General features: G+C 42.8%; 4 protein-coding genes across 9 annotated transcripts; 2 read left to right on the plus strand and 2 right to left on the minus strand.

Moving 5' to 3' along the window:
• The first annotated feature begins 2,911 nt into the window (after nucleotides 1-2,911).
• IKBKB (inhibitor of nuclear factor kappa B kinase subunit beta) lies at nucleotides 2,912-26,540 on the plus strand. Of its 3 annotated transcripts, XM_034762055.1 has the most exons (22): nucleotides 3,786-3,930; nucleotides 4,243-4,362; nucleotides 4,996-5,090; nucleotides 7,228-7,345; nucleotides 8,162-8,231; nucleotides 12,366-12,454; nucleotides 13,712-13,801; nucleotides 14,215-14,339; nucleotides 14,981-15,088; nucleotides 15,413-15,542; nucleotides 18,395-18,589; nucleotides 18,839-18,947; nucleotides 19,343-19,466; nucleotides 19,854-20,005; nucleotides 20,125-20,186; nucleotides 21,310-21,419; nucleotides 21,685-21,734; nucleotides 22,339-22,438; nucleotides 22,666-22,813; nucleotides 23,481-23,608; nucleotides 25,338-25,428; nucleotides 25,833-26,540. In XM_034762055.1, exons 2-22 carry the CDS (start codon nucleotides 4,261-4,263, stop codon nucleotides 25,899-25,901), a joined length of 2,265 nt encoding a protein of 754 aa, XP_034617946.1. In that variant the 5' UTR covers nucleotides 3,786-3,930; nucleotides 4,243-4,260; the 3' UTR covers nucleotides 25,902-26,540. The 3 variants fall into 3 exon arrangements, with proteins under 3 accessions (XP_034617945.1, XP_034617943.1, XP_034617946.1); XM_034762054.1 differs by lacking the exons at nucleotides 3,786-3,930; nucleotides 25,833-26,540 and adding an exon at nucleotides 2,912-2,930 and having other exon boundaries at nucleotides 25,338-25,521; XM_034762052.1 differs by having other exon boundaries at nucleotides 3,774-3,930; nucleotides 25,338-26,540.
• Nucleotides 26,541-26,584: 44 nt separating this feature from the next.
• VDAC3 (voltage dependent anion channel 3) lies at nucleotides 26,585-69,114 on the minus strand. Of its 2 annotated transcripts, XM_034762056.1 has the most exons (11): nucleotides 69,000-69,114; nucleotides 59,007-59,119; nucleotides 55,171-55,242; nucleotides 53,017-53,066; nucleotides 51,564-51,566; nucleotides 46,245-46,397; nucleotides 40,368-40,420; nucleotides 32,398-32,625; nucleotides 31,156-31,306; nucleotides 28,367-28,424; nucleotides 26,585-27,253 (listed from the first exon to the last, which is right to left on the minus strand). In XM_034762056.1, exons 2-11 carry the CDS (start codon nucleotides 59,038-59,040, stop codon nucleotides 27,162-27,164), a joined length of 894 nt encoding a protein of 297 aa, XP_034617947.1. In that variant the 5' UTR covers nucleotides 59,041-59,119; nucleotides 69,000-69,114; the 3' UTR covers nucleotides 26,585-27,161. The 2 variants fall into 2 exon arrangements, with proteins under 2 accessions (XP_034617947.1, XP_034617948.1); XM_034762057.1 differs by lacking the exon at nucleotides 51,564-51,566.
• Nucleotides 69,115-75,076: 5,962 nt separating this feature from the next.
• Nucleotides 75,077-83,549, plus strand: DKK4 (dickkopf WNT signaling pathway inhibitor 4). Its single transcript, XM_034762060.1, has 4 exons — nucleotides 75,077-75,198; nucleotides 76,041-76,191; nucleotides 79,180-79,326; nucleotides 82,101-83,549. The coding sequence occupies exons 1-4, from the start codon at nucleotides 75,088-75,090 to the stop codon at nucleotides 82,346-82,348; spliced, it is 657 nt and encodes a 218-aa protein (XP_034617951.1). The 5' UTR covers nucleotides 75,077-75,087; the 3' UTR covers nucleotides 82,349-83,549.
• Nucleotides 82,239-109,981, minus strand: POLB (DNA polymerase beta). 3 transcript variants are annotated; one of them, XR_004644629.1, is made up of 16 exons: nucleotides 109,824-109,981; nucleotides 108,511-108,568; nucleotides 106,613-106,714; nucleotides 105,858-105,924; nucleotides 105,348-105,422; nucleotides 104,446-104,504; nucleotides 103,653-103,702; nucleotides 100,847-100,898; nucleotides 100,025-100,079; nucleotides 99,220-99,292; nucleotides 95,366-95,436; nucleotides 93,425-93,511; nucleotides 86,995-87,059; nucleotides 86,307-86,446; nucleotides 84,307-84,511; nucleotides 82,239-82,344 (listed from the first exon to the last, which is right to left on the minus strand). XR_004644629.1 is itself a non-coding variant. In XM_034762058.1 (15 exons), the coding sequence occupies exons 1-15, from the start codon at nucleotides 109,882-109,884 to the stop codon at nucleotides 84,417-84,419; spliced, it is 1,110 nt and encodes a 369-aa protein (XP_034617949.1). In that variant the 5' UTR covers nucleotides 109,885-109,981; the 3' UTR covers nucleotides 83,807-84,416. The 3 variants fall into 3 exon arrangements, 2 of the variants coding, with proteins under 2 accessions (XP_034617949.1, XP_034617950.1); XM_034762058.1 differs by lacking the exon at nucleotides 82,239-82,344 and having other exon boundaries at nucleotides 83,807-84,511; XM_034762059.1 differs by lacking the exons at nucleotides 82,239-82,344; nucleotides 106,613-106,714 and having other exon boundaries at nucleotides 83,807-84,511.
• Nucleotides 109,982-144,179: the final 34,198 nt, after the last annotated feature.

Below are 144,179 nucleotides of genomic sequence, written 5' to 3' on the forward strand. Positions count from 1 at the left end.
CTACCCCCTTTTTTTCTTTCCAATAAATGGATTCTTTGGCTTTGAAAACATTCTTTATTATTGCATAAAGTAAAAGACTCCTTAGCCCAGGAAATAAACAGGCACTGCAAGTCTGCTTGTCTGCTAAGCAGACACTGATTCCTAAAGATTGGAACTACTGCACTTCACTCCCATGCAGGGCACCAGATATCACTGCTGGTTTTCAGCCTCAAATTGCTCCCTCAAGGCATCCCTAATCCTTGCAGCCCCGCGCTGGGCCCCTGTAATAGCCCTGCTCTCTGGCTGTGCAAATTCAGCCTCCAGGTGTTGAACCTCGGAGGTCCATGCCTGAGTGCAGCTTTCACCCCTCCCTTCACAAACATTATGGAGGGCACAGCACACGGATATAACCGCGGGGATGCTGCTTTCGGCCAAGTCCAGCTTCCTGTACAGAGATCGCAGCGGGCCTTTAAACGGCCAAAGGCACACTCCACGGTCATTCGGCACCGGCTCAGCCTGTAGTTGAACCGTTCCTTGCTGCTGTCAAGGCTCCCTGTGTAGGGTTTCATGAGCCATGGCATTAACGGGTAAGCGGGATCTCCAAGGATCACAATGGGCATTTCAACTTCCCCTACCGTGATCTTCCGCTCTGGGAATAAAGTCCCAGCCTGCATCTTCCTGAACAGCCAAGTTTTCGGAAAGATGCGTGCGTCATGCACCTTTCCAGGCCAGCCTGTGTTAATGTCAATGAAACGCCCACAGTGATCCACAAGCACCTGGAGAACCATAGAGAAATACCCCTTCCAATTAACGTACTTGGATCCTAGGTGGAGTGGTGCCAGAATAGGAATATGCGTCCCATCTATTGCCCCTCCACAGTTAGGGAACCCCATTTGTGCAAAGCCATCCACTATTTCCTGCATGTTACATAGAGTCACGGTTCTTCTGAGTAGGATGCGATTAATGGCCTTACAAGCTTGCATCAACACGATTTCAACGGTCGACTTTCCCACTCCAAACTGGTTTGCGACCGACCGGTAGCTGTCTGGAGTTGCCAGCTTCCAGATTGCAATAGCCACCCGCTTCTCCACTGTCAGGGCAGCTCTCAATCTTGTGTCCTTGCGCCACAGGGTGGGGGCAAGCTCCTCACACAGTCCCATGAAAGTGGCTTTTCTCATCCGAAAGTTCTGCAGCCACTGCTCGTCATCCCAGACTTCCATGACGATGTGATCCCACCACTCGGTGCTTGTTTCTCGAACCCAAAAGCAGCGTTCCACGGTGCTAAGCATGTCCGTGAATGCCACAAGCAATTTCGTGTCGTACGCGTTACGCGTCTCGATATCATCGTCAGAATCCTCACCCTCACTCTCACTGTCACTTTGGATCTTAAGGAATAGTTCGATAGCCAAACGTGACGTGCTGGCAAGACTTGTCAGCATACGCCTCAGCAGTTTGGACTCCATTTCCCGCAGACAGATTGCGCTGCACAGAAACCGTCGAAAGATGAGAGCCAAAGGTGGACGGAAACAAAGGGATTTCTGGGATGCGAAGCGATGCATCATGGGGCATTGGGACAGGACCCAGAATCCCCTGCACCCACAGCCCCTTCCCACAACCCACGGTGCCAGAATGGGAAAAGGTGCTCTGTGGGATAGCTGTCCATAATGCACTGCTCCCAACAGCGCTGCAATTGCCGCAAATGTGGCCACGATAGTGCGCTGGGCAGCTGTCAGTGTGGACAGACTGCAGCGCTCTCCCTACTCAGCTGCACGAAGTCAGGTTTAACTCACAGCGCTGTACATCTGCAAGTGTAGCCAAGGCCTGAGAAGTAAGCATTAATTCTACACTCTCTGTGGGCAGCCCATTTGCTCCACATCTCCCTTCCCTTCTCTATCAAACTCACTGACCTCATCTCCTCTGAACAAAAGCACTTTCTCACTGGAGCACATCAGCCATATATGTATAATTGCCCCCATCAGCAACCTCTCTAATCTACCTGCCTCTGTAGGGTTCTTGATTAAATCTTCTCTCCTGGAATGTGCTTGGTCTGGTTTATGGCCCATTCATAGCACTGTGACTCTGCCCTCTTCTGGGTAATTAATGACCTGCTCCTAACCTCAGATCATGGGACCTTGGCACGGTTGAGCCTAACCCATTTGGTGAACTTGGTACTCCCACTAGTTGGCCTATTCCAGATCATGTAGGGCTACTGCTGTGCTCCAATTTTAAAATCCCATTAGTATGTGGATGCTGCCGAGGCAATGATAATAGCTGGAGCCATTGTGTCAAATAATCAAAATGTTAAATATCTGGAGCTATCGGTGCTAGACCCTTCTAATCCATTAACTAACAATAGTAATCTATTAATCTGAGGGAGCACTTCACATTTCCAAAGCACTTTTCAAATATTAACTAGTTAACCCTCCCAACAACCCTGTGAGATAGGTGAGTATTATCTATGAATATTGTACCTACCATTACTATAACTCAAGCCTTTCCTGATTGCCCGGTGGATTCAGAGTACTGAAGGGATTGATGATGTTTCATAACCAGCCATCCCCTTTCACATGCCTGAGGCATATGTGTATGTATGAAAGTCAGTCAGAGACCCCTGTCCTGTTTACGTGTGTGGCTACATGTAGAATTCACCTATCTTAGGTGGCAGATGAGAAATGACAGTTTTCAAGAGTCAGATCTTAGCAATTGTCTAGGAGGGTACTAGTGAGAAAAACAAAGCTCTTGATCCCTGAGGTCTGCTGTAATCCCTAATTTCAGAGAATTTTAAAAACGATAGGTGCTTCAGAGCTGAACTTCCTTCCTCCTTGCTGCAGGGTGTGAACAAGATAAACAAATGATTGGCTCTGCAGCGAAGAGAAACTGTGACTCAGGTGCCTGTCTTTCCTATTCTCCGAGCTCACCAGGCTTTTGAAAAGCATCTCTGCCAATCTCGGGTGAGTTGTCACAATGTTCTGAGTTGTGGAGCACAGTGGGTGGGAGGGAGAGATGGATAAGGTGAGGGGGGAGAAAAGAGCCAGGGAAGGGAAAGATTGTGATGAGAAGCAGGGAGAGTGTGGGAAAGGCAGTGACAAGGAGTGTGTTGGCCATTGGGTAAGACATTCTTTACTGTCCCATTAGCTCTCATTTGAGAGAAACCAGTGGTACCAAAATGATTCTATTTACTTAAATAGCTTGTCCCAGCTTTCCTGGGGGAGGGGCGAACTCATGCCTGCAGAAAAATTGCTAGAGCCCAGAGAGCTTGAATGAAGTACAAGGTAGAGTGTGCAAGGAGTGGCGCACTGCACTTGATTTGGGGTTCCCTCCTACCTCACTCACCTTGTTATCTTTGTACGCGGCAGCTCCCATTACAGTAGAAACAGAAAATGTTATTCAATCAAGCAAAGCCAAAAATAACTCCTTGGAACTGAAGTCTGCAAACCCTGCCATTTTGCCCATGAAGGCCCCGCTGGGGCAAGCATTTACGTAGATCAGTAGTCCTATTGACTTGGGGTTTTAATCCCGTTGCCAGTGCTATAGCTAGTAGCCTCCCAGTCGCTGGAAAGCTTTTTCTCCGTTCTCCCCCTCAGGATTTGCAGCTTTGTTGGTGACACCCCCGCCTTTAACGCCAGAGCAATGGCCGTACAGCAGCCTGCAGTTCGGAACCGCGTCCGCGCCTAGGAGCGGAGCTGCAGCCAGCGCGGTCCCCACGGGGCGCTGCGCCCGGGCTGGGATCCCTGCTCCGACCTGCCCTGGCGCAGCGCTGCCGTGCGTCCCGGCGGCCGGCAGGGGGCGCCGCCTGGCGGCACCACGTGTGGTGTGAGGTCGGAGCCGGAAGCGCTGGCGGAAGCGCGCTGCTGCGGCCTTGGTGCCAGGCTGCTGCTGAGTCCCGCGGGCGGGGTCGGCCGCCGGAGCCTGGGCCCGAGACCCGGCAGCGCCAGGCTCGTCCCGCGGCAGGTGAGGGGCGCCGCGGAGCCCGGCTCACCCCCCCTCCGGGCAGGCGGGGCGGCGCCGGGGGCGGCCTTGCCGGGCCCGGCCGCTCTTCCCCTCGGAGCGGAGACCCGGACTCCTGGGCCGCTCCTTTATCCCGTGGGCCAAGGCCGAACTGCCCCGCGCCTGGGTCTGTGACCCCCGGTAGCCTCCCCTCCCCCCGGGCAGATGGGCCCTGGTGTGATGTCTTCAGCCCTCTTCGTGTGTTGCCAAAGTAACTAACTCACTTACAGGAAAGTTAATAACCGGGTCTCTGTCCCTCCCCTTCTCGTCCTTTAGCCACAGGCATTCACCGCAATGAGCCGGCCTCCCCTGCAAATCCAGACGTGTGGTCCCTGGGAGATGAAGGAAAGGCTTGGGACAGGGGGATTTGGAAATGTCCTCAGGTGGCACAACAAGGTAGGGGTTCCCTTTTCTCTGGGATGGGGGAGAGGCTACTGGTCCCTTATGCTCCAATCGCATTCACCATCCACTCGTACACCTAGGGAGTGAGAGCGCTCAGTTTCCAGCTCTCTCTGATCTCTTCCTCTGCTTGCAGCCTAGACTGTTCCATTGTGTCTTGTAAGCAAATGGCTGCTGGCTGCTTCCTCTGATGTTGAACCCCCACAGCCAGCTAAGGCTTATGGAAAACAACCAATCTGAGAACCAGTTCCTTGAGTTGTGAGCATGATAGCTTTGCTGGACTCTTGTTTCTGCTAACTGGCCTCTGGACACATTTTGTATGTAGAGGGGTGAACTTCCATGGTTCAGAATTTAGCTTCACTGTGGAGACTTGCAAGCATGAGCCTGAAATTCAGGGTACTATTTTGGTTTTGAGGAGTTGGGGAAGGGGGCATGAGCTGGTGTCTTCTGTTCTGGTGCATATTTGGTGCCCTAAATGACCATGTCCCTGGGAGGGGCCTTGAAGAAGAGCTGGGAGGATTCCCAAGAATAGCCTTACATTTTTTTGGGCTGCTACATCTTCTGTTGATCCTCACAATACATCTCTGGTGGAAACATGTTTTTGTCCTAACTCTCTCTGTGTCTGTGCAGGAAACAGGGGAACAGATTGCTATTAAACAATGTCGTCAGGAGCTAAGTCTCCGAAATCGGGAGAGATGGTGTCTGGAAATACAGATAATGAAAAGGTGAGCATTGTGTGATCCCGTACTCCTTGATATCTTGGTCAGCAGCTGAGGGCCTAGATCTGTGTGTAGAAGAGTCTGAATCCATGAGCGCGGGAAGGGAAGGGATGGCCACTGTCAAGCACTTTGAAGGCGAAGTCTATTTCTTGACATGTCTTCTCCATTGACTCGTCCCCAGAGGGGATCTGTTTTGGTAAGAATCAGTGCCGCTGCCTTTTATTTACTTCCTTCTGTGTTTGTGCATCAGCATCATCAGTGATGTGAAATAAGCTTTAGTAATTTGCTGCGGCTTCTGCAGAGACAGTGGGGAAACAAGAGTTTTTGGAGCACTGTTGTGATAATTGGACCTAAACATTTACCCTAATTGTGAGTTCAACTGTAAAAAGTGAATGAAAGCTTATAAAAGGTCACAATAACTTATAATAATGTTAATGGAAAAGGGTGTGAAAAGGAGACAGGTTGAATTAGTCCTCACAAAAAGGCCTAGTGATATAATTGAAGAACTCTGTTAAGAGCATGCCTGGTAAACAAGACTGTGTGACATCAAAAATCTGTGAACGGGAGTTAGTGTGTTGGCAATTAGATCTAATTGGTGGACAAAGTAATGAGAGGGTGGGCTATCCCACCTATCACTCCTTTTGGGGTCCTTTAAAGAAAGACTTCAGGGAAAAAGTCAGTGGGGGAACTGCACCATCTCAGCTACTACCCCCTCCATTTCCTGGGATCCTCGTCCTTTGTTATCTTGACTCTGAGAGAGGTGCTCACCAGACTAGGGCAGAGAGAGGGACCCAGGGGACGTTGCCATCTCTACTGGCTTTTGCTGAAACCCAAACACCACCTGGGCTGTGAGCCTTTCTCTCCTCTGCCTCCTCCCCACGTGTCCTTTTCCATCCCCATCTTATTTCTTCTCTTTTCTATCCCCCTCCTTTCTCTTTCCCCAAAAGGACAATTATTTTCATGGTTAATACAACTGAAGAGACTCTTAAACAAGGGTATCTTTCCTTCTAGAAACTCTTCTCAGCGAAAGGGAGCAAGGGATTTTACTATGAAAGCCTTATTAAAGCATTTGAAGTATAAAGTATTCACTGTTTTCCCTTTTCTGTGTCTTCAATAAAAGGTTAAAGTGGTGTTTAATATTGTTTGTTTGCCATGGTACTAAGCAGCCTGAGGTCTCTGTACAACAAACCTTATTTAAGACTGAAACTCTTGTTAACATCTCTGGGCTCATATATTCCATCTAAATACAATAGGGCTCACAAAACCAGGCCCATGTTTTCAAAGGGGACTTTACTCAGACTCCATTTGAGCATCTGTAATGTAGCATGTGCGCCTATAATGCTTGTGAAGTACATGCAGAAGGGTGTGTCATACAGGGAGATGCCTACAACACTCTTCAGCTTCCAGCTGAGCCCAGTTCAGCAGTAATGGGAATGCGGTGTGCTGAATGCAGGTCACGTTTCTTGGGGGAGAAAGCCTCAGAAAAGGAGGATGAGTGACAAAGTCCTGTAACTTGCATCCAGATCTGCCCCTGGTGCTGAGGTCCATGGAGGCTGGGGCTGTGTTTGGCCCCAGGAGCCTGGCAGTGCATGTTAGGGAGCTGCTTCCTCTTGCACCTTCCTATTTGTTGTTGTTCCTGTGCTGTCTTCTGTGAGTGTCCTGCACATGCACTGAAAGCCCCATCAGTGCAAGTTACATGACTTTGCTAGGTACCCAGTTTCCTGGCTAACTTACTCCACCATTTATATCCCTGCTGAATCAGCCCGCTTTGTGCAGGCTGCAATGGGCTGAATGTAGCCCTGACTTCTCATGGGGCTAGGAGCAGGCTGCATGTCAAAGTTTGGATGCTTATAGAGAGAATGAGGAAACGGACAACTGGGAGACGAGTTAGGACTAAAGGCCTGTCCTGGGGGGAGAGAGTGGATTGAGCAGGGTGAAGGAAGCTTTTGAAGTGCACTAGTTCTGTGTGCGAAGGGTTAAAGTCCCATTGTGACCTTCCTTAATACCTACCTGTGTGAGAGATTGTAAAGCTCTCGTTTGGATGACCACTTTTCAGGATGCTGGCCCTTTCCGTTATTGCTGGGAGGAGGCTGAGATGAATTGGTTCCAGTGATCTCATGCTTCCCTCATTTCCTTTCCTCAGACTGAATCATCCCAATGTGGTGGCTGCCCGCGAAGTCCCTGAAGGGATGCAGAACCTTGCCCCCACTGACTTGCCTCTGTTGGCCATGGAATACTGCCAGGGTGGAGACCTTCGCAAGGTGAGGCATTGGACTGATGATCCTGGGAGGGCAGGGGCTACTGGGGGAAGTGTAGGTTTTTTTCTGAAGAGGCTCAACTGTGGGTGATTCAGTGGGATTTCCCCAGCTGCTTCCACATACTGTTGCCACCTAATCCTCCTGATCTGGGGCTGTGCCTGCTTGTGCCTCCTCTGAGCAAGGGGCAGGGTTGATCCCGGATGCATTTTTACATCCTCTTTCTGGATTTTTATTAGAAACTTTCCATTTCTGTTGGGGGCAGTGAGCAAATGTGTGTCTGTGGGATGCACACGTAGAGAGCAAGGGATGTGTAAGAGATGGAGAACAGGATGTGAGTATGGCCCAGAACATCCCAGACCAGGTCAGTGGGTGGACCTCTGCTCAGAAATGATAAGCTCCCAGCTGTCAGCAGGAAAAAGAACTTGTTCTTTTTGGTCTTGATGTTGTTTTTCTAACTTTTGCTTGAAGCCCAAATGCAGATAGTGCCCAAAGCACATGGCTGCAATTAGGGAGACTGGTGCTTGGCTGGCTGAGCCAACTGCTGCGGGACACGGGGGAGGAGCTGTGAAGGGGTTTCTTCCTCCTGGAAGAGCTGCTGGAGAAGATGATGGCAATTTTCCTATCTGTGGAGAGGGAAATGGTGTTTGAAGTTGTAGTTTTACTATTTAAGGACTTGATCCTGCAGACACTTACACATGTGAGTAATGCTATTGAGTTCTGCATAGCTACTCACATCCATAAGCATTTGCAGGATTGGGGCCAAACCCAGGAATGGGGCACAGAGGAGATTAGTTTACACTCTGTTTTGATCCTCTGCAGTACTTGAACCAGTTTGAGAACTGCTGTGGCTTACGGGAGGGAGCCATTCTCATCCTGCTCTCTGATATCGGTAAGTGAACATAACAATGGCCAAACTGGGTCCATCTAGCCTAGTATTCTGTTTTCCAACAGTGGCTGGTGCCAGATGCTTCAGAGGGAGCGAACAGAACAGGGCGGTTATCCATCCCCTGTCATCCAGACCTGGTGGCTAGCAATCAGAGGTTTAGGGACACCCAGAGCAGGGGGTAGCATCCCTGACCATCTTGGCTAATAGCCATTGATGGAGCTATCCTCCATGAATGTATCTAACTCTCTTTTGAACCTATAGTTTTGGCCTTCACAACATCCCCTAGCAATGAATTCTACAGATTGGCTGCATTGTGTGAAGAAGTACTTCCCTATGTGTGTTTTAAACCTGCTGAATATTAATTTCATTGGGTGATCCCTGGTTCATGTGTTATGTGAACAGGTAAATAACGCTTCCTTAGTCACTTACTCCATACCATTTGTGGTTTTTATACACCTCTATCAGATCCCCTATTAGTCAACTAGTCAACTTTTTGCCAAGCTGAACCGTCCCAGTCTTCTTAATCTCTCCTCACATGGAAGCTGTTTCATACCCTTAATCAATCTTCTTGCTATTCTCTGTACTTTTTCCAATTCTAATATATCTTTTTTGAAATGGGGCGACCAGAACTATATGAAGTTTTCAAGGTATGGGCATAAGAGGGATTTTATATAATGGTATTATATTTACTGTTTTATTATCATCTAGCCCTTTCCTAATTCTGTTAGCTATTTTGATTGCTGTTGCACATTGAGCAGATGTTATCAGAGAACTATCCATGATGACTTCAAGATCTCTTTCTTGAGTGGTAACAGCTAATTTAGACCCCATTATTTTGTATGTATAGCTGGGATTATGTCTTCCACTGTACATTACTTTGCATTGATCACCGAATTTCATCTGCTATTTTATTGTTGAGCCATCTAGTTTTGTGAGATTCCTTTGTAACTCTTCGCAGTCAGCTTTGGACTTAACTATCTTGAGTAATTTTGTATTGTCTGCAAACTTTGCCACCTCACAGTTTTTACCCCTTTTTCCAGATCAGTTGAGTATGTTGAACAGCACCGGTCTCAGTACAGATCCTTAGTGGTCAGCACTATCTACCTCTCTCCACTGTGAAAACTGACCATTTATTCCTACTCTTTGGTTTCTGTCTTATAACCAGTTCCTGATTCTTTCTTATCCCATGACTGCTTACTTTGCTTAGAGCCTTGAAGGACCATATCAAAGGCTTTCTGAAAGTCTAAGTACGCTATATTCACTGAATCACCCTTGTCCACATGTTTATTGACACCCTCAAAGAATTGTAATAGATTGGTGAGAAATGATTTCCATTTACAAAAGCCATGTTGACTCTTCTCAACAAATCTTGTTCATCTATGTGTCTGATAATTCTGTTCTTTACTAGTTTCAACCAGTTTGCGTGGTACTGAAGTTAGGCATATCAGCCTGTAATTGCCGGGATCACCTCTGGAGCCTTTTTTAAAAGTTGTCATTTCATTAACTATCTGCCAGTCATCTGATATGGAGGCTGATTAAAGCAATAGGTTACATACCAGTTAGTAGTTCTGCAATTTCATATTTGAGTTCCTTCAGAACTGTTGGGTAAATACCATCTGGTCCTGGTCATTTATTACTGCTTAACTTATCAGTTTGTTCCAAAACCTTCTCTATTGACACCTCAGTCTGGGACAGTTCCTGAGATATGTTGCTTAAAAAGAATGGCTCAGGAGTGGGAATCTCCCTGGTGGGAATCTCCGTTACATCCTCTGCAGTGAAGACTGAATGCATTTAGCTTCTCCGCAATGGCCTTGTCTTCCTTGAGTGCTCCTTTAGTACCTTGATCATCTAGTGGCCCACTGACTGTTTGGCAAGCTTCCTGCTTCTGATGTACTTGCAAAAGAATTTGCTGTTAGTGTCTTTTGCTAGTTGCTCTTCAAATTCTTTCGTTTTGGGTCTGCCTACTGCTGCTTTGTGGCAGCAGGGCCTGCCCCGCTGTCCCAGTCTGGGAAGGGAGCCATTTTAGTTCCATGTGAGGTAGGTTTGTGACACTGGATGCCTCCCCTTTAGATAGGTATCTAATAGTATTCTCCTTCCTGCCTTGCTCTGCAAGCCTCCCCAGAAGGGAAGTGGCCTCTGACTCGTCTCTGACATTGGGATGTGGAAAGTAGCGTGTTTCCTTTCCCAGCGAGAAACGTGCTCAAGGGATTTCCTGGGAGGTGCTAGGCAGGATGAGCGAGTTCCAGCTTGTGTTCCTCATAGGGATTCCCAGCTGCAGCCCATTCTCAGGGCTGGGGTGGGCTCCTCATTAACTTACATTATCACCATAGCATCTGAGACTGATGGGAATGCACAACGGCATTATAGCGCTTGTTGTGGACTGTTTGCTTTGAACAGGCCCCCTTTCCTCGAATGTATATCACCCGAAGTGACCTATGGTAATGAGGTGATGCCCCCAGCACAGCCAGCCTCCAGTCCCCAAGCATGAGTATTTAGAGATTGTGGACAGGTGCACCTCAAAGAGTCTGCTGTTGTGGTGAAGCATGGGAAGGAACCCTCTCCAGGGCAGCCAGGCCCCCATCCATGTGGCCTGTTTGTGGCTCTTATGTAGGTCTTGGCAGATGCAGTGTATTTCGGAGGAAGGAGTTTAAGAAGTGCCTGTTGGGCTGGTGTGGGCCTGGGGAATGAGCAAGAGGAGAAGCAAACTGCTCTTCTTGGAGGCACAAAAGCTGAACAGAATCTCCTCCTCCTGCCCCTCACTCTGAGCACCTCTGGCCCAGTGACAGCTTCTGTTTGCCTCCCCTGTGCTCATTCTTGGCCCAGGAGAGGCTGAGGACTGGTAACAGAGGCAGGGGGTGTCATGCTGAGAGGACAGGTAATGGAGGGAGCAACCCCAGGTCTAATGATCCAAGGTCCTGACCCTGGTTAGCTAGAAATGTTCCCTTCTTCTCAGTAGTACCTCCTAATGGCCCATCTGAAACCCTGGGATCTGGCCATGCTGGGGATTAGGCAGCATCCTAAGGGTTAAAGTCACCCCTGGAGTAGGGTGATTGTTGATGTCTCCCTGAAGTAAGGCTAGACAGACTGATGGTTGTAGGGGAGTCTGGGGGCACTGGGTTCTTTTCTGCGCTCTGTGACGTGTTGCCTCATGAGGGATGTAGAGGGAGTGGGAAGTGAGTCCCTTTGAGTTAGTGCTGGAAAGTGCAGCTGCAGGCTATGGAAATGCTGCTAGCCTCTTCCTTACAAACAGCCTGAGTGAGCCGTGTCCCCACCTAACGGCTGCAGGGTTTTGCTCAGGGATTGGCTTGGCTGAACATGAAAAATGCAGACTTTGGTCCCAATTCTCCATTCAGCCTGAGTTTCTCTTGACACACAAAGTGGGGAAGTGGCTCTGATCTACCTCTTTGTGTCTCCCCATATCCTGGGATGATCGTGTTGGCTCAGCATAGCTGGAGTGTATCAGCCTTCCAGCCATGACTCTGTCTCCGGGCATGCTCTCTGCCTTAGGTGTGAGCCTGGACACTGCAGAGATGGCTATACCAGCTGGATGTGGTCGAAGTATTCCCTGGTGGGGAGGGCTGCAGCCAGCCAAAGGACTGAGGGCAACGCAGACCTGGCCTGGCACAGTGGCTACTGGGTCATCACTGATGTTAGGACAGATGAGGCTCGGAAATGCTGAGCATAGCACTTCCTCTCTCTAAGGTGGGCTTGGGCCCTTACAGCCCCTCTCCCACCTGGAGCCTTATTTCCTCCCTGCTGCAGCTCCCCTAGGTACTTGTCTCCTGGGGGGATGCCAGGGGGAACTACATTGGGATAGGTCAATGAGGGTTTCCCATGGATGTGATGGAACTTTCATGTATGCAAAGAGAGCAGCTGCCAACAACAAGCTCTGCTTCCATATCCTAGAGCAGCTGTACCCAGCCCCTGTCCTTGCTACTTCAGGGTACAGCATATTGCAAGTGGCTTCCAGGCCAAACCTTCTCATTGTACTGCATCCCCTACCCTGTCCTCCCTCACTGTAATCTCCTCTCTCCTCTTAGCCGTGTTTGCTTTTTAGAACCTTCAGGCTTAGGCCCTCTGGAGTAATGCTGGGAGGTGTTAGTTGTGCTGAGTAACAGCTGCCTCTCTCTGTCTCAGCCTCTGCTCTCAGGTACCTTCATGAGAACAGGATCATCCACAGAGACCTGAAACCTGAGAACATTGTCCTACAGCAAGGAGAACAAAGGGTGAGCAGGAGCCGGGTGACTTTGGCCATATATACAGCGAGTGGAGTGTAAGGGCGGGAGCATGAAAGTGTGTGTGTGAGTGAGAGAGAGAGTGAATGACTAGGAGCTGAAGATGAAAACATGATCCCTCTCTGAGATCTCGCAAGCTAAAATGATTAGCCCAATGAGGGTGTCTGAACATGATCTGAGAGGTGGTGGTGGTTTCATCTTGTAATTCTTGGTATTTATACAAACTGCTAATTTGATGATTTATCTGAACATCCAAGTACTATGAGTTGTATCCTTCTCTTTCTCCCCACCCCACCCCCACCCTTTACAGACTGGGAAGCGAGGCAGAGAGGAAGTGACTTTGCCAAAGCGGTAATAGGTGTCAGATTTGTTTGGAAATTGGCTGGGGGTGTGTGGTTCCTGGCTTACAGACTGAGCTCAGACCACCAGATATCTCTGCCTATCTGATGCTTCGCTGATATGCAGAAGCAATTCCCACGAGGCTTTAGTTTAAACACTCTGTGCCTAGTCCTCGCTGTGTGATGAAATGGTGGCTGGGCTTTGTACTGTACTGCTGCAGACTGCCAGTCTAAGCATGACTATTTGGACTGCCCTTTCCCAGTCAGGGCACCATGGGGTGGCACATGACATCTCATGTGGTGGTTCCAAGGAACCATTAAGCCATCTCTATGCTTCCCTGATCCTAGGGCCAGGTTGGACCACGGCATACACCAGAGTAACTAGGGAAAGTTATGGCCATGCCCACTTTTCCCAGGTCACACCCTCTACATAAGGGTAGCAGGGGTGCAGCACAGGAGTTCTTATAATGGCTCTACCCATGTGAGGCTTCCCCCCACTTGATGGCTATGGCAGCGTTGTGCCAGAAGAGGCAAAGATCTGGCCATCTTTCTTGCTTCTCCTCAAGGGAGCAGTGAACATCTCCTCAGGAAATAAAAATAAACTCCTATTCAAAGACCAGAGTGATCCAGCTCTCCTAGGAAAGTCCCTCCATTCAGACTGGGCTCTATTGTAAGTCAGCAATAACATCTCATGTTCCTTGCATTTCAAGCTCATAATGACCCTGGGGAGCTGCTTTATCTGCGGCTTTGTTCTCATGATCATGCAAGAGCACAACACTGCCTTGATGCTTCCTGCCCTTCTCCCAGCGCTTCTGAGTACTGAAATCATCTGTTCTCTCTGTAGAAGTGCATGCCCTCATTGCAGAATGTGTTTTCAGTCCTCTTACTGCCTGCCATCTGTCTCTCTCAGTTAATACACAAGATCATTGACCTGGGGTATGCTAAGGAGCTGGATCAGGGCAGTCTATGCACTTCCTTCGTTGGGACGCTGCAGTACCTGGTAAGGAGTGGATTTAGCTTGTAGTGTTGCTGTGACCAGCAAGGTCTGTGGGGAAGAGCAGCAGGAGGGAGCAGGCACTGTAATCTGGCTGTGGGGTGGGAGAGGAGTCCCGACCATGCAGGTATGGATGTGTTTGGGATACACATGCTGAAGCAAAAGAACAGGCTGTATTGTTCTCTTTGCCAACATTTGGGTTTTCACATTACATTGCTAACTTTCTGCTGCATAGAGGGTGTGAGTTTCATTAACCTCTAGGACTGGTCAAAGAGGCCAATAAGGTTCCTGAGTGTTAAAACACTTAGCATGAGCTTTCCAAAGTGATGTGCAAACAGTAATGAACATCTAAGGAGGCAGGTGCAGTTGAGGTCTGAGAGAAAAGTGGCTTAATCTTTAACCTGTGTTGGCTGACCCAGGCTCCAGAGCTGCTGGAACAGCAGAAGTACACAGTGACGGTGGATTACTGGAGCTTTGGCACACTGGCATTTGAATGCATAACAGGTTTCAGACCATTTTTGCCCAACTGGCAGCCTGTGCAATGGTGAGTAAGATGGGCCCAGAGAAGGAGGAGGAACTCTCTTTGGCATCCAAACTACTGTCCTGTTTTCATGGTGTTTGATGGAAGGAAGGGGTTATCAATTTTAGGGTTAATCATTATTTGTTTCATGGCCTACTAGGGATTTGAATTTAGGCATTGTAAGAGCTTTCCTGGCTTCAAACACTTGACTGTCATGCAGCTTGGGTGGTTCCTGGGGTTGGCAGAATTAGTATCTCACCCTTCACATTGGGGTGGGAGAGCTGATCCTTTCACTTGAGTGTTGAGTTGGCTGCTAGGCTCAGTCTTCCCTGGTAAATCTCTTTTGGACAGACCTACATTATCTATGGGGCCAGTGAGATTGACAATCTTTGGGCAAACAGAATTAACCTGGAGCAGCATCAGCATATCTGCTGTCAGGTTTAAATACAAGTTGGGATGTTTTGTACGGGAGTTGCAAATGTCTGAATAAGATATTTGGGACTGATTTTGTTAGCTGTGTGTCTGTGTTTTCAGCAGCCTCTGTGTGTTGTGAAATTGGCTAGAGGCTAATGTGTGTCCTGGAAAGGGTGAGGTGCAGTTGTCGTCATGCAGAGGGATCGCAGAACTTTCTTTACTTTGTCACTGTACCTGCTTGAACTCTTTAGGCACACAAAAGTGCGACAGAAGAGCGAGTTGGATATTGTTGTCTATGAAGACTTGGCTGGAGAAGTGAAATTTTCTAGCAGTTTACCATATCCCAATAATCTAAACAGGTGAGACCCAAATGCACCCCATGGGGATAAGCTGGATATGTCCTCCTGGGAATAAGAAGGGATCTGTTTTGTTTCTATGACCTGCTGATCTGTTGAAAAGTTCAGTACCCAATGCACATGGTCTCATCTGGCTGAAGTTTCTGTAGATGAAAACAGGAGGCTCCTGTTAGCTTGCTGTAGAAGATTCCATGCTCCTTTCTCTGTTCTCTAGTTAAGAGATTTGGGGGGAGGTCTGAGCTTTGGATCTCTTTTTGTAGATGCAAACTGGTATGGCCAACTGAAACACGTCTTTGTTCTCTGGTTCTTCTTGTTTCTGCCTCATAGCATTTTGGCTGGGCGGCTGGAGAAATGGCTGCAGCTCATGTTAATGTGGCACCCGCGGCAGAGAGGGACAGACCCTGTTTATGGACCCAATGGCTGTTTCAAGGCATTGGATGATATACTGAACCTAAAGGTGAGTCTTGGGACTGGATTTTCATGGACAGACCAGTGTCCAGAGAGCGTGGCTTATGCTAGCCTATGAGAGAAGCCTGAGTCATGGGCTAAGGAAGGATGTGTGGAAACCCCATTATGATGGGAGAGGCTGCCTTGTAAGAAGGAAAAGCCCTGCTGAGGGCTGGTCTGAGCAAGTATATCCACAAGAGTGATTTTTTGTTACAGCCTGGTACTAAATAACAGTAATCATACTGAACTCTTACATCAGTAGATCTCAAAGCACTTTCAAAGGAGGTCAGTATTGTTCTCCCCAAATGCAGAGCTGATCCGCAGGGAGTAGAGTTGCAGAGCTGTCAAGTAGACAAAGTTGTGGCACAAAAGTGGACGGGCCCCATGTTGGGAAGCTCCTTCAGTACTGAATTGGTCTATGTTGTGGTGAGAGTGTGTGGATGGTTTATTTAGGCTCTCTGGGGCTGCAGAATGACAGAGTTTGGTCCCTCTGCTAACTTCCGAAAAGTAGGACTGGAAGAGACTTGAAGAAGTCAAGTCTAACCCTTGGTGCTGAGGTAGGACCAAGTAAACCTAGACCATTCCAGACAGGTGTTTGTCCAACCTGTTCCTAAAAACTTCCAATGATGGGGATTCCACCACATCTCTTGGAAGCCTGTTCCAAAGCTTAACTACCCTGAGAGTTGGAACGTATTTTCCTAATATCCAACTTCAGTCTCCCCTTCCTGCAGATTATAATATTATTACTTGTTCTACCTTCAGTGGATATGGAGAATAATTGATCAACATCCTCTTTAGAACAGCCTTTAACATATTTGAAGATTATCAAGTTTCCCCTGTCTTCTTTTCTCACGATTAAACATACCCAGTTTTTTAACCTCTCCACATAGATCAGGTTTTCTAAACCATTTTTCATTTTTGTTATTCTCCTGGATTTTCTCCAGTTTGTCCACATTTTTTTCTAAAGTGTGGTACCCAGAATTGGACACAGCACTCCAGCTGAGGCCTCATTGTTGCCAAGTAGACCAGGACAGTTACCGTGACATTCCTGTTAATACAGTCCAGAATGACATTAGCCTTTTTTGTAACTGCATCACATTGTTGATTCATATGTAATTTGTGATCTACTATAATTCCCAGCTTGTCTTCAGTAGTATTACTACCTAACCAGTTGTTTCCCATTCTGTAGTTGTGCATTTCATTATTTTTCTTTTGAACTTACCTCTATTTAATTTCATCTTGTTGATTTCAGACTAATTCTCTGATTTGTCAAGGTCATTTTGAATTCGAATTCTGTCCTTGAAAATGCTTGTAACCCCTTCCATCTTGGTGTCATCCACAAATTTTGTAAGCCTAATCTCCACTCCAGTATCCAAGTAAAATATTGAACAACAGTACTGGACCCAGGATTGACCTCTGCAGTGTGAACCCACTAGATATGACCTCCCAGTTTGACAGCAAACTATTGATAACTACTTTTGAATACAATCTTTCAACAAGTTGTGTACCAACCTTACAGTGACTTCATCTATACTACATTTCCCTGGTTTGCTTATGAGACCCTCATGTGGAACTATGTCAAAAATGTTACTAAAATCAAGATCTATCATGTCTGCTGCTGCTCTCCCCCCCTATTCCCCCCAAGCTAGTAATTCTGTCAAAGAAGGAAATCAGCTTGGTTTGTCATGATTTGTTCTTGACAATCCATGCTGGATATTCCTTATAACCCTATTATCATCTGCATGCTTAGAAGTTGATCATTTAATAATTCGTTCCAGTATCTTTCCAAGTATCAAAATTAGACTGATAGGTCTGTAATTCCCCAGGTCCTCTTTGTTCCCCTTTTTAAAGACAGGTAGTATGTTTCCCTTGTCCAATCTCAAAGATAATGCTAATGGTTCCAAGATTGCTTCAGTTAATTCCTTAAGTACCGCAGGATGAATTTCATCAGGCCCTGCCCACTTGAGTACATCTAATTTATCTAAATTTTCTTTAACCTGTCTTTCCCTATTTTTGGTGTCTGTCCCTGCTCCCTTGATGTTAATAAGTGTGTTTGAGTATGTGGTCACTATTTAACCACAAGACTGAAGTAAAACAGGCATTAAATTCCTCAGCCTTCTTGTCATCAGTTAGTAGCTAGGTATATAACTCTGATTTTGTTCTTACATGCTTGTTATTCTTTTGTACTCCTCATTAGCAATTTGTCCATGCGTCCACTTTTTTATTGTAATCCTCCTGATGGAGCCATATTGACCTCTTAATATTTGTCCTATCTTTCTTTCATATCAGAATAATTTGAAGTTATGCATTTAATAGTGTCTCCTTGAGAAACTGCCAGTTCTCGTGAACTTGTTTAACCCTTAGATTTTCTTACTTACCAGTTCTGAGCTTGTTAAAGTCTGTTTATTTTGAAGCCACAAGGGGACCTAGATTTACTGGAGGCTGAAAGATAGTCACTTGGTAACAATCAAGGAAAAGTACTCTGGAAAACTATTCAGGGAGAATTAGCAATGGTTGATGTGGAAGGGCGAAGTCCAAGACACATTGGCTTCTTCCTGGCCAGCTGAGGAGAAGTATTCACAGGGCTTTTCCTGTCTGTTATTCCACTGAGTGTCTGTGTCTCTCTCGCTCTGGCGGAGGGAAGAGGACTTGCTGATCCTGTTTTCTGTATCACGTGGCCTCCCTTCTGTCTGATGCAGGTCAAAGATCTTGGCACGATGTTGCCAAGCAGCCCTAAAGTGGTCATCTGGTCCTGGTGTTCCTAGTTTCCTTCTCCATCCCCTGATCTGAGTCCTGGCATCTCTGCTCAGCCATGACCTCCATGCCCTGGCTTCTTCCCATGTCCCACTTCTTTTCTTGCAGCTGGTTCGCGTCCTAAACATGGTTACGGGCACTCTGCACATGTACCCTGTGACAGAAGAGGAAACCTTGCAGACTGTGAAGGCCAGGATTCAGTCAGATACTGGTATTCCAGAGCAGGAGCAGGAGCTCTTGCAGGAGGCAGGGCTTGCACTATACCCTCAAAAATTGGCTATTCAGTGTATGGCTGACAGCAAGGTGAGCGTGGGGCTGAAACCTGAACCCTGCTAGCCAAGCCTGCACCTGCTGGCACTTGCACTCTGAGCACCTACCCCAGCCTCACACTCCCTCCACCCCACTCTTGTTTTCACTGAAGCAGAGCAGCCCTCCTTCCTGCTGCTCACACTATCCTGGGCCATGATGAGCCAGCTGGCTCTGGGTTATTTCAGTGGAGGCTGCTGTGGGATACTGTATCTGAGAGTACTGAGATAGGTCTCATCTCTGCAGGTGAATGACGCCACGGACACAGACCTCCTTTTCCTTTTTGACAACCGTAAAGTTGCCTATGAGAGGCAGATCTTCCTGCGGCCTCATCCAGAAAGTGTTGACTGCATCCGTAAGGACTTCCCCTGGGCATGGGTTATTTCCATGGGGAATCGGCACAGAGAGCTTGCTGTATATGCGAGCTGTAGGGGGCGGACATTTGCTCTTGAGAGTGGAGTGGGCAGCGAAGCAGATTGTCATAGCATTCAATCTCTGGGGTGGGATTTAATTGAGGGTAGAGAAGAATCATGACCTGTTGAGTTAGACTCTCAAACTGTGGCCAGTTGCAGTGAAATAGCCTTTCTAGTGCCCCATACGGGATGTGATGGGTACAGAGACTTGGCTGTGCAGGTTCAAGAAGAGGTAGCACCCTATCTCAGACTTGGACTGGGTGCTAACTTCTACACTGCAGCACTGCTCCTGTAAGTCCCTTTTTTTTAACAACATATGCTCTCTCTGTGTTTCCAGTTCAGGATCCAAAGAAGAATCTGTCCTTCTTCCAGCTACGGAAGGTGTGGGGTCAGGTCTGGCACACGATTCGGACTCTGAAGGAGGATTGTAACCTGCTTCAGCAGGGGCAGCGAGCAGCCATGTACAGTGGGGTCCATTTGGGAATATTTGGCTCCACTTGGGCCTCCTGGCTAGAGGGGGATAACAGGAAAAGAAACCTGCCCTACAGTGGTGCACTATCTGGGAGGGGGAAGTTCTTGATAAAGGTGGAGTTATTTGCAATTAATGGAGAGCTAAGAGCTGTGGCCTCTAACCTTGTTGTCTTTGTGCAATCTCAGCTCCACTTAGCCCTGTTCATTTGTCTTGGTGACACAGGAAAATGTGGGCTGATCATGGCTCAACTGGAGAATCCTGGGATCTGTAAGCTTGAATGAGAGTGACTCTGAAAGCTGTGTGTGGGATCAGTTGAGACACTATGTGCAACTCCTATGGGGTTGGACCGACATGACCCTTCTCACTTTCTCCACAGGATGAATCTGCTGCGTTACAATAGCAATCTCTCCAAGATGAAGAATTCCATGGCCTCCCTGTCCCAACAGCTGAAGGCAAAGCTGGATTTCTTTAAAACCAGCATCCAGATTGACCTGGAGAAGTACAGTGAGCAGACAGAGTTTGGAATCAGTGAGTACAGCCCCTGTGACATGCAGGGGAGTCCTCCGTCCGCTCCTCCAATCCCAGCGTGGTAGCTTCCTTTCCTCCAATGCAGCAGAGTAATGGACTTTTCTTCCTTCTTTTTTCAGCCTCTGAGAAGCTGTTGTTTGCCTGGAGGGATATGGAGCAGGCTGTGGAGCTTTGCGGGCGGGTATGTTTCTAGATTTAGGTTTAATTGCCTGCCTGAAAGAGGCGGCTTTCTGCTGCTACCCTGCATTTCCATCCTCCGCTCCAGGGCTGAACTGGCCTGATAAACCAAGCCCTTCCCTTGTTTTAGGTTGCATCAGTTTTTCCTTGTCCACGGGCCTGTGCAGCCCTTTCTGTGTTGAGAAGGGTCAGGACAGAAAGATATGGAGGAGATGATTCCTAATGCCTAAACTGAGAGATACTTGTAACAGGGCCAATTATAGACAAAAGCAATTGTACTGTTGCCAGGGTAATGAGAAGAGATGTGGCTCACGCGGAAGTTAAAACTGAAAAGGAAAATGGTTGGCTGGCAGTGCTCAGAAAGGCTGTAGGAATGGAAGTGTTAATACCAAATTCTAAAAGGGGATTCTTTACCATCTGCTCAGTGTGTTCACTTACCTGTCCCAAATACTGGGACTGAGTGACAGGCTAACTTGAGATGGCATCTGAAATACAGAATGTTAGACCCTGGTAGCTGTGCTGTGTCTCTGAGCAGAAGCCTACTGAAAAGTGATTTCCTTGGTGACTATCCTTCTACCTGCCCATATACCGTCTTTCCTCAGAATACAGGGGGACAGAAGGTTTCTGCCTAAGGAGGAGTCAGTGATCCTGTTTCCTGACATTAGTATGTCACAGGTTGAGGTAGACTCTGGATGTGAGGACTAGGATGCTGATATCTGAGGAGTAAGATTAAGGGTGTTGGTGGGTGAGGTGAGAATTACAATAGTCCTTCGGAACAGCTGAGAGGAAATTTTGTTCCCCTTTTTGTCGCTAGCTGCAGGTTCACCTTAGAATGTGAACAAACAGTGTCTCTTCACCACAAGCTGAGCTAAGGTATCCAAAGCAGCAAGGTCATTAGAAGGGGCCAGTCTGAGAGGACTAAATCAAATCAATCTACTGGTATCAAAGGGAAATATCCCATCAGTCTTTGCACAAGGCCCTTCTTCCCTGTCTAAGACTGCAGGATTGTGGATGAAAAGGGAAAGCAATTCCTGTTCCATTTAAGGCCAGTTAGAACCAGAGTTCCCTCACCCTGTGGCGGGCCTATGTCTGGGAGCAATGTTATTAACTGAAGCTCCTCCTCTCAGGAGGAGGATGTGGATCAGCTGGTGAAGAGGATGATGGCCCTGCAGGCAGACATTGTGGACCTGCAGAGAAGCCCACTAGGGCGGAAGCAAGGGGGCACCCTGGAGGATTTGTAAGTTGGAACCCTCTCTAGCCTGTGGTGCTAGCATTTCTAGCACAGTGGCTCCTTTCTGAATGCAAGCAATCAGAGGCACCTATTCATCAGCCCAGACCACAGACTGGGTTGGCAGGGCCTAACAAAAAGCCAGCACTGGACTGCTGACATAGCCCAGCTGTCTGGCAGCTGCATAGTCAGGTATGCGAAGGGTTTTTGAGAGTCCTTGAAGGGGCCAATTACAATTTGGGTTCCAGAGAAACACTTGTCTTTTATTTTGTAGGGAAGAACAAGCCAGAGAACTTTACCGGCGACTGAGGGAGAAGCCAAGAGGTAAAGAACCTGTAGCCACTGTTGTCTTGTTGCTGTGTGTGACCATTAACTGGAAAGAGCATTAAACAGTATTGAGAATTCTCCATTCCAGGCCTGTGGCCTACACTCCAATAACAAATGATCTCTCTCCTCTTTTCCAGTTCCAAAAGAGCACTGCTACCCCTACCCCAATTGTGGCTGCCTGGGAAAGAGATGAATGTCTATCAGGGATGGTCTAGACAGTATTTGGTCCTGCCATGAGGGCAGGGGACTGGACTTGATGATCTTTTGAGGTCCCTTCCAGTCCCCGAATCTATGAATATTCAAAGCACGGAGACCAGCTTTGATCTCTTGACCAATTGGTCCTAGCAGCTGGCTGCCTCTTCAGGATGAAGCCATTTTGGGCACTTCTCCCCAAACTACTGCTGAAGGCATGTGCTGTAGGCAGGACTTGCGCCCAGCCCTTCCTCCCTATGGCCACAGACCCATCCCCCAGTATAATCTCTGGGCTACAGCCCCCTACCAAGTGGCTTCTTTCCAAAGAGCTAGAGCCTAGGACACAGTGCTACAGAAACAATGATAGTCTCTCTAATGAACTCACTCTGATCCTTTTTCATCTCTCTAGACCAGAGGACCAGTGGTGACAGTCAGGAAATAGTGCGACTGCTCCTGCAGGCAATCCAGACATTTGAAAAGACAGTCCGTCTAATTTATGCTCAGCTCAGGTGAGTCCCAGAACATCCATTTTATAAAAGAGAGACAAGGAACATCTGGGCAGCCTTCTCTATTGCTCTTAGTACAATGAGGAGATATATTAGTCTCAGTAAGATATATTCAGACAACTTCACACATTAAGAATCATGTTCTTCTCCAATTATTAGGAGTTAAACAATTGGAGCTTCTAACTGACACAGTGCAGCTGCTCATCTGACCTGATTATTGTTCTTTACAGTAAGACAGTAATTTGCAAGCAGAATGCACTGGAATTGTTCCCCAGAGTGGAGGAAGTGATGAACCTGATGAATGAAGATGAGAACACAGTTGTCAGGCTTCAGGAAAAACGACAGAAAGAATTATGGAACCTGCTGAAAATAGCTTGCGTGAGTGAAACAGAAGTTAATGGGGCCTCTTCTCCTCCCCCCACCCCTTTTGATGGTAGAGACCTGAATATAGCTGCAGTTGTTCATCCAAGAGCCTGCACTGGTTTTAGAACCCCTTCTTTGAAATGCTGTGGCCTGCAGCTATTTCATCACCAGTGTTGGAAATTTCACATGGGAAACCCTCCCCCCCCTCAACACAATTATGCTCTGCTTTGTTCTTTTCCAGGGCATTTATACATTAAGGGGTGGGTGTGGTCCTTTAATTGCTATAAAGAATGTACTATAAAAGATAAATTTTGTTGAATTCTGAGGGAAGAAAATAAAACTGCAGTCAATATTCTGCAACTCTAGTGGGGTGACCAGCTACTGAGGGTTGTATGAAGTCTGTACAGGGCTAAAGGCAGCACCCAGAAAAATGCTGCATAGACAGAGACCTGAGATCACATTTCTTCTGACTGAAAAACACGAGGTAAAATCTCGATATCCTTACCTCCCTCTGTTGAATTTTGGTTTAAAAATCTGGGCCTAGCTTAGTATTAAAGAAAACCCCAAATCCTTACTTGCCATTAAGAGAAATGGCAGCACTTGGTCCTGGAAATAAGTTTATGTAGAAATAAAATGCAGGCAGCAATCTGAATCTGCCTTCCTGTCTGCCTTCTCCCTTCAGAGTAAGGTGCGTGGTCCTGTCAGTGGCAGCCCAGAAAGTATGAATGCATCACGGCTTAGTAACCCAGGTCAGCTGCTGTCGCAGGTCCCAGCTGTAACTTACAATTTACCAGAATCTATCAAGAAAAGGTAAAGTGAAGAATGATGGAGTTACATCCATGCATATGTTAAATGGACACATTGTTTAGCGATGGTTACAGCTAACACCTAAGATTACTGTTAGCAGACAAGGATTTTTAAGATTACTTTGGGCATGTCTACAGTAGAGTTGAAAGGTGTGTAAGTTCCAGCTCGAGGAGATATACACAGTGTTACTCCTGGGGGAATTCTGTGCCAAAAAATTAAATTTGCAAAATTCTGCATATTTTGTCAAAATACCAAAAATAATTGAAACTGGTGTGATTACATTGTGTTAATTTATTTCAAAAAACCTGTCAGCAAGTATGTCTGTAACAATACAGTCAAAGATTCAGAAATGTTTTTTGACAAATAGATTCCTTATTAGCCATATTAATACAGAACTCTAATTCATTTAAACTACCATATAGAATCATATTTCCTCCACCCCCCAAAAGTAGTGCAAAGGCTGGGGGGGGAAATCGGGTAATGGAGGAGCTGAGGGAGAGGGAAATAATTGCTGGGAAGGAGCCTGGGTGTAAACTTGGAGGGTTGTTAGGTATGGGTGGAGGGGAAATGGACTGTTAGGAAGTTTCCCCCTGCTGACCCTTAGCCTCTCCCAGTGTCAGGCACATGTGGCCCCAGGTCCCCTCCTGTCACCATGAGGCCCTGCCCCAGTTTGTCCACCTCCATTAGACCTTATGACCCCTGTCTGACAGCCTCCCATGGTGTTGCCTGACCTGGCCTGCTGCAAAGGCAGCTCTGCAGGCTCAGTGCTACTGCCTTGGTTTATCACCACAGTGCCCTCTGGTGGGCAAAAGGCAAATCAGCAGCAACTTTTTCCTGTGCAAAAAGTTAATTATGTGCACATGCAGTAGCACAGGATTCCCCCAGGAGTACTGCCTGGTAGCTTCCCAGAATAGGATCCTATCTGAAACACTAGGTACATATCCTTCGGCTTGTGCTGAGGGTGACCAGATGCCCTTATTTTGGGGTCTCTTTCTTATATGGGCTCCTATTACCCACCCGTGTCCCAATTTTTCACACTTGCTGTCTGGTCATCCTACTTATGCTGCTGGATCTATGCTCTTAGAGAGAACACAACTGGAATTTTACACCTTCCAGCTCCAGTGTAAATGTGCACTTTTTGTGTCTAGTCAATTCCCCTGTGGGTTCTGTCTCAGTAACAGGAAGAAGGAGATGTGGTATTAAAACTTCACTGTGAAACCACATGGCAGGGCTGGACTTGAAGCAATGTCACTTTAGAGCACAATGGCACTGGGAATTTGCATATTTGCCCTAAAAACTGGGACAAGCAATTGTAATTGTGGCTGGTATACAGGAGTAAAAGAGAACCAATTCCTCCTTGGTTAATTAAAAATGTAATAGTCTGTCAGAGCTAGGCTTATTTTGCCCATCATGTAAAATTCTAGTCTTTGATTGCTGGACTCTTATACAATTTCCATGAGTGAACAGGGATACAAGCTTGATGCCATCTTGAATGCATTTTCTAGCTCACTTTATCAGTAAATCTTAAGGTACCATGGACTGCAATAACACTTTTAGTTGATGTAAGTGGCAGCAACAACAGATTGGTAAAATAACATTTGCTACCAGTTTAGGCTTGCTAGCCTGAGTACATACCCCTGCTGTACAAGTACCTGCAGGTGAGGCTGTACCTCTAACAGGTGAGACTTCCAGTTTCAATAGATGTAATCATTTGTGCAACTTTTCTTTTCAGTGAGGGACTACTGATGGAATCTCAGAATCTCTGCAGCCAGTTAGAAAGTGTGATGCATGACACAATGAAGGATCAGGACCAGAGCTTTATGGTAACTTCTATCACTTTAAACCATAAGCATACTTTTGGGAGGAGTGCTGGCCAAGTAATATTGTGGAAGCCAAAGGGCTGCAAGAAGTTTTGAATAGATTTCTAACACTCTGCATACACTAATAATTAAAATGGCAGAAAGAGACCTCATTCCCTATACAAAATGGGGTTACTGAAATAAATATTACAAGAAACTTCTAGTGTTTAAGTAAACCCAGAAAAAATGTACATCCCTTCTCCTGTAAGTTTTTCCCCTTAGGCAATACTTAATTTTTTTTTTTTGGTATAAAGTTTCAATGCCAAAGATGTGCTTATAGTATTTTCCTCTAAGAAAATCCAGTAGCTTTGCTTTGGGTTGGGAAGATGGTATCTAAACTCTAATTAGTGATTCTGCTTCATTTTTAGTCTCTGGATTGGAGCTGGTTGCAGCTTGAAGGGGAAGACAGAAATAACCCAGAACAAACCCAGATGTAAAAATCACTTCAGGCACAGCTCAAGCCAGATAACATTTTTTACATGAGGAGTTTAAGCCTGACAGGTTACTGCACATGAAAATGAAATCCCTTGCCTTCTATTTATACTGCCATCTAGTGGTTACACTGACATGTATTCCTATTTTTAAGGAAAGCTGGCAGCCTAATGTTAAGACACAAATTTTGATCACTCATTGCTGTTTCTCCCCTCACAAACATACAGCATCTGGGTAAGAAATTGATGAGAAATGCCTTACCCTATACAACAGCAACTGAAGATACTTTGTCATCTTCCACCACTCCCATCCAGCTGCTGAATCCACCTGCTGTGCTACCTTTCCCTTTCTGGAAATCAAACTCCTTGCTGAATAGTAGACAGTGTGTGTCTACAAGTAATCTTGGCTGAATGCCTTTTCCTGACATTTATGAAAAAGTACTGAATTTACAGATTTGGCTAACCATGCTAGGTTGCACTTTTTCTCAAGTGTAATGTCTGTACTTACCTAATACTTGTTTCTGGTATGGGAACGAACTATCTGAAATATGTAAACTTTTAGTTTGCTCTATTTGAATGTTAAATAAAATTTTAAAGGAGAAATATTTTTCACTATACAAGTATGTAATAAAGTTTGAGTTAGTCCAATATCCCTCAACTAATGAACAATAAAAACCACACATCACTGATTCATTCTTCCTGAGTCTTTACTGCTCCATGGGATTCAGTTTTGTCCCTGAAAACCAGCACCAAGCATGTTTAAAAAAACAGGTTACCTATTTTAGTTGCATTTTTTAACAGATGCTGCCAAATCTAAAGCAATCTTGAACACGCAGAAGGGATCTGTTCCAAATGTGACTGATTTATTTCACTTTGATGCGAAACCAAAGCTTTCACTACTGCACAGAGACCAATTTCATAAGAGGTCATCAGGTGTGGACATGCAGGATGTGATATGCTAGCTGGGATTTTTTCCTTTGTAAGGAAATACTATGCTGTCTTTAAGGAACAAATTTAAAACAACACTGAGGAACTGAAATGTGGCACAACCTTTACAACTTCCATGCATGCCTTCAAGTATCTCCTTTTATGAGTTTACACCCTATAGCTGTGGGGGTGGGGGAAGAGTTACAATTCTTGGGAAGAATAAAAAAAGTTCACACTTTTGAAATTTCACAGAAGAATTTTAAGGCCAAAACATGTTGGGTTATTTTTTTCCCCCCCTTCATCTCCAGGAACAGAGCTGCTGTTCCACTTAAAACTGCATTAAGCCTCCAGCTCAAAGCCCAGCCCAACCTTGTGACCACCAGCACTGAAGTTCTTGCCATCAACCAAACCTGAGAGTGTCAGCTTCACACCTGCAAAAAACAAAACAAACTTTGATGCTAACACTCAAATAAAATGCAGTCAGTCACTCATGCTATACCACAAATAAGGAATTTAGGCATATAGTAACAGCTAATAATACAGCTGTGCTAGAGTACCTCAATTGTTATCTGCAGTTTGACTTGGGCAGAGACTTAAATGAAATGAGGAGTCTCGTTTTAGGCACGACCTGTATACACAAGTATCTCAAACACCCACAAAGCAAAGTGACTCATGTAGGTCTGAAAACATGAAAGAAGAATTCCATTAATTCCTTTTCTGCAGAAAAGGACCTAGGGGTCACAGTGGACAAGAAGCTGGATATGAGTCAACAGTGTGCTCTTGTTGCCAAGAAGGCAAACGGCATTTTGGGCTGTATAAGTAGGGGCATTGCCAGCAGATCGAGGAACGTGATCGTTCCCCTTTATTCGACATTGGTGAGGCCTCATCTGGAATACTGTGTCCAGTTTTGGGCCCCACACTACAAGAAGGATGTGGAAAAATTGGAAAGAGTCCAGTGGAGGGCAACAAAAATGATTAGGGGTCTGGAGCACATGACTTATGAGGAGAGGCTGAGGGAACTGGGATTGTTTAGTCTCCAGAAGAGAAGAATGAGGGGGGGATTTGATAGCAGCCTTCAACTACCTAAAGGGGGGTTCCAAAGAGTATGGAGCTCAGCTGTTCTCAGTGGTGGCAGATGACAGAACAAGGAGCAATGGTCTCAAGTTGCAGTGGGGGAGGTCCAGGTTGGATATTAGGAAACACTACTTCACAAGGAGGGTTGTGAAGCACTGGAATGCGTTACCTACGGAGGTGGTGGAGTCTCCTTCCTTGGAGGTTTTTAAGGCCCAGTTTGACAAAGCCCTGGCTAGGATGATTTAGTTGGGGACTGGTCCTGCTTTGAGCAGGGGGTTGGACTAGATGACCTCCTGAGGTCCCTTCCAACCCTGATATTCTATGATTAAGTCTGCTAATCCTTGATTACTTAATGGCTGCCACCTCCATAGCTACCCATTCTGTTGAATAGCTCAAGTTAAAAGATTCTTCTTTTCTATTAAACCCAGTAGGAAGTGATTCCCTTTAGTATTTTGTCAGGGCTTACGTACCAGGTCGAAGGGTCTGAGTGTACCCAATTCCAATCAGACTGGCATTATTCACTTTAGCCTAAAGGTAGAGACAGAATAAAAGCGCACGTCAAAACACCACCATCACTCCTACTTTTATAGGCACGCAGGCACAATAACTTTTCCACTGGAATCAGCAGCAGTCGCAGAGAAATCTACAAGCATCAGAAAGTAGACATATTAACCAGCAATGGAAAAGAGCTCTCAAAAATATATGCCCCTGCAAATGCAGAGTAGTTTGCTCTATAAAGAGTTCTGTTTAAAATTAGATCAATGGGGTTTGTGCCAGTTTCTTTGAGTGATTATTCTGTTTCATAGGCTAGCAGCAAACAAAAAACACAATTTCCCCCTCAATTTTAGCCCATTGCTCCTACCTATGATCCCTCAAGCTCTTCCACACAGTTCCCCTCCAGTCTTGCCAACTGTGTATTGTTCTAGGCACTTCTATTTGCAACCATCTTCTTGTTACTCAAGAGACTTGAACGTGAGTAACAACTACTTATTAAGTAGGCAGAAGAAACTGAAGAGTGTGGAAGGACTTAGTAACATCTATCTAAAAGTTTTTAAGGGACTGTGCTCAGCCTCTGACTAGTTCATGGGTGTAAACAGGAATGAGGGGAATAGAGATGTTATGTCTGCTTTATTTACCTCCACTTAGGAATCTTGAGGAAATAGTACATAAACTAACGAAATTCCCAGATGATGGAGTTACTTACCCAATACCATGTTGTCGTTGTCATATTAGAGATTAAAAACAAGATTTGTTGCTCACAGTGGGCACAAAGTGATATGATTTTAACCTCACCCATCTCCCACCTGTTGAATGGATAATTGCTTCCTGATTTACTGGTCCTCTTTATGACAACATGGGCATACGTAATCTTAAAAATCATCAAAGGGGGTGACTTTCAGAGCTGCGAGCCCTCCGCTGTAAGTGACATGACCCTTGAAGTTCAACCCAGGAGTTAAATAAAGGTGTTGAACTAACCCAGGAAGATCAGACATATGGGCAGTAACTAATGCAGTTACTTTACTTTCTGCAAGAGATAATCTCAAAGAGGGAGAAACCCAGGAAGCAGTAATTCTTCAAAATTATTAGGCGCTATAGTGACCAGAAAACAGATGTTTGCAAGTGAATATGGCAGTATTTGTATTATAGTAAGATTTTTGACTGCATGCGTTAACCCATTCTGGAGAGAAGGGTTAATACTCCTTTGTACCATTTGTAATTCACCTCCCATCAACTCAATACACCACAGTTTATCATTACCTCTCTATTTGGTTAGGGTCTTCAGCAAATTTCAACCTGTTTCAAATTAGCTAGTTAAATTATTCCCCCCCACCGCCAAGAAAGTCACCTTCTCACATGCTTTCCTGAAATCTAGATATACTGCACCTGCTGTGTTCCCTTAACTTATTCATTATAGTGCCTCACACAGGGCTAAAGTAAAGTAATGGCAGATTATGAAATCACACTGCATCACTCATAGCTAAGGGCTTGTCTATATGGAGAATTAGCGTAGGGAAAGCTGGGGTGCAAGTCTACAGCCCTGTAGCAGGCAGTGTGGACTCTGCTACACGCACTAGACGTTCCCTAGTGTACTTTGACCAACTGCAGGAGGCTTAACATAGCTCAGCATAGCTCAGCTTACTGGCCGTCAGTCAAAGCACACTACAGGTATACTGTAGGGAATGTCTATACTGCAGTTAAATACCTGTGGCTGGCCTGGGTCAGCGGGCTTAGGCTGCAGTGCTGTAAAATTGTGGTTTAGATGTTTGGGTTAAGGCTAAAGCCTGGGTTCTGGGACCCTCCCTCCTCACAGGGTCCTAGAGCTTGGGCTCCAGCCCAAGCCTGAATGTCTACAGTGCAGTTTTACAGCCCAGTAGCCCAAGCCTGAGTCAGCTGACACATACCAGCCACATGTGTTTAACTGCAGTGTAGACATAACCTAAAAGTTCTGACCAACTGCAGTTAAGCTATGTTAAGCCTACTGCAATTGGTCAAAGCACACTATGGAACTTCTAGTGGGCGGTAGCACAGTCCACACAGCCAGTTAGTGCATGATCCTCAACCGGTGTATGAGTATCTCTGGAGGTACGCACAGGTCTTCCAGTGGGTACATCAACTTATCTAGATATTTGCTTAATTTTACAACAGGCTACATAAAAAGCACTAAAAGTCAGTACACAAACTATAATTTCATACAGACAATGACTTGTTTATACTGCTCTATCCAGTTTACACAGAAATACAAGTACAATATTTATATTCCAATTGATTTATTTTATAATTATATGGTAAAAATTAGAAAGCAAGCAATTTTTCAGTAATAGTGTGCTGTGATACTGTTGTATTTTTATGTCTGATTTTGTAAGCAAGTTGTTAAGTGAAGTGAAACTTGGGGGTACGCAAGACAAATCAGACTCCTGAAAGGGGTACTGTAGTCTGGAAAGGTTGAGAGTCACTGCACTAGAGTGCTGTATATTTAAACTCCAGCTTGTCATACACCAATGGTCAGTATAGATAAGCCAGAGAGAGAGAGAGAGAGAGAGTGAGTGTGTGTGTGTGTGTCACAGAATGAGGCTTAAGTATATTCCATAATTCACCAACAGTCTACAACATACATTCTCCATACACCAATAACTGAAAAGGGACAGCATAACAACACAAGGTGCCATAGGTTTAAACAATAACCACCCTGTGCCATCAGTTTACAGCATTTAAGCAAACTTCAGTTGTGCTTTAAATGCTAATCTGGTGAAATACTTACCGCAATGGAAGTATTTTCATCCAGCTGATACTTAGTGGCAATGCCAAAACGGGTATTGTTACTGCCAGCAGTCCAAGCAAGATTTACCGATGTCTCAACTTTATCGTTAACCTTCTGATAAATTGACCCACCAAATTCAGTGCCATCATTCCTGTTTGTAACAGATAAAAAGTGTGTGAAGATCTCTCTGGTTTGCTGGTGTTTAACCCTCTGATTATGAAGTCTCATCTTTCCCTCTCACCGTCTTTCCAACGAAGTAAGTTCCTACCACCAGTTCCCAAATAAACCTGAGGATAACCCTAACCCTGTGGGCATATTCAATCCCATGCTTCTCTCAGCCAGATCCATGTCTATTCATTCCCTGGCCGGACACTTCACCTGCGCTCTGTAGATTCTTCACCAAGAGCTGGGTTTAGCTTGGGGAATGAGGGAGCTTTCCAGGAGCTAAGACGTTGCACTAAAAGGTTTGAAATTTTGACAGAAGAGAGTTCAGCTTTTCCTTCCCAGGCTAGAAGTAGGGAGGGAAGCAATTCCATGCAGAGCATAAACCAATGGGTTCAGAGGGAGCTACATGCAACACTCGTTGGCTAAAATAAGTCAATATAACTCAGCTTTGGTAAGGAGACTGAAAATGGGGAAATGCAGACAATTCCCCTCTCAAAAACACTGCCTCTCAAGTACATGTGGCTAGGCAAGTATCACGACACCCAACACTGGGGGTACTTAAGTCTCCTCCCAGACAGTAATGTTAAATGTCTACTTCCACATAGAAGGCTGCCATGGTCTAGGACCATCTAAGAGAGAAAAAGTTAGTAATGCTGCATTAATCTCAATCCTCCCAGATGACATTTTAGTATGTTAGTATGTGGAAGTAGGCAATTTACCCGAGATTCAAATTCCTTCAGTAAGAGTGACACAAACCAGCAGTCAAAATTATGTTTACTAACTTAAATACCACAGTTATCCTAAACATATCCTCATTAAAAAACTACCTTAATTCCAAAATGTCTTTTCCAATACCAAATTTAGGGGAACAGAATTACCCTGATGATAAAGATAGCAAATTGGGAAGTGACCCTCCTGTAACTGTCTCTTGGGGATGAAAATAAGGTATGTAAAAAGCCTTTCAAATCTCAGTCTGAAATCAGTGTCCTCCTTTTCTCCACCCAGTACACATCTGATGCAGTTAGCCACACAGTTTGCCTGGCATAATCTAGCCTGGCTCCTGTGGTATATACTCACACATTAGTGTGTAGTTGGAAGTCTCCTGCCTTGTATCCTAATGCAAAGTTATTCTGTGATAGTTTAGACTTGGCTGTATCAAAAGCCATCTGATAACCAGCAAGCCAGCCTTCATAGCCCAACACAGCCCAGCCATGGATGGTTGGTCCAGAAAGGTCAACGTCAATGTTGCAGCCTAGGTTTACGTACTCCCGTTTGTAAGAGGTCTTCAATTTCCCACTCTTCTTTCTGTGGAGAGAAACATTTTGTTTTACCCATCCTAACATGGGCCAGCTATATAGTATTTCTGATGTCTGCACAGAGCACTTAATACTTCATATGCCTTCGAATTTGTGAAGGGTGGGGGCTGAGATAGATATATTTACAAGCAGTTTTGTCCGTGTATATTGTCATTATTAATTTATAGGATAGATGCACAGACCTAAGTACCTACAGGTGTATTTTAAACATCTGAATGAATTAAATATATATAAAAATATATAAGAGAGAGAGAGAATATATCCATTTTAGTCCTAATGCCATTTTCCTCAGTTTGTTGGCACTGTTACTGGTTACCAGTTCTAAGGATTATTAGTGGGGCCCTACCAAATTCACAGCCATGAAAAACATGCCACGGATTGTGAAAACTGGTCTTCTGTACTTTTGTATATTTTTAGTATAGGGTAAAAATACACAATGTTTCTCAAACTGGAGGTCTCAACTCAAAACGGGGTTGCGAGCCTGTTGTAGGGCCGGGGGGGGAGGGAGTGTCACGGTAGTCACGCCCTAACGTCTGCGTTGCCTTCAGAACTGGGCAGCTGGAGAGTGGTGGCTGCTGGCTGGGCACCCAGCTCTGAAGGCAGCACTGCTGCCAGCAGCAGCACAGAAACAAGGGTGGCATAGTATAGTATTGCCACCTTTCTGTGTTTTTGCTGGCAGTGGTGCTGCCTTTGGAGCTGGACAGCCATCAAGCAGCAGCTGCTGGCCAGGTGCCCTGCTCTGAATGGTCCACTGCTTCTGGCAAAGAACGGCAGCTGCAGCGCAGAAATAAGGTGACATGGTATGGTATTGCTACCCTTCTGTGCTGCTGCTGTCAGTGGTGCTACCTTCACAGCAGGGTGGCCGGAGAGCAGTGGCAGCTGGCCGGGCACCCATCTGTGAAGACAGCGCCACTGCCAGCAGCACCACAGAAGGGTGGCAATACCATACCATGCCAACCTTATTTCTGCTGCCTTCAAAGCGGGGCACCAAGCCAGCAGCTGCTAGCGTCCAGCCACCCAGCTCTGAAGGCAACACAGAAGTAAGAGGGACAATACCACAACCCCCCTTACAATAGCCTTGCAACCCCCCTTGGGCCAGGACCCCCAAGTTTGAGAAACACTGATTTAAGGGATTTACATATTTATATTTTTTCATTTTAAAAACACATTCATGGTTTGTTACAACACTGTGAAAATTTAAGATTTAAATATCTGAAACTGTGAAATTCAAGATTTAAAAAATGCTAAGACTGACATTTACAAAAATGGACCATGAATTTGGTAGGGCCCTAATTATTAGCACTTTTGCACCTAAAGCAGAAAACATGATGCTACAATCTTAGGCCTGGTCTACACTACAGAGTTAGGTTGATGTAAGGCAGCTTACGTCGACCTAATAATTAAAAATAAAAAATGTCAGCGTCTACATCAAGGGTTGGCAACCTTTCAGAAGTGGTGTGCCGAGTCTCATCTACTATAGACTTATAGAAAAACTAAACTATTGTTGTATGTAAAGTAAATAAGGTTTTTAAATGTTTAAGAAACTTCATTTAAAATTAAATTAAAATGCAGAGCCGCCCGGACTGGTGTCCAGGACCCGGGCAGTGCGAGTACCACTGAAAATCAGCATGCGTGCCATAGGTTGCCTACCCCTGGTCTACACTAAGGTCCCTCCCAACATAACTCACCTATTACATTGACTTAACTCCACCTGCATGAGAGGTGTAGTGCTTAAGTCAACATAGTTAGGTTGACGCAATGGCAGTGTACATACTGCATGGCTTATGTCAACTTAAGTGGCCTCCAGAAGGTATCCCACAATGCTCCATGTGACTACTCTGGTCACGGTTTTCAACTCCACTGCCCAGCAGTGAGGTATGCAGGAACAAGCACCTCCCGTTAAAGGACTGTGAAATTCTGAATTTTCATTTCGTTTGGTCGATGTGGACAGCTCACCTGGCAACTGCCCAGCTGAGCATGCTGGCCACATGCTCCAAATGTGCTCCTGCCTGGAGTACACAGGAAGTGATGGATCTTCTGGGTCTGTGAGGAGAAGAGGCTGTGCAGGCACAGCTGCGATCCAGCTGTAGAAACATGGACATCTATGAGCAGATCTCTCAAGGCATGGAAGGGAATGGTTACAAGAGAGATCTGGCAGCAGTGCCATGTGAAAGCCAAGGAGCTGTGTCAGGCAATCTGAAGGCAAGGGAGGCAAACAGTCACTGTGATGCGGCACTGCAGACATACCGCTTTTACAAGGAGCTACATGCTATCCGTTGCAGCGACCCCACAACTATCCCCAAATGCCCCATGGATACATTGAACAAGTCGTAGTCACTGCAGACAACACCGAGAGAGAGATGTTGGATGAGGAAGAGGAGGATGACAATGGAGCACAGATGAGTGGGGAATCCGTTGTCCTGGCGAGCCAAGAGCTGTTTATAACTCCAGAGCAGTCCAGCAAGTTGCAGCATGAGCAAGCGTGATACCGGTGAAGGAACATCCAGTAAGTAGCACTGATATTCCAGGGGCACATTTCTCATGTACTAATTTTTATTCGTGTTACAAGAGGTAGTGAAATAGCCACTCTACCTCCACTGGTTATCTGCTTCTCGTTGCCTGGCACAGCTAGGCAGAACGGACCCTGCAAAAGTTTATGTGCACAGGGATGTCATGTAAATCCTCCACTGAGATCTGAAAGGAAACTTTCCTGCAGGTACTTTGCAATCCATTGCCGAAGATTTCTGGGGAGGGCTGCCTTATTTCTTCTACCGCAATAGGACATGTTCCCGTGCCACTCATCTATTCACTTGCAAGGCATCATTCAGCACAGGCTAGCAGCATAAGGACCCGGTCTGTAGCCTGATGCATGCAGCAGCTGTTCCCTTTCCGCCTCCGTTACCTTCAGGAGTGAGATATCAGCTAAAGTCACTGCAGCTTGTGGAAAATGACACCAGTATTCTGTTCAACATGCTCAATAAGTACCTGGCCACAATGAAAATGTACTGCTTCACACTTGAAATCACTCCTCTGAATTTATGCAATACAGCAATTTTCTCATATATCTAGTCTATGTACTCGCAATAGTACCTCTGTCCATTGTGTGTTTTGCAGCTGCAAATGTGGCCTTCACCTTCCTTTACATTAGTGGAGAGGCTGAGCCAGATAAAGAGAAGAAAGAACACAGGATGACATGTTTGTAAATATCAAGCAAGCCTCTGGATCAGCGGACAGTGAGCCAGAGGGCGTGGAGGATCACTCTCACACAGAAAATGGACAGGGACATTCATGACAGGAGAAGAGCTCAGGAGAATAAGTGACGCACAGCAGGAGAAGACAGCTCTTCTGAAAGAGCAATCAGACATGCTGAGGAATCTGGTTGATCTACAACATCTTCGAGGTCACCTCCCTCTGCAGCCTGTCCAGAACGGTCTTCCAGCACTACCCTTCGCCGCCCCACACACATGGACACTTCCATGTGGCATCAGCGGCAAGTGACCTATCCCTACCACTCCACCCCATGGGAGGGGACAGACAATCGCAGCTTCACACACACTGATGTGCGACAGACAAGGTCAGTGTGTTTTTAAAAAGGAAAATGAATGTGCTTTTCTCCCTCAAGTTCATTCCCCTGTATTTCTACAGTATACCTCTGTCATACATATAATTGTTTGAATTATTGCACAAACCAGAGACCAGTTTTGGAAGCTTAATTAATCTTTATTAGTTCGAAGCATAGGGGAAAGAGGTAGAGGCTAATAGAAAAACTGAGGCACGGAAGGGGAGGGATGTAAAGCAGTTACACAAGGAGTCATAGCATAGCTAGAGCTGGGGATAGAACCAAGGAGTCGTGGCTCCCAGCCCCTCCCTCATTTAACCACTAGCCCCCACCCTCTCTGTGGAATGAGTTGCTGAGTCTCAGCCCAATCCCTGTGAGGAACATAGCATCAAGCATCCCCCCCAGCACTGGCAGTCCCAGTGGTAGGGCTAGGGGCTGGAGTGTGGTACCCCCATTATCTCACTGGCTGCCCCACTGTAGAGGTGCCTGGGGAAGCTGAGATGCCATGGCTGCTGCCCCCATGCCTGGCAGGAGGAGATGAGCACTGAGCACTCAGAGGTACCCACTCAGCATCCCCAGTGCAGCCCCACCCACAGATCATGTTGCTGAGGGGACAGAACCTCGTCCGGCTCTGGCAAGGGAGTGGGGTCCAGTGGTTGGGGGAGAGGTGGCTGGGGCTCATAACTCCGGGGCTCTCTTCCCAGGTCTGGGAGAAGAGTGGGGTGTAAGGGTTCAACGGGGGAGAGGGGGGGGAGAAATCACTGAGATCATAGAAAGAAGTGCATTTGCAAGGTCACACTACTACACACACAGCACTTACAGCGCAGTTCAGACCAGTGCCAAAAACACAGTCAGGCACAAAACAAAAAGCAGCACGCATTACTGTGGGTCATTATTAAAATGGTCTTTCAAAGCTTCCCTGAGCTGCATAGCTCCATGTTGAGCTCTTCTTATAGCCCTGATATCTGGCTGCTCAAAATCAGCCGCCAGACCATCCACCTTTCCACACCAGGGGAAAAAGAAAAAAAAAAAAAAAACTTTCCCCCTTTGCTTCACAGATATTTTGAGGTGCACAGCAGGCAGCTATAACCATGGGGATATTTTTTTCACTGAGGTCTAACCTAGTGAGTCAACTTCTCAAGTGCCCCTTCAATCAAAGGCACATTCAATGATCAATAATCTCGAGGTCCCTTCCAGTCCTAGAATCTATGAATCTATAAATCATTCTCCACCTGGTGAGCCTGTCATTGAAGTGTTCCTTGCTGCTATCCAGGTGTCCGGTATATGGCTTCATAAGCCACAGGAGTAAGGGGTAGGCTGGGTCTCCCACGATCACTATTGGCATTTCAACATCTCCAATGGTGATTTTGTGGTCTGCAAAGAAAGTTCCTGCTTGCAGCCTTCCAAACAGGCCTGTGTTCTTAGATATGTGCATCATGCACCTTTCTAGACCATCCTGTGTTGGTAAAATGTCCCTGGTGATCCACCAGCATTTGCAACACCATAGAAAAGTAGCCCTTATAGTTTAGATACTCTATGGGAAAGCAGTCCAGTGCCAAGATAGGGATATGCGTGCCATCTATCACCCCAATACAGTTAGGGAACCTCACTGCAGCAAAACCATCCAGGATCTCCTGCACATTGCCCCCAGTCAGTCCTCCTCAGCAGGTGATGATCAATGGCCCTGCATACTTGGATCACAGTAACCCCCACACTGGATTTCCCAACTCCAAAATGATTCCCGACTGATTGGTAGAGTTAGGCATTGCAAGCTTCCACACAGCAATCGCCACTCGCTTATCCACTGTCAGTGCAGCTCTCAGTTTGGTGGGTCAGTGAGCTGCAGGGCTGGAGTTAGCTTCGCAGACAGTTCCAGAAAAGTGGCCTTGCGCATTCAAAAGTTTTGCAGCCACTGCTCATAATCCCATACCTGCGTAATGATGCAATCCCACCAATCAGTACTTGTTTCTTGGGACCAGAACCAGCTCTCCACCCTGGCTTCCAGCAGGGCTACTTGAAAGGAATTGTCATATTCCATCTAATGGCTCCTCTGAAAATACTGCAGGATTAGGCGCATTGAGTTTGCAACAGTGCAGAGCTGTGCGGGACCCATGCTTCTCTAGAGATGGCATACTCTCAGGTATGCTAGGCTTTTGAAAACAGGTGTGAAATATTGTGGGATGTAGATAAAATTAGAGGAAAGAAAAATACACCATGGGATGTTCGAGTTCCCAGTCACCCTCAGGAGAATGTTTTGCCCCCATGAGGCATTGCAAACCCTTCCCATAACACCCTTCACTAGATGGTGGCAAGTTGCACAGTGGGATAGCTACCCAAGGTGCACTGCTAGTGAGAACGCGCTCTGCTGACACAAGGAGAGTAGCGTGGAGATGCACAATCAAGCTACTGCAATGGCTAGAGATAGACTTAAGTCGACTGAATTTTGTAATGTAGACTTGCCTTAACTTCACAATAGCTCAAGCGCTTAACATCTGCAAAAAGTGATTAATCCTCCTCCTCTTTGAATCTTGTCCTCCCTTGGCTTCCGTGATTGTCCTCTTACGGGTCTCTTTCTACATCTCTAATTGCTCCTTCAGTGTACTCTGAGGAGGATCTTCCTCATCCCCCCTCCAACTGTGTGTGGGGTTCTGTCCCCATTCCTCATCTCTTTTTTCTCTACACCTTATATCTGGGTCATCTTAGCCGCAAACACAAATTCAACTTCTATCTCTATGCTGACAACTTACAGATCTTCCTCCAGACCCAGCTCCTTTTCTCCAAACAAAAAAGTCTCAGCCTGTCTCTTGGAGATCTCCTTGTGGACGTCTAGCCATCAGCTCAAGTTCAACATGACTAAAACACAGCTCCTAATCTTCCCTCTCCCCCAAAGCCCTTTCCTACAAGAAGCCTCCTATCTCTATCACTGTGGACAACAGCAGCATCCTGGCTTGTCACTCAGGCCTGTAACCTGGGCATCATCTTTGACTTGGACCTCTCTCTAGGTCCTTATATCCAGGCTATGTCTAAATCTTGACGATTCTTGCCACAACATCTAAAATATGGCTTTTCCCTAACCACCCACTAAGTAAAAAGCTCATCCAAGCTCTCAGTCTCATATCACAATTACTGCAACCTTCTTCTTTCTTGCAAATACAATTTTGCCCCACCCACATCCAATTAGAATGCTTCCTAGCTCACCACTTTTACCATGTCACCTCTCTCTTTAACTCCATCTAGTGGCTCACCCTTATCTGTCACATCAAACTTCACTTGCTTGTCTTCACTTTCAAGGCCCTTTTGCAGCCTACCCCCACCATCCTTATCTCTTATTTGTTACTGAGATGTCAACTCCCGTCTCCAAATGGCCCATGATGCTAGCCTCTGTCACCCACTTGTTAAACTTTCAAACAATCACCTTTGTGCTTTCTCCCATGCTGCCTCTCATGATTCAGTGGAGCTCCCCATAAACATCAGCAACGCTAACTCATTATCCTCCTTCAAACTCTCCTTTACTGTGGTGCCTACAAATAACAAAAAAAAAACCCCTGACAATGGTTAAGCTGGTGGTGCATGGATACCACTGCTGATCATGCTCACTAATATTGTCTCACTGTTTCCTTGTATTCTGTTATCTGTATCTGTTATCTCTTGCCTTATACTTAGATTCTAAGCTCTTTGAGGCAGAGATTGCCTTATTGTTCTGTCTGCGCACAGCACCTAGCATAGTGGGGTCATGGTCCAGAACTTGAGCTCCTAGGTGCTATGATAACACAAATAATAAATACTACTACTACTACTACTATCAGTGATACTTTTCTACTTTCACACAATCTCCAATGTTAGAGGTATAGAAGTACCATTTCTTAGTATTTTTATTTATTACACATTTTTAGATGGAGGGGAAATGACAGTTTTGAGAGGAATCTTTCATCAAATATATTATTATAAACCTGATATTAGCTGTGTCCTTACAAATATTCTACCAAGAACTGCAGAATAAAAAGTTCTTTATTTTTATCCAGATCGCCTACCTGTTGGGATACTGGAATGTGATGATGCTCATTTATCACTGCCACTGAAGTGAGACAATTAACTTTTCATTTGAAAAAATTAACAAATCTGTTTAATACAATTCTAGGAATCTCTACACAAAATTGAAGTAGGATATTTACCCTGTGTTTGGTACAAATATGGTGTCAAGAGTCAACTTCAATCCCTCAGCTAACTGCAAAAGAAGAAGAAAAAGGTCAGATTATCAAGGCTCCTTCTATTGAAAAAGATGATTGGCTTTATATTCTCTTACCTTACTATAATTCCCATCTCCTCTTCTTGTCTGAATAGAAGATTCACATGATCTTTTGTACAAAAAGTAAGTAATTTGCAGAGAACTCTATATTGAAGATTTAGTTTGAGTGAATAAAGCAAGTAACTTCACTAGTTATCCACATTCCCAGATACCAAAGCGGTGGGCACCTTATAAATATGTACTTAGAGCATAAGAATGGCCATACTGGGTCAGACCAATAGTCCATCCAGCCCAGTATCTTGTCTTCTGACAGTGGCCAATGCCAGGTGCTTCAGAGGGAATGAACAGAACAGGAAATCATCAAGTGACCCAGCCCCTGTTGCCCATTCCCAGCTTCTGGAAAACAAAGGCTAGGGACACCATCCCTGCCCATCCTGACTAATAGCCATTGATGGGCCTGAATTTATTATCAACACTGAGGATGGAGTGGAGGTTCAGGATAATCTAGGCGTGGCCCAATGTCTAAACAAATACTTTGCCTCAGTCTTTAATGAGGCTAATGAGGAGCTTAGGGACAATGGCAAGATGACAAATGGGAATGAGGATATGGAGGTAGATGTTACCACATCTGAGGTAGAAGCCAAACTCGAACAGCTTAATGGGACTAAATCGGGGGGCCCAGATAATCTTCATCCAAGAATATTAAAGGAATTGGCACATGAAATTGCAAGCCCATTAACAAGAATTTTTAATGAATTTGAAAACTCAGGGGTTGTACCGTAGGACTGGAGAATTGCTAACATAGTTCCTATTTTTAAGAAGGGGAAAATAAAAAAGTGATCTGGGTAACTACAGGCCTGTTTGACATCTGTAATATGCAATGTCTTGAAAAATTTTTTGAAGGAGATAGTTAAGGACATTGAGGTCAATGGTAATTGGGACAAAATACAACATGGTTTTACAAAACGTAGATCGTGCCAAACCAACCGGATCTCCTTCTTTGAGAATGTAATAGATTTTTTTAGGCAAAGGAAACACAGGGGATCTAATTTACCTCGATTTCAGTAAGGTATTTGATATGGTTCCAAATAGGGAATTATTAGTTAAATTGGAAGAGATGGGGATCAATATGAAAACTGAAAGGTGGATAAGGAACTGGTTAAGGGGAGACCACAATGGATCATACTGAAAAGTGAACTGTCAGGCTGGAGGGAGGTTACTACTGGAGTTCCTCAGGGATTGGTTTTGGGACCAATCTTATTATTACTGACCTTGGCACAAAAACTGCGAGTGTGCTAATAAAGTTTGCGGATGACACAAAGCTGGGAGGTATTGCCAATACCGAGAAGGACCGGGATATCCTACAGGAAGATCTGGATGACCTTGTAAACTGGAGTAATAGTAATAGGATGAAATTTAATAGTGAAAAGTGCAAGGTCATGCATTTAGGAATTAACAAGAATTTTTGTTATAAGCTGAGGACTCATTAGTTGGAAGTAACAGAGGAGGAGAAGGACCTCGCAGTATTGGTTGATCACAGGATGACTATGAGCCGTCAATGTGATGTGGCTGTGAAAAAACCTAATGCTGTCTTAGGATGTATCAGGCGAGGTATTTCCAGTAGAGATAAGGAGGTGTTAGTACCGCTATACAAGGCACTCGTGAGACCTCATCTGGAATACTCTGGGCAGTTCTGGTCTCCCATGTTTAAGAAGGATGAATTCAAACTGGAACAGGTACAGAGAAGGGCTACAAGGATGATCCGAGGAATGGAAAACCTGTCTTGTGAAAGGAGACTCAAAGAGCTCGGCTTGTTTAGCCTAACCAAAAGAAGGCTGAGGGGAGATCTTATTGTTCTCTATAAATATATCAGAGGGATAAATACCAGGGAGGGAGAGGAATTATTTAAGCTCAGTACCAATGTGGACACAAGAACAATTGGATATAAAGCCAACAGGAAGTTGGGACTTGAAATTAGACGACGGTTTCTAACCATCAGAGGAGTGAAGGTCTGGAACAGCCTTCCAAGAGGAGCTGTGGGGGCAAAAGACACCTGGCTTCAAGATAAGTTTATGGAGGGGATGGTATGATGGGATAGCCTAATTTTGGCAATTAATTGATCTTTGACTAGGGGTTTATTACAGGAGTGGGTGGGTGAGATTCTGTGGCCTGCATTGTGCAAGAGGTCAGACTAGACCATCATAAGGGTCCCTTCTGACATTAAAAATCTATTAATCTAGTTCTTTTTAAAAACCTGTTATACACAACGTCCTGTGGCAAACAGTTCTACAGGTTCACTGTGTGTTGTGCAAAGAAATACTTCCTTTTATTTGTTTTAAACCTGCTGCCTATTAATTTCATTTGGTGATCCCTAGTTCTTGTGTTATGAGGAGTAAATAACACTTCCTTATTTACTTTCTCCACACCAGTCATGATTTTAATAGACCTCTATAATATTCCCCTGACTCAGTTGTCTCTTTTCCAAGCTGAAAAGTCCCAGCTTTATTAATCTCTCCCATGTGAGGCCTTACATTCAACTTGATGGCATTTCCTCTGTTTCCATGTATGTATATACGTAATGCAAAAACTTTTGATTGCCCCATCTGATCAATTCTGAAATTTCAGAGAACGTTCTAGACGTCAATGGCCAGAAACTTTTTATTTTGGGGGATAATTTGAGCACTGAATGGCAGGAAAATGGGGGACAAAGTTGCTGTCATCTGTTGATGGCATCCATTAACAGTCTGCAGCATAACAATACTCCTGCTCAGGGACAGCCAGAGGGAAAGGAGAGAGAACGCTTCATTCCCTCTCCCTAATGTTCTTCCTCCTCAAAGACAGCACCACTTGTCCACTCCTTCCTTCCCAATCTTATTGTAAGAAAGATATTTCAAGGGGCATGGCAGAGACAGAGCCTCCATTTGCACTTAAAAAAATTAGACAAATCTACAGAGTGAGGCCTACATGAGCAATGAAGCATGCTATCCTCTAGTGTGTTTAGGCAGCAGGAGAGGGTGCCAGAGTTTCTTCTGCTGCTGCACCAAACGGGCACTCTGGGGGCTTGATTTTAGCTGAAAACAGGTCTTGTTTTTTGATTTTCACCAAAAATCAATACAACATTCCATGAAATTTTTCAATTAATTGGATGCAGTTTTCAGAAGTTTTACACGGCACAGAGAAATAATATTGAGCTGAGTGTAGGACCTTGCTTGTTTGGCCAACTAGTAAATCTTTACTTTAATTCTAACTTTTATTTGCACTCGCAGCCCTGTTTAATAAAAACTATTTAAATATTTTGCATAGCTGGTTGGACAACATCTAAATAACCCCCTTGTGTTGATGAATATACACCTCTACCCCAATATAACTCTGTCCTTGGGAGCCAAAAAAATCTTGCCGCATTATAGGTTAAACCGTGTTATATCGAACTTGCTTTGATCTGCCAGAGCGCGCAGCCCCCCCTCCCTGGAGCTCTGCTTTACCGCATTATATCCAAATTCGTGTCATATTGGGTCGCATTATATCGGGGTAGAGGTGTATTAGTTTTTAGGTCATTAATCTTTCTCAGTGTTATGCAACCTTAACTTTGCAAGATGAAATACTTAAAAACCAGGCAATTACAAAAGTAATATTGCTTAACTTCACCATACTGCACATCTGGCAGGTACAACAATGGAGTAGCCAGACAGTGTTAATGGCTCATCGATACCCATTGAGAAAAGAATCCTCTATCCTAGAGATTTCTCAAGGAAGCATGTACGCCATGGGGGCGGATAAACACACCTCAAAGCAAAGAACTTTCACAAGCTGGAAGAAAACATAAAAGAGGGGAAGTGACATCACTTGGCTCTCTTCCTCCCATCTCAATACTTTGAAGAAATGTCTGGAGGACAAAGACTTTGAATGGGGGAAGAGGGTCCCAGGCTGGGAAAGAGTTCCAGTCCGTGTATTGAGGAACTGACACCTGTTTGTACCATCTACACTGCTTGATTCAAATCCTGTTTAATTTGCAGAACTTAACTTGTTTTTATTTCTTAGATAACCAACTTTGGCCTTTATGCTTGCTACTTATAATCACTTGACATCTATGTTTCTGTAGTTAATAAATCTGTTTTCTATTCTACTTAAAAAAATGTGTTTTGGTTGAAGTGCTTAGGAAATCTCAGCTCAGTTTACAAAGACTAGTGTCAGAGTATCAGCCGTGTTAGTCACAAAGACTAGTGTGTCTCCTCTCCACATTGAGGGAGGAGTGGACTGGGTAACGAATTTACACTGGCCAGGCTTTGGACCAGTTCAAGATGGTATAGTTCTGGGGTGCAAGGCCGGGGAACTGGTGGAGCCTTCCTATTGATGATTCATGAGTGGCTGGGAGAGCATTCATGTAACTCAGTTGGGTGGATGCCTGTGTAAGTGCAGTACCTGCCAGAGGTTTGGGCTTGACACAGCACCACAGTGTAAGAGGCAGCCCAGGTTGGTGGGACAGAGGGCTCAGCAGTCCCACAGTCCAGGTTGCATCCCAGGGACCCTGTCACAAACATCGTATGTCCATGACACAGGCCTTGGCTACACTTACCCGCTAGTTCGACGGCTGGAAATCGAACTTCTGGGTTCGACTTATCGCGTCTAGTCTGGACGTGATAAGTCGAACCCGGAAGTGCTCGCCGTCGACTGCGGTACTCCAGCTCGCCGAGAGGAGTACCGCGGAGTCGACGGGGGAGCCTGCCTGCCGAGTGTGGACCAAGGTAAGTTCGAACTAATTCGAACTAAGGTACTTCGAACTTCAGCTACGTTATTCACGTAGCTGAAGTTGCGTACCTTAGTTCGAATTAGGGGGGTAGTGTAGACCAAGCCACAGTAATCCTCTGTTTATTTTAACAAGGGAAAGGATAGAAAATAGTTCATAAATGTATCATGGCCAAGTTAACTTTAATTTATAGCTCTTCCTAGTATCTGAATGGTTCTTCTTGTAACCTTAATATTGAATTACAGCTAGTTTACTGCATTTCATGTCACAGTAATTTAAGGAAAATTAAGATTTGGAGGTATTCAGTATTTGCAATTTACAGGCTTTGGTGAGTTTTCCAGATCTACAGATTTGTCTAGTCTGTACGCACATTAAAAATTCACAACTACCTTTGTCTTCAGCTATCCACCTCATGCTGTTTACAAGAGCAGCTGGCTCCACTAGCAGAGCTTGGAGGCAATTTTGAGGCAGAGAATAGACTCAATTGTGCATTTTCCACACCTTAGAATAAAAGTGCCTCCTCCACCCGCTGCTATATTTGTTTTGTAATGTAAGTTAATAAGTATGTAGGGTCAAATTACAGTACAAATCAAATGGGACAACTGCTTCATTTTTGAAAGATTAGATTTAAAACCTGGCTTAGGTCATAAATGAAAATCAAGGACTCCTCTAGTCCTTAATGGATATATTTACATATCAGAAAATAACCTCACAATTTATTAAAATACAATATGAATACTCAGAATGCCCATCTGCAACAGCAGTCGTGCTGCAAGTCTGAATGATGATGTACAGTATTGTGTGAGGACATTTGTCTGCTCTACCTGTCTGCACTACAACTCCACCTTTAAGAACAACAAATTCAGAAACAAAATTATATGAAAACTCCCACATACTGTACAAAAAGAATGAATTGAGGTATTCCCGTCTATTCTATATTTTAGTTAGTCCTAATTTACCACAGCTCTCCTATAATTTGTATCTTCTATTGATTTATTCTCAACACAGTACTTTTACCTGACTTGCTGAATTGCTTTCATAATTTCCACTTTCTCTTACCTTATCCTCCATGGACACCTCTGTCCCCAGGGTGTTGTCTGTGTTCCATTTCTGGGTGAATGTAAGTCCATAGTCCTTGATCTTGTATTTGGTCTCTAGGCTGCCTGAGGCCTTGCCTGTGTCTGTGTTGGAGGAACCAGTGGTGGTAAATTCCTGGCAAAAACACCAGACAAGAATTAACACACATTACTTAATTAAATTTAATTTCTACTTGATGAGTCCCATCCCTTTGAACCAATGGTTCTCAACTTTTTCTGACGCGTGCCCCCCACTTTTTTTTTTTTAAATTTGGAGCACACCCCTTGCAAAATGTGACATTCTAATGATGGAACTGGGGACATTAATACATTGATTCCACTAAAGAGGATTCTATTTTAACTAAAATCAGTCCATTGATCCTGCTGTCTAACTCTGCACAGACTAGGAAACCTTTTAAAAGCACATACCTTAATAGCCACAAAGTTTTCCAAGGCAGTATTTCTCAATTTCAGAAAAGAGCACAACCCCCATGTGCCATGTCGCAATGCCACTCACTCAGATTTGCTCCAGCCACCCCTCTGTCATGACAGAGGGTGGCCGGGCCAAATTTGAGCAGATGGTATTGCAACCCCATGATTGAGTGGGAAGGCTTGCTGAGTCCCCCTAGAAAGTTTGATAAGACCATAAGAATGGGCATACTATATCCATCTAGCCCAGTATTTTGTTTTCCAAAAATGACCACTGCCAGATGATACAGAGGGAATGAACCGAACAGGGGAATTATCGAGTGATCCATCCCATCGTCCAGTCCCAGCATCTAGCAGTCAGACATTTAGGGATACTCACAACGTGGGGTTGTGTCCCTGACCACCTTGTTTAATAGTCATTGATGGTCCCATTCTCCATGAACTAGTCTAATTTTTTATTGAACCCAGTTACACTTTTGACCTTTACAACATCCCCTGGTAACAAGTTCCACAGGTTGACTGTGCATTGTGTCAAGAAGTTCTTCCTTTGCTGCCTGTTAATTTCATAGGATGACCCCTGGTTCTTGTCCCTATTCACTTTCTCCACCGTTCATGATTTTATCAACCCCCACTTCCCCTTAGTTTCTTTTCTAACCTGAACAGTCCGAGGCTTTTAAATCTCTCCAATGGAAGCTGTTCCATACCACTATCATTTTTGTTGTTCTCTAAACATTTTCCAATTCTAATATATATTTTTTTGAGATCGGACAACAAGAACTGCCTGCAGTAGTCAAGGTGTGGGTGTATCATAGATTTATATAGTAGCATTAAGATGCTAACTGAGATCTGCTGCTTTAAACCATTTGTTTAATCATTTTACACCCTCATGCTTATCATCATAATACCTGGACCCAGATGACTGGATTATAGATAAAAAGGGCTCCAGAGGTAATCCTGGCAATTACAGGCAGGTAAGCCTAACTTTAGCACCAGGCAAATTGGTTTACACTGTAGTAAAGAAAAGAATTGTCAAACACATATATGAACACGATTTGTTGGGGAAGAGTCAACATGGCTTCTGTAAAGGGAAATCACGCTTTCACCAATCAGACTTTTGATATGGTCAACAAACATGTGAACAAGAATGATTTAGTAGATATAGTATACTTGGACTTTCAAGAAGCCTTTGACAAGACCCCTAACCAAAGGCTCTTCAGCAAAGTAAGTAGTCATGGGGTAAGAGGGAAGGTCCTCTCATGGATCAGTAACTGGTTATAAGACAGGAAACAGGATAGGAATAAGTGGTCAGTTTTTAAAAGGAGAGAGGTAAATAACGGGGTCCCCCAAGGATCTGTACTGGGACCAGTGTTGTTCAACACATGCATAAATGATCTGGAAAAAGGGGTCAATAATTAGGTAGCAGACTTTGCAGACAATACAAAATTACTCAAGATAGTTAAGTCCAAAGCTGACTGCTAAGAGTTACAAAGGGATCTCACAAAAACTGTGCGACTGGGCAAACAAAATGCAGATGAAATTCAATGTTGGTAAGTGCAATGTAATGCACATTGGAAAACATAATCCCAACTATCCATGCAAAAAGATGGGGGTCTCAATTAGCTATTACCACTCAAAAAAAAGAGATCTTAGAGTCAATGTGGATAGTCCTCTGAAAACATCTGCTCAATGTGCAGAGGCAGTCCAAAAAAAGCTAACAGTGTTAGGAACCATAGGGAAAGGGATAGATAATGAGATAGTAAATATTATAATGCCACTATATAAAGCCATGATATGCCAACACTGCATGCAGTGCTGGTAACTCCATCTCAAAAAGGATATATTAGAATTGGAAAAAGTACAGAGGGCAACAAAAGTGATTACCGGTATGGACAGCTTCCATATGAGGAGAGGTTAAGACGACCAGGACTATTTAGCTTGGGAAAAAGACAATTAACAAGGGATGTGATAGAGATTTATCAAATCATGAATGGTATGGAGAAAGTGAATAAGGAAGTGTTATTTACCTCTTCACATGACATAAGAGCCAGGTGTCACAAAACCACCAAAAGGAAATACTTCTTCACACAACGCACAGTCAACTTTTAAAATTCATTGCCAGGGTCATGCTGTGAAGGCCAAAAGTATAACTGGGTTCAAAAATGAATTAGATAAGTTCCCGGAGGATAGGTCCATCAATGGCTATTAGCCAAGCTGGCCTGCAATGCAACCACATGCTCTGGGTGTCCTTAAGTCTCTGACTGCCTGATGCTGGCACTGGACAACAGAGGTGGATCACTCGATAATCGCCCTGTTCTGTTCCTTTCCTCTGCAGGAGCTGGCACTGGCCACTGTCGGAAGACAGAATATTGGGCTAGATGGATTATTGGTCTGATCCATTATGGCTGTTCTTATGACCCCCTTTTCCAAAACCTTTTTATTCTACTTCTTACCATTGAACATAATTATTTCTATATCTCAGTTGCCTACTTCTGACCCAGTCCCCTAGTGCACTATTGAATTCCAAATCCTTAAGACAAAAGGTCATCAACTGGAGAAATTCTAGTGCAAAAGACACTTCCTCCATTGTAATATCTGGATAAATCCCAAAGACTTCCCTCAAGCCACCTTCTGGTCTGGAAAAAATCATCATTTTATTATTCTGTATTCTTTAAAGACATCAAAAATCCTTGGTCACTTTTCAGTTACATTAGCTCACTTCTTCACAACCTTGTATCCCTCTTCTCTTTCAGCTACAAAGTTTGCCATATTCTTCCATTCTAAAATTGCAGTAGTATCTGATACCCACCAGCTCCACCCCCTCTTTTTTCCTTTACATAGATTCAGTCCTCACACATCCTGCACCCAGACTCCCATCTATTCAGAACACTGTATCCACCTTCTAACCTTTACACATGAACATAATCACATCACCACAACTCTTAAAGGGCTCCACAGGCCCTCTATCTACTAGCAAAATCGCACTCCTCACCCTCAAGCACTGCCCTGCCAAGACTCTCCCTTCTATTTCTCCAATCTCTTTTCTCTTTATACTCTACTGGCTTCATCTGCTCTTCCAATTCTGACCTCCTCCTATGTTCTCTATTCTTTACCTCCTTTGTGAAGTCCATTCTTTGATGCTGCCACACCAGCTGTTGAACTTTTCTCTACCTCGCAGATACTTCTGTAAAACATAGCTCAAAACCCACATCTTCCTACGCTGCCTACAGCCAGCCAGATGCTGGCCAGTTCCCCATACAGTAGAGTTTCTTATTATCAAGACTTTATGCCTCTCCTTGTCAACTGTCCGCATCTACTGTCTAACCCTCTCGTAACTAATTCAGTAAATGCTGTGTGAACATATGAACACATTAAAAGTTAACTGTATGTACATTCTGATTATAGTTATAATGCACATCAGGCACGTTATGAGAAGTGTCTGACAAAAGAATTTCAGTTCCCATCTTTGGAACCCTAATTGTAAAGATTACGCTTGTTCCAAGCCTCTGAGAACTTGTATTCTTAGATGGCACATACTCTATTTCCACACTTCCAGGCCAATGCAATGTGCTATAAGTTTCAGGAAACTCAGACTTGGAACAGTTTTAAAGTACCAGAGGGGTACTACCAAAAACACATTTCTGTCACAATATGCAAGATGGCACTTACTTTATGATTATGCCATGCTGCAACAGCACACAACTGTCTTAAAATAAATCCATCCAGACATCAAAGGAAAATATAGGATCGAGATCAGGAAACTGACTTCTGTGGTTGATTAGCCTTTAAACAGAGTTTTCAGGCTCCGAATGTAAGTGCACAAATCTCTGATTTGTTACTTCTGTGAGATTATGTTTAAAGAGACCAATCTATAACTGACTTTTAAAAATCTCTCGTTTGATCTTAATGCAGATCACTAATCTAAATGGCTGAACAAATTTCTCAGATCAAGGACAAAAAAAAGATTTTGTCTGCCCTTTTCACTAAACACAGTGAAGAGAAAGAATCCTGCTGTCATATGATCAAAAGCAGAAGGATTTCCCTAGCAGTTAGAACTGGATCTCCTTCTGAGAGAGGACAGCGCAGAGTCAACATTTGTTACCATTCATCTCTAGACTGTCAAAAGCAGAGTTGTGATTGGATCATGTCCCGTGAGAGCATTTCTGAAATCCTCTGCCTCAGAATGCCAGACTGGCTTAATTTCATATACCAGTCTGAACCAGTCCTCAAGCTCAACTTCATAACTGACCTTTCAGTGGCAGACATCTTAGAAAAACATGAGACACTTAGTAGGACACTGAACCAGTTGTGCTGTATGAAGCAACAACACCTGAAAGAAAAGTCTGCGAGGGAATGAAAGCTGTATATGAAGGTTCTACCTCTCAAACTTAAAGAGAACTCAACACACGGTAAAACTACTTGCCGTTATATCAAGACAGAGTGTGGCTTCCATTTGTACCCAATTATGTGGCACATCCCTCATTTTGGTCCCCACCTCACTTCCATCCCACACAAGCCTGCTGTTCTTTCATTGTTAATGCAAAATACTGATATTAGAAATGCTAAATCATGATTCTGAAATAAGAGAAAATTGTATCTATACCACATCATTTCTAGATTCCTTTCCTCTTATTTTTGTTGTGTTTCTATGGTTCTTTGACACAGACTTTAAATACCCGTGTTATACAATTGGGTTATAGTGGAGTGTAAGCTATGCACACAGGAACGCCTCATGTCAGTTACCATTTTTCCTTCACCTCCTAAATAAATTAGGAATGTGAATGTGTCACAGTCCAGAGCAAAGTATGTAAAAGTAGGAAACCCTATTAGAAAGTGACAACAGGAAGAAATACACAAGAACAATCACTATCCTTACCAGCTGAATAAGTAGCCAAAACCAAAGTTGCATGGAAAGGGGAGAAAACATTTGAGAAATTAAGGATTTTGATCAATCAGCAAACTTAGTCAGATTTGGATGTTCTCTGTTATACATTCTGGCCATTATTTAACACAACAGCCTCAGTATAATATTCTTAGCATTTGAAAATTACAATGCATTGCTAAACAAATTGCCTAAAAAAACCCTGATATTTCATACTTCAGAGCTATTTCATTTCGGTCACAATAAAAAACTTGTATTCCCCATATCTTTGCTATCGCATTGTGGTAATCCACTTAACTGTGACAAACTACAAAATAACAAGCTACCTGCTGCTATAAGAATGAATTAAAATGTCTGTGCATTTGTGAGGTGTCAATGTACAACCAGAAGGGAGAGCTGAAGCAAATATGGGCACGGTAGAGGTTGAAAAGTAATGTGAGTGAAGCAAGCATAAATGGCACTGTAGACATGCATGCCCAGGAGTGCAAAAGACCATGCAATAATAAGCATGCCTAGTGGGGAGATATTCTTGAGGGTAAAGGTAAAAAATATGGATTCTATTCCTCGCTCTGTCAGGCTTCCTGTGAGATCATGGGGAACTAATAATTTTCCCCTTCTGTAAAATGGGGATTATGATATTCTGTACTTTTCAGAGATCCTGTGAGATTTAATTCAGTAATGCATGTAAAATGCTGTCAAAGCCTCATGTAATAGATGCTATAGAAATGTTATGCTTTATTAAGCTTAGCAGCATAAGCATAAAGAAGCAGCATTCAACCCATTTTTAACAGAACTGGAAATGCAAGCCCAAGCACAATAAAACTCCAGCTAAATTACGTCCCCCAGATCACCAATGGTGTCAAAGATTCAAACACTCCCTTTAAATCCAGCGAACGTCTCTGGCAATATTTTGATGGTGGGAACTTGGGAGTATAGCTTTTGCAAAGCCAGCCAGCCCGCTCTCAACTTCATCCAAAACCTCATTTAGCTAAAGGTTTTTGGTGTCTCGAGTCCTTTGGATAAATAGTTAATGCAGGATTGTGAATCCAGACTAATAGTAGTGGATGATCTGGCCTGCATCCATAACCAGAGATGTGAGCCAGAAACAAATTTAGCTATAAAAAGGTAGTGAGTGAGAACACACATGACCAGAAGCATGACAATGCAAACCCATTCTGAAGACACCACAAAGACGGAAGAGTGAACAAATGTACCTATGCAAATCCTAACATAATGACAGTATGCTATGTGAAAGTCTGTGTAGATCACAGAGAAAATACCGGGATACCAATTCTTTACATCATTCTAGTAGCACACCACTCACCTCCAGGCATTAAAATGAGATGAAAACAGAAAAGTAGTAAATACCAGTGAATTACTTTTGTTACTAAAGAGGTTTACTCTCATCTTTGCTACCCTGATGTCATTGAAAGTCTTCAGTACTCACCACTCCACTGGAAGACTTGGTCTTCAGCTCTAACTTAACCATTCCAAATCCTGAAACAGCAAAATTCACAAGTTTCTATAACAAGAATATAATAGACACTTACTCCGGAATCAAACAGGTTGGGAGTGTTTGCTCAAAACAGCCCACCCTGTTACTAGATGCTGATCTTCCTGGGAAAGTATTAAGTGGTTTCTGATGACTCACCAAGGTAGGTGGCTCATTATCCATTGGGATGTAAGGGAGGCAGAAGTGTCTATTTTAGAGTACAACTAGGGTCTGGGCTGAGCACTCCTGAATTGGATAAATACATTTTAAGACCAGAAGGGAACATTATGATCATCTGTCTGAACTGCTGCATAACATAGGCCAGAGAATTTCATCTAGTTACATGCTTGAGGCAAGAATTACATCTACTTGAGCTAGGGGATATTTTTAGTAAAACATCCAATCTTTACTTGAGACTTAAAGTGATTACCCCTGGATAAATTGTTCCAATGCTTAATCATATTTACTGTTAGATATTTGTGCCTTATTTTAAATCGGAACTTGTCTAGCTTCAACGGATCTCATTAGACATTTGTCATCAGATATCTTTTCTCCATTTGGATACTTGTAGACTGGGATCAAACCACCTTTTAACCTTCTCTTTTAGAAGCTAAATAAACGGACATGTTTAAGTCTCTCATTGCAAGGCAGGTCTTCCAGCTCTCAAATAATTTGTGTAGCTCTTTTCTGAAAGCTGTCCAATTTGTCAACATCTTTTTTGTCATAGTCTCACCAATACCACATACATAGATAAGATCATTTCCTTATTCCTGCAGGATATTCCTTTGTTTACACATCCCAGAACAACATTTGCGCTCTCTTTAGGCTGAAAATCTAGAAGCAGCTAACACTAGAAAGAAAGCTTGAGCTGAAATTGTTCAAAATATAGTTTGGTCTTTGTTAACAAAGACCAGTCTGAGAAATGGTGAGTTTTTGACTTTACAGTGTGTGAACTTTGTTTAGAGCAGTTTGGGAAACGCACCCACTCACACACAGTTTAACAACAAAATTTCACAAAATAGATGATTTCAGAATTCATGACATGTCACTGTACTGTCAGTCTCAGGATTCCCATAACTGATCATAATTTAAATCAGTCACGGGCAATGAAAATACAGAGAGCTATCCCCACAAGATGGACTGTATCTTTGTATCTCTCAAAGCAGTTATTCAAATGAATTTATACGACATATATAAATCTAAAATTCTCAGATGCAAAAAAAAATAAAAAAAAAATAAAAAAAAAATAATAAAAAAAAATAAAATCAAACCAAAGGTCAACTATTAATTGAAAGATCACCACTTTTACCACTTCCCCCAATACAGAGACAGATATTAGCAATTTTCCTTTAAAAATTCTTACAGCAGATGGAGAAATGATCATCAACTAGGAAGAAATCCAGTATGAAGATCCATGAAAATCATAAATATACATATATAGAAAAAAGCCACTTCTTTATCAGCTATATAGTGCTAGTTTTATGCCACAAACAATGTAAATACCGCATTAAGCCGTTGTTTATGTAAATTATCAAGAATTGCAAACAAGAGAACAGTTCAAGCACAGAGTTCCTCCCCTATAGAGACTTTCTGGTTTTCTTTTAAAATAACATTTTCCAGTTTAAAGTGCTCTAAATTATTTGTACTGTGTCCAACATTACACATAATTTGTCTCAAACAACATAGGAGCATTCTACCTGAGGGGATCGTCTGTTGCCAATGGTCTGCTCTGGCAACTTACATCGAGGGGTTGGACATAATTATACATATTCCTGTATATAATAAAGAAGGTGAGAAGCACTGCATCCTCTATAAAAGGCGGAGGACACTGGAACACTTCTCACTATTCAAATTACATTTTGTGGCATCTCTCTGACCAAGACTCAAAACAGTTTCCTTTCTAGTTTGTTTGATACACATTTATGGTGGGTTAATATATTGAGTAAGTAGCACTAAATATTTTTTCCTCCTTCTCTTGTACTTATTTGGTCACATTATTATCAAAAAATATTATTTCTGTGAATACATATGTAAATAGCATTATTACTTTTGTTAAGGCACCTAAGAAATGTAAGTTTATTAGCATCAACATATGATCACGCAGCTTACCATATCCTTTGTTGAATACATCCCTGGCGGATTTCCCCAGGTCACAGTAGGACGGTGGGACAGCCATTGGGTCTGAAAAGATTAGAAGTGGAGAGAACCCAGAGTTTACAATACAGAGCCAAAAATCTTACTAAGTAGAGACACCTTCCTTACTTTCACGTTGTTTTGTCAGAAAGAACAAAAGGTATTTTATCATATCAGAAATTTAACATAAGCCAATCTATAATTCAGAATCACTGTACTCCAGAAGTGGAATTAAATTCTAGCAATGTACTTGTCCCAGAATCTGCTAATATTGTATCAGAGAAAGAACCCAACAATTTACTGACTCCATTTCTGTTCCAACAATTGAATGCTCCTTTCATGATAGGAACTGTTCTGACAAGGGCCCTAGGTGACATACCCCATGGTGGTGAATACTCATAGAATTGCAGGACTGGAAGGGATCTCGAGAGATCTTCTAGTCCAGTCCCCTGCACTGAAGGAAGGAAAAAAAAGTATTATCTAGACCAGGGGTAGGCAACCTATGGCACGTGTGCAGAAGGCGGCACGTGAGCTGATTTTCAGTGGCACTCACACTGCCCGGTCCTGGCCACCGGTCCGGGGGGCTCTGCATTTTAATTTAATTTTAAATGAAGCTTCTTAAACATTTTAAAAACCTTATTTACTTTACATACAACAATAGTTTAGTTATATATTATAGACTCATAGAAAGAGACCTTCTAAAAATGTTAAAATGTATTACTGGCACGCAAAACTTTAAATTAGAGTGAATAAATGAAGACTCAGCACACCACTTCTGAAAGGTTGCCGACCCCTGATCTAGGCCATCCCTGACAGGCCTTTAGTCTAACCTGTTTTAAAAATCTCCAATGATGGAGATTTCACAACCTCTCTAGGCAATTTATTCCAGTGCTTATCTACCCTGACAGCTAGAAAGTTTTTCCTAAGGTCCAATCTAACCCCCAGCTCATTGATTCCTCAAGGTTAAAGAGAATTTTTTTTCTCCCTCCTCCCTGTAACAACCTTTTGTGTACTTAAAAACTGTTATGTTCCCCTTCTGTCTTCTCTTCTCCAGACTAAACAAACCCAATTTTTTAAATCTTCCCTCCTAGGTCATGTTTTCTAAACATTTAATCATTTTTGTTGCTCTTCTCTGGACTTTCTCCAATTTGTCCATATCTTTCCCAAAACGTGGCACCCAGAACTTCACACAATATTCCAGCTGAGACCTAATCAGCGCAGAGTAGAGTGGAAGAATTACTTCTTGTGTCTTGCTTACAGCACTCCTGCTAATATATCCCAGAATGATGTTTACTTTTTTGAAACAGTGTTACACTGCTGACTCATATTTAGCTAGTGATCCATTATGACCCCAAATCCCTTTCTGCAGTACTCCCTCCTAGGCAGTCATTCCCCATTTTGTATGTGTGCAAGTGATTGTTCCTTCTTAAGTAGAGTACTTTGCATTGTCCTTATTGAATTTCATCCTATTTACTTCAGACCATTTCTCCTGTTAGTCCAGATCATTTTGAGTTTAAAACCCTATCCTCCAAAGAATTTGCAACCTAGCCCCCGCGCCCCAGCTTGGTATTGTGTGCAAACTTCATAAGTTTACTCTCTATACCATAAATCATTGATGAATCAGCAAATGAAAGCCCATGGAGTCCAATATTAACTCAAAGCCAATTTAGAACTATACAAGATTTTCCCCTCTTATTTTCTCCATTCTTCCCCTCAGGTAGTCTTCCAGAGCTTTGGAAAATACAAAAAGGACATCTGTCTACAGTATGTGGATGTGACTGACACCCTGGTACCCCAATATTCACCACGGTCATGTAATTAGGATATGCTTTGTACAAAGTATGCTTTGTGAGGTATCATTCTAAAAGTCTTGATCTGCTAGACATTAATGTGTTGTTGGATTGTATGTGCTATCATCGTATGTGAAGTTAAGTTTGGCTATGTATGTGTTACTGAAACATGTGAGGTTGAAAACACCCACAAGCAGCCTTTCAGGTACAAAAATAAAGAGGCCAAACAATGTTAATGGTTATGAGGAAATGCGCACAAGGATTACCCCAGGAACTATATACAACAGAAACCTCTCAGAGATAGCACTACACAGTGGGAACTGTTTGACCCAGGTCACAGCAAAAGAGCTTTCCAGCAAGTGGGGAGAAGATATAAAAGGGGGAAAATGACATCATGAGGGGACCTCATTCTCCCCACAACAACATACCTGGAAACACCTGAGGAATAAAGACTGAACAAGACTGAATGGGGGGGAAGTGATGGTCGTAGACTAAAAGGGATTTCTAGCCTGTGTATGAAAACCTGGGAAACCCAAGCTGCGAAGCCAAGGCAGTTTGTGCCTTAAGAATTTGCCAGCCTGTTTATCACTCAGGGTGAGAATTTGCCAATTCATATCCTATCTATCTGGCATGTTAAACTCAGTTTGCGGTTTTGTTTATTTACTAGGTAATCCGCTTTGATCTGTTGATTATCATTTATAATCACTTAAAATCTATCCGTTTGTAGTTAATAAACTTATTTTATATTTTAATCCAAACCAGTGTGTGTTGGACTAAGGTGTCTGGGGAAAATCTCAGCTTGGTTACCACAAGTGTGCATGCTCCTCTTTACATTGAGGGAGAGGCGGACTGAGTGTTAAACCCATATACTGGCCAGATTTGACCAGGGCAGTACAGTAGTGCTCTGGGGTCCTAGGCTGGTGGTTAGAGAGCCTGCATGTGACTGCAGCTGGGTGTGTTCCTACTTGTGTGAATGCTGGTGAAAGTGCAAGCTTGGAGGACTTTGCAGCTTGTCAAAACAGCACAGTGTGACAGGGAGCACAGGCTGCTGGGTCAGTGGTAGCCCAGTTCCAGGTGACACTCCAGGATCTTGCTGAGTCTCTCTCTGATAATGCACTTAACAGAAAAACGGGACTATGGTCTAACATAAATAACTCTGACTCAACTTTAATTTTGTTTAAATAGAAAAAAAGCCAGAAACTGAACATTGTGAGTGGAGTGTTAGTTTTAATGTTGGATGTCTCAACCCTTTTGTTTGGTGTCACTACCTAAATATTATTAAATACCATTTTAAATAATATATTCTGCTAGTGGCTTCACATTAAAGAAACATAGGTGGCTTCTATTCTAGAGTTTGTGCCTGAGAAATATGGATTTATAATGGCAAATCTTAAACATCCATCATGTTACTGTGGTAGCTTCTGTTCCAGAAAGGACCAACTAACCAACAGCTGAATGGCTCATTTGTTGCCAAGCTTCTCTTGAACAGCTACCACTAGAAATATCTCCAATCCTCCACTTGATAAATTATATTACATTGAAAGCACCGCTGATCCAAGATAATAATAATAATGCAAACTAAGAGGTAAAAATCTTTAAAATCATCCATTCCCTTCAAATACTCACACCACTTACCTTTCCTTTGAACTACACAGCAGTGCTAACTGTTTAGCCTCTTTCTTATTACTGTTGGGTTTCTCTTCCCCCACGCTCTTGCTGAAGAGCAAACTTGAGTTCTTCTGACCTTTGTGTGACAAGAAATCTATTCTTGCAGCAAGCAGTTTCTGACTTCACTCACAAAAAGACAAAACTAATCAAGCGCAGAACTGCTTCACAAAGCTCACTTTCTGTCACTATACTGGCTATTATGCAAGGATATCAACAAAGTATCTGAATTAATTCACAACTCAACCTTGTGGATGGATTACACAGAGCTGAGACAATTTACACTCTCTAATGAACCTCTTTATTTTTAATATCTGGCCTTCTGCTATATACACACACACACACATATATATATACCTGTGGGTCTAGCAGGTACAGAACAGCTGGACATGACTGCAGATTCCTTATATGAAGATTAGATCATAAATTATGTACGTCTCAAATGTGAACTTATAAAAGTTCTTTATAACCTGTCAAATATGGAAAAAAATTGATGCATCATTAAAGATGAAAGACAAGTTTTACTTATACTATTACAGCAGCATCTGCAACCTAGTCGTGGAGCAGGCTGCATTTCTGATATAAAACCTGATTTTCACCAAAGAACAATTGCTGAGGTGAGCCAGGAGCAAATTATTCCATAAATTTTTAAAAAAGTTGCTTTTATCTTTTAAAGTTTGTCAGAATTTTTCATCCCATTGTTTTTAAAACAGCTCAATGACTTAAAATCATTACTAGGAATTAAAGTAAACAAAATAAAGAGAACACAGCCAACACCAGGTAAGTGTAAAAGCAGATATTGTGGTTATGGATATGTGGTTACATTTTTTAAGCCTCAAAACCAGTTATTAGACACATATACGAGCAAAAGCCAATACCAAAGATGGTTCTCTGCACAAGCCCCCATCAGATGCACAAGTGGCATCCTGGTGAGAAACCTAGTAAACTAAATAGCTACCTCTTTCACTATCTACCCTAGGTAATACACCACCCCACTCCACCCTGACTTTTTGGGGGATATCCAGCATCTCCCTCCCTCATTTATCAATTGCTGAAAAGGGGGCAGAATCACTACCCCCTATTCCTTTAACAGGGTTTGCCTAGACTTTAACTTTCAGTCATGTTTTAACACATGGTAACTGACAATTGATTAATATGTTAGAACAAGATTGAAGCTGGACTGCACCATCATCATTCTTTCCCAATACCCCTATCACCAAACAGAAAAGTGAATGCAAATGGGAGAACAGAAGAGGGTGTCCAGCATGTAGTCAGTGAGAGCTCCCACTGTACCTAAAGCATATTCACAGAAAATCAAAAGGAAAGATCTTCTACTCTGACAAATACCCATTCTGTCATTAAGTGTATCACCCTCCTGCTTGGCATTTCACTCCATTTGAGCCCTGTTTTCATAAAGATCTCTAGTACACCTTCCGTATTAGATTCATTACCTGTAAATGTGACCCACAATACACCCCATATGCTTTTATAAAGGAGTTTGTTTATATTCAACGTTAAATAATGAGTAGTCAAGTATTTACAGTATTTTTAAAGAAAAACATTTCTGAGCACGGGACTCACAAATGTATGCTTAAGGGAGAATTGTACCGTGTCATCCCTGAAGGAGGTGCTGACTATCACCACCAGTTATGGACCCAACACCTCGGCAGCAAAGACAGACTGGTGAAAGTAAAGGATGATTTCAGCATCCCAACTACTCTACTGGGTAAATGGCCTCAATTTTTGCCTGGTCTGAGATACAATGACTATTTCTGGGCAAGATACTTCATAAATCATTTGAGAGAGGTAATTCTAGACACCAATGGAAATCTGAGCATGTGATTTATTTCAGTTGAGAGTCACAAGATATCAGATTTTGGAAATCACATTTGGATTACACTTTTACTCTTCCCCAACTCAACTGCTGTCTGACTGTAGCAGCTGTTCTCTAGAGAGCTATTAGAGCTAGTACAAATCAGTGTTACCAGTGATTCATAAATGGCGATCTGAAAAACTGCTTCTTTCATAGGAGCGATGCATTTGTCAGACCTCTGGCAGAAGCCTTTTCTGTTAGCCACGTGTCTATCTTTGGGAGTTTCCACTTTTCAAAGATTCTGAATGACTAAATTCCAAAATCCAATAACCTCCCCATAATTTTCATGTCTGTTAGATGTTTCTTTAGTGAAAATTCGACACTAAACAAACGTACAGAAAGTATCAAAACTGAAGTAGTAGCAAGCACGTAATAGGACTGACCTGAACAGCAAAGCACTGGGGATATAAATCAACTAAAGAAGAAAAAAAAAATTTTTTTTTTGTTTAAACTGGTTCTCAATAAAATTAAATATAGGTTTGTTTTTTAAAAGATAAATCAATTTGCAATTAAATCTGAAATTGTGACAATTTATTTTAAGGCCTACCTTTACTATAATCTAAAAACATTTAAATTACATTAAAAAAAAATCAAGCAGTACATGTTTGCTTTCGAGTTTTAAAAGAAAGTCAAACCACTGAACTGGTGGAAGTCACTTGCTAAGCAGCTAGAACCAAAGTTTGTTGAAGTGCTAAATTAACTTTTGACAGCAGTAGCCTCTTCTGTAGGTGCAGAGAAAGTATTTTCTTCATTTCAGTTTATTTAACTAGTTCATTTTTAAGAAACCAATTGTGAGTTAAAAAAGCAAGAAAACTTGTTTTCCTCGTAATCAATGAATAATAACTAGTTGAGAAAGGATGATACCTACTTCTTCTAAAATCTTGAGGGACATGGTGAGCGGAAACAATCAGTTTAATTAAGTAACTAACTACAGATACTTCCTTCATTTAAAAAAAAAATCTGTTTTAAACGTAAAACATTTTGATACAATTTTTCCTTACATATCCAGCACGAGATAGTTTTATTTAACCATTTAAAAATGCTGGTTTTGCACAATTTTAATTTAAATTTCAATCCAAATAGAGAAAGATACAAATCACAGGTAAAAAAACAACCACATAGCAAATGAGAAATGCATCACTCTCTATTTTCTAACATACTCTAATATTTAAAATAAGAATATGAATAAATGTAAGTTAAGTCATAACTGCTTCAATAAATGCATAGAGACATAGTGCATACCCTGTTACCAAAAAAACACTAAATTTAGTGAAAGGGCTATATTTAGTTGGGAATTAATGTTCTAAAGATTAAAGATAACTAAGTACAAATGCAAAACACTTAAAATTTAAATAAAAGTTTTGTGATTGCTAATTTAAATCATGATTAATATCAGTGATCACTTTGATCTAAATTAATGCACCTCGCTGCAAAGTGACTTAGGCCTGGATTACACTTAAAAGGGCTTGCTACTATAGATATACCAGAGGAGCTATAATGGTAAATTCTCCTAATGGAGACAGCTTATACCAGCAACAGTTTCTGTGTGTGTATAGTTTCAACCAGTTCCCCAAACAGAATAAGCTATACCGACAAATGGACTTTTCTGCAGGTATAACTGCATCTACACTAGGGCTTTTGCTGCCATAGCTATGTTCATTAGGGATGTGATTTTATTTCCCCACCCCACACACACCCTTAACTGAAGTAGCTATATTGGTAAAACTTTCTAGCATAGACCAGGCCTTAGAGAAGCTAGAGCAGCGGTCAGCAACCTTTCAGAAGTGTGCGCCGAGTCTTCATTTATTCACTCTAATTTAAGGTTTCGTGTGCCAGTAATACATTTTAACATTTTTAGAAGGTATCTTTCTATAAGTCTATAATATATAACTAAACTATTGTTGTATGTAAAGCAAATAAGGTTTAAAAAATGTTTAAGCTTCAATTAAATTAAAATGCAGATCCCCCCCGGACAGGTGGCCAGTGTGCGTGCCACTGAAAATCAGCTTGCGTGCTGTCTTTGGCACGCGTGCCATAGGTTGCCTGCCCCTGAGCTAGAGCAATGTGTGCTGCAGACAACAAGGGAAGATTTGATGCTGATAAAATGTAAACTGTTACACAACGGGAGAGGAAATAAAGCAGCAAAGACACAAAATGGAAGGCCATAACTAAGTGGCAGTCACATTAAACAAGTTTATTTTAACATTCGTTTTTCCCACATCACTAAGCACTACAGTAGCCACAGAAGACATGTGGTCTTGTTTTTAGAGGCTGTAGTGATAGGTGGTCAATGAAAACACTATGTGGTACACAATAAGAACCCTGCTCCTATCAACTACAATATTGTAATGCTGCATTTCAATCAGTATGGAGCAGGGGTCCCCAACGAGGTGCCTGGCCGGTAGATGAGCACCCGCCGAAATGCCGCCGAGAAGCAGTCATCTGGATGCTGCTGCTTGTCGCGGCATTTCGACGGATGCTTGTCCACCGCCACGGTCCTCCATGGCTCGTTGTCTGGCGCCCGCCAGACAAAAAAGGTTGGGGACCACTGGCATGGAGGATTAATCTCTGTGATCACAAAAATACAGGCTTCTAAATTCATACTATAATTAAGCATTTTCGGGGTGAGAGATAAGCAAGAGTTATCAAAATGATCAAATTTTAGATTGACATTTCCTTTACTCTAATATGTTTCCAACATTTATCAAATGTTAATGTAAAACATCTATGGATTTCAGTTTCCCAAAAACTTTTAAAAAAGTCAGTATTTATATTTCCACTGCAATTCCCTCTCCCAGCAAAGTCCAAAAGGCAATGTGAATACCTGGCTCCTGTTGACATAAGAGATTCTTATTTCCACATTGAAGAGTACCTAAATTTACCCGATAAAGTTTTGTAGTGAAATTATTAGACTTGTAGGCATTAAATCCAACATTTTCTCCATTAAACTTCATCAGACAGTTGTAGCAGCTCAGAAACAAAAAACAGCTTTGTGCGTGCAATCTGCAGCAGCCTAGGACTCAAATACCTCTCAGACTTTGCTGAAAGAGGAAGAAACACCGTTTTTGGGGGTCAAATTAACATTCATCCAAAATACAGAAAAAGTAGTAATACTGTCCCTATTTAAGATATCAGTATTCCGCATCTTGCAAGGGCAAAAACACCCATTGGGAAAGTAGTAGTAGTACTTTCAGGATGAATGAGGTTTTCTAGACACTGGTTTTGAATGAGCGATCAAAATGAACAAAAATTCTAGTCCTAGCAATCTGAATCCAGGGATGATTTTCTTCCAGTGGGAGGAGGAAGAGGGGAGATAGGTCATCTGCATGCATTAAAATCCAGGCATATCTATTGAGGTGTGTGCTTGTAGCATCACATGCTAGACTGAGACTCAATGTGCCAGGGTGGATAAAAATCAATGATTTTATTTAAATCGAATTTTTTTGATAAAATGCTTTTTGAGGAGAAAACCTATCTAAAGATAAAGATATATCATCATGGAATAGGGATTATAAATTCTAATTCTATATTATGAGACAATATATTCATATAAGGTTTAAGAAAAGTTTTGTAAACGAGTTCCAATAGTTCATGGATAAAGGACCCAATCTTATGGGGTTCCAGGGGCTTCGGTATAGATTTAGATTAATCTTTCTATCTATCTAATGGGACTCGGTGCTCAGTCTAGAAGATACCATCAGAGATGCTTAATTTTTCAGTTCTCAAACTGTGGATTTGTGTCTCCAGAGATAACATGCTTGTTAACAGCAAAAATGTTTTTAATAAATAAATAAATAAATAAATAGAGGTGAGAAATCGCAAACCTCAACCCTATTGTCCCTCTGCAAATTTGTGTACACAGAGTCAATCCCTAACCTCTCTCTAAAAGTGGAAAGTTTCAAAATGTTCAATGAATAGAAGATTGTTGGAGGCAGAATAGATCCGGACAAGGAGAAGAAGTCTAGAGATAAATTTGAGATGGGAGTGAGAGGCAGTAGAAACAAAAGTGAAACTGTTTGAGCAGCATATTCCAGAAGTCTTGAGGTCTTTCTGAGTGTAGCCTTCATTGATTAGAAATCTACCATACCATTCTCTCACTAGAAGGGAAAACCTATAATGGCAGCAGGCTGTAAAAAAAATACAAAAAAACCCCAAACCAACAAACAAACAACCCCCACAAAAATACACACACCCCCAGTTTGGGAATATTTTAATGAAGTTTCTTTACCTGTGGGTAAGACAGGCATGCGTGCAAAATGCAAACAGTGCAACAAAGAAATGCAAAGCCTGGTTGCCCGAATGAAACATCATGAGACGTGTTCCTTCTCAGGAGTCAAGTATCAGAGGGGTAGCCGTGTTTGTTGCTTTTTACAGTTCCAGACTAAGAGTCCTGTGGCACCTTATAGACTAACAGATGTATTGGAGCATAAGCTTTTAATGAAGTGGGTATTCACCCACGAAAGCTTATGCTCCAATACATCTGTTAGTCCAGGGTCCCCAACCTTTTTGTGGCCAGTAGCACATTCATGTTTTCAGAAGAGTGTAACGGGCGCCAACAATTTTTCAAGGCTTATTTTGTATTCGTACATTAAATAATACGAAAAACATATTTAATATTACATAATATATGAATCCAGAGAGAAGCTGCGAGGACAGAAAACACCGGCGCCTGCATCCCCGGAGTACTCTGTCCCCAGCAGGTGCGGGGCCACAGCTTCTCTCCCCTGCTGGGCACTAGGCGGACCCCGTGCCTGCCGGGAACAGAGAACACCGCATCCGCAGCCTGAGTTCTCTGTCCCTGTCAGGCGTGGGGCCGCGGCTTCTCTCCCCTGCTGGGCACTAGGTGGGCACACAAATGCCCCGGAGGGTGCCATGGCACCCACGGGCACAGCGTTGGGGACCTCTGTGTTAGTCTAGAAGGTGCCACAGGACTCTGTTGCTTCTCAGGAAGAAGCTGTGTTGAAGATAATGAAAGGAAAATGTCTGAACATGCAGGATCTTCAGGTTGATAAACTGTTATTTCATACTTCTTTCTTAAGGACTGCCTGTCTTCCTTCTGGACTATTGTTCAATTCTCATGTTTGAACAAAAAAATATAGTTGCTACTCTATGGTACTATCATTTTAGATGCAATTGTGATAAAAAATAAATAAATAGTTGAAATAGGCAGATCTTCCTTTTACAATTTCACCTTTAAATTACTACTGACTGCCAGTGACTGCAATAAGTAATACTAAATGAGCGGTATGGTAATAATTAAGTAACTGCATTGACTTGTTTTGTTTAGGAGAATCTATCCTCAACATACAGGATTCTGAAGACTATCCACCTTCAAGATCACCATAATTTTCTATAGTTTCAGAGTTATCTGCCGATGATAGTGTTTCAGTCACATCATGTATGTCACATAGCCACAGTATATCACCTGTAGCAAAAAGGAAAAAAAAACTCCATCATCCAGATACAACCATAGATAAGTTTGAGATGAGAACCAGCAGATTACAAAAAGAGGTAATTGATGAAAAAATTTCCCTGTTTGTTTATGCAACAAACTCTCCTTTCCGTATGATTGAGAACCCTCACTTCCATTAACATGGTTCAGTCATTAAGACCAGGATACAGTTCACCCAACAGCATAGATGTTGCAGGCAAATTGCTGGATAAAGTGTACGAAAGAGAAACTGAGCAGTGTGCAAAAGGTCTAGAGGGTAAAATTGTTAACCTGAGTCTTGATGGGTGGAGCAATGTCCACAAAGATCCTGTTGTATGTGCTTGTGTGACAACAGAAGAAGGGAATGTCTTCCTTACAGAAACAACTGATACATCAGGAAATGCACACACAGCAGAATACTTACAAGAAGTAGCAGCAAAAGCTATAACAAACTGTGAAAAAAAAAATCAAATGTCTAGTACGCAGCTTGGTCACAGACAATGCTGCAAATGTATCCAAGATGAGAAGAAATTTAGAAGAGAGTCCCAAGCTAATAACATACGGTTGCAGTGCTCATTTGATGCACCTTCTAGCCAAAGACTTAAGTGTTCCAGAAATAAAGGCTAATGTTGAAATTGCAAAATACTTCCGTAACAACCACTTTGCAGCAGCTGCTCTGAAAAAAGTGGGAGGAACCAAGCTAACTCTGCCACAAGATGTGCGACGGAATTCAGTAGTGGACTGTTTTGAGCATTAGATCAAGAACTGGCCTAATCTGATGACAGTTTGTGAACAAAATTGTGAAAAAAAATAGATGGCACTGTCACAGCCAAAGGTCTTAAGAGAAGCGTTGAACACATGCGGAGTACCCTGAAACCTATTTCTGTAGCCTTGAACAAAATGCAGGGAAATAGCTGTTTTATTGCCGACGTTGTTAAAATTTGGAAGGAACTGAGTGAAATCTTAAAAAGAGAAATATGCAATGACAGAGTTAAATTACAAGCATTAAAAAAACTAATGGGATAAGCACTATCTCCAGCTCATTTTCTTGCCAATATTCTCAATACTCGGTACCAGAGTCAAACCTTAACTGCAGAAGAAGAGGAGTTGGCTATGACATGGACATCCAGCAATCATCCCTCCATAATGCCAACTATAATAAACTTCAGAGCTAAGGGTGAACCATTCAAGAAATATATGTTTGCTGATGGTATTTTAAAGCAAGTCACAGTAGCGAACTGGAGGAAGTCAGTTAAGCACTTGGATTCAGAGACTGTTGAAGTGATAATCTCACTTTTAACAGCAGTAGCTTCTTCTGCTGGTGTAGAAAGAATATTTTCTTCCTTTGGACTAATTCATTCCAAATTGAGAAATCGTTTGGGACCTGAAAAAGCAGATTATGAACAAACAGGAAAATGAAGGTGAAGACAACTGAGTTAACTACAGAAGCCAATATTTTAAGTTTCTCATGTTGACCTGCCTAACACAGTCGATTTAATTTTTTTTTTAAATATTTCATTTAACTATTTTAGTTAAAACAATTTTAACAACACTTGTTGTGTTAAAATATTATATATTTGCTGTTGAAGAAAAAACAGAATACATGACGTTGGTGTTTTAGTTAAATAAAACAATTTAAATGTCTGTCTGGTGATGTTCTCCTCCTAATACAGCATGGCAAGAAAAATATTAATGATTAACCTGTTGAACTGGAGATAGTTCACCTCCCAAAGACTTCATAAATATCTGCTTCAATTACCTTTGGTAAATGAAATAACCAATCATTCATTTTCTGGTATAGCTGTACAACTAATCTGAAAAGTTTTCAAAATACACACTATTCATTTTAAAAGTGATTTATCTTCTAAAAATGTAACTTACATCTATCTCTAAGTTGTGAAAAATATGTATCAAGGTTATAACAATCAACAAGAATGCACTTTTATGTAGAAATCCATGATTAAATCGAGTCTTCCTGACTACTAATTTAAATCATGATTTAAATCAATTTGATTTAAATCAAATCCACACTGCAACGTCCCCAGCCACCTTTAAAAGAACATTAACTAAACCAGAGGCAAGCATAGTATCCTAAACTGCTTTTAACACAATTAATAACAAAAGTTGATAGATTTAAGTTTATGTTGTCCTTTAACCAGTAATCAAGGGCATGAATCAAAGTCACAGGTGTCACAGTCCAGAAATACCCAAACAATTTCAGACTTTCTGTGAACAAAACCAATGGCAACAATGTAAAGAAATGGAGTACTTGTGGCACCCTAGAGACTAACAGATTTATTAGAGCATAAGCTTTCGTGGACTACAGCCCACTTCTTCGGATGCATATAGAATATAAAATATAGAGCATTCTGTTCTTTTTCCTGTTCTTTTTGCAGATACAGACTAACACGGCTGCTACTCTGAAAAAAGTAAAGAAATGCGTATGTGCACGTGCACACACCTTCTGCCCCATGCCCGGCCCCGCCCCAAGACATGGAAATGCAAAAAGGACACAGCTCATATTGCTTTGAATTTAACAGCCAAAGCCATCAGTTGCCATGACAGCACCACAAGGTGACTTTGGAGACACTAGGGTGATCAGATGTCCCGATTTTATACGGACAGTCCCAATTTTGGGGTCTTTTTCTTATATAGGATCCTATTACCCCCCACCCCGTCCCGATTTTTCACACTTGCTGTCTGGTCACCCTAGGAGACACCCAGAGCAGGAAATTGTCAAGACACAATTGATTTTCGTTATTGTAAATGCACCATACAGAAGCTGTAACATACACCAGAGACAGAATCTCACAGAGACATAACATACGCAATGTGCTGTGAGCAGCTACGGTCACCCCCCCCCCCGAGGGTTATACTACCCCAGCCCTCACACACGGACCCCGCCCGGGGCCTCACGTCGCCCAGGCCGGACACTGACCTACCCGCTCTTATAGCCCGACGGGGTGTGGGAGCGAACAGACCGGGCACCGTCACCGCTGCCGGCTCCGCTCAGCTCCCCCCGCCCCAGCGTCTCACCCCCCCGTACCGTAAAGCCGCTGTCTTCTGGCTCTAGGCTCAAGGTCTCGCTCTCGCCACGCCTATCTACAGCGCATGCCCAACGCTCCCAGTTCCCAGTGCCACACGCGCGTCGCTCTCCCTTTCGTCACCGCGCGTGCGTAGTACCACCCATTATAATTCCCGTTGCATCTTCTCGCAGCACCGCAGAACGGCACACGCAGACTAGTACTGCGCATGCACCGATGGTTAGAGACCACCACCGCGCATGCGCGAGTGAAGAGCGCGGAGGACACACAGAACAGTTCCGATTGACCGGAAGCTGACGAGAGACTCAGTCTGCGCATGCTCTGTTGCCTGAGCTGGGGGGGGAGGGTGGTGTCTCACCTCCTCGTAGTTCTCCCAGCATCGCGCTCCGCTCATCTAGTCCTCATTGCCCCAGGCCTGGCCAATCCACTTTCCTAGCTCGCCGCCATGACCGGCCTATTGCCATGGCAACCCCCGGCTCCCCGGATGCTGCAAAGAGAGTTGCTCTCAGAGCCGGCCCTGGCTCGCTCAGCTGCCGATCGGTTCCGCATCGGTAACTGGGGCACGGCGGCCTCAGGCAGGCCCAGCCCCGCTCCATCCTTGAGTCAGCCCCACAGGCCTGCGCCAAGGGTGCACAGCAGAGTAGGACTAACTGCCTGTCCCGCCAGCTTCCACCATCTGCTGTGCAAACCTCCCTGAACGCTACAGGCCCAATCCCTGCTGCAGGTCGCTCCCACCCTCCGCTTGGAAAAGGTGATTTCATTCCCCACCACATATCGAGTACAAACTCCTCGATGCATCCCTGCCACAAACTTTTCTCCCACGTTGTAGCATGAATGCCTCTCACACAGAGCTCTCCACCATCATGGCACTACCATACTTCTCCCACACACCTTGTTCACACCACAATATACCCCAACACATCCCTTCCAACACTGCCGTTTCTCCCACGTACACCGTATGTCTCCCCAAAATGCCTTTCCCTTCTCTCTGTCACACACAGCCACCAGCTCCTCTCTTCTCACACTATGGCCCCCGTGTTAACCCCAAGCATTTAAAAATCATGAATCAGTTCCCCCCAATAATGGCATTAACTTAAAAATCTTTTTTTTTTTTTTTTTTTTAAGAACATAAGAATGGCCATACTGGGTCAGACCAAAGGTCCATCCATCCCTCTGACAAACAGAGGCTAGGGACACCATTCCTTACCTGTCTTGGCTAATAGCCATTAATGGTTTTAACCTCCATGAATTTATCTAGTTCTCTTTTAAATCCTGCTATAGTCCTAGCATTCACAACCTCCTCAGGCAAGGAGTTCCACAGGTTGACTGGGCACTGTGTGAAGAACTTCCTTTTATTTGCGTTAAACCTGCCCATTAATTTCATTTGGTGGCCGCTAGTTCTTATATTATGGGAACAAGTAAATAACTTTTCCTTATTCACTTTCTCCACACCACTCATGATTTTATATGCCTCTATCATGTCCCCCCTTAGTCTCCTCTTTTCCAAGTTGAAAAGTCCTAGCCTCTTTAATCTCTCCTCATAGGGGATCCTTTCCAAACCCCTATTTTAAATTATAATTTTGGCCTTTGTTTTAATTTGCCTTTTGGGTTCTGAACGTTTACAGTGCACTTGCTTCATGTTTTCAAGCCTTTTTCCACAGGTTCTAGGGCTGGACACTTTATTATTTTTTTTATTCCAACATCTGCAGGGGGTGGGCGGAGAACCACCCTCCACTATCTCAAGACTCAAAATAAAATTATGAGTTGGCAAGACTCACCCCAATCACATTTTCCTACACCCCGCCAGTCTCATAATCATTGTACAAACTAAACAAATCTATGTATTTAATATAGGGGACTGTTTCCATAAGCTTATTTTATTGTAATCAACACACATGACCCTGGGGTATCTAGCTGTACAACTTATGGGTGATACTGGGATATTGTACTATAAAATTGCTGTATTTTTGAATGCTTCTATGTGAATATGAATCCCATCCTAGCTGCCATGGGTGGTGTCACATCCTCCTAGAACAGATACAATGGGGAACAGTTAGAATTCAACAACCCTATTCTGGTACAGATCCCTTGGAACAGTAGGTGAGCTAAAGCTTAGGAAAAAGCAGTTTTATCCTACCTCCTTTGCAGAGAGGGAGGAAAGTAGGAGCAGTGGAAATTTACCAGGAACAGTACAGGTGACCAACCAGGGGGTTAAATAAGGAACCACACGGGGGACTTGGAACAGGAGAGGAGAAGGGGATGGACTGGCCTAGGGCCAAGAAGTTGGGCTGGAGGACATGATTTCACTTTTCAGCAGACAAGCAGTGCCCTGAACCCCAGGCCAAAGAATGCCCTGCAGTAGTGAGGAAACTGAAGCAGGGGAAATAGGCTGCAGGGTTTACTATTTTGTTTGATCTGTACTCTCTTGTGATTTATATGATTAAATAAAAGAACAATTGTGTGAGTCTCTGGGAAAAGAGTCAGATGTGTTACATGCTAACGTTTATGAGCCTTGTGAGAGTGTTAAAATGGTAAACTAGAAGTTCACATCTTAGGGTGGAGTTCTGGGAGAGGGTGTTTAAGCTTCTGAGGTATCTTGGGGTTCAGCACTGGTACTGGAGGCCAAAGGGGTTCCATTTCCATGAAAGAATAGCAGGGTGAAAGTCAGTGCCCAGGAAACGTGCCAGAGAAGGACAAAGGGAAGAAACAGTAGTGCAGCCTGCTGAGACCCCTACCTTGGGACCCACAATGAGCAAACACAAGGGGCTGCTTGGCTAGGATTTGTCACACAAGGAGACTACTGCACATGTACAAGGGTTGTTTGATGGCTCAGAGCCATGGTAGCACTTCTACACCATTCTCCCTTCAAGCTGTTGGTGTAGAGAGTATGGCCAAAACTTAACCCTTATAAGGTTTTTCCTAATCCCTTACCTAAATATCCTTTGCTGAATATTAAGCCCAGCATTTAACATATTTACTAACAGCATTTAGCATACACCTTTACCCCAATATAACCCTGTCTTTGGGAGCCAAAAAGTCTTACCACGTTATATTGAACTTGCTTTGATCCACCGAAGTGTGCAGCCCCGTCCCCCTGGAGCACTGCTTTACCGTGTTATATCCAAATTTGTGTTCGCTTGAGGTAGAGGTGTATTTGAAGTCTCATCAGGTCTCTCCCCCTCCCCCCCTTTCTTTTCTCAAGACTAAACAGGCCTAGTTTTTTTAACCTTTCCTCATTGGTCAGGGTTTCTAACCTTTTATCATTTTTGTTGCTCTCTTCTGTACTCTCTCCATCCTAACTGAAGGAAAAAGGCATACAAATGCCTAAGGTAATAAACCACGTTTTCATATTGTTACCCTGGCCCTTCTACAACCCCTCCAAATTGTTTGTTACTCATGTCACATCTAAGCTTAATTGTAAACTATTTCAAGTACTGACTTTGATTTCTATGACTAATACACTCTTGAAAAGTTACAATAAATATCTCCTGTAATTTTGTTTGCTCATTAATGTTTCCCTTTCATCTGTTACCTCAATAAAGATTTCCTGTGAATTTCTGCCAAGGAATTACTTAGTCTAGTAACTTTGATTATTTAAACTTTTTTTTTCTCTCCAAATCAGTTTTATTTCTCTTAAACTGTTTGAGACAGGAGTCATAATTATGGTTGCTTTAATCTACTTAAACAGCAGTTATAAATCTAGAGATTGTTACATGGGGGTGTAGTAGAATGTGGATGTGGGCTATTTAATGGAAGGAAGTCTATTGCTTGGAAAATATTCCTCCAGAAATACATCACAAAGATGGAGGCCTTGGAAGACGTTTAGAAATTCTCCCACCTTGGATCTAGAACTGATACATCTACACTTGGACTAAACCAATAGCATGAGAATTGCTAAAAATTCTGTGTAGAAAAGGCTACACCGTCCTTGCCAGCCAGACTTGGGGACACTGGGAAAAGGGAGTGCCTTGTGCTGCTGCAATTACCGTGACAGCTCTTAGTGGGGGGGGGGGGGGGGGGGTCAGGCAGAGCACAGTAATGCAGAAGAGCCTCTTTCTTGCCCTGCTGGCTGGAAGCTATTCCTAAAGTAGATTATATGGAAGAGTGGGAGGAATGCCCAAGAGCTGGTGGTGTGTGAAAGGAGGGAAGCTAGTTAGGGCAAAATTGAACTTAAATTGTGGGTTGGAGCCAGGGAAATAAAGCATCTTAAAGGCATAAGATTTGACCCCTTTTCTTTCCCTGTTCTCACTACTGATGTTCCTAAAGCGATCTGTGCTGCTCCAGAGGACTAATGTGTTTCTAAGAGGAAACAAGGATTGACCATAGGGAAACCACTTGTGAAGGGACAGACACAGCTCACTCAGGAAGAAGAGTCCCCCTAAAATAAAACCACACCCATTCCATCTATCATTTCATTTATTTGTGAGAAATGTAGGTTTGTGATACAAAAAGGATGATGGTCTAAATTATTTGGAAGTTTGAGGGGGCTACTTCCTAGGAAAACTATCACTTTAATAAAGTATACTAAATAGCCTGGCTAGTATCTAGGGCAAACAAAATTTAAAAACTGCTTTTGACTATAAAACATAGGCAAGGAGGCCTATAACACCATTTATATAACTGTGATCAAAGCCCTGTACAAACATTGACTGTTTAATATATCCTTATTACATTATTCTGAAGAGGCGTTAGGTCCATTTTAATAATCGAGAAACGGGGCAAAAAGCCACAGAGAAAGTGAATGGTAGAGCTAGAATTTGAACTCAGGAATTCTCGACTCCCAGCCTTGCGCTCATGCCACTCTTTGATAGCCAAGTTGCAATGGAACTCAGGAGAAATTATGTCCTACATGAACTGCATTAATGGCATAATATGCAGATCATATTTATTAACTTGGAGTGTTGATAGGAAACGTACAATGATAAAAACATTAGGTACCTTATTCTTTTTCTAACTTTAAAACATTAGGATACAGTAGCTTAAGGCACACATGTAGGCTTTCCACTTCCAATCTGTCCTGGGTGATGTTTCAACATGACAATTGAATGGCAAAAGTTCTGAGTGAGGAAGAAGACTTTTCTGTTTAGGTAGATTGGAGGCATGTCAAATTCTGCATATATCAGCTGGAAATCTGTAATCCAGTTCCAATTGTTTCAAGTTAAGGCAATGTGATACAGATGACAGTAAAGATACCAATCACATTTTGTGAAGATAAATATTCTGTGATTTTACTACTAGTATAACACCCTCCCCCCACAACTTGAGTCAGGATCAAAGCAGATACATATCCTAGTTTTCTGAATGAACACTAGCTTCAAACAGTTTTGTTCCACTACAGGAAGCAAGAAAGCTTTCCCAAACATATTTGACTTGAGCAGAGATTATTTTGGCAGCTGCCTTGAACTAAGTGATAATTGTGACTGGATGCCAGAGCTAACCAGACAGTTTTTTCTATATTCCCACCATACCAGGGATAAATGTTTAGTAATTGGCAGACTGGCCAATATGAATCACTCTTTCCTGGAGCACAATTAGCTGTGAAAACAGATCTTAGAAAAAAACATTTTGCAAAGGGATTATGGAGGGTAGGAAATGCAGGTGATTACAGTGTCTGCCTTTGATACAAACATCCTGCTCCTCTGCTGTCCCTTTGAACTAACTTTGATATGCAATAATTAGGAGTGGCTCTGCCCCTGAGGAGCGGTGGCTGCTGCTGCCCTACCTCCTTGCTCATTTTAGTGAATCCTTGTTTTGATCTATTGATCAAACAGATTTGAAGAGATTTATTGAAATCTGTGTGGGCTGAAGAGGAAGGAAATGAGGAGAGGAGGGGATGGAAAGGACAGCAAACTTGGCTATAAATACCCCAGGAAGGACAGAGCTCCTCTCCACAGATTTTCCTCTTCGGTTAGAGATGTAAAATGTAAGAAAAGGACTTTTATTCAAGATTTTTTTCTTTTAAAAAGATTCACAAATATCCCATATTTGCTGAATCTGTGTTGCTTGTTTTCAAGCTTCAGCACCTCTTAGACAACAGTGGTAAGCGCTGTAGAACTCACGGGGGGAAACACAGATCAACCTGCCTGAAGAATGGTGGCAGTCTTGCTGCTAGGCCTCAGCTGTGTCTGTTCCCCAGTGGTAGCCCTGATCCTAGACTACAACAGCATCAAGAGTTCAGCTGAAGTGCAGGGCACCAGAAAGGTGAGAGCTCTGGGGGTCAGTTGGGGACCTGAATTGAATTTTCAAGGGTTAAACGATCTCAGAATATTAGTAATATTTTGCAAAAAATCTTATGATTGATTTCAGTTTTTAAACAGAAGGGTTACAACTGCTTGGAGTAGTGCTTGGCCCAGAAGGTACTAGAATTGTTAAGAGAAAACAAAAAATACTTATGTTCCTGACCCCAACAGACCCAGCTGTGTGATAACTGGAGTTGGATCAGCCATCCTAGCAGATAGAATTTTAATACTGTCATAGCTGTTGTGTATTTCTAAATTGGAAACATTTTAAAAATGGAATGACATCAAGAAATCACCCTGTTAAAATATAAATGAAGTCAGAGCAAGTGATGGCCTGTCAGCACTGATCAGCTCTTCAGCAGAGCACTATGCTCTAATGCACTGAGTGCAAGACGGAGTGAGCAAAGGGTGCTCGAGTTCTAATCTTGATTTGGGAAGTGATTTGCTGTGTAACATTAGGCTAGTTTAACTACTGGCACGTATAACAAACACAAACGTGCACAAACTGCTGCTTTAAAAACATGTCAGTTTTGTTAGCAAGCTGTTACTGTTACTTGCTGAAGATCACAACTGTGCTGGGCCCAATACAGGATAGAGAGGTGTAGACCTTGTCTTCCAGAGCTCCCAATCAAATGGAAGATCATAGACCAGACCCAAGAAAGATTATTCCAAAAATAACATGTTGGACTGATCAATGAAGGGGCGAGTAGGTTTTTTTTTTGGGTGTGAGCAATGTATATTCTATTCTAAATATTGCTCATTTACAGCATTTTCCCCCTCTGAGGAAAGTTATTTTCTTTGTAGAGTTCACAGTGCATAACAGACCAGGACTGTAATGCTAGCAAATTCTGCCTCAAGCCTGAAGATGAAGTGCCCTTCTGTGCTACCTGTCGTGGGTTACGAAGAAGATGCAAGCGTAATGCTATGTGCTGCCCAGGGACTATTTGTCTAAATGGTAAGCTATAATCATCTGGTGTCTATGATATTTAAAGATTGGTAGAAATTAGAATTATATGTTTATAATCTATATGGTCTAAACACAAAAGTGATCGGTGCCTGTTTTAATTTTTTTTCTGGTTTTCCCTTACCTCCTGCTAATGTTGAGATCATCGAGCTCTCCAGCATTTCTTTAAAACAAGCAACTATCTTTACCATGAGGCATCTGTAAAATAAAGTAATAAAAGTCCTATACATGCATCTGAACACATTTAGAATAGGGCAATTAATAGTAATGAGTTAAAACTGGTAGTTAGGAACTGCATACAATTAATAAAAGAAGTTAAAGATATCAACGGGGAAAAATATCTGTATCTATATCTATCTCTATGGCCATTAGGGCTAAGGACAATCGGAAGGAATTCTTTAAATATATCAGGAACAAATTAAATCTGAACAATTTCATAGGTCTGAAATTAGATAAGGATTGTAAAGATATCAATTACGATATGAAAAAAGGCAAAAGTATTCAATAATAATTCTGTGTTTGGAAAGTACGATGGCACCTCAGTTATAAACGCCTCAGGAATGGAGGTTGTTAGTAACTCTGAACAAAACATTATGGTTGTTCTTTCAAACGTTTACAACTGAACATTGACCTTATACAGTTTTGAAACTTTCCTACGCAGAAGAAAAATGCTTTTTTTAAAACCATCTTTATTTAAACTAAACAAGCACAGAAACAGTTTCCTAACCTTGTCAAATCTTGTTTAAACTCTCCCTTTATTTTTCTAATAGTTTATGTTTAACACAGTACTGTATCTGTGTGTTTTGGGTTTTTTATGGTCTCTGCTACTGCCTGATTGGGTAATTCCAGTTCCAAATTAGGTGTGTGGTTGACCAGTCAGTTTGTAACACTGGGGTTCATAACTCTGAAGTTCTACTGCAGTACAATGATGTTTTGTATATTTTTAATATATTACAATGATAAGATGACATTAACATCCTTGCTATTCCACCAGTAAGTAGGAACAGCAACTATTAAATATTTTTAAAATCATCAGGTCTGGATAACCTGCATCCAAGATTAGAGAATTGACAGAGTTCTCTGAATCGTTAATATTGACTTAACAAATCTTGGAATAATGGAAAGTTCCAGAGGACTTGAAAATACTCTCCTGTTGTACCAATGTTTAGAAGGGTAACTGGGATGATCAGGAATAACTATAGGACAGTTAAAAAGTAACAGAGTGTCCTGTGGCACCTTTAAGACTAACAGAAGTATTGGGAGCATAAGCTTTTGTGGGTAAGAACCTCACTTCTTCAGATGCAAGTCATATGGGACAGTTAGTCTGACATTAATCCCAGGCAAAGTCATGGAAAGGATTGTATGGGATCCAATCAGTAAAGAATTAAAGGATGGTAGCATAATTGGTCATGATCAACAAGGTTTTATGGAAAATAGATCTTAAAAAATAATAGTGTGTGTCTGAAATGACAAGTTGGGTTAACCAAATATATCATATCAACACAACTATCTTTAATTTCTGTAATGTGTTTGAGTCCCATGTGACATTCTGATTAAAAAGTTTAACACTGTAAAAAAAATCAATACAGGCCATATTAAATAGATTAGAAACTGGATTAGCTGACACTAACTAAAGAGGGAATCCTCCTCCTAAGGGGGTGGGGGGAGAGGGGGAGAGAAGGGTGTTTCTAATGGGAGTCTCATGGGGATCTGTTCTCACCAAATGCTATTCAATATCTGTATCAATGATCTGGAAAGAAATGTAAAATCAGTGCTGGTAAAGTTTGCAGATGACATGAATTGATGGAGTGATAAATAATGATGGGAACAGGTCAGTTATATAGATCAACATGAATCACTTGGTAGGGTGGGCTCACTTGAACAATGTGTGTTTTAACAGTGTGAAATGCAAGGTCACAAACATGTAGGAACAAAGAATGTAGGGTCACACTTATAAGATGGGAGACAGTATTCTGGAAGGCAGTGATACTGAAAAGGAGTTGGGAGGAACGGAAGATGCTTTGATCATGGCCTACAACTCCTATATAGGAAAGACTTCTGACAGCGGACAGCGGACTCTTCAATCTAGCAGAAAAAGGCATGACAAAATTCAAGGGCTGGAAACTGAAGCTAGGTAAATTCAGAGTAAAAATAAGGTGCACATTTTAAAAGTTAGGCTCATTAACCATTAGAACAACCAACTTAGGGACATGGTGGATTCTCCATCACTTGAAATCTTTAAATCAAGACTGGATGCCTTTCTAAAAGATATACTATAGCTCAGTGGCTTTCAATCTTTCAAGATAACTGTGCCCCTTTCAGGAGTTTGATTTGTCTTGCGTACCCCCAAGATACACTTGAACTATTTGCTTACAAAATCAGACACAAAAATACAAAAGACTCACACCATGCTATCACTGAAAAATTGCTTACTTTCTTATTTATACCATATAATTATAAAATAAATCAACTGGAATATAAATATTGTACTTACATTTCAGTGTATAATATATAGAGCAGTATAATCAAGTCACTGTTTGTATGAAATTTTAGTTTGTACTGACTTTGCTAGCGTTTTTTATGTAACCTGTTGTAAAACTAGTCAAGTATCTAGATGAGTTTATGTACCCCCTAGAAAACCTCTGTGTATCCCCAGGGGTATTCCTACCCCTGGTTGAGAACCACTGCTATATCTCAAACAGAGCTTATAGGTTTAATGCAGAAATTACTGGTGAGAATCTATGGTCTGTTATGCAAAAGGTCAGACTAAGGTGATCATAATGATCCCTTTTATCCTTAAAAATCTATGCAGGTATGAACCTATAAAAGTATGATGTATGAGGGAGGGAGAGACAAGGCGATTGGATCCATTTTCACATCTGGAATAAAAGATCATTTGATGTCTCAAAGCAGCTATGTCGGCATTCTTCCCCCCCGCGCGCTTCTGTCCAAAATTACAACCTTCCACCTTTACACCAGATGTTTGCAGCCAGACTGAAGAAGTTACCCCAACAGAAGGACGAAGGACTGATGAACAGGATGGTTCTGATTCAAAAGGGACAACTCAACACCAGATCCAAGAAAACAACTCTAAAAAAGGACTTGTCAAATCTCCAAGCAATAAAGGTAAAACGGGCCTAAAAGCAGAGAAATACCGGTAATTATATTCAATCTTGGAGGAGAAATATATTCCAGATTAGAAAAGTAAAATTATATGGAGGCATGTGTATGTTATCTTCCATTAGGAAAAGGAGGAGACCCCTACCATTCTATTGCATAAAGAAAATGAACAGATTGGTCCCAATGTGCTTTAAAATTATGCACTGAGGATAACCGCATTATTTCCTACATGGAAATTATAATAATGCCAATCACAGAATTAGGTGTTTTGAATATTAAATTGTCAGGAATTATGTTAAGACAAATGCAGAGAACAATAATCCCCATAAAACCTTTTCTGTAAAAATATAAACTGTTACTTACTAGGTTTGGATACAGTGTTGCAGCCACAGCGGTCCCAGTATATTAGAGACACAAGGTGGGTGAGGTAACATCTTTTATATTCAAGCTCTGTGGAAGCTCGAAAGCTTGTCTCTCTCACCAACAGAGGTTGGTCCAATAAAAGATATTACCTCACCCACCTTGTCTCTCTACTCACTAGGAATATTTTGACTAGATTCTGGACCCTGCTCAGGTGATGCAAAACTTGATTAAGCCAGCCTTTTGGCTGTTATCTGGAAATTCCCTGTTCATTAGGATAAGCAACTCTCTGCCACCGTGCCATTGGTATAGGGGGCACAGCTGGAGGGTCCTTATTCCAAGGCTATTCCCTGCTTCCAGCCACCTTTTCAGCCAGGGACAGCCAGGTTTAAATCATTGCAGCCTTTGGACTCCCAAACAGTTCTAGAATCCAAGCGCCACAAAGCTGAAGTACAACTCCCCATCCCTGGCTGCACTAAGTGCAGCATGGAATCTGGATCTACTTAGCAATTTACACTGTGCTCATCACAAATCACCTTTCATAAAAGTCAGAAACCAACTTTGCTAGTTAATGGCTAGCAAACTAGCAAAGCAGTGGGAAGAGATCAGGCTTTGTTAAAAACATTCATCAATGTGCTGTTCTCCATTTATTTAAATTGAGAGTGCTAGTACTTGCTCAGAAATAAACATTGTTAGATTAGTTTCTTATGTGTCAATTTCCTAACACAGATTACTTGCAGGATGCAAGTTCATGTTAGGATACCACTATTTGGGGCTGTCTTCATATTATGTCTAGTGCAAACAAAATGCAAACAACTGTAAGAGAGCACATTGTTTGTATTTAATAATAGATAATACCTAGCTCTTATGTAGCACTTTTCATCAGATTTCAAAGTGTTTAATAAAGGTCAGTATCAGTATCCCCATTTTACAGGTAACGTAGTATGAATCTCTCTAAATGGAAGGAATTAAATATGTAACAAATAAATCAGGGAATACAAAAATTAAGATTCAGAAAACAACATTAACCTAGGGAAACTGACATTATTAGAAAAGGGATCAAACAGAACCAAAGCAGCAGAGGGCAATAAGGTCTCAAGAGCTCAGTTATTCAAAAAACTCAAAAGAACCATTACTATTATTAATTATTTGTACTATATTTGCATATGCTAGGTCTGAAATTGCAAACACTTATGCATGTGCTTAAATGGTTGTAGGAATGGGGTCACAGAGAGGAAACAATTTTTTTCGCAAGGAACTTACAATTTAAGAGAAAAATCACAAGCAGGCATATGCAAAGAGAGGACTCAGGAAAGGGAGGATAAGGTGACTCAAATACATTCTTGCCTTTGTAAGCGAGACATGAGAAGTAATTCTTCCATTCTAATTAGGCATCAACTGGAGTATTGTGTCCAGTTCTGGGCACCACATTTCAAGAAAGATGAGGACAAATTGGAGAAACTCCAGAGAAAATCAGCAAAAATGGTTAAAGGTCTAGAAAACATCACTATGAGGGAAGTCTGAAAAAAATTGGGTTTGCTTAGTTTGGAGAAGAGAAGACAGAGGGGGGACAGGATAACAGTTTTCAAGTACGTAAAAGGTTGTTACAAGGAAGACGGAGAAAAATTATTCTCCTTAACCTCTGAGGATAGGACAAGAAGCAATGGGCTTAAATTGCAGCAAGGGAAGTTTAGATTAGACATGAGGAAAAACTTACTGTCAGGGTGGTTAAGCACTGGAATAAATTGTCTAGGGAGGTTGTCGAATCTCCAACATTAGAGATTTTTAAGAGCAGGTTAGACAAACACCTGTCAGGGATGGTCTAAATAATACTTAGTCCTGCCATGAGTGCAGGGGACTGGACTAAGTGACCTCTCAAGGTCCCTTCAAGTCCTATGATTGTACACATAACCTGTCTATAGAATCTAAAGACAATGCAACTTTTTTTAAGAAAAAGAAAAACTGTAGTAGTAGTTGTAGCTGCCATTATCAGTTGGTAATGTTCCATGGGCACCACACTAGCTGCTAACTTCTTTTGTGAATAAAGCAGATAGATTTCAAAATGGTAAAACTGGGAGCGAGCAGGAGCCCAAAAGATCTTTTTCATTTGGAAAAATAATCCTCATATGAAGAAAGATTCTTGCAAGCCTTGTCCACAGTTATGACTGATGTTTAACCATTAGCATGCCTGCTGATTTTTAAGCCAGAAGATCAGCTAGAAGTCTTTGCAGGGGAGGACAAAGGGCTTTCCACAATGGGGGAGATCAGGACTGGTCTGAAGTGAGTCCCACCCCTCTGCTAGCAATCCTCAGTTTTGTGGTCAGCAATTTTTCTCTGAACTGTTGACTCAGTACCCACCGCTCAAGCCAAGAACCTCAAAGACATGGGGTATGTTATACATTTTATTCTGCTTACTGCAGGTCAGGAGGGAGAAAGCTGCCTTCGCACATCAGATTGTGCCTTTGGGCTTTGCTGCGCTCGCCATTTCTGGACCAAAATCTGTAAGCCAGTTCTCCGTGAAGGACTGGTCTGTTCCCGCCGGGGACACAAAGATGTTGCTCAAGGTCCAGAAATTTTCCAACGCTGTGATTGTGGCCCTGGTTTGTCTTGCCGACCACCGCTCACTGGGCTGCCACGATCTCGCTTAAACATCTGCCAAAGAAACTAAAGAGCCAATAAACACTGGATCCAGAGGGAGAACAAGGGATTTGCTGTCTACTCCAGAGTTAATTTATGCAAGCTTCTATACAATTATCCCTAACCTTCCACCGGCCAACAGAGCCCTGCACTGGAGAAAACACCCAGCTCAAAGCGAGATCTGGGCACTGGGCAACCTTAGATGTACATTTCATTCATATGGGCTCTGTTGTATCCTTGTGGGCTGCACTAAGTAGCCATCAGACGCTTACAAAAAATCGCTTATGCTTTCAGATAGCATGAAGTACAAAAGGGCTTGATTTTTTGTCTGCTTTTACCAACTATCTAGGGTCCTTTTTTATAGCTATCATAGCTGTAGCATGTATAAAAATTCAGAGGTTCTCCGGCTGGTTTCCAACTATTTAGTTATTTACTAAAATAAAAAAATTACTAAAGGAACTAGTAGATTCTTTCACAGGAATTGCAATTTACTTGTCAATAGGGTCAAATTATTTCCCAATTGTTTCCAGGATGTTCAGAGCCACAGAAGAAAGCTGTTTCCGCTTCTGGCTCCATCTCAGACGCGATGACAGAATCACATGTAAATGTCAGATACCATCAAAAAGTGCTTCATAAACTATTTACATAGAGCAGCACAGAGATGAGAACAAGCTTTATCTAGGACAAAAGGCAGTAGACACCTAAGATACTGCACATAGGGAAACAATCATTAAGACCATCAATGGGAATTTGTGAAAGTGGTGAATAAGTAAAAACTGGGGGTTATAATGAAAGTTATATTGCAACTTAAACTGCACCTAGCCTGTACTATGTGAATATTTTTTTCATTCTCTCTATATAGTATTTAGATACCACAGTGATAGACACCTTCTAATTGCTATCAATGCAAAACCTGTCATAAAACCTCTCATCTAAAAGACTCCAAAGTGCTCTGTCTGCCAACATATTTACGGCTGTATAATTAAAAATATAAAATTTCACCTGCCACTTAAACAGTCACCATTGAGATGAAATGTGCAGCCAGTTTACAGTACACAATTATAGTTCAGGGCAGGAGGTGAAGACCTATAGGAATGGACTTGATTATCTGCTAATTCCTTTCCCTAAGTGCTATGATCCTAACATACAGTAAATAGCTATTAAACCAAACTGTTTCCTTATGCAATTGCTCATCTGTTATATTTAATAATAAATAGCGGAGTTTGTGCTGAGCATCTCCAACATGTTTTAACAGAAATCTGATACGGTTTCCAGATTTTTAAAGTTTATTATGGTTGTTTTGAAGTCTGCAGATTTGACCTCTGGCTTGCAGCACTTCAGGGAAATGTATCAAAATTAAAATGCAATTTTCTTTACGCGGAGAGAGTGATCCCATGGACTAATGCTGTTACTGTCAGAGACGAGAGGGGCTATTTAAATCATTATTTTGCACCTACTAACTTGGCCACCCATAAATCTATTCCCATGGTGAATATTTTAAATATAATTTATGACAAGTACATTGACTTTTATGAAAAACAAATACAATATCTTCATTCAGAAGCCACCATTGAATACATTAATAGTAACTGTCCTTGTTGAGCAGCCACATTTTTCCATGGAAATTGTAAGGGAAAGTAATAAAACAAAAACTGTGCTTTCCAAAACACAGGTATCTAGTATCCCAGGGAGAAAAAGGCAGACTACAATTTATTATTAGAACACAAAATCTGGACCAATTCCCAATTTAATCTATGAGAAATTTTATCGTGAGGGAGCTGCTTGGTTCCTCATTTTCCCTGCAGACTTATCTTAGCACCTTAGCAAAGGGCCTAATTAAAATTCAGATAAAAACCATGTCTGTATTAAAGATATTTTTGAATAAAAGGAAAGTAATCAAGTTGCAATGTTAGGTGATTTAATTTTTACAACACATTTTACTCTAGTGCCATGGAACCATTGTTTAAAAACAGTGTCAGTAATACACACCTTCTGAAGTAACGTTCAAGCAATAAATATGCACCTAGTTTTGACTCCGATGATTATTCATAAAAGCTACAAAATAAGTGAGCACTAGCTAGTGAACCTACGAATGCAAGTTATTCACTCCGTTCTTTTGGCTCTCGATACTTCCACTGTATGTAGTCAAAGATATCCTTTTCACTCTCTACTGGGAGGGGCTCCCCAGCAACTCCTGCAAACACAAAGATGACAGACGGGTGAAGGACAGCAACTTTGCAAGGCATTATGAGTAGCAGTGCTGTGCAGACACTATTTTATAAAGCAAGGACAGGTTTATCTAGAAAAAACAGGCTGATGTCTGAAAACCAAGAAGCTGCATAAATGAAGGAAAATAGGAGTCTGGTTAATAGTTAGATAAGGTCTAAAAACTAGATCTTCTATGCAAAAAAAACGGATCAATAGGTCACAAGGTGTTGACTATATCATTGTAAATGCAGCAACTTTGTAGCTCAACCTCAGAGTGTCAATCCTAGAACTCTAGCTCTTGACACAGCTTTATAAATATACACCATCAGTTAAAATTAGACAGTATGCCCATCCCAAACCAACAGAAAGCTACAGTCTTGTTATAATGCTAGAAAACAGATGCCTGCCCTGTGTGGCACAAATAGACCAGGTCTTGTTCTCATTGAAATCAATGGCAAAATTCCATTGAACTGGATCAGGCAGACCCAGAGGGGGGATATCTTGTGTGCGGGAGAGAAGAAAGCTGCCTCCTGATACTAGGTAGGTCTCTGAAGTCAGAGAGAATAGCATGCTACATTTAACTGTAGCATGCAGCAGTAGCCCTTGAAACACCCTGAAATACTATTATGTGCGTATGGGTCTGTTTGGAGAAGAAAGGTTCACACTTGTCCTGAGAACCTAACAACCCCTCAATGCCAACTGGCAAAGGATTCACTGTTCTGTAACAACTCCTGGCAGCCCTGACATACTCACTAGACCCACCACATTGCTTTCGTAGACTGTATCCAAAAAGTGTCAAGTGAGGTATCTAATAAAAGTGTGTCATACCGATCCTCAGAAGTTTTGCGAAAATCTACGTATGGACGATATTTCAGGAGTTGTGTATGTGTACTGAAAATATGTTTTAAGAAGACTGTCTCCCAAGCTGGAGTTGACAAACAGGTTTTGAGTCACACAAAGGAAACCTCTTCATGTGTCACATTGTTGGCTATGTAAATTAATCACTGTAAGCCAATATAATGGAAGCCAAATCTGCACATGGAGTAAATGGGGATGGGAAACACGAGAGACTAAATTACAGGGGGTCATCCTGATTCTGGGGACAAAACAAGTAATATGGGGGGGGGCTATAAGGAAAAGAACACCTCTTTATCCTCCACTGAGGAACCAAAAAGGACAGTGCTTTTTGCATTCATGAAAGGGGGATCTCAGCCATGTTGGTTGGAGATGCTGGGAGACTGCTTTAGGTGAGATAAACTACTTTAACAGACTAAAACCTCTAACTCTAGGAAGCATGTTTTATATATAACCATTTCTGCTTCCATTGTTATCTTTACTATCTCTTAAATCTTAGCTTCTAATAATAAACTTATGATTGTTTTCATTATAAATATATCTCAGCGCTGTAATGTTATATAGGAGCTGACTCTCAGTTGAATCAAACAAATGTGTGTACACTGTTCCCTGGGGGAGAGCCAATCTACTAATTTCTGTGAGCATTCAGTGACAGGAGTGGGACACTGCAAGGTGCGGGCCGAGGACTCTGAGGGTTGGTGTGTACTTATTATTAGCCTGCACAAAAAGAGATCTGTGGAGGCCTCGAAAGCAGTCTTTGTGTAGCCAGAGGGATTTGGTTTCAGGGAGCTGAGCTACAGCAGGCACAGATAAGACCCTTTCACACGAAGGGCAGGCAGTGAAGTGCCTCACAACCCTGAGTACCCCTGGGGAGCATCATAACAAGAGAGACCAGAAAGAACACTTTGCGTAGAGACCAAACTCACCAGTAACTCCCAAGGGCCGGATTGTGTACTCGTTGATTGTGAAACCCATTTCCAGGGCATGAGTTCTCATGTTCTTATTGAATATGTCACTGCCTGTGAAGTACAGTACCCCACAATAATATTGATCCTTGGGGATCAGCCTAGAGTAAAAGAACCAAAAAACAAAATCTCAGCTCCAAGTCAGTTGGAATTCACTTGAGGCACAGTTTCTCTAATCTTATTACCATTTACAGCAAAACCCAATGCTCTACTGGCACCACATTACAGGACTCTGTATAACTATTCCTAGAACATCACCAGAGAGATTGCAATATTCCTGAAAATCCATCATCCTACAGGCACGTACAAAAGGAAAGGGTGGTGCAACAACTCTTGCCATTAAACTACTACTGAGCGGTTAAGGCACGGTATCCTGACAAACCTCCCCGTTCAGTAATTGCTGGAGGGGAAGGATAGCAATGAAGATCCTTGTTTTGGAATCAGGAGAAGGGGGGCTTGCTTTGCAGTCAGGGATTGGGACTAGCACTTTCATAAATGCCCTATCATGAAGTTGTGTGGGCTGTGCAGTCCTGTTCTGTATGATACACACGAGGAGGTGGAATCATGACAAATGCCCCCATTTTGGATGATGCTTTAACAAATGCCTGTTCTACCCCAGGAGTGCAGGCCTATTCCATTTACATTTTACCTGATATCAATTCTCCTGTATGGATAATTGGTTCCATCTTCTTCGTTTGGCAACTGACATACACCCTAAAAGGACACAAGGAAAGCAGAAATTATAAAGTTATAGGAGTTTTAAATTGTCTTGGGCTTTTTTTTTTTTTCTTTTAAAAGAGAAAAACACTAAAATAGTTTTAAAACGCAACCGTGGAGTCTGTCTAGTTATGTGATCATGCACAGGCGTACAGTCTGAGAGGTGAATAAAAGGTTTGCTTATTAAACGTGCTTGTTTGGGCTTATGATTCTCCCTTGTTAATAACCATGAGGATTTCTAAAGAAACATAAGAATAAGAGAAAATCCAAGAGGAAAAAGTAGAAAGATTAGGACAACAGATAAAGCATCAGATGCCAGCATTTTGTAGTACTGTATAGCTGGCACCTTGCTTCTATCCCTTGGACTTATCAAGTACAAGGTTGCATTTAGAGAGTTACAGAAGTTACTGCACGTATTAAAACTAAAGCATGCCAGAGATCAGGATCAATAATCCACTATGCTGAAAAGCAGGGTTAAATATGCATAAACTAATATTTGTATAGTATTACAGAAATGTTGATATTAAGCCATTGTGACCCCATGAATTACACCTGTGGGTGTATAGCTACAGTAAGGCATGTATCTATGCCATGCCAAAAGTCCCAGACCATTGTGATATCACCATCCTAACTCTACAGCTAATTTGGGTGAAACAATTTCATTGGTTGTATGAGGGAAACTGCACTGATGGTGGATTACTTGGCTCAACTGCCTGCCATATCAATGTGACACAAAATATCCCAAACACGCACAGCCACTCACCGCAGCACACACCCCTCAAATGTTACTCTCACATATCAGCACAGAATCTCCCAACACAATACCCTCAGACATACTCAGCACAACAACCTCAAGCACACATAGCCCCTCACCTCAGCGAACACCTCATGCGCCACTTTCACAAACCAATGCAGACACTTGCCCACCCTCACACACATCTTTACCATAAACTTGAGCAGCAAAGCCATGGACCATTGCTAATTTGTAGTAAAGCTTTTTTTTGTTTCCAGGATAACATTCATTCTAGGACTCATTACTATCACTTACCTTTAGAAAACACTTATAGGACTATAGAGGACGTTAGAATTTATATGGAATACGAAAATACCAAGGGTGAGACCAGGAACCTTGTACAGACCCATCAGAGGGGACTAGCTGTTCCAAATAGTCTATGGCACTATCAAGCCAACCAACTCAAAATAGTAGTGGACTGGGGGTGCATTTACCCAGTGAAACACTGGGTCTTTAATGAACAAGAATATTGCAGCAGTGTACACACTGCTATGCTACCATGATTAATAAAAATCACACCCTCCAGAAAATGACATCCTTTAGCAAAGGCAGAGCGCTATGGCTTTTGGATAGAACTAGAGAGAAAATAAGCTCTTCTCCCTTGCCAGTGACACCCACTGCAAATAGTCCAGATTTTAATCCAAATCGCAAAGCAGAGAGCTTCAAACATTGGGAGAGCAATGGAATACACATGCACAGCTAGGCAGCTATTCAGTCAAGAAACTTTTTTAACTTATTTAGCTATCAAAACTAAATTTAACTGACCCACTCTGTCCTGGTACCCGTACTCTCAACTCAAGCATTAATGTTTCTAAACTTTCTAGACAATCCTTGCTATACAAAGAGAACAAAGAGTCCTTGTGGCACCTTAGCGAGGACTCTGTTGTTTTTGCTGATACAGACTAACACGGTTACCACTCTGAAACCTTTCTATACAGGAAGCTAATTATAATGGAAGTGATGGCAACCTGGAAACAAAACAAAATATAACTAATTTATATTAATCTTTGCAGACAGCTTTCCTAACAAAATAGTGTCTATATATGACACACTGAGAAAAGGATGTGGGTAGACAAATTACCCCAGAAGAATGGGGTCTGATCTGGAAAAAAGAGTACCAACAACTTCAGTATGCAGCACAATAAAATAAAACTTCTTTAAGATACTGTTTCAGTGATACCTCACACCAGTCAGGTTAAAAAATATAGATTGAATGGGGATAAATGTTGGAGAAATTGTGGTGAAAGGATTATTTTTTGCCTATATAGTGGACATGTCCAGTCAGAGAGTATTAGGATGCAATCAGTAACCAAATATCACAAATTGCTGGATATTATTACCACATGATCCTTTGCTAATCCTCCGAAGGCTTTCTAATGGAAATGATCATAAAAAATGGAAATGAAGAATTCATCTCATCTGCTTGTAGCTGCCTGGCTGATTGCAGCCTCACATTGAAAAAAGAAAAATAGCCCAACCGTAGAGAATTGGTTAAAATTATTATATTTATATATAGATAGTGGTTGTTATAGAAAAATTAACACATCAGTTACGTACCCATCAAAATAGACAGAGGACAAATAGATAGTTAGATATTTGGTTACCTTGAATATTCAGAAAAAATACATTCACCTGCAAAAAACCCAATATACCTGTCCAATTTTTTTGAATATTATACATCAGATTAGCTATGTCTGGTAACTGTGTATATTGAGATATCACTCAATTTAGTAAGACCACTAGAAACAACATAGGGATTTTAATTATAATCACTCTAATATGTTAAATATAAAGATCTGATGACAATATTCCTGTATAATGTCTCTTTAAACAAAAGCTAACTTGTAATATTTGTTGAGTTTCTGATACTCACTTGGCAATGATTTGTAAACTTATTAAAAACCTCCTAAATAATAAATAAATCTAAACTCTGCAAGTATCACAACACTCAAGGCTGAAAACTAGCCTGGTGTCTCAAACTTTTTACACAAACCAGGCCCTTTTCCCCAGATAGCATGAACTTTTTTGATACTAAACTGGAGAGCTACTAAACATAAGGAATCCCTCTTCCTTTCCTAAAGGCACACAATCAGCTAGAATATAGTTAAGTGAAGGACTCAAAAGGACATCTCAACTATCCCTCCCTGCTTCAGGGACATAGACATGTCAATTCCATAACTGAGTAGCAACTGACATAATCCCCTAACACAGCAGCTAAAACAGAAGGAGCAGAATAATGTGTACCTCTATGCCACCTTTCAACTAAAGAACACGAGATTTTAGAAAAAAAATCAAAATAATTACCTACTCTGTAGGGAGGTGGTGTAACTGTTTTGAGGTTGGGAAGCTGAGGCACAAATAGAACTCCAGAGTCCCAACTTCCAGGCCTCTACTTTTGCAATTACAAATATGCTGAGAACGCATGGTCATGAATGGAAAATGACAGCTAAACAGAAAAGCAGGGGAAAAGCATGGATAAAAATTGAGGCCAATGCAAGTCAGAACAGAAAAGCATTTTCTGACATTTAAAAAAAGCAGAAAGGCTCTTACAGAAAGAATCACTGTATAATCCATTTAATTCACCTTCAATCTTTATGTTATGTGTAGTTGATAACTGTCGGGGATGAGGGAGAAGAGGAGTTGCGATGAATGATCAGAGCAGTTTACACAGGAAACCCGAAAAACCTTGTAGAAATGTATTCCAGCTACACTAAGTTTTTCCGTTCCTTCCCTGATTATGTTTGTTCTGAAAGCTCAACAATTCTGTATCCTTTTGGAACGTGTTATGGGTTCTTTTATACGCTCTGTTGTCTTCACTCTGCGACATTTCTAACTTCAGCTGCAGTCCTGATTCCGCTTACTTTCCCAAGATTTCAACACTGCCTGCCATTTCTACTTATTCTAGCCTGACACATCAACAGTGTCCTCTCCAGTAATGACTGTTTTACACAGAACATAGGCAGTAAAATGTCACATTCTTATAGACTTGTAGATTGGAAATGCTATTGGTCAAGATTTAAATTCAGAGCAAGTTGGTACTAATATCAGAAGGGTTGGCCAAGGTGAAGTAGCAGTTATTGCTACAGAAACTGAATTTCATCTCAAATCCACTATCACTTATTTAATAGCTTTGAAAGGGAGATGCACCAAAAAAAAAAAAAAAATCAGTGAATTGTGTCTTTTTAAAAAAATAAAGAATAGAACGTGTAGTGGAGACAAGAAAATGAAAATACTATAGTCAAAAATGTTACCACTTTGTTTCCTATCACACAGTGTCCTTAGCAGAAAATAGAAATATTTCTGATCAGAGGAGCTCTGGGGCTAAGAGGACAGAAAACGGAAATATCCTAGGTCAGAGTGAGACACCAGACAATTCACTGCTACTCTACAGAATTCTTTTTAGTTTGGCCAGACATAAATCCCAGTGTGACCAGTTTCTGGCATAGATCTGATTCCATTACAAAGAGCTTATCCCAAGAACTAACATTGGATAAAATAACCAGCTGGTAGGTTATCAGTGGTCACTGCTTTGGGTGGATCCCTGCAGCTTCTGCTAATTACTTAAAGGCCCTTCTAAATATCAGCCACAGCTGATCAGTGAAAGCCACAAAGTCCTCCCTCTCCTCCTTTTGCTACTTGAAAGCCTCACACAAGTACATAAACATATGCACTACATAGTCTGGGGCAATCGAGCAGCTATCCTGCATATATTCTTCATCAATAAGAGCCATTCTATTAAATTAGCAACTGAGAATAGCCCAGAGTATTGGGATGAAGTTCAATTTAATTTTAGTCTTTATATTTTTTTTTTTGTCCCAGGAGCATGGAGTGTAACAACTTTACTGATTTTATCCTTCTAAGAAACGCCAGGAAAAACGAGTTTAATTTCACAAGAAACTGTACACAGAGTTTAACTGAGGTGAGCACAGAAATCCATTTCTGATTCTCATCCCCTTTACTTCAAGTGAAAATATACGGAACCACCTGATAATACCTTTCCCTCTAACAGTCTCATAAGTTTCAAGAATAGATATTTATATCCACTTAAAACAGTTACTGTGTAGGATCTGGTTCATATTTTACATCCTTTTCTATGGTTTATCTGAATATAATGGTTTAATATAAACTTAATGGTGATCATTTACCAAAAGGGGATTCCCACAGCATGCCCAGCAACACTAGTCCACAAATCTCTGGCTTCTGAAGATCATCATCAAGTTAATATCAAAGATTGAATGGAACTAATCAATGACTGTCTTCAGTCCAGTCATAACTGTTGCTTATGGTTTTACCCATCTGTTGGGATTAACTTTTCATCAGTCTTTAAGAACAAGGTATTTGGAGCCTGTAGAGACAAAACATCATAGCAGTCGCTCAATACTCAACCCCCCCCCCAAAAAAACCCAAAACAAAAACTTCTCTTTTGAAAAACAAGACTTCAGCTTGTTCTTCCACACAAAGAGGAGTGCTTAGCTTAAGGGTCTGTCTCCTGATAAGGTACATTACAATGAAATGTAAGACTGGTCATAAACCCTCAGAGCTATTCTGGGGTCAAAGATTCCTTTCATGTTCTGTTCTACAATACCTGATGAGGACTTCAGATGTAATTTTTCAGAGGAATGCCCTATTTCTGAATGTCAAGCCCGAGAGAAGGTTTTTTCCTTTACTTTGATTTAGATGTGAAATTAATAGAAAGATGTTCGAGCTTAGCCACAAAATTTCTCATATGCCATAAACTGGCATCCAGAACTAAAGAGGATGATACAGAAACTCACACCAGAGCAGTCCACATCTTCAAGTAACAGAGACTATTATCACAGCAGAAGATGGTTCCCCTGAATCTTGAAGAGTTTCACATCGAATATATGGCTATCTAGACCAAATTGTGAATTCAAGACAAATTTCAGGATCATCATCCAGTGTAGGTTGAAGGAGCTGAAAGTGCATTATAGGCTAGAGGCAGTGACAACAAGATGGGAGTGTACATTGAGTCTGAGAATCTGGCCTAAGAGATGTGTTAGTAAAGAGGTGTGTAGTGGGGCACGAGAAGGGAAAGGGTAGGCCAGTGGGGGGGAAGCATTAAAAGAATTAGAAAGCGAGTACAGTAGTTGGTAAGGTGGATGGAGATGTGTTGAACATTATGACATACTGGACTCTGATAGTAAGTCACCTGGGGATAGGATTTAGAGTTTTCACTCACTTACATACTACTTGTTTTTGTATTTGTTTTTTTACAATTTAAATAATGCAAAACTGCACATTAATCTACAAAAGGGAATGTTCATTACAAACACAAATAGCTGAGAGACTTTTTTGTTTTTTATATAAACACAATAGGATAAAATGCTTCTTGGGGAAAAAATTCTCTCTCCTTTGGTTCCTGCAAACAGACAGATTGTTGTAGGAAGTTAATATTATAACAAAAAGGTATTACTAGCCAACTATTACTCTGAGTTTCTGCATAAACTTTCCTTTTTTAATCAGAGATATGTAACAGTAAGCAGCATATTTCTTGTATATCAACCACAGAGATACTGTCTTTCACATGAAATATTCAAAGAAAACTCACCATGAATTTCGTATCACCCTTTGACAATGTGTCCGTGACAAAGTGGATTTTTTTCAATTGTTCTACAACTTGGTGCAAAAGCTTTGGCTGGAAACAATAATTAATGTCAAAAGTAAACAAAGCGAAATGAAACATTACCTAACTAAGAAAGAGGAACCTGTTTGTTTACCAGCAATGTGACCCACAGATGTACAATATGTCCTTGTGAAAACCAAAGAGATCTCAATGATGGAAAATATTTTTTCAGGACCAGATTCTGAGACTTTGGCAGAAACTACATACCATAAATAAATCACTACTTGAGAATCTGGTTAAGGAAAATTGTTCTCTCAAACCTCTATTGTATTGCAAGACAAAGAAGAGCACTGAAGTATTTTCATTAGACTTGACAAAACTTGTACAATTTTAAATCTTATATTTCTAAATTAATGACCTCCTGTTTTTGTGGGTTGCTAGTTTCCACAGGTCCATTAGCATCTGCTTTGATTTAATCTAGAAATATTCTTTTGTAAATACTAAAGAATAGCACTGCCAACTTTCAGTGACGGTTAATGGTTGTTCTGTGGCATAATATACGGTGGAAGATTCGTTTCCTATTCTGTTGGTTCGCTCCATACAAAAAGGTACCTCATTCCTGTTTAAGACCTATTTAAAAAAAAGGTGATTAAAGTGTGTCAATGGTATAAATATATGCAATTGCCTAACAGGAAAAACTCTTTAAGAGAATGATGCAATTGACACCTCAGAAAATGTGATCCTGGAAATTCTAAAAAGTTGAGGTTACACTTAAACAAAATATTTGGGAGCACAAAATTACAGGATCACGCAACTTTAAAGTAGTCTGCCCTCATCCTCTGCTGAATTTCCACCCTCAGTGTCTGTGATAATGAATGGAAGAGGGAGACATTGATATATATATATATATATATATATATATATAAAAAAAAATAAAGACTTTGCTACTGGTGGACACTTCAAATCCATTACTTCCACTTTAATTGCATAGCTTGCCAGCAGAATAAAGGAACTCTGGAACAGAGTGTAATGACACTGGTATGTAAATTAATGACATTTTTGGTGTGCCTCATAAGAGGCTCATAGCTTCAGATACAATAGCCAAGCCTGCATTAAGCGTCTTGTGAGACAACGTTTTTCCATTTTAAAACACAAATGCTTTTTTTAGGAGGTGTGGGGGACTCTCCTGAAAGTAGTTATTTTTGGTGACAAGATAATAAAAGCCTGTTTTTTGCTAAAAGTGCATATGGTCTCAAAGAAGGCAGGGCCTTTTTTTTTTTTTGTCGTGATATAAATCAGGATCACTATATAAAATGCTACAGAAAAGTACACTCAATTTATAAACAAGAAAAAGATACCAAGCACATTACACTGAACAAGCAGCTGTCTGATTACTCTGTGCCCTCCATGGTCCTGGCCACTGTCCTTCCAGTTGCAAACAGCCAGCATTTTCGAGCACTTCTGTAGTATTAGGCAAAAGGGATCATACCCTTTTCACCACAGGGACTAAGTACTAATTCCCTGGTAGCCTGAAGAGCAAGAGACTGAAATAAGCTTTATCTTCTTCACTGCAGTGCAAAGCATTAGCTATTGAGCGAGGCCTGCACGCATTGTGTTCAATATATTAGGCGTGAAATTTCTTTAGCATATAAGAGTTATGCAAAATACTTCTACAAAATGATTAAAACGTGTCATATCCAAACACGTGAAGGGTAGTTTGCATAATCCCCCATATAATGCAAATCCCCAAATATTCAGGATTTTATTAATAAACTATAAAACGTTATTATGGTGTCAAGGAATAAATGCAAAAAGCTGCAATATGAACCCAAAGGCAAAGGAATTTATGATTTTATGATCTGCTGATAAAAGTTCATAAAACTCAGCTTTTAAATAGTAATAAGTTTTATAGAGAAAGACAGGCACCTGTTTGGTTGATTCAGAAGTGAAACTTGGATGGGTCAGGAGAATATCCATATCCCCACTTGATTCCGCACCTGAGAAAGTAAAGAGTGAAGAAGAAAAGCTGTAAGTCTTGATATCAGTTAAGAACAGACCATAGAGGGTTGTGTTTGAATCTTAGTGCTAAAGAAAAGAAGAGAAGCTCCTCTATCCGCAGAACTAGCACAGAATAGTTATTAAGGTTTTTAATAATAGAGTAGACAAAGACCTGTCAGGAATGGTGCAAGTATATACTTGGTCTTGCCACAACACAAGTAGCTTGACTAAATGACTTCTCAAGATCCCTTCCAAATCTACATTTCTAAGTTTGATTAATAGGGCAGCCTCTACACTATTTCCAGGAGCGCCGCCAGCTTTTCTGCCGCCCTAGGCGGCGGAAGGTCCTGCCCCGAAATGCCTCCCCCCACAGAGGTGGTGGAAGGTCCCGCTGCCGAAATACCGCCGCGGTCGCCGCCCCCCAAATTGTAGTGCCCTAGGTGACCGCCTAGGTCGCCTAATGGATTGCGCCAGCCCTGACTATCTCAACCCTAATGTGCTAATACTAAGAAGTTACATAAGGGACCAAAAACCATTTTCAATTGATAGTAAAAGCATTTAAGGTCTTTCTGTTCCGCAGCCTGTTGAATATTTTCTGCTGTGTGCTTCCACCAATCATTTTTTATTTTACACAGCTTAGACAGAGTAGATTGTTTAGAGCTGTGACAGGTGGCTCTCTTAGTGATTGAAGTCTTGACAGATAACCATGCTTTATGTGCCTCACGCAATGAGTCAAGTACTGTACATGAATTATCTTGTGGCAGCATTCCCATCCATAGCAAAGATGGCAGTATACTACACAGACAAGTCAGACATCATCCAACGCTGGGCTGAACACTTCGTCTACTTAATCATCCATCTGCAATTTCAAAAGCTGCTATCGATGGTGTACCATGGTTCCCAATACATGAAGGACTCACTAGGCTGCCAGTGTTACTGAGACAGAAACCGCCAAAAAACAACTGTCACAAGGAAAGGTGCCTGGCTTAGATAGAATGCTGCCAGAAATCTATAAGCATAGTGGTTATCAAACATCTCAAATGCTTACACAGCTCTTCAACATCTGGGAGCAGCAGAAGACCATGCCTCAAGACTTCAAGGGTGCTTCAGTTGTTCATTCATACAAATAAAGGTAATTGAGTACTCTGCAACAACCATCGTGGTTTCTTGATTTTTTCCATTGCTGGGAAGATTTTGGCTTGCGTCTTGCTCCCCAGATTCTTCCACATCACCAATAACATTTCAGAGAGTCAGTATGGCTTTCGCTTGGGACACAGAACAGCAGACATGATTTTTCGGCTTGTGAAAATGCTGGGAACAAAACTGTGATCTCTATACGGTGATTGTAGACCTGATGAAGGCCTTTGACACTGTTAGTCAGGAGGGTCTCTGGTGAATCTTGACCTAAGCTGGCCACACAAATTTGTAACCATCATGCACTCATTCATGCTGGCTAGAGTGCTGGAAAATGGTGCTTCATCACAGCCTTTGTCACGAACAGCATGAAGCAGGGCTGTGTACTTGCACCTACACTATTTACCATTGTCCTTAATGCTATGCTGCTAGATTCTTTCCAAGACTACGCAGCATCTTCAATCTCCAGTGTCTTTGTGCTCACATTAAAGCGATCGACTTGTTCATTAGGGAGTTCCTCTTCACTGATGATTGTCCAACACCCAGCACATACCGTCCAAGACATGCAGCATCCGATAGATGGCTTTTCTAGATCGGCAAATCTATTTGGATGCTATCTGCCTCAGGAAAACCAAAGTACTTTACCAGACTGCTCCCAGAAAAATGTATTTTGCCGCTGAAATAGTAATTGCTGACAAGAGTGCTTAATGTAGTAGAAAAATTTTACTATCTTGGCAACACTTCATCTGATAATGCCACAATTGACTATGAAATCACGCAGTGCATTTCTAGAGCCAGTTCCGCCTATGGTTGACTTTGCTGCCACCTTTGCAATGAGAGAGACATTCGACTTCACACCAAGATTACTGTCTAGCATGCAATTATGTTAAGCACTCTTCTCCACAGGAGTGAAACATGGACACACTATAGCAGGCACTTGAAGCAACTAGAGAGTTTTCACATGTGCTGTATGCATCTCAACTGTAAAATCAAATGGTTGGACAGGACACCAAATACTGAAGTTCTGGACCAGTGCTACATAACTAGCACTGAATTCCTAATCAGACAGGCGCAATTTTGCTGGGCTGGTCACCTTGTACATATGGATGCTACACAACTCCGCAAAGCCATATTTTAAGGACCATTGAAATCAGGAGCACCTACGCTGGGGGGCCAATGAAAATGACATGACACTCTGAAAGCTCACTTAAAAGCTGGTCACGTCAACCTGAACACATGGGAAGTTGCTGGTGCTGAGAAATTAGGATGGCGGCAGACTTGTTGGTCTGCAATTAAAGCCATCGAGAATAGCAGAAGAGAAAAAGTCAAAGGGAAACATGAGCAAAGAAAGTAGGCTTTGGTAAAAAAAAACAAAACAAAAAAAACCATGCAGCGATGTCAGCTTAACATGCAGATGCATCTGCGGATCCCTCATCAGTTTACGTTTGTGCAAGACAACGCAATGAAACAAACTGACTCTCATATGTTGACTATGACAGGAGACTCCAACAGAGCTAAGAAGTGGATTAATTTTCATGGGACTCTGATGAAACTGTCAAGCATTTACCAATTAGTACCAATTTTGGTGGCAGCTTGTGTGCTGTGGATACTTTTCCTTGGATACTGAGCTGAGATCACCGACTTGCTTCACAGAGCCAACCAGCCAAGTTAGTACTTTGACTACTTGATCACACAGCAAAGTATCATCTCTGTGCCTCTTATTCTTAATGTTTATATAGTGTTATGGTGTTTAAAGACAGATCACTGTTATTTAATAAATGCAATTTTGAATAAGAACAACTTCTAAACTGCTTAACAACTATTTTGTACCAAATCTACGTCTGGCATAGGTATATTTAAAATAAAATTTAATTGGGGAACATGACATATACTCAAGTCTTCATTAGTCTTTCTTCATTCGAATGCTAGACTTTTTACTACTGGCGTGAACAGTGGCTGATTATGGACAATGACATTTATAAAGTTTTTATTTTTTAAGCTGGAGGACCTCATATATAATTCACACAAAAAATTAGTCAACCTCACACTGCTCAGCAAACAATAGACTAAAGTAGTGACGTTTCTTATGCTTCATACTACACTAGTAGAAGTAATCATAAAAGATTAAACTACAGATGCCAAAATAAGTAAACATGTCACATTTTATGAAAATTTAGCTTTGATTTATTAATTGAGTTGGTTCACTTACTGATATTTGCAAAATAGGAAGTAATTTTCAATGGGTGTTTATTATTTGTGTGAATTAGCAAGGTTCTGTTATGCTATGTGTCTGCACATCAGTAATAAGAAAAACTCCAGAGTAATTCTGGAGCAGATGCGAGAGTTTTGAGGAGAAGGAAAATTTAAAGGAAACTATTCTTTGGTTTTACAATTCGCAGCATCCGACTCCGCTTCTTTTTATATCGCACCCATAGCCTTATATGTACAAACTGAATTAGTCAGTCTAAGCAAAAAGCAAGAAGTAAGTTTATTCCATCTGGTCAGTGTAACAGATTTTGCATTAAGGACTATGCACATCAGTACAAATTAAAAAACAACAATCTTAAGGTCCACAATTCAGACGTTTGTCAGTAAGTTTTGACTTCTAGAACCATGATGTAAACGTGACGGCACAGTGCAGTACCAACCTCGCCTGAAACTGCCACAGACTGTAGCAATATATTCGGGGTCCAGTTTCTTAACCTCTTTCAATACAATTTCCTGTTGAGAAAAAAAGAGAGCAAGATCAAATCATTTGAGCTACCCTCTGTAGTAAGATGAGGCCCTGAAACATAACCTCTTGTGTCAGAGGCTCAGTCTGAGGCCTGAAGCAAAGTACTTCCAGGCACTGCTAAGCAAAAGCTGGGCTATGAGCCAGAGGCAGGCCCCACTCACAGAAATTGGCAAGAAGAGGGCTGCTAGAAGCAAGTGCATCTTAAAGACAGGGTCAAAAGGACAGCATGGTGGATAGAAACAACACGATCAAAGGAGGAGACAGGCCCCAATGAGTCAAGGGGCTGTACTTCAATACGTCAGTAGGGATGAGTAATCTGTCCTGTCACTGTATAAAAGTAGGTCCCGGAGTGCGCATCTTTGTCTGGCCTAGGGGGCAGTGGAAAGTCCTGCCACTGACTGAGCTGGTCCATTGCCAGGGGGCACAAATTCATAGTATGTTTTGTAGACATACATACGGGACACTATTACTGTGCTTCGTTTGACAGTAAACCTGGCTCGGGTTCCTTCGTACCTTATTAGAGTCTGTGGTCATTGGGGGTTCTCTTGGGGTCTGCTGTGTCAGCTATCTGTGCAGAGCTGGGACAGCACACAGAGGGAACACGCACGCAGCCGACTGTTATCATTGAACAAGAGCAGAGCACCACACCGGTAGCTACTGACACCACCTTCTTCATTTGTTCTCATTGCCTTACTTCATTGAGGAAGATTATATCTTACCTGCATCTGTAACATCTCTTCTCTAGGGATTCTTTTCTCAAAGTCTTCAAAATATCTGTACAAATAAAAAAGAAGTCGAATGACTATGAGTAAGGCAGTGCATTTAAAATTTAACCAAGCAAACATTAGATAAAACTCCATACATTTTACATTAAACTGATTGATTAGAATTGATTAGAAACTAATAACCTAGACAGTGATAGCAAACCAATGATCACAGGTTCCTTTTGTTAGTCTCAAACGCCTCATAAATTCCCATCACCGCAGGTCTTCTCTTTCACCACCATTAAAACAGATTTCAGAGGGGAGAGGAAGTACTGCTATCATACAGGAATACTGTATCAAGAATTTCTTCCGCAGCCTTCCAAAGGGGACAAGAACTTCATGGCTTTAAGAATTGACTTAGCAGCAGCAAACAGAAAGCTTTCCTTAACCAGTGGTCAGAGGCACCCAAACCATCAATTTTTCTAGAATTTAGACTCTCAGTGATCTAGACACAACATTTCAAATCAGAACCTGAGAGGAAAAGCCTGTTTTTTTTGCCACCTTTAATAACTCAAAAGTGGATAGGCTGAGCTGACTAAACCTTTCTAAAACAATGCATCTTTGGACTGCGACCAAGCACAGCTAATTTCATCCCCAAAGAAATTTGTTTGGGTAAGTTATGAGCAACTGAAAAAACGGCAGAACAGGGAATGGAACTGGATCTTACCTATTAAGTGTGCTACTTATGGTTGTTATAATCTTAAAGAATGTACTGGCCTCTGGAGGAATTTTTACAGAAGCCAAGCAACTATGTCCATGAAAATGAAACTGTCTTACTTTAGCCCAATTCGCTGATGATGATTTAGCTTGTGTTCATTTTTCCTTAGATCTAGAAGAAGCAGAATGACAGAAAAAATACTCAGGAGGAGGAAAATAACTTTAGCAAATAGATATTTGTTGTAAAGATGCATTGTAAAAATGATTTAACGCAACAGCAACTTTAAAGAGAAACACAAAGGGTAAGAGTTTTTGTTGTGCTTGTAAATTATGAAGAAGCTGCCCTATGGCTCACAGAATGAATGCAGTAGCATCTACTAAAAGCACACCCCTATGCCAGGACACATCCCTTATGCCAGCGTTTGCAGCAAGGGCATTGCAAGGCAGTGTAAAATGGCTAGCAAAAAGCCTGCTCAGAGGAGAACTCTACTCTGGCTACACTGGGGCTCTTTAATCCCTCAAAAAACAAACAAACAAAAAAACCCACCACAAAACCCATCCCCTGCAAAATCCACATACAACCCTGACTCCTCACAAATTAAAAGTCTCACTTAGTTGCACTCAAGAAGTCAGTTCTAGTCACTGAGCAAAACTGTCTTAGGAAACAGTGAACCTAACAAAAATCAGTAAGGAGTAGTCATTGTAATGTTTAATATCGTGCTCAGTGCATACTTGTTGATTTCTACATTTATAAAGGGCCAAACCTTCAGCTGTATTGGAACAGCTGAAGCAGAAGGTGGTCTTTTGATTTGGACCATCCCAGACTGAAGTGGCCTCTGAAGCAAGTTACCACAGTCCAAGGGCTGCACTGATGGTCAAGGTGTGATCTTATGTGAAGATAAAATATGAGGCTCAAAAAAGGAAGGGAGCGCCAATCCAGGATTGTTTCCCAGCTTGACATCTCCAAAATGGCATGGCCTAGAATCCCCACATTTGTTTTAGTCTGTTAGCAAGAATGGTAACTTGAACAGGTTTTGGAGCAGTTTGTTGGCACAGCTAGTTACCAAAATCAGTTTCTGCATACTTTATGGGCCACAATACAGTAACTCCTCACTCAACGTCCTCCCGCTTAACGTTGTTTCAAAGTTATGTCGCTGCTCAATTAGAGAATGTGCTCGTTTAAAGTTGTGCAATGCTTCCTTATAACGTTGTTTGGCTGCCTGCTCTGTCCACTGCTTGTAAGATTCTGTGGAAGAGCAGCGACTTTACAAAGGAGCATTCCACAAGTTCCTCTCCTCCCCCTCCCAGCGCTTCCCCCACCACCAAACAGCTGTTTGGCGGCACTTAGGACTTTGGGGGCGGGGGTGGGGGGGAGAGGAGCAGGGATGTGGCATGCTCCGGAGAGGAGGTGGAGTGGGGGTGGGAAGAGGTGGGCCTGGAGTGGAGCGGGGACAGGAAGAGGCGGGCCAGGAGCATCCCCCGGCAAAGTCGACACCTGTTCTTCTCCGGGGAAGCTTCCACTGCGGCTGCAAAGGAGCTTCCTAGAGTCCTTGCCTGCAGTGGGCTGTACCTGTATGGGGTAAGCCAGGGACACTTCCCAACCACAGTACAGTACTGTACAATATATAATGCCTTTTGTCTGCCTCCCAAAATTTCCTTTGAACCTAACTCTCTGCATTTACATTAAATCTTATGGGAAAATTGGATTCGTTTAACATCGTTTCACTTAAAGTTGCATTTTTCAGGAACATAACTAGAACGTTAAGTGAGGAGTTACTGAATATAATTTATGAGGACAAATTCCAAGGCCAGAAGGGACTATTGTGATCATCTAGTCTGACCTCCTGTATAACAACCCATAGAACTTCCCCAATGTAATTCCTTTTGAACCAAATCACATCTTTTAAAGAAAGAGCTGATCTTGATTTAAAAATTGCCAAGGAGAAATTAAGAGGGGGCAGTGGTGGCCTAACACAAGAATGAGCAGGAGGGAGAGAAAGGCTGGGCAACCTGGGAAGGAAAGGGTCTTATCTAGTAGCCTGTGTCCCAAAAAACGTCTTTACATTCCCAGGCAAAAATATTTAAGGTGTAATTAAAGTATCCATCAAAGTAGAAGACCTTAAAAGAAAATGGCAGTTTTAATAACAACAATGTCCACAGAGCAACCACAACAGGCAGCAATCCTATCTTCAAGTAATTCCCCATTCCATCACACCAGTAACATCCCAATCATGTGTAAGAATCTCCAAAAAGTCTGAGGTTTCAAGAGTACATGAGTTGTCACACTGAGAGACTTAACAAATATGGTAGCTTACATGTTCTTAACAGTGAAGATCATTAACCATTTCAACTGTTTATCAAGGGTTGAGGTGGATTCTCCATCACTGGCAATTTTTAAATCATGACCAGATGTTTTTCTATGTAACATGCTCTAGTTCAAACTGGATTTATTTCAGAAAAGTTCTATAGCCTGTGCTATGTAGGTAATCAGACGAGATGATCACAGTGGTCCCTTTTTACCTTAGAATGTATGAATCTAGTGTACATCCAGCTCTTAGGTGCTGAACGAAAAGAAAGGGATGGATGCAGTGTCAGTGGAATCAAACTTATGCAACATAAGCACACAGATACTACCAAAGCCATGCACTTCAGAGTTTGCAGCACTAGAAGAAATAATTGAAAAAGCCTGTTTTTTCAAACCAAGTCACTTTCCCTTTCCCCATATTTTGGGAGAATCCCCATCTGAAAATTTATCTGGTGCCTTTCTTCCCTGCATGGACTCAGCTTTGGAATGCTGAATGTCTATCCTTAATTGTATAACTGCTGTCATTTATGCAGCGAGCAGTTTTTCACAACTTGAGTCATAACCTTTTCACATTCTTCCAATCAAAGCCTCTGAAATCAGCAAGGTTTACAGTACACTCACCTTCCAATGTCTTTATGCCTTCATCCACAAGCTTCCTAGCTGCAGAAGGACTGAAAAGAATCAAGGCACTTCTTAACCAAATTGACATAGTGAAACCTCTCCAGCAGAAAATGTTATATCAAACAGTAGCACATTACACCAGAATTTACTAACAGATTACACCGAAGTTTATAATCAAGCAATTAGTTCTCCAGTACAAAAGCCATTTCTTACATTCATTCTCACATTCTCCCTCAACTTGGCATACACTGCTTGCATAGACCAGGAAATGGAGGAAGAGGATGGGAGTCAGGAGACATGGGTTCTATTCCCAGCTTTAACAGTGGCTTTGGACAAGTCACTTAACTTTTCTGCGCCTTTGTTTCCCTACACGCAAGAGAACAATGTTACCCACCTTAAAAAGTTGGCTATGGAAAGGCTAAAGTGGGTTATCATCAACTCAATTTCCTCCTACCTCTTCAGTAGCTCCTTCACATTCCTTTTGGAAGTCGCTCCCCCTCTCCATTCCAGCTCTTGTCAGTATCTCTCAAGGCTCTGTCTTTTGTCTGCTCCTCTTTTCCCTCTCTCCGTTATAAGCAGGTGACCTCATCCACTTCCATGGCTTCCACTACCATCTCTTCACTGTCATTTCCCCAATGTACATTTCCCCTGGGCTCAGTCTTGAATCTCTAATGTCTCAGTTTGGATGTCCCGCTGCCAACTCAATCTCCATATTCTTTCTTCAAACCCTCAATTTCTACACTGCTGTTAATAACTCTACAAGTAGATAGAACCATACAAAAAAAATTCTTACCCTATGCCACTAACTCGGGTCAGGAAATTGATAGATGAGCTTGTATCATCCTGTCGAATCTGGAGAAAAGAGACTGTTCTCTAACTCACTTGAAAAGTCACAGGAACATAAAGTAACTCAGTGAATTATTGCACTTGAAAGTTGCTGTAGTCTTTAGATCTGACCTACTATCTACACATCAGACACTCATGTCATGATTGTCTAGATCCACTCAGAAAGAACCTGGACAGGTGGTTTTCAGTGCCCAAGCCCTTGGCTCTAGAATTTGCTTCCTTCTTTGGTTTCAGAGAAGAGAGTTTGATACTCAGAGGGATGTTATAAGGCTTTAAGTGAGGCTGGTTCTTTTTTTAGTGGAGGGAGAAAAGTCCTTTTTAGTTTTTGCTGACATGTCTATTCAGATTTACAACCGCATTTTTAAAGCCATTGTCTGAACCCTTCTATATACTGAAGTAAATTCTATATGTTGGGAATAAGTACATAAGAGAAGGGTGAAAGCCCAAATTTAGAACAAGAGGGGGTGCTCAGGCCAGGACTAAGGTGCACTGGGAAAAGCCGTGTGCAGGAAGCTTTCTACATGTCTGTCCAGACTAAGGTAGGTGGCCCTGCCTAAAACCAAACTTCCATGAGAACCCACTTCATCAATTTGGTGGACAGAATAGGCAGGAAGGCAAACTGATCATACCCTGTAATATTTCCAGAGACGTACAATTTTTTTCAGGATTTTTTGTTTTTAGATACCCATTTCCTTCTTTCTATTCCCCTGGCAGTCTACGTGCATCTCCCTCCTGCTTGACCTCAGTCTCTCCAGAAACAGTAAAGCAGTTGCATGGAGTTAGCAGGAGGCCTTGGAAGGTACAGGAAAAAAAAAAATGCCCACAGAGAAGAAGGTCAAAGAGGTTCACCTTTTCAAGCTTACGTAGTTTTCCAGTGGATAAAAACTCATCAATCTTCTCAGCTATTTTAGCCCCTACTCCTTCCTAAAAAAGGAAACAGAACCAAAAAGTCAATGAAACTTTACCTTCAGGATAACTAGCATCAGACATTATGGATAAACTACAAAACTAAATTCAGAAACTTGCAAAACAGAAACACAATCAAACTTACAAGACAATATTTTGCTAATGTTCATAACTGTAAGCAGCAGCATTATGAGCAACAGAAGCAGACTCTAATTTTCCCTGTTTTACAGTGAAATTTCAAAATGGGCTTTTAGCAAAATTTACAGTTCCTGCACTAAATTTAAACCTCTGAAGTCTGAGAAAATGCAGGAAAAAAGCATATTGTTGGGTCTCCTCAATTACAACTATGATAATGTATATTATAATGCACTAAAATATTAACACAAAAATGGAATTTAATTGTGTGGATGATAGGAACTCGGATAAAACATTATCGTCTGTTTTACAGCTTACCAGCTTCTTTGCTTCAGCTCCACTTTTTATCTTGCTTGGATACTTGGATATTACAGAAGCTGCTTTTCTATATATATATATAGATAAAAAAAGACAGTTCCATTCACTTTCCAGCCTTCAGTGAACAGTATCAAATGACCAGACAAACATTTTGTGTACACCCTCATTACAGTGCACTGTGTGTGGTTCCACCCTGGAGCAGTGGCATCTGTATAACTACCCCCTATTTCTCATGCACCAGGAATACGAGACCACACACACACAAGCTTATCATACAGCAACCTGAATATCACTTTCCTCACTTTAACATAAGGGGCTCACATAAGGACTTTTATAAATAAGGTAAACAGCAATGCTAACTTAAATTTACAAAAGAGCCTGTTATTCAGAAGTACTTTACAAAAACTACTTATCTGGTTAGCCACCTCAGATATTTGGGGGGAGTGGGGGGGAGAAGGGCAGATTTTTTTCCATTCCCCCCCCCCAAGGGCCAGCTTAGAAAAATTGAAAAATATGAAAAGAAACTTGTGAAATAGTTTCTCTCAGAATGAACAGTGAAAGAGAAAGGAAAGAAGGAAAAGCTTGAATGAGGCTAGCATTTCCAAGAATACTTTAGTAACAATTTAAATTATATTACACAGGTTCATAGAACGGCTAGTTTTGTCTACTATTTTGACACTTACTGTATGTGTGATGATAACACACTATAGTAACAACAACACCACCAGATTCTTTATTAAAGTTTGGATATCTACCTGAATTTACTGTTGATCCTTAAATATCGTGCTCTGTTACCTACATGATACGGACAGTCATTTTCCAAGCTCTCTCTCTGGAAACACAAGTTTCTCTTGTATCTGCATAATAAAGTCAGGTCTATTTACATACTATTTCTGAGCCTAAAGGGTATAAACTTTCCTTTTGGCTTACAAAAATACTGATGTTTTCTAGTTTCAAACATTTTTTTCCTATTTGCCAATAGGCAAAAACATATGTTTATTATTATTCAAATCAAAACTAAATAATTTACACCTATTTCATCAATATACTAAACAGCACTTTATATGCTAACTAACTTATACAGAACGCATTTCTCATTCTTCAAAAATGAAATTTTAGTTTCAATAAGCAAGTAATTACTATAGATATTTCAATTTTTTAGGCGGAGGGAGAACAGGCAGGAAAAAACCCACCTTTTTTTTTTAAATGCCATCTAAATTTAAAAAGTTTTACGTCTCTTCTTAAGTGCATAATGAAGTATCTGGCTGGATTGGAATTTTAAGATTGCAGAACACAGTTAATCAAATTAGAATCGGCCGAGACCCGAAACCTGAGCCTAGCTTAAATTTAGAACATAAGAACGGCCATACTGAGTCAGACCAAAGGTCCATCTAGACCAGTATCCTATCTTCTGACAGTGGCCAACATCAGGTGCCCCAGAGGGAATGAACAGAACAGGTAATCACCAACTGATCCATCCCGTCACCCATTCCCAGCTTCTGGCATACAGTGGCTAGGGACACCATCCCTATCCATCCTGACTAATAGCCATTGATGGACCTATCCTCCATGAACTTATCTAGTTCTTTTTTGAACCCTGGTATAGTCTTGGCCTTCACAATATCCTCTGTCAAGGAGTTCCACATGTTGACTGAGCATTGTGAGAAAAAATACTTTTTGTTAGTTTTAAACCTGCTGCCTATTAATTTTATTTGGTGACCCCTAGTTCATGTGTTATGAGGAGTAAATAACACTTCCTTATTTATTTTCTAAACACCAGTCATGGTTTTATAGACTTCTATCATATCCCCCCTTAGTCATCTTTTTTCCAAGCTGAAAAGTCCCAGTCTTATTAATATCTCCTTATACTGAAATCATTCCATACCTCTAATCATTTTTGTTGCCTTTTTCTGAACCTTTTCCAAGTCCAATAGTTCTTCTTTGAGATCGGGCAACCACAACTGCACGCAGTATTCAAAACGTGGGCATACCATGGATTCACACAGAGGCAATATGATGTTTTCTATCTTATTATCTATACCTTTCTTAATGATTCCCAACAATCTGTTCACTTTTTTGACTGCCTCCGCACATTGAGTGGATGTTTTCAGAGACCTATCCACAATGACTTCAAGATCTCTTTGTTGAGTGGTAACAGCTAATTTAGACCCCATCATTTTATATGTATAGTTGGGATTATACTTTCCAATGTGCATTACTTGGCATTTATCAACATTCAATTTAATCTGTCATTTTGTAGCCCACTCACCCAGTTTTGTGAAATCCTTTTGTGGCTCTTCCCAGTCTGCCTGGGACTTAACTATCTTGAATAGTTTTGTATCATCTAAAGTTTGCCACCTCACTGTTTACCCCTTTTTCCAGATAATTTATGAATATGTTGAATAGGACTGGTCCCAGCACACCCCTGGGCGACACCACTATTTACCTCTCTCCATGCTGAAAATGGAGCATTTATTCCTACCCTTTGTTTACTATATTTTAACCAGTTACCAATCCCTGTTGAATAAGACTGGGCCTGGAGCAGTTTCCCATGGCACCCAGGAGAGGGGACACCACAGCCCTCTTTCTGCGCTGAGAGCAGGGAGGGTTGGGAGAACAAGGTGATACCTGCACCGCTCGCTGGCGCACCTACCTGTACGCGTTGTACTTGTGGATGGCTCGGTTCACGTTCTTCTCGTAGTTCGCCAGCTCTGCAGCCCAGGGGTAATGGAAAGAGACACGGAGACATTTCTTACACGCACTTGGGTCTGACCACTCACTCTGAACCGGTTCTCACTCAAGAGCGGGCAGGTTACCATTACCAGGATAGGCCACGAGTTATATTCCCATGTGGTGCCTGGGCACCAGCAATATTCGGAGCCCAGGAGCCCAGCTCCACCAATATTTGGGGCCGGGTGTCCTCCCCCCCACCTGCCATCCCCACGCCTCCCCCTGCCTCTTCTCCGCAGCTCCATGCTGCCTCCCTGCCGCAACTGCTGCCGTAGGGCCCTAGTGCCCCCCATCTCGACTGCCACGGCAGACTGAGTTTGAGCCTGCCCTTCCACCTCAGACCCTTCCCTCTTCCGGCAGGACCCTCCACCAGGGCAGGGCTCCCCGCCCCTCCCGCCCACAGTCACCACTCCTGCCCCATGCTGGGCAAAGAGGCAGCCCCCCATCCCTCACCACCAGTGAGGTTACAGTCAGGGGCAACAGCAGGGGAAGAGGCACACGCAGCACCCCTAGCACCCACCACAGGGAAGCTGAGGGAGATTCCTGGACCTGAGAGAGGCCCTAGGCGCACATGTGATGACAGGGGTGGGGGTGAGTGTGCTGCTGTGGGGATGGGAAAGGGGGGGCTCCTCCCCCAGAGCTCACTGCTGCCAGCAGGGAAAGGGCTGGGGGAGACTTCCTCTCTGGCCCATCCTGGAGCAGCCTGCCTGCACCCCAAACCCATCCCCAGCCCTGCCCCACCCCAGAGCCCACACCCCCAGCCAGAGCTTTCACCCCCCCCACTGCACCCTCAACTCTCTGCCCCAGCCCTGAGCCCTTCCAGCACCCCAACCCCCCCAGCCCCAGACAGAGCCCTCACCCCTCACACTCCTAATCTCACCCTGAGCCCCTCCCACACCCCAAACCCCTCATCTGCAGCCACACCACACAGCTCTACACCCCTCCCTCCACGCTCGCTCCCAGAGCCCGCACCCCAATCCCCTGCCCCAGACTAGGGCCTGCACCCCAGACCTCCTCCGCCACCCAAAATCCCTCCCAGAGCCTTGGGCAGGTGGGGGGGGGCGGAGTTTGGGCGGGGGCGGGTTCTGGGCACCACCAAATTCGGGCTAGTCCGGGGCCCCGGGTGCCCGTCACACGCGCCTTCCCCGACAGGCCACGCCCGGCCGCTGAACCGCCGCCAATAGCCAGCCCCCGCCCCGCCTCCCGGCGCAGCCCCCGCTCGCTCGCCCAACCCACCGCTCAGGAAGTCTGTGATCCCCGCATTGGGGCTCTCCTGCGGCGCCTTCCGCTTGCTCATGGCGGCCCCGGCCCCGCCAGCCGACAGCTACTAGGGCAGGCGGGATGATGGGAGCGACAAGGGAACTTCCGGTTCCTGGGGACCGGGGGGCGGGGAGTTTAGCCGCGGACTCCTCCTTCCCCGCGCCCACACGCGGGGGAGAAAGGACGAGACGCAGTGCATTGTGGGTAATTTGTCAACGTCTTATCAGCAAGCGCGAAGCCTGCAGCACCATGGGAGGGGTAGGGTAGTGTTTCTCTCGGCCTTCATCTCCCATCAGCCATTGCGGGCGCGCGGCACGACGGGAGGGGTAGTGTTTCTCTCGGCCTTCATCTCCCATCAGCCATTGCGGGGCGCGCGGCACGACGGGAGGGGGGATGGACGGACACACAAGGCAGTGCCCCACCTGCGATACCCCAACACCTTTAGTCCCCAAATCCTTGTACCTGCCATCACTCGTTAACGGTGCCTCCCTCCATTTCTTACAGCAATCCCAGCTGCAGAAAGTTGAGGTGCTGGAGATCACGGTGTAGCACACGGAGAGCCTGCCACAGAGCAACACCCTGGGTAATGACTCCCTGGCACACTGTAGTCTCCCATGGGCTGGGGAGGATCCATCTCGGGGGAGGGTCTGTCTGCCCCAATGCAACCCAGAGGGAGGGTCCACGCGTCCTATCAGGCTCGGTGGGATGCACTCACTTGCCCCTTGTGGTCTCCTGTGGGTCATATAGGATCTGTCTGCCCCAGGGATGGTCCATGCCATGCTGAGGAGAGTTCATGCTGCCTGCCAGGCTCAAGGTGTCACTCCTCCCACATCTTCATGGGGACTTTGGGGAGATTCTTGTTGCTGTAACGGGATCACAGAGCACAAGTGGCTGGTTGAATATCTTCAGGGCTATGGGATCTGGGCCCAAGAGGTGTGAACTCAGAGTCATGGCTTTGGACTCCAGAGAAAAAGGGCTGAGACTAGTGATGCCCAGAGACGCACTGTCACCCTACAGCTCCTGTATGCAGCACCAAAAGCTTCACTCAGGTTCGGACCTCGTGTTGGGCACTGCATGGAAAATCAGAGAGAAACAGAGATGTGTTTGGAGATGGATAGATGAGCATCTCTGGCATACAGAGGAGGGATGGAGAGGTGTGTGTGGCATATGGAGGACAGATGGTGATGCTGCAGGCTGACAGGTTTGTGGGTTTGACTTGTGGCTGATTGCCACAGCAGCTCCTGCCCCCCATTTGCTGTGCTGTTTCGGACGCTGACCCATCTCTTGCAGCCACCATCAAGCAGAGCCTGGCCACAGAGCAGCACTACAGCAGTGGCTAAAGCAGGTGCACTGACCAGCTGCACACTGTGCTCCTCAGCTGCTCAGGGACGGACAAGCACGTGGGCTCCTGGCTGCTGAACAACCTGCCCCAGATCTCACCCTAGCCTGCTCACCACAGAGACCAAGACCAGCCTCCAGCTGGCCTGGCAGCCACTGACCCTAATGTGGAGAGCCTGATGTCTGGTGGGTGGAAACATCCCAGCATCTCCTCTGTAGCGTCAGGACGTACTATTACAAATTGCTCCCTGTCCCAATTTCCTACCAGTTGCAGTTACTGACATCTGCATAGCAAGTTTTTGCTGTCCTGATGCAATTCGCCACGCCCACAGTTCACCAGCCCTGGGTCTAGGAGTAGCCATTTATGGCAGATGGGGTATTCACAATGTGCTACTTCTGAGAAATCTCTATTTGAAATTGGGACACTCATGAAATGAGTTTTCTAACTGAATACATTTTTCTAAGTTAGAAAACATTTGTTTTATTGAGGTCCAAATTTAATATAGAGATTTCATGGGGTAGGAAACTGTGACAGGGCAGATATCATCCATCACAAACTGCTGTTTCTGGACCAGGGCTGAGGCAACTAAGGAAATCAGGCAGCATTCAAGGGCTATGATCACAGATAATAGCCTGACATTAAAAACAAAATAATCATGAGTATTAAAACCTGTAATTTACTATGTCACAATAAAAACGTAGGACATGTTATAATAATAATGAAACTGATGTTTTTGAAAAGTCAATAAAAGGAATTAGACTACATTTACAGGAAATTATGATACAGAGTAGTCAATTCAAGCAATTAGAACAGCAAAAAAGACAAACCCTGAGCCCTCACCTGCTAACCCTAATCCCAAACCCTAATTCCTGTTCCCCAGTACTCTAACCCCAATGCTCTAACACAACTCCTCCCCTAACCTTTGATCCCAACCCTATCCTATACCACACCCCAACCCTAAACTCTGACCCCTCCCTTCACCCTAGGCAACCCAACCCTGACCCCTGCACCCTAACCCTTCAACTAACCCTGATCCCCGACCATCACCTTATTATATCATAACCCCCACCCTGACCATAATCCTAACCTCTTAACTCTAACCTACCTTTGAACCCAAACCCTTACCCAACTTAATCCCTAAAGCTAATCCTAACCCTTGCATTAAGCACAACCCTCTAACCCTCAAACTTGCCTCCCAGAACCCTAACCTCTCTCTTCCCTGTAATCCAACTCTCCTTCTCAGCCCCTAACCCTTTCCAAACCTAATCCATACCCTAAACCTAACTCCCCCTTACCCTCACCCTAATCCAACCCTTAGACCCTGACCCTGTAATCCCAACCCTAAACCCTCAAACCCCAGTTTCCCCCCTCTTCCCTGGAGGTGTGTGGCTGAGATATGCTAGACAGAAAATTGGGGGCCTGCACCCCCCCTTGGCACAAGGCCCCACCCATCTCTATGGCTCTGTTCCCTGCTCCTCTTAAGTGCCAGCCCTGCCTCCTGCCCCGTCTCCCGCATTGACCTCCTCCTGGCCAGGTTGGCGGCTGGAGCCGGTCAGTGGGGGGTGACTGATGCGCTGGCTGGTACCATGGTATGGGCAGCTTGGGTGCTCCCGTCTCCTCCTCCTCCTGATGCTGCTCTTGGCCCTGGGGCTGCGGCTGCCCCTCAGCTTCCCGCTGCCGTTCAATTGCTTGCAGCCCCCAAGAGCCGTCCGGGTAAGGGAACCTGGCTCTCGCAGAACCCTCAGGGAGCATCAACCAGGGTGGCAGGCCCTGGAACCTGGGGCAGAGTGTGTCTGTTCGGGTTGCTGTGGGGCACCCTGAACCCTCTTCCTGCTCTGGGCAGCGCATAGTTAAGTGGGGATTTCTGCGTTGCTGCTGGTGGCGGCACTGTCGTCAGAGCTGGGTGGCCAGAGAGCTAGCCAAGTTGGCTAATGAAAAGTGTGTGTCTCCCATGGAGGAGCAGTGACACCCGGCGGCTAGTCAAGGTACTGCACAGAGTGTGGTGTTTTCCATGGAACAGCAGTGACACCAGGTGGCCAGTTGGGGTAAAGCCCGGAGTACATTTATTTGGAGCAGCAGTGACATCTAGTGGCCACTCAGGTAATGCACAGAAGGTGTTCCCTTGGACCAGCAGTGACACCTAGTGCTCAGTCGTGTTGCCGGCCCTGAGGGGGCAACAGGGTTCGTTGCCCGGTGTGCGTCGCACCAATAGACACACCAGGGTGGAGAAGCAAATCAAATTTATTCGAGATCTCGAAAAGGCACTCAGGAGACCAGCATGTCTCAAATCAGAAGTGCAGCAAATACAAGCAAGTTTCCCGTTTTATATTCCAAGCTGTTTGTGTGCAAGCCTTTGTTCTATTCCCCCTTTACCCCTCCCTTCCTGACAGCGGTTACAGTAGGCATTACATTGTGGTGTGTTAGAAAAGTTCTCGTCCGCATGTTTATCTTTGGCCTTGCAAGCTAAGACGTAGTAGGCTTCTCCCTCTCACTTCCCCCCCCCCCATCATGACTGCTTCTGCTAGTGTGAGCGAAACAGCAGCTGTCTGCTAAAAAAGCTGACCGTTACATATTCTGCTTCAGCATTTAGGCTGTTAGTATGGAGGCTGGTTAAAGTTCACAAGATGGAGTTACTGTGGCTCACTTAGACCCAGAGCAGGGGGGTTTCATCGGCACTTATGGCCTTCCACCCCCCCGAGTTACCTGGTAGCTATGCCTAGTGACGCCAACAGCCGGGATGATGCACAGACTGTGGTTCCCTTAGAGGAGCAGTGACACTCGGTGGCGAGTCATGGTAATGCACACACCATGTTTCCCTTCGCACGTAAGTGACACCCAGTGGCCAGTCTCACCCCAAACACACCTAGTCACACACCCCGACAGACTCCCACAACGTCACACCCCAAACACACCCCTTCACTCCCATCACCCCCCCACAATATTACACCCCCACATCACACCCAGTCACACCCCCACATCACACCCAGTCACACCCCCACATCACACCCCGTCACACTCCTATCACGCCCCCCCACAATGTCTCATCCCAAACAAACCCGTCACACACCCACAACATCACACCCTAAAACACACCCCATAACTCCCACACTCCATCACACCTCAAACACACCCTGTCACACCCCCACAACGTCACAGACCCCGCCACACCCCGCCACAACGACACACTCTGTCACACCTCGACACACATCCCACAACGTCACACCCACGACACCCCCCACAATGTCACACCCCAAACACACCCCGACACCCCCTCAACGTCACACACCGTCACACCCCCACAACATCACACCCTCAAATACACCCTGTCACTCCCACACCTCGTCACACCACAAACACACCCCGTCACACCCCCCACAATGTCACACCCCCCACAATGTCACACCCCCGACACCCTCCCCACAACATCACACTCCATGACACCCCGTCAAACCCCAATCACACCCTGTCACACCACCAAACACGTTGTACACCCCAAACGCACCCCATCACACCCAAAACACACCCCTTCACACCCCAATCACACCCCCAAATAACCCCCCCAAAACACACCCCATCACACCCCCTTCGCACCACAAACACACCCCCTTTATACCCCAATCACAGCCCCGTCAAACCCCAATCACACCCCTTCACACCCCAAACATGGCGTCACACTCCTTCACACCCGAAACACACCCATTCCCACCCATCACACCCCAAACACACCCGGCACACACCCTTTCACACCCCCAAACACACCCCAATCACACCCCAACACCCCCACAATGTTCTTTTTTCTTATATTGCTTATTAAATTGTTGCTGCCTGCATTCAGTCTTTTATCCATGGCTTCAGTAGTTCAGCAGATTTTTTCATCCATTTTACTGTAATTTCTTCATCTAATCAATAATAATGCTAATTACACAGAAGGCTTTATAGCATGACTGATATTAGTAAGTAAATACAGAATGCATACTTCAAAGAGGATGGAGCCAGGCTGTTCTCAGTGGTGGCAGATGACAGAACAAGGAGCAATGATCTCAAGTTGCAGTGGGGGAGGCCTAGATTGGATGTTAGGGAAAACGATTTCACTAGGAGAGTGGTGAAGCACTGGAATGGGTTAACTAAGGAGGTGGTGGAATCTCCATTCTTAGAGGTTTTTAAGGCCCAGTTTGACAAAGCCCTGGCTGAGATGATTTAGTTGGGGTTGGTCCTGCTTTGAGCAGGAGATTGGACTAGATGACCTCCTGAGATCTTCTTCTTTTATGATTCTATGAAGTGAGGAAAAGTAATTATGTTCTTATATATTTGAAAGCATTCCCATGATATTTTACTAACAATCCTGCATTTCCTATATACTACTGCTTTTAATTAAGGACATAATGAACCTACTTGAATGTGACACCTACGGCATGTTTTTGACATCTTGGCTTTGAACTTTTGAAGCCCTTTTGAAAGTAAATATTAAATTTGCTGTACATTAATACTTTAGAACTATGCTAATTATAGGGTGAAATTCAAATTAGCTATTTTTAACTATCCATATTGACTCATAAATTACCAATACCCATTAATGCCCACATTTCCAGTAACCTGGAGTAATTTGACCTTATGAAAGTACTGCCATCACATATCTGCTATGGCAAATGTTATCAGAATCACTGGGATTCCTTCTAGACTGCAAAGCCCAGTTTATACTTTTTCTACTTTTCCAAATACTGGTGATCCTAACTTCCTCTTCCGTGCAATTCCATATACAATTTCCATCACCATTGACCTAGCATAGGGATTGGCAACCTTTGGCCCGCGGCCCGCTAGGGTAAGCACCCTGGCGGGCCAGGCCAGTTTGTTTACCTGCCGCTTCTGCAGGTTCGGCTGATTGTGGCTCCCACTGGCTGTGGTTCGCCGCTCCAGGCCAATGGGGGCTGCGGGAAGCAGCGGCCAGCACATCCCTCAGCCCGCGCCGTTTTGCGCAGTCCCCATTGGCCTGGAGTGGCGAACCGCGGCCAGTGGGAGTCACAATCAGACGAACCTGCAGAAGCGGCAGGTAAACAAACTGGCCTGGCCCGCCAGGGTGCTTACCCTAGCGGGCCGCGGGCCAAAGGTTGCCTATCCCTGACCTAGCATATAGTGTCCTTACAGTCCAGGACAAGGTGTTTGCTTCAATTTAGGATTTCTTTAATTTAGAATGACTTTTTCTCCACAAACGCCATTCCCAATGTGCATCCACTGCTCCTTTCTTCTTCACTTTCCTTGCCCTGCTGTGAAATTCCTAAAACCCCCCAAAATAAGATAATTACCTCTTCTCTTAATATCCTTCACCCTCATTGTTTGGTCCTGGTTGCCCATTTTTACTTCCTAACCACAGAGTTACCATTCTCTACAAAGCCGATTCTCTGGCACTCCCCCAGTTCTGTAAAATCAGCTATTGTTTATCATATACTTAAAAGCTCTTTCTTGACATTAAAACATTGTTCAGCTATACCAAAAGGAGAGGAGACACGTGATATGGATTTAATCAGTCTGCAACTTTATTATTAGATGTCTTGGACTGCCTGTCGGATAAAAGTGTACAGTGCAGGCACTTCATTCAAATATGTTCATTCAAATAACTACCCCGGGGCTTCCACTAGCCCCCCTTCATTTTCCATCCAGGTCCTCCAGCCAATCCATGGTTTGGACCTTACTTCCCCTCCCCCATACAAGGGTTAAGGTGGGCTATAAGAAAGGGGGGCTTACGGCCATACCAATCATAGGAGCCCTGACCCTCCCGCTCACCCCCCATTCCGTTCCTTTAACCAGCATTTCCTTTTATGTCCTTTACCAGGCCATTTATTTGGTCACTGGATGCCTTCCCTATGGAGTACTTGCACTGGATATCCACCCCACACTTACAAAGTAAGTTGCGACATACAGCATAACCCCCTTTCCTCCTTACTATAATAGGTTCTCCGTGGCACCTGCTGTGAGGAAGGCGGAAAAAACCTATTCCACCTAAGCCAATATGGTTGCGAGGGAAAAATTCCTTCCCAGACCTCTTAAAAAGGAGAGACTAGTACAATGTCCACAACAGGTCCTAACACAACTTGATATTTGCACCTGAGGGGAGGAAGGGTGGATGCTGCCTTGCTTTCTGCCTGGAGAAAGGGCTTCTAATTCCAGGTCTTGCACCTTTTAAAACCTTCCACCCTTACATTCCCAGGGGATGAGTCAGTCACCAGGCTGACCCCTATGCACCTTTTTGCAGCAGTTTCTGACCTCCTCTTCCCCCCCCCCCCTAAAGCACTGTTACCTTCCTCTGGCAAGCCCAGACAACGTGTTCCCCCCTCCCTCCCGATTCAGGTGTGGTGCATCATTATATCTTTTCCTTTCTCATTGAAGAGGAACTACCACTAATGTGTCCAATTACTTCTCAAAAGGGTGTTCTTGATCCAGTTCAGTTTGGAATTTGCTGTGGCTACCATGGAAACTTCCCCAATGTGGTTAATGACTTCTCACTTTCTGCTAATGAAGACTCTTTGACCTCTTTCCACTGTTTGACAATGTTGATGACTCCATCCTCCTGCACTGCCTGCATAGCAATCCTTTACATGATTATGTTTCCTAGTAATCTAACCTTTTACTCTCCATTTCCAGTTTTGGATCCTCCTTTTGTGCTAAGATTGCTCCTCTCTGGCATCAAGCAAAGCTTAATTCATAATCTTCCACGTTTCCATGTCTGTCTTCCTTCTCATCATCCTTACTCTGGTTTAATAATAACTCACATTTATATTGATGTTACTCAATTTTATAAAACGTTCAACACCTTGAATGTCTCCTTTTCCCACTCTGGGTGGGGCCCAAATGTGTTATAATAATAAATCAGATCGTTTCAGTCATACATTTTAATGAACAAAAACGATGTGACCACTGGTATTAAAATTGTTGTTAAAGAAAGCATATCAAAGGGGTTTAAGATCCTGGCAAGTGAACATACAGTGGTTGTAGAGTGCTTATATTAATTTCTTAAAGGACTGTAACTGCAAAAGGTAGTTTTACTCTTAGCTATATTTAACTAACAGTTGTAAATATCTTCCCATATGTATTTCCCTCTACATACGTTATCCATGGCTACTCTGATGTGCTGTGACAGACAATATATTCACTGGAAATACTGCCTTAAGGATGAGCTATAGCTGAGAGTGACACTGCACTGGTCCAGAATCATTATTTTCAATGGTTTAATGAACAGCTTTTGGCCGTGATACAGAACCACCAGAAAGGATGAAAGAATTATGATTGTGCCTAAAAAGCTAACAAAGTTACTGTTCCATCCTGCAGCCTACAAACCTTTTCCAACATCCAAAGGGACCAGAATCCTGTTCACAGAGTGCTTGAATTCAGATTTGTCTACCATTAACTGATATCAGCATAAACACTGACCTTTATTACATAGCGTTTTGACATTATAGAACACGTGTATGAAAGAAAATAGTTTTAGTAACACATTTATATTAATCTCAAATGACAGTATGGAGACTTCACAGAACATATATTTAATAAATCTTCCTTCACTAATGCAAAAGTGAAAACTTTACACTAATTCATTATATTTCTCATATATGAATTAACAAGAAGCCATGTAGCACAATTAATTCTAGCTGAATGATGGCAGAATTTTATAGTAAAGTTTTGCAGGGATTCAGACAACCCCTCCAGATGATATATATTTATATTTAAATATCTTTTAACATTATTTCTAAATAATTAGTTATTCAATGAGCACAACTGATAATTATTACACTGATGTTTTAATGACAAAAGGTTGTGCATATTTTAATGTAATTTAAAAATGAGAAATGAGAGTAGATTAATAAAGAAAAACTGTAGAATACCATCTTACTTTATACTTGTGAAGAAATTTTAGAGACTGAGAAATAAAAACAGCTCTTCAGAAGTCCAATAGTGAGATCAACCCAATATAATCAACCCAAGTTTTTCAAACTACAATCATTGTCATCTAACCACTATGAAAATACAGTACCCACATCGATATTAAATGACGTTAGCATGAATAATCTCATTCTGACAAGTAAACTTTGAATTAGTGTTACCACATTACATTATCGATATTACTAGAGATGTACAGACAGTTAAAATTTAGAAATGTATACATTGTCTCCTGGTCTAAAGTAACGGACTTAAAAATGTAAGGTTCAATATGTTCTCTTTTAGAAAAGATGCTAGTAACTGCAGGGGCACACAACCATGGTTCATATTTACTGGAAAGCGAAGTAAGCTTACCAAAATCTTATGAAGATCCAACTCATTGCATTCATATGTGCCCATTCAAAATCTTACCCCAATTAATCTATTTGAGTCAAAATTTACACTGCATCAACAGTGCATGGGCAAATATAAATCACTTTCAGAGCCAGACCACAGACGATCTGCCCATCTCATTTTCACTAAACCTTCCATAATTATACAGCTGTGGAAATGGCTGTGGAATTTACCCTCAACTGGCATGATGCCCCCTCAGAGGACTATTTCCCTACTTTGCCCGTCTACCACATGCTAACCAAAGCAAGTTAACTGCATTGTATCAGCACTCAAATGTTGGAACTAATGCTCCTAAGATTTCCACCAGTGTAACTCCATTGGATCCAATACAGCCAGGGCCGGCTCCAGGCACCAGCTGAGCAAGCAGGTGCTTGGGGCAGCCAAGGGAAGGGGAGGCATGTCAGGCTCTTCGGCGGCAATTCGGTGGAGGGTCCCTGTCCCTCTCGCAGGGAAGGACCTGCTGCCGATTTGCCGCCCAAGAAGAAAGCGGCGAGGTGGAGCTGTCGCCGATCGTGATCGCGGCTTTTTTTGTTTCCGCCGCTTGGGGTGGCAAAAACCCTGGAGCTGGCCCTGAATACAGCTACTTCTGATTTACACCAGTATGAGAGGATAATGGGGCCTATTCTGTGCTTCACTTCTAAAAAGAGTTGAGAACTGATCACTCAGTTTGCTGCCTTATGATGTGGCAGTATGGAAGTTGCCACTCCCTATTCCCTATAGGGCCATGTGGAAGGAAGACTATTATATCTTCCAAAATCCACTAAGCCGAATATGCCTTTTTAACGAAGTACAGTGATTTTATTTGGATTAGAACAACAAGAAAAATAAAGTAACTGAAAAAGTGCATCACGTTAGCACCGTGAGAAAGTCTTTTTTATTATAAATTGCATCCAGCCTTCCTCTCCCATTCCAATGTTCACTCTCCAACTTCCAAATCTAGCTGCATCAGCTGCTAAATCCTTTTAATTCGGTCACACAGAAGGTTCTAAACCTTAGGGGTGCAGCTACCGCACACAATCAATATATATATTTTTAAAGCTCCATACACCACAAGCTCCCCTGTAACTTTCAAGTGATACATCTCTATTTTGGAATGCTCTGCGATTTTAGTTTGTTCAAAAGCAGCTGTCAGGAACAGCAGCTGTCTCTTCCTCCACTACTTCATTTACCTTTATAGATTTTTTTATTGTCCCCCTGCCATTATTAAATTAAGTTTCTGCATTAACACAGCCATTGGTATTATCATCACTAGTTCAGTAAAGAAGGATAGCAATTTTCTTTTTTAGTAATGATGTCAACTAACATTTCAATTCCTCTTCTATTTCTGAACCTTTTCCTAGGAACAACTGGTCAATATGTTCACTATGTCTCCATTTTCCTCTGCTAGTGATGTCAGAAATAATGCCCCTTTTGTTATCTTTGTGGCAGCCTGTTTTGTTGATCTAATTGATAAAAGCAAGTTTGCAAGAATATATTCTTCCTCATTTTTCTCTTTCTCATGTATGCAAAACAGCAATCTCGTTTTCCATCGATGTCATGTGACAAGTAGTTGTTCTAGTGTTCTCTTAGCAATGATCCAAAGTACAGGTAGCTTTGAAGTTCCTTTTTTAGAGTGACATGGGTTAGGAGGGGCAAATTCCTATTTACTATTTTTATTGTTTGGCTACAGAGTTTACTGGCAGGCCAAGGTAACAGGGCAGTAGCACTTTTCAAAATGTTGATACGTATTTCTTCCTTAGGGTGGATTTTTTTAAATAACAGGTTACAATTTGCAGAATGTAGTACAAATTGTGGAAAAAATGATGAAATCATAAAATGAACAATATTTTCCCACCCACATTTTTGTCCTGTTCCTGATACAAGTACAATATTTCTTTCTTAAAGAAATATGCCCTGTATTTCAATGAGACCTTATAATCTCCTCCATACAAGTTTTTCCAGCAGTATCCCATGCCATTCAGATGAACAGATGGATTGTGCACTGGGATGTAAAAAAGGGGACCCAGCTTCATTAGACTCAACTAAAAATATAATGCTTAAAAATGATTTCCTAGTTACTTATAACTAAGGCTACGATTTAGTCACAGAGGTTGCAGAAGTCACAGAATCCGTGATTTCCAGTGACCTCCGTGACTTCAGCCTGTGGTGGTCGGGAGCTGCAGGATTCCCAGCTGCCTGTGGGAGCAGGAAGCTGTGGGGTACCCCCACCGCCTCTAGCAGCCCCCAGAGCTCTACGCCACCACAGGCACCCCACAACTCCTGGCCTCCACAGGCAGCAGGGGGACCCCTGGAGCTGCAGGTAGCAGAGGTACCTCACCAGCTCCCAGTTGCTGCAGGTGACTTCTAGCCCCTGTGCAGCTGTCCTGCCTCAGATGGTGTGGGGATCTGCAGATCCCCATTTTGTCATGAATATTTTTAGTAAAAGTTACGGACGGGTCATAGCTTCCATTAATTTCTCTTTTTTGTCCATGATCTGTCCATGACTTTTACTAAAAATATCCATGACAAAATCTTAGTCTTACTTATAACTAGAGCTGGTTGGGAACCGGAATTTCAATTCCATGGAAAATTCTGACTTTTAAAAAATAAATTAGTTCCAAATCAGAACAAAATGCCAATATGGAAATTTACAATGAAACAACATGGTTTTTGAAAATAAAAATCATTTGGGGTCCATTAAAATGTTTTGTTTAAAGGAAAAATGTTTCATTTTAATTTTGACTTAAAATTTAAATATTTTTATCATATGAAATACATTTTGCAGTAAGACATCATTTCTGAATGAAAAATCCACTCCACTCCAAAGATGTTGTTTTGACATTACAAATATTATCAAAAATGAAATTTTATCAAAATTGAAATGTTCCTTCAAAAATTGAGATTTTGACAAAATGCAATTTTCTGAAGAAAAATGTTCTATTAGAAAATGTTCAATTAACTCGTCTTATAACTTTGTTATTATTTGTGTTTACTGAATACTGCCTGTCTCAGCCTTCAACATCTTGAGTCTGTCCCCCCCAAAAATCATGTGTTTAGCATAGAAATTATGAGAATTGAAAAACAATAAAAGTTGAGTTCTTCTGCTTTTTGAACCTTTACGGGTTTGTATTTTCAAGCTGTCTTGTGCACCATGAAACCTAGAAATTTACTCTTTCCTTAAATTCTATTGACGATTCTGTGAAGCATGAGATATTTGGAAATATATACAAACTGTAAGTTATTTATCTTTCTGTACTTTTATTGTCAATTTTTTATGAATGCCAATAAAAATGTAATCTCTCTCTCACACACAAAGCTAAGACATAATCACAGCTCTACAAGAGATGAGGATTTAAAAAAAAAATCAAGTATCATGAGACTTCTGATAAAATCATGAGAAAGGACAACACTGAATGCTGTCTATCTGTCAAAAGTCAGATCAGACCCTCCTCTTCAGTGAGCAAGAAGGTTTGTATCCAGCTGATCTATGCCTTAGGTTGGTTAGAAGAGGAAACTGCTGGAAATTGCTGCTTCCTCTGGGCCTGTTATTGGGGCAGGAGGACACATGCTTGTGCTGCTCAGGCCTGGTCTACACTAGGCGTTTATGTCGAAGTTAGCGCCGTTACATCGAATTAACCCTGCACCCGTCCACACCGCGAAGGTATTTAGTTCGACATAGAGGTCTCTTTAATTCGACTTCTGTACTCCTCCCCGACGAGGGGAGTAGCGCTAAATTCGACATGGCCATGTCGAATTAGGCTAGGTGTGGATGGAAATCGACGTTAATAGCTCCGGGAGCTATCCCACAGTGCACCACTCTGTTGACGCTCTGGACAGCAGTACGAGCTCGGATGCTCTGACCAGCCACACAGGAAAAGCCCCGGGAAAATTTGAATTTGAATTCCTTTTCCTGTCTGGCCAGTTTGAATCTCATTTCCTGTCTGGACATCGTGGCGAGCTCAGCAGCACTGGCAACGATGCAGAGCTCTCCAGCACTGATGGCAGTGCAAGCTCAGAATAGAAAGAGGGCCCCAGCATGGACTGATCGGGAAGTCTTGGATCTCATCGCTGTGTGGGGCGATGAGTCCGTGCTTTCCGAGCTGCGATCCAAAAGACGGAATGCAAAGATCTATGAGAAGATCTCTAAAGACATGGCAGAGAGAGGATACAGCCGGGATGTAACGCAGTGCCGCGTGAAAATCAAGGAGCTGAGGCAAGGCTACCAGAAGACCAAAGAGGCAAACGGACGCTCCGGATCCCATCCCCAGACATCCCGTTTCTACGAGGCACTGCATTCCATCCTCGGTGCGGCCGCCACCACTACCCCACCACTGACTGTGGACTCTGAGGATGGGATAGTGTCCACGGCCGGATCCTCGGACATGTTAGCGGACGGGGAAGATGAGGAAGGAGATGAGGAGGACGAGGCAGTCGACAGCGCTCACAACGCTGATTTCCCCGACAGCCAGGATCTCTTCATCACCCTTACAGAGATCCCCTACCAACCCTCCCCAGCCGTTACCCCGGACACAGAATCTGGTGAAGGATCATCCAGTAAGTGTTGTAAACATCTAAACATTTATTTGTAACAGAACATGATTATTAACAATGTAAAAAATGGGTTTCTCATGATTACTTTGAATAACTTAACGGTTCAGTCATGGGCAGTGCAAGTATTTCAAAAAAATCTAGCAATGTCCGGTTTTGCATGATTGTCCTGCCCAAGCCGCTCTACTGTGTAGTCCCTGCTACTGCAGCTACAGTAAGATGCGGTCTATATGTCCGGGGATGGAGCAGAAATCCTCCTGGGACATCTCAAGGAAGCTCTCCTGCAGGTAATTTGAAATCCGCTGCATTAGGTTCTTGGGGAGAGCGGCCTTATTGGGTCCTCCGTAGTAGGACACGTTGCCGCGCCACGAGACTAGCAAGTACTCCGGAATCATTGCTTGGCACAGCATGGCGGCATACGGCCCTGGTCTTTGGAGGCTTTCCCGGAGCATTCTCTGTCTGTCGCTCTCAGAGATCCTCATGAGGGTGATGTCGCTCATGAAGACCTGCTTTGAATGAGGTAGGGGAATGTTATTAGTGTTGGCTGGTTTGCAGCCACGCGGTGGAGGCGGGAAAGGGTCAGCCGAAAGGGATCGTTCCCGGGGACAGCCGCGAGGGTGTGGGACAGGAGCAAACTTCCTGCTTGCCGGATTGCTGGCAGCAGGGACCGACATTGATTTCAATGTGAAATGAGGCCATTGCTAATATTAAAGTTTTAAGCTGCCACGAATCTACGGCTTACCATGTCTGCCTGCAACAGAAATTCCGTTGTCCTGACAGGGTTCTCAAAAGTGCTCTGCAAAACCACAGACAGTGAATGCGAAGGCCGAGAATTCGACCTTGTGCTGAGTGCGCATGTGATAGGTGCTGTGCATGGTCCTGTTCACAGAGAAAGACTATGTTCTTTGTTCACAACTACATTTATCTTTCTGAGGAATTCACTCCCTTTTTCCCATTCCCACAGCCCCATCTGCGACTGTCTCACAACCTAGCCTGTCATCACACTCCCAGAGGCTAGGGAGGATTAGGCATAAGAAGAAGAGGACACGGGAGGACATGTTCTCCGAGCTTATAGCCTGCTCCAGAGCACAGGCAGCACAGCAGACCCAGTGGCGGGAGAACTTGTCCCAAATGCACCAAGCCAACATGGATCGGGAGGAGAGGTGGCGTCAGGAAGACCAGCAGGCGACTCAAACCCTGCTTGGACTACTGAGGGAGCAAACGGACACGCTCCGGCGCCTTGTGGATGTTCTGCAGGAACGGAGGCAGGAGGACAGAGCCCCGCTGCAGTCCATCTCTAACCGCCCTCCCCCGCCACCAAGTCCCATACTCCCTTCACCCAAAGTGCACAGAAGGAGAGGCGGCAGAGTCCCTGCTAACTCTCACTGCACCCCTGCAGAGAGCTCGAGCAGCAGAAGGCTCTCAGTCCCCAAAGTTTGACAAGTTCTTTCCTTCCCGCCTGACACAAGCCCCCGTCCAAGTTTCACTTCCCAGTCCCCTGTGTAGTTGTTAATAAAAAATATGTTTCTGTTAACTACTGTTTCCATCATGTTCTTTTGGAGGAGGGGGGGAAAGGGGGTTGGTAATTGGACAGGACAGTCACCTTTGGCAGGGTACATAGTCGGGGGCAGGCACAGCAGCAGGGCACATACATAGTGCAGTGATGCAGTGACTACTTACCCTGGTTAGTCTGGGAGGTTCTTTTCATGTTATGTGGTGGGAGGTGGGTTGCTCTGTGACTTTGTGGCACGGGAGGGCAGTTAGAGATCTGAAGCGGCGGTCCTTAGGCAGGATCACAGAGCCACACAGCAGGGGATCTGTAAGCGTCCCCCCCCGCCACAAAGTCACATAGTACCCCCATACACACAGTCCCTATCAGGAGGGGTGACAGGCTCCGTTGAAAGAACCATCCCACCGCACCGGAGCCTGTCAGTCCTTCAGTTTAGAAGCTGCATTCGCGCGACTACACTACACCCGCTCCGCACCACAGTCTGCGTCCCAGTTTTAAAAAATTCCCGCGAAAACAGTATTACAGAAAACGGTGTGCTTTAACAAAGTAGAACTATTTTTATTTTGAAACGTGTGTTGGAAGTGGGGTGAAGGCTTCTCTGTACACAAAATTAGAAAGTCACAGGTTACCCTGCTCACTCAGGAACTTTGCTTTCAAAGCCTCCCGGATGCACAGCGCTTCCCGCTGGTCTCTTCTAATCGCCCGGCTGTCTGGCTGTGAGTAATCAGCAGCCAGGCTAATTTCCTCAACCTCCCACCCCGCCATAAAGGTCTCCCCCTTGCTCTCACAGAGATTGTGGAGCACACAGCAAGCTGCTATAACAATGGGGATATTGGTTTCGCTGAGATCACAGCGAGTCATCAAGCTTCTCCATCTCCCCTTGAGACGTCCAAAAGCACACTCCACCACCATTCTGCACTTGCTCAGCCGGTAGTTGAAGAGTTCTTTTTCAGTGTCCAGGGCACCTGTATAGGGCTTCATGAGCCAGGGCATTAGCGGGTAGGCTGGGTCCCCGAGGATGACTATAGGCATCTGCACATCCCCAACAGTTATTTTGTGGTCCGGGAAGTAAATACCTTGCTGCAGCCGTCTAAACAGACCAGAGTTCCTGAAAACACGAGCGTCATGAACCTTGCCCGGCCATCCCACGTAGATGTTGGTAAAACGTCCCCTGTGGTCCACCAGTGCTTGCAGCACCATGGAAAAGTAGCCCTTTCTGTTAATGTACTGGCTGGCCTGGTGGTCCGGTGCCAGGATAGGGATGTGAGTTCCATCTATGGCCCCACCGCAGTTTGGGAATCCCATCGCTGCGAAGCCATCTATGATCGCCTCCACGTTTCCCAGGGTCACTACCTTTGGCAGCAGTACATCAACGATTGCCTTGGCTACTTGCATCACAACAACCCCCACGGTAGATTTGCCCACCCCAAACTGGCTCGCGACTGACCGGTAGCTGTCAGGCGTTGCAAGCTTCCAGAGGGCTATGGCCACTCGCTTATGGACAGTCAGGGCTGGTCGCATCCGGGTGTCATTGCGCTTCAGGGCAGGGGACAGCAACTCACAAAGTTCAAGGAAAGTTCCCTTCCGCATGCGGAAGTTTCGCAGCCACTGTGATTCATCCCAGACCTGCAGCACTATGCGGTCCCACCACTCAGTGCTTGTTTCCCGTGCCCAGAATCGCCGTTCCACGGCATCAACATGACCCATTGCCACCGTGATGTCCTCGGCGCTGGGTCCCCTGCTTTCTGAGAGGTCTGTGCTACTCTCACACTTCAGGCCATCACCGCGTTGACGTAGCCTCCTCGCCTGACTTTTCTGCATCTGCCTCAGGGCAACCTGTATGATAAGCTGCGAGGCGTTGAGAGCGGCCACAACTGCAGCGATGGTTGCAGCGGGCTCCATGCTCACAGTGCTGTGGCGTCCGCGCTGTCAATGACTTGAAAAGTGCGCGAAATGATTTCCCGCCGGCGCTTTCAGGGAGGGAGGGAGGGCGGGAGTGAGTGATGGATGGATGACGACAGTTACCCAAAAGCACCCTCGACACATTTTTTTACCCAGAAGGCATTGGTGGCTCGACCCAGAATTCCAATGGGCAGCGGGGACTGCGGGAACTGTGGGATAGCTGCCCACAGTGCACCGCTTCCAATGTCGACGCTTTCCCCATTAGTGTGGACTCACAAAGTCGAATTACTGTCCTTAGTGTGGACACACACGTTCGACTTTGCAATATCGATTCCAAATATTCGATTTAAGTAAAATCGAACTACTCTCGTAGTGTAGACAAGGCCTCAGTTGCTCAGCCATAGGTCCCCTCCCCCCCTGCTGATGTGCTAGTCATTCCCCTCCCCCCCCCAATCCACTCATGGGGCGCTGAAAACATTTTCTGCCCTGACCAGCAAACAACATAGGGCCATACCCGTTTCTCCTCCTTTCCTACACTATGGAAGGTGGTGACATTATGAATTTCGGGATTCACAAGTAAGGAAAGAGCAGCTAAAGGATGTAGCCAGGGTGAAGGCAACAGAGGGAGGATTTTATCCCACATCCTCTTAGAGTTTTTATAAATGATCCTATAGATGTTATCTTATCCCTTCCCCTGCCAATTTTCAGTATGGAACCATTACTGGGTGGCAGAGGAGACAAGACCTATGCCTGTATAACCTACCGGTGAGTGTGTGTTACAGTTCCCGCACTATGCCCAGTTAACAAAGGATATGAATCTGCTACAGCCCTAGTTAGGGAGCCATGACTCTTTACCTCAAGCTGTAGCAGTTCACACACTTTTAGCTCTGGTGGTCCCATGTTCAATGTGTTGGGCAAGATGTCAGAGGTCACACTCAGGGAACCAGAGCAGGCCAAGCTGCTGGAAGCCAGTCATAGGGGCCAATACCCTAATAGCTCTTTGCCTACATAGTACAAAGTGCTATTTTTTCATATTATTTTTGTTTTTATCTAAGTTTTCTTGTACAATAATAGCAATATATCAAAATACATCAACATTTCATTATATAAAGAAATTCAGAATGAATAAAGTGAAGATCCACCAGGGAATGCTAACATTGATATATGTGTGCATAAGACAGATTGTGTACACTGTTGAGATTTAAATTTCCATATCTGACGTATCAGTGATTTGTTTTTCTTTTATTACATCCAGAGAAACACCACATTAAATGTACACTGTTAACAGTTGATTTATTGAATGCCATGTCTAATAATGGTCAAAGATAATCAAATTGTTTTATATTTTCTTGTAATTTCTGCAGCATAATGCTGAAATTAGGGCCTATGAAATACCGTATTTTTATGTTTCTTGGAAATGCAGGAAAACATACAAATACCACATGCTGGGCTGATTCAAGCATTTCACTATATTAGCATAAACATTTCTTTTTGAAAACAAATGCATAAAAAGCACAGCAGGATTGTAAATCTGGCATTTACAAGCACGGCTTTTGCTTATGTAGTATTAGTAGTAAACTTGGGCTCTTCAAAGAGAAATTCACCGTGGCTTCATACAAGTGTAGGCGTCTGTCTGCACAGAATCCAGGCAGGATCAGGGCCTTGTCCCTCAATAACATTTCCTAAAAAGAATCTCCTTTTAGAACTATGTGGTATCATTAATATTAGTTGGTGAAAAGACCTTCTGGGAGCTCTGTATTCCCCTCCTGCCTTATCAGGATTGTTCTGTACTATGTGGTTGCTAGTGCTCTGTCCAATTTAGTTTTTAATTGTATTAGGGATTCCCTAGTTTAATTGTAATGGGATTTCCACTCTTGTTCCTTAGAGACTATTCTACTGTCTAACAGATCTCACTGATAGGATGTTGTTTTTTCCCTCATACTTAATCGAAGTTTTCCCTTTCTTAATTTTATTGCATTCATGGATAATCCTACATCTTTCACAAATTTTGATGGGATACCTCTTGAAGACCTACTCTTTTATTTCGAGTCTCTTTCTCTGGTCTTTTGTAATGTTCTTAGTGCACTTGAAAATACAGTTCTACTGTGAAAAGTGACTATTTAAAAATGATACTTGTTTTTACTGCTCTTAGCATTTCAGAGCCCATACAGAGAGCACGAACTAGATTATTTTTCAGTTCACACAATGAACTGAAGTTCTATGAGTTTTATTTTTAAACTTTTTAATACATTGAAATAAAGAATAAATAAATGAAACTAAATTCTAATTTCAGAAATACTGTTGGCAATGCATGAGCAAAAAAAATCAAACAATTACCCCTCACCCTCCCACCCCCCCCCAAAAAAACCCAACCAACAACAACCTAACAACACAGCTTGACTTTCTGATTCCATGCTGAGTTTGAGCACTGGTAAAAATCAAAATAATCCTTTTACTAATAAACCAAATTGAACTTGAAGTTATTGACAGATTAGAAATATAGAACCACCATTTTTTACAGTTACATATCAGCCTTAGAATGAATTTCCAGTAGTGACAACAATATAATAAGATCAACATTTGGGCAGAAGGAATTATACCAAAAAGTAGCTTGGTGTGATTCTAACGAGGGTTTTTTTTAAATGTATAAGCTAGTCAAAAAGAGTGTTCAGGTTCTTCCATCTTGGGAGGCAGTATAATCATATTTTGACTATAAGTGATGCAGATCTTATAAGTGTAAGCAGAGTCAGGATGAGCTCTACCCTGACATCGGATGGTGAATTATGGCGAGTGTGGAAAAGAACTCCAAGGGCTGATTTTGTTTGCATAGGCACACCCACTCGCCTGGCATGCAACAACAGCAACTCAAAGTGGTTACTTTGGCTGGTGTGGGATCCCCAGTTTTCTCTGTTATTGGGGCAGGAAGAATAAAGTTTTGTTACCCTGATTCTGTGAATCAAGGCCAGTGGAACTGTTGTATGACAGAAGGACTGAGTGAGTCCTTCACCATTACCTAAGTAGCACTTGCTTGACAAGGGGCATGGGTTACAAAACCCAGTCAATTGAGAGAGGCTGGGGACACGTATTTGTGTCTGATGGTATGGGCCCTTGCTGAGGGTTTGAAACACCAATTGCACTACTGCCTCTTTCCACTGTTGAATGTCAGAGCTAACTTTGATTCCATTAGGAGTCTAGTTACAGGCTGCTGAGCTGAATTCACTTTAGGCCAATGGTGCACTAGCACTGGGGCTCCCCTACTATGAGCTGAAATTGCTAAGAGCTGAGATCACTGAGTGCTGTGTTAACTAGTGGGGGAGCCTGAAGCTATATTGCTAAGCAGATGGCGGAGCAATTTGTGGGGATGACTGGAGGAGCAGCGAATGGCGTGGAGCCTTGTGGGGCCGGTTGGAGCGGCCCAAGGAACGGCGAGCGGAGCTGTTTGTGGGGACGGCTGGAGCGGCTCACAGGTCAGTGAGCGGAGCGGAGCAGCTTGTAGAGCGGAGCAGTTTGTGGGACGGCAGGAAGTGGACTGGCTCGTGGTGAAGGCTGCGGCGGAACCCCACGGAGAAACGGCCAGCCGGCCTCGGATCACGTAAGGTGCCCCTTAACACCCTGCGTGCCCCCCCTTTTACTCTGGGGCTGCACTGACCAGGGACAGAGACTTTGGGGTTTGTTGGACTTTTGGGACTTTGGGTGGTTGCTGGACCCAAGAGACTTTGGGTGATTTTTGGGTTGCTGGATTCAAGAACCAAAGGGAAAGGACACAGCCCAATTTGCTGGGGTGGGTTTTTTGCTCATGGTTTGTGTTATGAATCCTGTTTGTGGTGTTTTTCCAATTTAATGCTGATGTCGTTTATCTCATGTTGTTAAACATTTTCTGCTACACTCAGACTCCATGCTTGCGAGAGGGGAAGTATTGCCTCTTAGAGGCACACAGGGGGTGGTATGTAATTGTCCCAGGTCACTGGGTGGGGGCTCGAGTCGGTTTTGCATTGCGTTATTGAAACGGAACCCCTAGATACAGAACCCGGCCCTTGTTGCTGCCAACTTAGATGGGCAGAAGGGTTACATAAGATTAGCTGGTTTTATGAGACTTCTACCATTTTGTGAGCCATGAAACCAGATCCTGAAATTTATCCCTTTCAGTTTTGGATCTTACCTGGAACAAAATCATTGGGAGGGATTCATATACAAGGATCTGCTTTTGATTGGGCAGACAATTGTCTGTCTTTACCTTTTTCCTTAGTCTGATCATCCTCTCTCCTGAAGACCAGAATATTAATTTACAGTTTGACGAATGTTTCATTTCTTCCCTTTTTTCTGTTGCCAGCTTCATCTATTATCTTTTCATCCTTATCAATATCTAGTCCATTTGATCTTTCCATTTTTGTTCCGATGTATCCTCCCTTTGTGATTTATTCCAATGGTTTCTAATGTGTGGTCTTGTAACAGGGCGCAGGTGGGCCTCACAATCTTCTGCCGCTTCTGCACCCACAAACCAGCCAGAGACCTCTGCTTTGGTGCAATCATCCATGCTTTTTATTTACAGTAGAAATTCCCATCACTTTGTAGCTACAGACAGTGTCAGGCTTACAGCCTCAGAGACTGCTAGCTTCTGCATCCAGGAGGGGAGAGTGGTCTCTAACTCCCTGGCTCCTCCCTTTCCTCTCCCCTTGGCATCCTTCCTGCCAGCCTTTATGGAGCCCCTGGCTAATGAGGCCAGCAGCAGTTCCCCATTTGCCACTTAGGCCTGGGCTTACTCAGCCAGCTCCAACACCCCTTTTCTGATTGGAGCTGATGTGACAGAGGTCTGGCTTAGGGTTTCCTAGCAGGCATGCTGTCACAGGTCTACAGAACAGTGATTACTACTTGAAGGTTTGTAGAGAGCTGGCATGTCATACGATACTGGCTCTTATCATTTCCAGCTGCTTCTGCAAGTGCCCACTTATTGTATAAAACCATTTAAAATGCAATATATATTCCTGAGGGAATTCTGTGCCAAAAAATTAAAAATTCTTATGACAATATTTTAAAATTCTGCAAAATTCCACATTTTTAATTGTCAGAATAATCAGTATAATCACACTGGTTTCAATTATTTTGGTAATTTATTGAAACTACAGTACAGCGGATGGAGAATGGGAGTGGGGAGCATTGGAGAAAATCCCCAAACCCCTTGCCTAATATATTGTAGCTAGGTTTGACCCTTTATTTCTAGTTATTAGTCAACAAATATATGTATCCATATGCTCAGTGTTACATCAGAGGCAACTGAAGAGCAAATGAGGGCTGGGGAATCAAACTCACAATTTATATTGGCTACTGACTATCCCCAGAAAGGTTAGTAGCAGACAGGTCATGGAGCACATTTTGATAGGAAATTTTTTTCAGTCCAAACATTTAGACCAGTTCTAATCACTAAAGCACCTATTTATAAGTATTTATAAGGCCATGCTGTCCTTTATACCACTCTGGCAACGTAAAGGAGCCTTAAAACTTTTACACCTGTTTTATTCTCCTGGGGGAATTCACAAAGACAATGGGAACAATTCACTAAGCAGGCAGGCTGCTACATTCTGCTCTGCCTAAGGGAACAGAGCTTGCCCCACTCAGACCTCCTCAGAAACACCCCGAAGCCCTGCCCCTCCACGCCAAGCATGCCGCAATAGCGAGTGAGAGGGATAGAGTGTCTCTTTCTCTCACACGCATGACTGCCCAACTCCCTCCCCCACCCGGCCATGATTTATGTCTCTATTGGCTGCCCTGGGCGGCTGAACTGACCTGCCTGAGCTGCTGGGGAGAGGCACAACTGCTTTTGCGGCTTCCCTTTCTTCCCCATCAGAAGTCATTTTTCTGTGGGGAAGCAAAGAAATTTGCAGGGGAAATGAATTCTGCGCACATGCTGTGATGCAGAATTCCCCCAGGAATAAATATATAATTTGCTAATATTACTTTTCTATATAAGCAATTTGTTGTTACAGGGATACTTTATTATCTAAAATCGGCATATGAAGGTTTTCAGGAAACTGAAATACCATTGCATAAGCTATCCAATCAGAAAGAATACAATGTTGGTTATGATAAGTGCCCAACACAGCACTAATGTAAAAGTTCAAATATTGAATATTTGCAATTAAGTATTCATGAGCTCTTTGGGAAAAAAGAGAAAAAGGCAAAATGCAACATATAGATGATCATTCAGCTATGCTGTGGTTTAACCAGTAGGTGCTCTATGTCTTGTTCTGGGTATTTTGCTAGCTCTCTGCTCTTAGTCTTTCTTTGCTGGGATTGCTGAACCTTGGCTATTATACCTGCCTCAGCTCCACCACTTCATTTGCTCTCACTCACAAACCACCAGCGGATAACTTAGTCCCTTCCTCATCCCCAGCTTCCCAAGAAAACTTCTAAACAGATATCCACCTGGCTATCAAAATAATCAGCTCACCAAAGTATACTTAATAATAATTTGCCAACTGCTCAAAGGTTCAGAATTTCTACTTGCCTCTGCAAATGATCTAGATATATTCATTAAGGAATTTGCCTCTGCTGCTAACTAATAATTAAGTTCAGGCAAAATCCAGAGTTAAAAGGTACTGTGCACTGCCAAAAAGAAAGCACCATTGAGTTCCCTGACATTTAGAGGAAGCTTGCCTAGTACTGCTTCCTTTTGTAGTAGTCACTGCAGCTTCAGCCCCACTGTGCACTGTTCTGCTTTGTGGGTCTGTGCAGAGGGAGAGAAGGAACATGATTCTGTCTCCTTCCCAACCCTTTGGGGTGCTGTGGGTCCCTGGTGAAGCAGAGACACAGCGGTCTCTAACTTTCCCAAGTGTAGGGCCTGCAGTTCTGCTTGGCCCTTTTACAAGCCTTGAAAGGAAGGTGAAGAGAAGGTGTTTCTTTCAATCTTCTCCACATACCCTCCTTCCATCTCCCCACATGCACATACACTGCACCCATGCAAGGATCAGGCAGAATCTGACCCTAAGGAAATGTCCAGGGGCCAAATCCTGGAGCTAGTAGACGGTCCAAGAAGCCAGGCTATATACTTGTGGACCGTTTTATTAGGTTTGCAATAATTCCTTCCTCTGCTCATCTCATCTTATTCAAGGGCTACATTAACAACCAAATAAACTATGTTAGTGGATTCTGATTTATATAACTTCCCCATAGATCATATATGTCTACTGGGTTACTTTACATAATAAGTTTAGCAAGGTCAATGAGAGTTCTGAGGTTAAATTGCACCCCCTAATTAATTTAATAAATGCGTCCCTTTGGTTGAAACATTTGTCTCTCTGACTATAGAGATGTGGGTCAATTAAAAATACAAAAGAATAAAGCATCCATATCAGGGGAAAAAATCTGGCTTTTTCTATATTTTGCTCATCTAGTCTGACCTGTGTTTGGATAAAGCATATCTTCCAGAAAGACATCCCTTTTTTGAAATGAAGACTTCAAGAGATGGAGAATCCACCACTTCCCTTGTTAACCCTCCAAAGTAATGAGGGAAGTATAAGATACCATATATTAAACACATTGGGAATACCTTTGACTGAGCAAACCTTTCTGCTGTTACTGTAATGGTGTATATTGTGCATGTTACCCAGATACCAGTAATGTGCAATCTCTACACCTAGTTAATCCTTTATTTTTCACTAGTTTTTTTTTAATTTAAAACATATGTCCACTTGTTCTACTCCATCATCATCATCATCATCATCATCATCATCATCATCATCAATTTTTTTTAGTCTATCATAAAATTGTATGTATAGATAGAACTGCAAATAAAGGGGGGAAGGCTATCTAGCCTGTTTTCATAGCTCAATCAATAACTAGATTTCCCCAGCCAGCCCCTCAACCCAGCTCCCACTATGCCTTTCCTGTCTACTGCCTTCTTTCCCACAGACTCTAATCCCCAGGCTCCTTAGACATATGAAATTCACTAGAGGAAGTCCTATTCTGTTTACCTGCTAAGTTATGCGCAGCTAGGCAACTCTCTGGCAGGCCATGTTAATTCCACAGTTGGAGAAAGAGCCTCTCTAGAGGAGTTACATGTTCTGTTTCCTGGGGAATATTTGCTGTAAGACACATTGCTCTTTCCACTTCCATGCCAGCTATTCCTGAGCTCAGAGAGGGAAAGCAATCCAGCAAATTCTAAAATAAAACGAGCAACGTGTTTGAGTTAGAAAAGTGTAGTAATATACATATATGTATTAAAAAGTATTGGGCTTGGCTCTCCTCTCACATGTATTAACATGATACCCTAGACCTCAGTGGAATTACTTCTTGCAGGTTTTACACAGAAGCAAATTGGACTTATTTTCTCTTATAAGAACAACAGCAATAAATAGGACCGTTACACGTTAATGTTAATGAGAGTGCAATGTTACACTCTGTGGTATAGAATAATGAGATAATGTAATTGTCATAGAGTATTCTATGGTGATACTTTATGTAGCATAATACTGCCCTGACTTCTAAGCAGAGCAGAAAAGTTTGGACTGCCAGAGTACACTATTTCCATGTCAGGAAAGAAATGAGAGGACATTTGCTTGCCTAGTCTAATCCATTCATAATGTAGACATCATTTGTTATTCACTTGAATAAAGAAGGATTAAAAGCAAAAGCAGTAGCAAAGTCCACAAGCAACAAGCTTCATGGTGCTACCACAACATGACTGTAGGCTTGACTGACCATCACCCTGAATCCTGTGAAAAGCAAGAGTAATGTACTACCAAATCAGAACAATAGCACTTTGCACCTGCTTTATACAGATGTAAATGACTGCACAAGGTACACACTGATGGTGAAACACATCCTGTACATTCAGAGATCCCAGGCATAATTGCCAGCTTTGAAGGCATGGGCAGAGAGGTGACAATGTTGCGCAGATGTCATATTGTGGTGCTACATAGATACACCATGAGATTGTTAAATGTTTTAGGTACAATGATATGATGACCTTTTAGAAATAAAAATGGATTATTTATCTTAGATACTTGTGTGGTCTCATAGTATCTGAGCACCTTATAATCTATGATGTATTTATCTTCAATCAGCCCCAGTGAGGTAGTGGAGTGCTACTATCCTCACTCACTTTACAGATGGGGAACTGAGGCACAGAGATGCTAAACAACTTGCCCAAAGTCGCACAGGAAGTCTGTGGTGGAGCCGGGAGTTGAACGTGGATCTCCCAAGTCTCAAGCTAGTGCCTAACTACTGGACCATCACTTTTCTTATAATAGAAACTAAGTAGGTAATATCGAGGAAATTTTATTTGGGGAAAAATTCATATTTATATTAGTATAGATCAGTTGTGCCATACTCTACCTTGTAATGCTAAAAATTATATTGTTATTGAATGGAGCTGCAGAGAGCTACATGATCATTATGGCATGATTTCTTGACATGGCTGTAATTAGAAAATTGCCCACACCAGGACTCCAGATCTGAGCATCTCTGAACTTTGAAAAGTCATGAGTCTGGATTCACACCCCAACTTTCCTGATAGTTGGACTGAAATCCAAGATCTGAATTAAACCTAACTTTGGGATAGTATAGATACAGGCTCAAACACTGCAGGTCAGGCACTTCTATAAAGGTGAAGTTTGCACCTTGACTTTGCCTCAGTGGGGAATGTATGTTTCTTCTTACCTCTTTCTTACTTACTGGTCACAGAGGGGAAGGTTCTTGCCCTCTCCCTTTCTCTTTGGATGCCTTGGGGAACAGGCCTGTAAATTCAAGATTCCCCTCTCTTCTTCCTTGCCATACAGTGATGAGAGTTCTCCTGTGATAAGACATCAGGTTGCTGTGATCAAACTTACTGACTTCACAAGAGCTATGTGTGGTGCTCTAAAGAACTGTGCGTGACTTTAGAGCCACAGGCTAAGTATCACTCAATTAGATCATAAAATGTATTTAGAATAGATATACATTATAGGTTTAATAAATATATATTAGCCTCTTTTTGGTGTAAAATACCTTATCTCTTCATTTATCAGGCACCGCTTTGATTAGATTTAATTATTTCTATTTTTCCATGCACATTTATGGTTTCTACCAGCATAGTTTGTGTGCACCTTCTTGCCCCTGATGGAGGTCAGTTTCAAAACAAGAGTGCTTTCTCCTAAATGTAATTGTTTTCCTCTGTGGCTTTCATAGTAAAGGTGAATGAGAAAGATTCAGCTTCTAAAAGAAGATACAGACCATTGTAAATGTTTTTATTTATTTATTAAATACTTAAAATATTTTAGATTATATTATTTTATATTAAATATCAAAATATTTTTGAATTATACTGACACTTGTACCTAAAAGTACATTACGTCCTGTATGGAAAATAATTCTACAAAGAATACTTCGTAGAAATGTATAAACTTTCCACAGGTGCTTTGAATTAACGTATATAATTTAATATAGAAGCATAGTACTCTGGTATAATCATTTAAAAACTATAAAAAGGACCACTTGCTTAAATTCTGTAACAAAATTTCTATAGAATACAGAATATTATTAAGTATCTGTAGAACCCACTCAATTTTATAGAAATCTTCCATATGGGATTGATAAAATCAACTTCTAATTTGTATATGTCCATCCAGTTTAAATTCCACAAAACTTAATTTTTTTAATATGGTATAATACATACCTAAAGTGAATTAAGAAACCTTGTGCCAAATTTCCAGACCTGAGTTAATATTTACAACCAAACTTAAGACCCTTCTGAAAGAGGGTTCATACAAACTGGCGCTTGGGGGGTGGGGGGATAATTGCATTAGGAGGAGGTTATTGTTTCCTGTAACAAATTGCGTTGCAAAATTTTATGACGAAATCACATATAATGCTCTGTGTTGGTATGATGGGCTACATCAGCAAGTCAGTGAAGTTGGAAGTGAATTACTGTAGGTAAAATCTCCCCCTTACTGGCAGCGCTACATAAAGGTTGTCTGTAAAACAGTGCAGTGCTGGCTACACATCAGTGTCAAGTATTCTGGCACCACAGGACAGAATGGCTGAGGGCAGTCAGCCGCACCATGCAGAGAAAAGCACACAGCTATTCCTTTGGAAGAGATCAAAGTTCCTTCTTAGTATGTCGTAGAGGACAGTATATGCACTACTAGGTGAAGGAGCTTGTTCTTGCCCTTTAGCTGGCAGGCCAGCCCCTTAGGATGATGGTACATTGACAGACGCACATTCTATACTCCTTCTAGAGTACTGAGTTGAAACAGGGCCTTTCAGTTGTATGGGAGAAATGGGGGGAAGCCTCTTCATGTGCTGTTTTCCTTCTGTACATCCACACAACAGTGAGCGGGGTTTAGTTCTGTAGGTTTGTTATAAAATTACCAGCTTCGCACCCTTGGGAACTTGGTATTTGTTCTACAATAAGAAGATAATTTCTCATCTGGAAGTTAAATGAAAAGAGAGGGAAGAAATCATAACAAAAATGACTATTTTTACAAGGATTGAGGACCAGCTGATGTGGAGTTCCACAACCTGGTATTGTTCCACTATGTTCCCCTCTGCCCCAATGTTCATCCTCTCTGTCTTAAAGATTAACTCAGGACCAAGCTGCTTCTGAGTGAGTTGCAGCATAGTGCCTCACTGTTGCTGCTGAGTTGCTATATTCTGAGATATATCTGAAAAACCGCCCATCTCTCACACACTCTCTCTGGAATTAAAAGCTTCTAATGGGCATTAGAACATACATCAGTTCAGTTGCAAGGCACCAAAATAAGGTTAAACTCAGAAGCATCATGGGGCTGATAGGTGTGGATGTTGCTGTGGGATGTCTGGATGCTGTGGGGCAACTAGAGATTGGCTGGAAGTAAAGTTAGTAGTTAGGGGAGGAAGGGATGGGCATCCCCAAACTAACACTTTCCCACATACCAAACTATCATGCTTGGTCCTAGCAACAAGCAGTCTGTGCCCCCCTTCCAACAGCTGAAATAATGTTCCATGCCCTCAGTGACAAAAATGACTAACATGACGCCCAACACACCCTCTTTCATTTGCCATATTCTCCACTGCAGTCTTTTCCAGTGATAAGAGCCTCTAACATCATACTTCTAGCTACCAAAACCATTGACTACGTTCGCCATGAAATTCTCCTACTTCTGATTCCGCCTCTAAACTTATTTTTGGTTGTGGTCCTTGACAATATTTTTTTTTAAAAATATTTGGATTCTGTACTGTAACAGGAAACTTGGAAATGGCAGAGATGCTTAATGACTTCTTTGTTTCAGTCTTCACCGAGAAGTCTGAAGGAATGCCTAACATAGTGAATGCTAATGGGAAGGGGGTAGGTTTAGAAGATAAAATAAAAAAGAACAAGTTAAAAATCACTTAGAAAAGTTAGATGCCTGCAAGTCACCAGGGCCTGATGAAATGCATCCTAGAATACTCAAGGAGCTAATAGAGGAGGTATCTGAGCCTCTGGCTATTATCTTAGGAAAATTATGGGAGACAGGAGAGATTCCAGAAGACTGGAAAAGGGCAAAGGGCAAATATAGTGCCCATCTATAAAAAGGGAAATAAAAACAACCCAGGAAACTACAGACCAGTTAGTTTAACTTCTGTGCCAGGGAAGATAATGGAGCAAGTAATTAAGGAAATCATCTGCAAACACTTGGAAGGTGGTAAGGTGATAGCCAGCATGGATTTGTAAAGAACAAATCATGTCAAACCAATCTGATAGCTTTCTTTGATAGGATAACGAGTCTTGTGGATAAGGGAGAAGCGGTGGATGTGGTATACCTAGACTTTAGTAAGGCATTTGACACAGTCTCACATGATATTCTTATCAATAAACTAGGCAAATACAACTTAGATGGGGCTACTATAAGATGGGTGCATAACTGGTTGGATAACCATACTCAGAGAGTAGTTATTAATGGTTCCCAATCCTGCTGGAAAGGTATAACAAGTGGGGTTCCGCAGGGGTCTGTTTTGGGACCAGTTCTGTTCAATATCTTCATCAAGACTTTGATATTGGCATAGAAAGTATGCTTATTAAGTTTGCAGATGATACCAAACTGGGAGGGATTGCAACTGCTTTGGAGGATAGGGTCATAATTCAAAATGATCTGGACAAATTGGAGAAATGGTCTGAGGTAAACAGGATGAAGTTTAACAAAGACAAATGCAAAGTGCTCCACTTACGAAGGAACAATCAATTTCACACATACAGAATGTGAAGAGACTGTCTAGGAAGGAGTACGGCAGAAAGGGATCTAGGGGTTATAGTGGACCACAAGCTAAATATGAGTCAACAGTGTGATGCTGTTGCAAAAAAAGCAAACATGATTCTGGGATGCATTAACAGGTGTGTTGTGAGCAAGACACGAGAAGTCATTCTTCCGCTCTACTCTGCGCTGGTTAGGCCTCAACTGGAGTATTGTGTCCAGTTCTGGGCATCACATTTCAAGAAAGATGTGGAGAAATTGGAGAGGGTCCAGAGAAGAGCAACAAGAATGATTAAAGGTCTTGAGAACATGATCTATGAAGGAAGGCTGAAAGAAAAGAATTGGGTTTGTTTAGTTTGGAAAAGAGAAGACTGAGAGGGGACATGATAGCAGTTTTCAGGTATCTAAAAGGGTGTCATAAGGAGGAGGGAGAAAACTTGTTCACCTTAGCCTCTAAAGATAGAACGAGAAGCAATGGGCTTAAACTGCAGCAAGGGAGGTTTAGGTTGGACATTAGGAAAAAGATCCTAACTGTCAGGGTGGTTAAACACTGGAATAAACTGCCTAGGGAGGTTGTGGAATCTCCCTCTCTGGAGATATTTAAGAGTAGGTTAGATAAATGTCTGTCAGGGATGATCTAGACAGTATTTGGTCCTGCCATGAGGGCAGGGGACTGTACTCGATGACCTCTCGAGGTCCCTTCCAGTCCTAGAATCTATGAATCTATGGTCAATAGCAATTCTTGTTCTGCTGTAAGGGATAATAAAGTGATTCAAATGCAATCTAAGTGGCTGCAAGTAAATCTAACAGAAAATTGAAGGACAAAACCCTAATGAACAGCACTATTATCATTTTACACCCACCAGAAAATCCGCAAATCGGGGTTCATGCAGGCTCACTTTACACAGCTTGTCATTCTGCGGTAAGAGGAAAAGAAATACTTTGCACATCAGCTCTAAAAGCAAGTGCATTTGGAGCATGAATAGGGTAAATTAATACGTTATGACTAGAGCTGTGCAGAATTTCAAGGCAAAATGAACAATAACTGGAAATGTACCTATTTTTGAGTCCGTGGGGCTATCATAAAAATCTATTTGCTGTTGAAGAGTATCACATCTGCAGAAACATAACTGAAGCTGGACAAGAAGCTTTTTTACTCTTTGGATTTCTGTGAAATTATAGTGAAGATGCAAATCCCAACTTGCCCATAGCTGGAGGTTCTGGTTTCAGACCCATCTCTAGTTTAAGACACGATTAATCAGAGGAAACTTGGAAAGTGTAATATATTCCATATACTGACAGGCCATTATTCAATAACCAAACATGGAACCACCTCCCTTCCTCTCATCTCTAGTATGTACTTAGCTGAACATATGTTGTGTTTTGCTGTTCCTTTGGGCCTAGAAATCATCTTCACCCCAGTAGTGACCCCAATATTTCCTTTTGATTAACTATTGTATATAAAACACACACACACACAAACTACTAATTTGCTTTATTCTCTGAAAAATTGCTGGTGCCACCCTCCTATCCAGAATAAACAACTGCCGCCTTCTTCTTCTTCTTCTTCTTCTTCTAAGAGTTGGCTGAATTATTTCATACTTTGAAATTTCAAGAAAAGGGGGAAAATTGAATTGTTTCTGATTTCCACACACATACACCCTTTAGTGCATTCTCTCAATTCTTCCCCCCCCCAACCCAAAGGAGAAGAAAACTGCTAAGAGAAGCTTCTCTATGTAGTTCTTGTAGGTCTCAGTTTTGCTCTGTTCAGGTCAATGTTAAAACCCCCCATTGATTTCAGTGGCACAGGACTGGGCCCATACATCCAAGTCCTGTGTTAGTTAGGATCCATCCTGAAGTTGGGGGTTAAAATAAGGGGAAAGCATGGGACAACACAGCTTCACTCCTCTGGTAAAAATAGGGTGTAGAGATCCCTCTCCTTGGCTGATATGGTGAGGACATATGAGGCAAGGGAATCTAAAGACACAACAGGAAAAGCTGGTGCCTGATTTTGGAGTTTATGGGGTTCCTAGTCTTCCCAAGGTATTGTAGGTGGGGCAGCAGCACCTATCATGGAAGAAGAGATGTCTTACTAGAGTTATCTAATCCACTTTTCTCTTCTAACAGACAATCTGTCTCTTCCACCAATTTCCTTTCTCTCCATTTAAATAAGTGACATTAAGATCAATGGCAACATCTATGTACGGACGTGGGGACTAAAACCTGTATCTTCAGAGCTTGGACCAGCTGATATTTCCCACAGGACGAAGCACTTCCTCAGATACTCAGAGTGACAGTACCCTGAGGCCAACCATCCTATTTAACCCTGGAGGATGCCCCAGGAAGTTTTCTGGTCAACAACACAGACTTTGAGTCTGCTGTGACTCCAGACCTCACCTCGTGTCCTGACCTTTGATCTCTGATCCTAGCCTGACTCTTGGCTGATCTCCAGTCTCTACCTCTCGAATGACTCTGACCCTGATTCCAGCCTGGTACTACCTCTTATCTCCAGTCTCTGACCCCGGCTTGATTTTGACCCCGACTCTTTCTTACTTAATCAGTCTCTAGCAATTCCTCAGACCCCTGCTCAAAGACTGCTGTCCCTGATGTATGGACCCCAATCCAACTGTGACTGCTAGGCCAGACTGCCCACTCCCCAGTCCCTTACAGTTTGCACAGCTCCAATTCTGAACCCCTCCTCGGGCACATCTTAACAGGATATGGAAAAGAAGTGTCTACCATCACCCACTGGACCCAATGGGGTACCAGATTTGGAGGAGTGGATTGCACAACTCCAAACCAAGAGTCATCTGCTGAGGTCCCAAATGTTGCAACTTCTAATGGAAAACCAGATACTCAGCTTGCAGCTACCATGGTCCCAAGAAGAGAATTCCATGCTCCAGGATTGAGTTGGGCCACTGTCCTCTGAACAGGGCCTCATAGTACCCTCACAATCTGAATGTTTTGATGAGAACCACCAGAAGTTCAGGAGGTTCCTGAACCAATCTCCTTTACCTAATATGACCTCAAATGTATCCTACTGACCAGGCTGAAGAAGAGCTGGACTGGGCCTCCCCCAGGCTGGACTAGGACAGCCCAGTGTTAGTGGACTGGAATGTCTTCCTGAAAGCATTTTCCACAATTTTTTATGACTCTCATTGCACTTGTTCAGTGGAAGCCACATTACAAAGGCTCCAGCAAGGGCAATGGCCAGTGCCTCATACGCTGCCCAGTTCTGTTGACTCGCGGATGACATTGAGTGGAATGAGGCAGCTTAACTGCATCATTTTTTATGTAGACTCAGTGAGGAAGTAAGGGATGAGCTAGCCCTCATTGAGACCTTGACCCACTTGGATGCTTTCACTAACTTCTCTTCTGCACTGACAACCGTCTGTGTGAGTGAAAGAAGGAGAGGAGGGGCATCCTGCCACCATTTCACCCACACTCTACACCAAACCCCCCAGGGTCCCACCATGAACCAATGCAGGCTAATTTGGGCCACTGATGCTTGACCCTGGAAGAAAAGTAGTGGCAATGGCACAATAACCTAT

Source organism: Trachemys scripta, chromosome 2, assembly GCF_013100865.1.
Source record: "Trachemys scripta elegans isolate TJP31775 chromosome 2, CAS_Tse_1.0, whole genome shotgun sequence".
Lineage (NCBI taxonomy): Eukaryota > Metazoa > Chordata > Testudines > Emydidae > Trachemys > Trachemys scripta.

Excerpts from the sequence above, each read along its gene's own strand:
- IKBKB (XM_034762054.1), top strand. The coding sequence starts at position 4,261 with ATGAGCCGGCCTCCCCTGCAAATCCAGACGTGTGGTCCCTGGGAGATG. Across the intron at positions 7,346-8,161 it reads AGGGTGGAGACCTTCGCAAG|TACTTGAACCAGTTTGAGAA; the intron begins GTGAGGCATTGG and ends GATCCTCTGCAG. Across the intron at positions 23,609-25,337 it reads CCAGAATCTATCAAGAAAAG|TGAGGGACTACTGATGGAAT; the intron begins GTAAAGTGAAGA and ends TTTTCTTTTCAG.
- DKK4 (XM_034762060.1), top strand. The coding sequence starts at position 75,088 with ATGGTGGCAGTCTTGCTGCTAGGCCTCAGCTGTGTCTGTTCCCCAGTG. Across the intron at positions 75,199-76,040 it reads AAGTGCAGGGCACCAGAAAG|AGTTCACAGTGCATAACAGA; the intron begins GTGAGAGCTCTG and ends TTTTCTTTGTAG. Across the intron at positions 79,327-82,100 it reads CAAATCTCCAAGCAATAAAG|GTCAGGAGGGAGAAAGCTGC; the intron begins GTAAAACGGGCC and ends TGCTTACTGCAG.
- VDAC3 (XM_034762056.1), bottom strand. The coding sequence starts at position 59,040 with ATGTCCAGCTGTTCTGTACCTGCTAGACCCACAG. Across the intron at positions 53,067-55,170 it reads TGTATTCAACAAAGGATATG|GATTTGGAATGGTTAAGTTA; the intron begins GTAAGCTGCGTG and ends TTGCTGTTTCAG. Across the intron at positions 31,307-32,397 it reads TTCCAACTACACACTAATGT|GAATGATGGCACTGAATTTG; the intron begins GTGAGTATATAC and ends TGTTACAAACAG.
- POLB (XM_034762058.1), bottom strand. The coding sequence starts at position 109,884 with ATGAGCAAGCGGAAGGCGCCGCAGGAGAGCCCCAATGCGGGGATCACA. Across the intron at positions 103,703-104,445 it reads ACCCGAGTTAGTGGCATAGG|TCCTTCTGCAGCTAGGAAGC; the intron begins GTAAGAATTTTT and ends GATTCTTTTCAG. Across the intron at positions 86,447-86,994 it reads TACAGGAGAATTGATATCAG|GCTGATCCCCAAGGATCAAT; the intron begins GTAAAATGTAAA and ends CTTTTACTCTAG.